At 45.5% G+C, this 144179-nt stretch overlaps 3 protein-coding genes across 7 annotated transcripts; 2 read left to right on the forward strand and 1 right to left on the reverse strand.

The window, feature by feature from the left end:
• The first annotated feature begins 1720 nt into the window (after nucleotides 1-1720).
• Nucleotides 1721-117295, forward strand: LOC147425852 (uncharacterized). Of its 5 annotated transcripts, none has more exons than XM_086498092.1 (13): nucleotides 1721-2222; nucleotides 34599-34771; nucleotides 34852-34957; nucleotides 35488-36594; nucleotides 36670-36775; nucleotides 57425-57629; nucleotides 57715-57847; nucleotides 58159-58263; nucleotides 58347-58477; nucleotides 58689-58741; nucleotides 58867-58948; nucleotides 59034-59124; nucleotides 60313-60760. In XM_086498092.1, exons 1-13 carry the CDS (start codon nucleotides 1797-1799, stop codon nucleotides 60538-60540), a joined length of 2946 nt encoding a protein of 981 aa, XP_086354218.1. In that variant the 5' UTR covers nucleotides 1721-1796; the 3' UTR covers nucleotides 60541-60760. The 5 variants fall into 5 exon arrangements, 1 of the variants encoding a protein (XP_086354218.1); XR_015186134.1 differs by lacking the exon at nucleotides 60313-60760 and adding exons at nucleotides 116228-116336; nucleotides 116617-117295 and having other exon boundaries at nucleotides 1725-2222; nucleotides 58689-58948; XR_015186135.1 differs by lacking the exon at nucleotides 60313-60760 and adding exons at nucleotides 116228-116336; nucleotides 116651-117295 and having other exon boundaries at nucleotides 1725-2222; nucleotides 58689-58948.
• LOC147425853 (uncharacterized) lies at nucleotides 110408-111376 on the reverse strand. The gene has a single exon (XM_086498304.1). The coding sequence runs from the start codon at nucleotides 111374-111376 to the stop codon at nucleotides 110408-110410; it is 969 nt and encodes a 322-aa protein (XP_086354430.1).
• A 3066-nt stretch (nucleotides 117296-120361) lies between the features above and the next one.
• Nucleotides 120362-125304, forward strand: LOC147425854 (spermidine copper dependent amine oxidase 2-like). Its single transcript, XM_086497921.1, has 12 exons — nucleotides 120362-121557; nucleotides 121732-121841; nucleotides 121931-122236; nucleotides 122396-122508; nucleotides 122597-122927; nucleotides 123009-123224; nucleotides 123336-123572; nucleotides 123666-123851; nucleotides 123927-124067; nucleotides 124177-124445; nucleotides 124670-124751; nucleotides 124863-125304. Exons 1-12 carry the CDS (start codon nucleotides 121212-121214, stop codon nucleotides 124971-124973), a joined length of 2448 nt encoding a protein of 815 aa, XP_086354047.1. The 5' UTR covers nucleotides 120362-121211; the 3' UTR covers nucleotides 124974-125304.
• The last annotated feature ends 18875 nt before the right edge of the window (nucleotides 125305-144179 follow it).

Below are 144179 nucleotides of genomic sequence, written 5' to 3' on the forward strand. Positions count from 1 at the left end.
CTTGCATCACAATGCAAGCGATAGAGCCAAACAAGGCAAGTTGCACGCTCATACCACAACATGCCGAGTGGGGGGGCAACATGGAGGGGATGGTGTGTTCCCTTTGGAAAACAGGGGAAGAACGAATTTGAAAAGATACATGAGCTAGAGCCACCTCCCCTTTAAGTGCCATGGGGTCCCAACCATGGGATCAATGGTCCCAATTGATAGAGCCATACGGTATTCAAGATTAATTTTAGTGCAATGGGTACCCGAGATATCTTTTGCGACAAGATCTACGGTGCGCTATTGACCTTAGAGGATTCTAGTTCCCTGATGCCCCATGACTCTAAATGACACAAGGCATGAAAGAGGGCGGGGGGTAATGGGATTAATGACTGGGAGGTCCACGCACGAAGACTGAGGTGGATTAAGTCCGGACAACACAAAAATCAGGGCAAAATTAAACCCGACTAGCGCGAAAAATGAGCCCCCAACTGATTGTGAGCCCAGGACCGCACTGCCTAGGTTTTGTGATGCATAGGCTAGCCATCTCACCCGCGCACGTATGTTGTACCCCTTCCCACTTGTATTGTAAGCCAAAGGCATTGTACGGGTTTAGGAGGTTTAATTCGTGGCCGACAACACAAAAATCGGGGCAAAATTAAACCCGACTAGCACGAAAAATGCCCCCCCCGCAATTGGTTTTGAGCCCAGCACCGCGCGGCCCAAGGTTTTGTGACACATAGGCTAGCCATCTCACCCGCGCACGTATGTTGTACCCCTTCCCACTTTTATTGTAAGCCAAAGGCATTGTACGGGTTAAGGAGGTTTAATTCGTGGCCGGGTTTATTTTTTGACATGTTCGGTTGCGATCTCCCTGACTTTTGTGCGTGGACTTCCTGGTCCTTGATCCCCTTACCCCCCCCCCCCCAATTTTATAAAGAACACGGGATGGAGTGAAGGGATCAACGACAGGCATTCAATCCACCGTTGATCATTGCTGCATGGGGTAAAAGTAAAGGTGCCCACTGTCGCGCACACTGCTCGAGCCCTCGACTTGCTCCACCAGACTCCCACGCCTTATCCATTCAATCCACAGTTGATCATTGCTGCATGGGGTAAAAATAAAGGTGTCCACCTTCGGTAATTGCTTGAGCCCTCAACCTGCTCCACCTCATTCCCACGCCTTATCCAACCCGCCTATCACGCATCCGTGTAGGTATTGCGAATCCACACATATAAAACCTTGTCCCGCCCTGTCCCCCCCCCCCCCCCCCCCCCCCCCCGAAAAGGAGCCTCGCCACCACTGATCCCTTGAACCCCCGCCCCCCCTGCCCTATATCTCACATGGGCATGCGAGGAGATGGAGTCTATGGTGGGATGATTGAGAACCGTAAACCCCGGGCTTCCGTGGACAATGTAAACTCAGAAAAAATGTAAACTTGGGTACAATGTAAACTCGGGTACCTGAGATTACTTCGCCCCTGCCCCCAGGATTGAACCCACAACCTAGGGTTTGAGGGCCATGTGGCCTATCCACCATGCCCGCGCCAGTCACTGTGGAATGTACACGTTTCCATGAAGTTTTGACGTGCAAAAGTATCAGGGCGAGCAAAAGTAAACTTGAGTATTTTTGTAAAAATACCCTAGTTTACTTTTGCGACAAGATCTACGGCGTGCGCTTACTATTGGGGCCCAAAAGTGATGGGAGCCTTTGATCCCATCTCCCATGCCCGTGTTAGATGTAGCTGAGGCCCACCCCCTTCCATGAGGCCCAATGCCCGTGTGAATTATCACCTCGAGAGCAGCGAACAATGGCAGCTCAGAATGGCGGCTGTACCCATGCCCACCAGCAGCCTTGGTGTAGTTGCGACGCTGTGCGCATTGGTGTAGCCCTTCAGAAGATGGTGGTGCGTAGAGGGGATCACCCGTCTGGGCCGTGTTTTTCTTCTGCTTGTGAGTTAGGACCCAACCGTGTCCATGTGGAACGCCACGTCGACTACGACCACGGCCAGTACCTTGCTCGCCCTCCGCCACCACTGGTGCCCAGCATTAAACATCTGCCCAAACGGTTCAAGAAGAAGGTGAAGAGGGGGAGGCGAACCAAGGATCAGAATGACTGGGACATCAGCCAGCTTGTGCAGAAGATTCTTGCACTGGAGCCTGGTGGAGACATTGATGGCCTTCTCAATCATTGGACTGGACGATTCAATAGGAAAAATTTTCCAATTTTAATACAGGTAACTATCCAATTAGTAGTTTTAAGCAGTTGGTTAAATGAAGTCGCAAATTTTTTCTGTGTGGTGCAAAAAATGTGGGAGACAGAAGGTTCCCTCCTTCCCTTTCTGACTAATAGTTTACTGACTTGCTCATACAAAGCGATCGGTTGTTGTAGTAGTGGAGAGGGGGGTCAAATGAAGCAAGATAGAAGAGTTGGAAAGAAGAGTAGAAGCATGAAGTGGTGGAAAGCTTTGTGAGTGCTGTGAGTGATTCGATAAGCTTGGACTCGAGGGCAATGATAGGGTGAGTGTTCACATAGGCAAGGCTTGTGTTGGTAGGGAAGACATCAAAAGAACACTCATACAAGGTGTTGCATGAGCAAAGGTTAAAAGCTAAGTAAGACGGGATGTAAATGCTAGAAAGCCTCTAAAATGTGCAATGCCTATCTTTGTAGGTTTATAGTGTTAGGAATTGGATCGTGCTAGCTAGGGTGGATGAAAGAGAAACATAGTGCAAGTGCGTGAGTGTGTGCGTAAGCAAGATTATCACTCAAGTGAATTAGGTTCCAAGATAAAATTAGCATGGATTGTCAGTGTGACAATGGCTTTTGAAAGAAATGATGTACATGGTATTTAAAGTGATCTCAAATCAAGTACATGTTACATGAATGTTAGAGCTATACAGATTGTTAGTTTGGCAATTGCTCTTACGGAATGTCCAAAAGTGTGTAGTGTGCTGTAGAAGTGAGTATTTCTTGTCAGTTTGTCAAGGATATAGTAATTGCTTCTATTAAAGGGTACATGTGTAATTGATTTCTTAAACTGTCGGTTTGGGTATGCTCGAAATTGTTACTGGATCCAACGTGTACTAAAAGACAGTGGCAAAATGCGTAGCTACCATTTTGTTAATTGGAAAGTTAATGACTCAAAGCAATGGCATAGTGCGAAGCTACCACTATGTCATTGGGACAGGGTTCACACGCAGGCAATACATGTGTCGACAAGGTGTTGAATACACCAGGGTTGACAATGAGCATGTATGTGTCGTACATGTGTCAACAGGTGTTGAATACATCAGTGTTGATTGGGAGCATATACGACATAGATGCAAACGAGGACGTTTGAGATTTCAAGAGGGGTATGTCACTAGCGTGTGACTACTATCTATACTTTTTGTTGATTTCTTTCTTATTATTTATTTACTTTCACTTTTTGGAAACACCCCTTGGGAAATCTAACTGCCCTGCATTGCATAGCTAGTGTGGAACTGTTCAGAGGGAGTCCAGGCCTACGAGCAAGAGAACACTAAGGTTGGACAAGGACTATGGTTAGCCAAAATGGGGTCATTGACTAGCCAAAGTGGAATCCTTTGCTACAAACGCTACATTTCAGTTCTTGGTGTGACTGCAGTGTACAAAGAGGGTCGGATGACCTAGAAAGATACAATGGCAGCATGTCCTAAAATTTAGGGAACTGCTATTTTGGGACCTGAAAATGTGTTCGCGTCATTACCTCCGGTATGACTAGGGGAACATTCTATTACTCTGCCGTGAAGTCAACTGGGCAACATGTCGGGAGATTTTTAGGCGGCAACCCCGAAACGGGAAATACCCTGTAAATGTGCCAACACATTTCTGTGCACTTTCCTCATGCATGAAGAGGGGGCGCTGATTTTAGAGAGGAGAGAGGCTCATTTTCAAGCTGTCACAGGTTGAGAGCTTCAATGGGGTTCTTGCTTACCTCTTATGTACAGTGCGGTGCCAGGAGTGATGCCCTGCTCGCTACGCACTGCCCTCTCTCTCCCCTATGGTAGTATGTTATGCCCCACTAGTGGGCTTTTCATTTGACCAATGTACAGTTGTGTGGGTTCATGCGCGATTGCCGAGGCAAGAGCCTCTTGCACAGGTACTGGATTAGCTAGTGGCTAATCCCCCGTAGGTACAGGTGATTCGGAGAGGTTTCACGTGCGAGATCTCGTCCGATTCAAAGGGCAAGTAGCCCTACAGGTGCGGGAGCTCGAGGACTTGCTACGGATGCGACCGGCACGCAAAACGGATCCCGAAACAGTGAATTACAGCCTGCTGTGTATTTTTGTAGTTTTAGGGTTTTGGCGCTAAACGGACCCTAATACCCCCAGGAGGTTCGGGGATGTGAGGGGACCGATGAACAGGTGATCTGGCGCATTTTCGGGGCAGAAAACAGAGAATTCAGCGTGCTGCAGATTGTCGCCAAGTTTTGTAAAGTGTCCGAATGCGTCGGGAAAGTCATCCAATGCATGGGGATACTGACTGTGAAGGTTCCTAGTACAGCTATGTTGCCGAAATCGGGCCAGAACAGTTGAAATTCAGCCAAGACTGTGCGGGGCAGCTTGTAGGGAACCACAGCTTTTATTCCCTCTGTTAAAGAATAAAGAAATACCGAAAGGGGCGCCTAACTTAGGGGCCAGTCTTGTGTCGGTCTTCTCATACAGGTGCAATCTAGCAGCCTGTATCCCTTTCCCCTTTGTTGTGTCTTGAAAGTACAGGTAAAGTGGGCGACAAATTAAATGAGTGAAAGCATATAAGGTTTAAGTCTAAGGTCTACCGCCCTTTTTGGATTGAACAGGCCGGTTTCGGGGGGGGGGTAAGGGCTTGGCGATGGTAGGGGGAAGATGCAGCTGTAGCGAGATCGTTTCCTTGTTCTTGTGTCCAAACAATTTTACGAGATCCTTCCGTGCCACTTCTTGGTCTTCATGCGTCTGCTACTCGTCATTCTACTGCTTCTTCAAACTCATCGTCTGAATACACCTTTTGGGCAAGAGGCCTAGGTGTAGTTGACTTCTTCATTGCCGACTTCAGAGGTGATCTGATGCCGGAACGCCATTTGGAATGCATCTCGTCAAGCGGATACTTGGCCAAAATTTTTGCATATTGTGGATCTTTGGAGTACCAAAGCATCTACTGGCGACAAGCGTTGCCGCTGCATCTCTATCCTTTCTTACTTAGTAGGAGAGGGCTTGTACTGCTCTGAATCTTCAGAAGATGGACCATGTCCATTAGAGTTTTCATTGTTCTCGTCGAGGCCAGGTTGGTCGGGCGCTACAGTTTCCTCGTGACGGGACTTGTTGACAGAATCCATGAGTGTTGTGAATAAAGGGATTGGATCCTTTGTAGTAGAAGAATTGACTGAGCTCTGATACCACTATAACAAACTTGGACGCTCCAAGTCGAGAATCTACCACAACACATGCAAGAGAACTGAAAGAACTGAACAAAGCCGAGAGAGAGATGACACGACACGACGATGTTCCACTCCATGAGAGATTGCCCCCAAAAACTTGCGCCCCTTTCAGTATTATTAATGCTTCACAAAGTACAATGTTTGAGGGTCCTCGTCCCAATAGTGCTCCCAAGCTAATTGGCCTGAGACTGAGGCCCTGGCAATTTATTTATAGGCCTTGTGCCTTCCAAAAGCAATGTAGATGAAAAGCTTCCAGTCTAAAAGCATCTGGGTCCCAAAAGCTGCCAAGCGCAATTTGCAGAATCCCGTACAGATGCCACGTTAGGAGCGCAGATTGTGAAATTATGTATGGCAGCCATGTCAACAACTCAATAACAGAAGGATTAAGCTTCGCCAATGCGTGGCCTTTGAGCTGTTACTGAAGGCTCATGATCCTATGCTCCCTAGTAACTATCGCACCATCATGATTAGTATATTAGTGCTCTAGCTCTCAAAAAAGCCTTCCCATATGGCCTTGTTGAGCATGTGTGTCAACAAAGGTGCCATTGTATCTCAGGCATGACATAAATGCTTAGTAACTACACCATCGTGATCATGTGATTTGTCTAAGTGTAGTCTACCAACGGCATCACGTGACACGGATCATACTCACAATGAAGAAGTGAAGAAGGTAAAAGGTCTAGGGGTCAAGACATCGATGGCAATGTTAGACACTCTTGGATTGGTTGCATATTGTGTTCATGTGTGAAATCAGCGATTACAAATTGCGGACGTGTTAAGCCACTGAAGACTTGAGCTGAGTTGCAGATCTTGGCCGAGGGGCCTAAACCCTAGCAGCAGTAGAAGAAGCAGGTGTTCTCACCAACTTATTGATCCTCGCCGAGTGGGGGCAAATTATCAAAGAGAGTTCTACCAACTTTTGGGACCCCCGTCTGATGGGGTCCAAGGGACACAAGGCATTAAAATAAAGCTGGACACTCGCACAAGACCTTGCGTAAATAACTGATGACGTGGTAGTTGTATGGACGCCCGGAATTCACTCTGACTAATGACGTGGTAGACTGTATGAACTTGCACAATTTGCGTTGTAGGCTTGCAGCATGCTGGGCATGGCAAGTGTACAAATTTTTGTAATTTGCTTTGGCAACTTTTTAGCGCTAGCTTTTGGACCAGAAGCTTTTCATGTAACCCACTTTTAGAGGCCAAGGGCCTTTAGGTATGACCCATGGGCTCTCACTCTGGCAGTCTACCCGTGGGAGATGTAGAGTAGAGTCATGGGAGTTGTGTACCAAGTTGAAGCAATATAAAGAAATACTGAAAGGGGCGCCAAGGTTTGGGGCTAGTGCTCTCTTGGGGTGGAACTTCGCCACTTCTCGTCTTGTGTGTCGTGCTTCTCTTTCAGTTTAGTGTTATTTGAAGTGCTTAAAGTTGTTCAGTCTGTTCTTTTCCATTGGCACGTGGTGTCCCTCCCGTTACATCATCCTTATCTTAGACTGACTCTCGAATCGTCCAACTAGCCATGGGGCGAGACTCTAGATGTATGTCAACCTGGTTTCAATTGTATGGCTTTACAATGGATAGATTGCCACCCTTTTAGTACTTCTTGGATACACCATCCTTCATGTTCACATGTTCAGACTCTAGAGTTGAACAAGATTATCATCAAGAATCTCACATAGATCAATACAAAGAGAACATGGATGACACCTCCTTGGGAGCTGGGAAAAATATTTTTCACAAAAAGCATTTTCTTTACATTACTCACGATGGATTTATTTTATGGCTTAGATACATGCATTCACACCTCTTGCACGGGCTTTGATGTGTCATATGACAGCTTAGGACCTCCTCCCATTGTCTAAATAGACAGGCTGATACAATTTGCCATCTATGTGACTCAGACCTAGAGACTGAGGAGCATCACATATGTCAGTGTCAAGTATATTCTGAGATACGGAGACAATTTCATTCTCTCTTTGAAGTGGGATTGGGACTTCTTTTTAGAGTGATGGATAGCGCTGATTAAAGATGCCTTGGGCTATTCTTGTTGGAGCTACGCAGACGCAAACATGCTTCATTATGGAGTTCCACTAGCAAAAGACCCATTCAAAGTAGGTGACTAATCTTTGATCGAGAGTCTTTCCTAGCTGCACTTATACAAGGCTTCAATGTTATTATGGGAATGCCTTGGCATTACGGGATTTATCCTCTCCCAAATTATGTAAATAAGAAACTGTCCTTTACTTTAGAGCAGGAGTATGATGTAGATGCAAGTGCTACTGATTGGCCTATTCCTATTGTCAGTCACATCAGTGTTAAAAGAGAAATAAAGAAGTGTATGAGTGCTGAAAATGTAAGGATTGTTTTACCGACACTCTTCTAGATAAATTACCTCTCGAGAGATCGAGAGATCATCGTATTCCTTAATTCCAGGCAGTTCACCCCCAAATCAGCCACCTTACCGCGTTAGTCTCTTACAACAACAAGAAATTCTTAAATAAGTAAATGAACTTCTCGAGAAGGGTCTTGTTCGACCTGGTACTTCTCCTCTGTTCGACCTAGTACTTCTCCTTACTGTTCACCAGTCTTGCTTGTTCAAAAGAAAGACGACACATTTCGAATGTGCATCGATCATCGTTCTCTAAATAAGATAACGATTAAGAATATATTTCCGATTCGCCGAATTGATGATATCTTAAACAAGCTATGAGGGGCACAAATTTTCAGCCGCAGATCTCAAGAGCGGCTACCACTAGATTCACATTGCTCCTAAACGTACATAAGACTGCATTCCGAACAACCTTCGGATTGTACAAGTTTCTAGTAATGGAGTACGCATGGACCAACAAAGGTTCAAGCTATTTCAGACTAACCAGCTTGCTTCGATTCATGATGTCCGAAGTTTCCTTGGCCTCTGTTCCTACTATAGACGTTGTATATGCCATTTCGCTCATGTGCACCTCTCCACGATCTCACAAAGAAAAAGATATCTTTTGTATGGGGGGCTAAAGAGAGGAAGCTTTTGAAAAGCTCAAGTACCTTCTCACCCATGGACCCATCCTCATTGTACTCCATCTTCAGAAACCATTTGAAGTACATTGTGATGTTTCAGGCATAGTGGTCTCGTACGGTCTCTTACGTTTTGTACACGTACGATGATGTGCGGTACTAAACGAACTAAAAAATATTAAGATGTACGATGACGTTACGTACGTTCAAAATAAGAAAACAAAGAATTCTTACGTCTAAGGCTTAGGCCCTTGGGTTTAAACTTTACACTTAAAGAAACTTGATGTTATGAGATCTTCAATGGGAGCTTGAGAGGGAGAGACCCAATGGAGAGAAGATGGCGAGGCAAGACTCTAGTCTCTAGAGCTTGTCACTTGAGAGCTAGAACATGGAAGCATTGAGCAGTGAGAGGCTGAGAGCATTGAGAGCTTGAGAGCAATGAGCATTGAGAGCTTGGAAGTGTTGGAGAACAAGATGGAGAGGCATTGCTTAAATAGGAAGAGGCTAGAGCATGAGAGGGACTCGAGAGAGAGCATGGAGGATGACTCTTGATGAGAGAGGGGGAGCGTGGGGGAGGGGGAGAGCATAAGAGAAGTGGAGCCCTAACACATAGAATCCAATGTTTGAATGTGGCTAGGGCTTGAATTGGCGCTCCAAAACGGCCTTGGCTGCTCAATATAATCCACTCACAATTGTGAGTTTTGCTTTTACAAAAGAAAAAAAAAAAAAAAACGTACAGAACGTACTAAACGAACGGGACGGTACGTGACCCGCAGTACGGAACGAGACGTTCCGTACGTCGTACGAAAACTACCCTGGTTTCAGGTAATTGCATTGGCTCAGTTCTCAATCAAGAAGGCCACGCAATAGCTTATGAAAGTAGACGACTTCCTGATGCGGAGCTTCATGCTTCCATCTATGAGAAGGAACTCATGACTATCATCCATGCTCTCTTAGTTTGGAAACACTACCTTTTGGGAGGGGATTTTACGATCAAGTCAAATCATCAAAGTCTTTGATACTTTCTCTCTCAACGTAAGTTGTCTGAGAAACAGATGTGGTGGGCCAATTTTCTTTCAATGTTTCTCTTCCAAATTTTGCGCACTTCTGGAAGTAAGAATGTGGTTGTAGATGCTCTTTCTCGACGGCCCCAAGTCAATGCCTAACAAGTATACATCACCATTGGAATCTCTACCCGAGATGTACCTTGACGACCCAGATTTCGGTGAAATCTGGCAACAATTACAAAGTGGTACAGAATTTTTTCCCTATTTTATTGAAGATGGTTACGTTTATTTCCATCAGGCTCTTTGTGTGGCGTATCCACTTAGAACAAAGGTAATGGATGAAGCACATGCTTCTCCTTACGCACATAGATAAATGTGTCAGAGAATGTGTACCATGCTTAAAAGCCAAGTATGATCGCCATAAGACTACTGGCTTGCTTTAGTCCCTATCTATTATAGACAGATTTAATAAACAAGCCCATTTCATTCTAGTTTGGAAGATCATTAATGCTGATCACATGGCCAAGATATTTCTGGCCTAGATTTTTAAGCATCATGGCATGCCCAAAATGATTATAAGTGATTCTGACCCACGAATGACCTGTAATTTTTGGCGAGCACTTTTGACGAACCTAGGAACTAAGCTGAATTTTTCTTCAGCTTATTATCCTCAAACAGATGGATAAAGCGAAATTGCTAACTCCACAGTCCTAGACATTTTAAAGTGCTATGTTTTAGATAACCAACGAGAATGGGAGAAATATCAACCTCTCGCAGAATTTGTCTATAATAACATTGTACATTCCTCGACAAGAAAATCTCCTTTTGAGGTTATTTATGGCAAACCACATCTTCCCCCCATCCTTCTCACCAAGGATAAGATATTCGCAGCTGATGAATTTGTTTGAGATCTAGATACCGCTTATGTTGAAGTGAAGCGTGCTATCCCTAGATCTCAAGAAAAGCATAAGAAAGTAGTAGATAAACATCGACATGATCTCAATCTAATTGAAGGACAATTTGTTCTTCTCAAGGTTCATAAAGCATGACTTAACAAACAAGCCAATTAGAAAGGGAAAGTTGTAAAGCTCTCCAACAAATATCATGGCCCGTTTAAGATTACAGAACAGATAATGACGTAGCATTTAGATTGTATCTTCCAGAAAACTGGAAAATCCATAATGCTTTTCACATGAGCCTTCTACGACCTTTTGTTGGCGACCTATAGAACCACTTACAGAAGATCCCCCTAAGGTAGATGAAACTGAAGAAATACGTCTTCCAGAACAAATCATACACCATCAGGAGCGCCAACTAAAGCTAGAAGAACTCATCTTAAGTACTTAGTCAAGTTTAAGAATTACTCCCCTCTAGATGCTCAGTGGATGACGGAATCAGAATTGCATGATTTCTCAGACATCTTGCATAACTATCATGAAGCCTTCATGTTGAGGACAACAGTTTAGAAGCCAGAGCGATGTAATATTATAGGTATGGCTACAAATATATAAAATGGATTTTTGTGCACACAAAACGAATTTATGAATTTATTGGTACCAGTTAGTTATGAACGGGTTAATTTTCTAGTGCAATGTGCCATCTAGAAATCTATCCATGTCCAGATAGTATGATAAGTAGAACAGTGACGCAGGTAGAACAGATCAGAACAAGTGTATGAATAAGATGGTGTCCCTAGTGGGCTCAGAAAAGTCATAATTAAATATTTTCACCATGGCCGCCTACGCAAGTGGGCGGTCGGACACATTGTAAATACGTCCAGCGGGAGCAGATAGGCTGAGTCAAGAGGCACGAAAACGGCCGAGCTAATTATGCTCTTGTTTGTTCAGAAAACCGAGTCTTTATGCTTGCTTTTAAGTTAAAAGTTTAAACTTTCAAAACAAAGTGGCCGGGCCGGTCTGAACGCGGCCAAGTTTAATTAACTTAAACTCCTAGCATGAGAAAACTGGAACATCAAACGTAGAATCTCTCTCTCTCTCTCTCTCTCTCTCTCTCTCTCTCTCTCTCTCTCTCTCTCTCTCGCATGAAGCGCCCGGAGGCCACAAAACTCACACGCTATGCATAAAAGGAGGTAGCGCTTCCAGTTTTGGGGGTCTCTGTAGCAGACTACACACACACACAGCCTCTCATGGCGAAGCTCTCAGTTCAGCCCTCTCTCCAACGATTTACTGCTCCGGGTCCATGAAGCGTGCGTAGAGACCTCGAAGCGTGTAGGAACGGTGTAGGGAAGCCCACACAGCTTGTGTGCGTCCCTGTGGGGAATAGACTCACTCAGACAAGCGCATTTCAGCACTCGGACTGCGTCCAGAAGCAGATTTCAGCCAAGAAGAACTTGTGTGGGTACTCCCTACGCGAACAGATAACAGCAGAAGCATTTCCCGCTTAGGAAATCTCAGTACGAAGCATAATTAGCCAATTCACGGCTACCAATATGAAAATTTCAGCCAATAGGCTTATGAATTTATGCATTCTTATGCATCAGAATAGTATCTGGGATATGAGCAACGTATGTTGATTCGGATTTATTTGCTTGTAATTGTTCGAAAATAATAAGAAATCTTGTTCAAGGGGGAGACCAACCCATCTTCTCGTCCCTAGTGTTGTGTCCGTCTTCTGCGTCTTATCCTCTTTATCTTCATGTGTGGAATCTCATATGAAAAAGGTTGATTAATTTGGAAGTATGAAGTGCACGCTTCCGTTTCTGTGACAAGAACCAAGAAGAATCAAAGAAGTTTCGTGTTCCTACCCTGGGCTAATACATGTTGCATATAGATATTAGCCAGTTCCATCCTTAGTCCATCGCGCATCGGACCATCTTCATCGCTAGTCTTAGGGGGGGCTATTTAGCCATTAAGAACCACATAAATTTATTCATTTATTTTGCTTGTTTGAGATCGCACGTAACCCAAGACCATTTGTTGAGCATGTCAATCTCTCCAATCTTTGCTTTTGAAGAGTGGTAAGTAACTGCCAGCCTCCCCTCGCTCCTTTCTTTTACTGATCGAGAGCGGACATTGCACATTGTGGCATGCCAATCGACATGAGATGGGGAAAAGCAACCTTGGTGTGAGCGCGGGAGGCCAAGGGTTGCACCCGCAGGAAGGAGTTGAGGTTGGTAAGAGAAAAGGCTTCTTAAACGAGATTGCAAGCAGTACCAAGGATCCAAGTACCCGAACCCAAGTACCCGCAGTACGTGAATACTCAGTGCAAAGTCATCAGTAGAAGCTGAATTGATACTTTGCATGAAGGTGATAAGATTGAAGGTAGAGAATGTCACAAGACGGGCACCACGTGCCAGCGGAAAAGAATAGATTGAACAAACTTTTAGCACTTCAATAACAACCGAACTGAAAGAGATGCACGACACATGAGACGGGATGTGGCGGAGTTTCACCCGAGAGAGCATTGGCCCCAAACCTTGGCGCCCCTTTCGGTATTTCTTTAGATTACTTGAACTTGGTACAATGCCGGTACTCACGCTCTGCACCTTCTCCAGGAAGCATGCCAGAGAATGAGCCCTTGGCTCATATTTAAAGACCCTTGGCCTATGAAAAGCAGTCACATGAAGATCTTTCAAACTCAAAAGCAACTAGCCTAAAAGCGGGTGCTCAAAAGCTGCCAGCGCAAAAGCAGGAATCTGTACAACTCTGCCACGTCAGCAGCCAACGTAAAACGCGAAAATCTGTACAATTTGCCACGTCAACGGCCAGCCTAAAATCCGGAAATCCTACAATCTGCCATACGTCAGCAAGCCAATACAAAATGCGGAATTCCGTACAAGATGCCACGTCATCAGTTGCTACGCTTTTTTTGTATTTGTGTGTGGGTTGCTTTACTTTAGGCCTCATCGGACAAGAACCTTAAGTTGGTTGGATCTTCTTCTGTTGCTTCTCTTAGGGTTTAGGCCCCTCGGCCGGAATCTGCAAGTTGGCTCCGTTCTTCAGTGGCTTGACACGTCAGCAATTTGTGATAGAGAAGAAGTCCCCACACTAGGAGAACGATTTCCGGATCCTCCTCCATCCCCATCTACACCACGGATTGCACCAAAGGAGGCTTTGATAAAGTCTGATAGAGATGATGCTACAGTAGGAGGCTCAACGAGCCATAGTTGAAAGGGAAAGGGCGGAGATGATGCTACAGCAGGAGGCTCAGAGAGACATAGTCGAAAGGGAAAGGGAGGCTCAACGGGTCACAGTTGAAAGGGAAGGAATGGTTATCAAGAGAGAACGAGAAGCTCTTCGTATAATTGGTGAAGAAAAGTGGGTAGCTATGGAGCTAGAACATGAGTGAGAACGGGAAGCTCAACGCATAGCGGCTTAAGAAAAGAGGACATCTATGAAGCTAGAGCGTTAGGCTCTAAGAGACCAACGCATGCAAGAGTTGGTCTTTCAAGTTTTCTCTTCGAACGATGATCCACACAAAGAGACAAACAAGTCATCACATAGACCAAGTGTCACAAACTGGTGACTTTGCACCCTAGTAAGTTGTCCCAACTTATGGCCAGAGGACGAGGGCCCCCCGGGGACATTAAATTAAAAGCCAGAGATTTGCTGACATGGCTGTTGTACGGATTTCCGCGATTCACGCTGGCTGTACGGACTTTCGTGTTTTACGCTAACTGTACCGAATTCCGCGATTTCCGCTGGCTGGACTTTTATTGGCAGCTTTTTGGAGATGATTGCTTTTGAGTTTGAAGCTTTTGGGGGCTTTGCTTTTAGCAACCCTTTGTAATATGTATAAGTGGCCTTAGGGGCTCACTTCTCAGAGCATCTGGACACAGAGTTTGAGAGTGAAGCACCCGCAGGCTCAATTGTACTTTGCACACAGATTAATATATAAAGAAATACCGAAAGGGGCGCCAGTCTTTGGGGCCAATACCTCTGGGCACAGAACTACGCCGGGCCGTGTCGTCTTTTGTGAACTGTTTTAAAGTGAATCTTTGTTGTGTCGCGGTAGAATCTTGACGTGGGGTGTCCAAGTTTGTTACAGTGGTATCAGAGCGCGGCCTATTTCTCTTCTAGCGGGAAATCCGATCCTTTTCTCGCGACACTTATGGATTCCAACAAGAATGAGTCGACTTCTTCTGCATCTGCTAATGCGGGAGGAGATCGATCACGAAGAAGTTTTTGATGATTTAACAGAGGAAGAGTACGAGCCACCTCGGCCTACCCAGTACGACTTCAAGAGATAGAATGTCGACAGCAGGTTAATGAGTGCACAAAGCAGATGATTAAATTTGCAAAGGATCCGCAGTTTGCAAATTTTTTGTCTCAGCAATGCATCACAGAAGTGGACACCCAGTGGCAAAAAGCCACAGAACCACCTATCAGTCCGACAATCAAGAAACCTCCTTCTCCGAGGATGTTTACAGAGCAAGAATTACAGGAGGTGGTTTAGATACAGATCAGTCGGTTTTTGGACGTGAACAACCAATCCAAAAAGCACGAGAAAAAGCGCAAGAATTGTACTGACTACCATGGTTATCTGGGCCGTCAATCTTCTTTTGCAGCTGCTAGAAAGCAGAAGAAGCGTGTACGATTTGAAGGACTACCCAATTCTTCTTCTTCTTCTTCTTCCGACAGTTCTTATAGCTCTTCTGACTCGAGTGAAGAGGACAGGAAAGGCAAAAAGCGAAGCAAAAGCAAAGCTTCAGAAAGGGCAAGAAAAAGGCAAAGGAACCTAGATTTTGCCCAGTTTCTAACAATTTTACAGAGGAGTCATCCTCTGACAGTTCGGACTCCAATGACCATATGTTTTTGCAAAGAAGAAGCATTTTTATAGAGCCAACCAATATGATTTCCTTGAAGACAAAAGCAAAAAAGTAAAAGAATTCAAAGAAGGTGGACGGTTGATTAAATTTGAATCCTTTTATGGGTTCCGAGATGCTTCGAGGGCTTTGGCCTTCGTTCAATAGTTTGACATAGCCTTCTCTGGAGGGCATTACTCATAGCACTCCAAGACTAGGAGGGCTACATCTTTCTTCAAAGGAAATGCTTGAACATGGTGGTCCACTCTTCTTCTGGGAAAGGAAGCTCCAGTCAAGTGGTTGAAATTCAAAAGGCTCTTTATTTCTTCTTGGCTGACTCGGGAGTACGAACGAGATATACGAACCGCTTGGAATCATCTTTGGATGACCAAGGGAGATCCCTTGGACGCTTATTGCGAGAGATTTTGGAACTCTTTTTGACCAACCTCTTCATTTAAGAAGGTCTCTTTTAAGGAATAGATTGAGTGGTTTTGCTGCGGACTCTCTACAAAGATCGGAGACTACTACCTAGAACAAAAGTCACATTCTATTCAAGAGTTGACGAGTCAGGCGAAACGGGGTTTTGCGATACATTCGGAAATTTGACCTACCCCACTAATGAGATCTTGACTCAGAACCCAACAGACCTCTAAAAACGAAAGTAGAAAGAGAAAGAGTTCCCAAGAAAAGAAAGATAAGGATACACGACCCCGGATCACTCTTCGAGAGAGGGCCAATTACATCAAAGAAGGGAAGTGTTTTGGTTGCGGGAAACATGGGCACGTCTCCGCAAAGTCACAGCAAGAACAACATGAGGACAGGCCAGAGAGTTTGAGAGCTGCAGAGGAACGTGGCAGAAAAGGCAAAATGAAAGCCGGAGTGGTTCCAGATTGCATGGGTACTATAGTACCTAAGCATGATTGATGAAAGTACATAACTTTGCTGAGCTTGGGGCAAAGTGAGATCAAGAAGCCCCTGATTTTCTTCGATGGAGGAGCCAAGGCCAACTTCATTTCACCCGAAGTGGCGGCGCAGCCCGAGATTACACCCAATAGGATGGGAATACAAGCAGAGTGGGACTACCAGCAGAGGCAGTTCTAGCGGCAATCGTACGGGACATAGCCATTACAATTGTCATTGGTAAACTTCGGTTGCATTGTCAAGGGTATTTGGGTCACGAGGACTTTTACATAATGCCCTTGGAAGGTTGTAATGTTCTCCTAGGAGTCCCTTGGTACCATAAGAACAACGCCGTGGTCGATTATCGAGCAAAGAAAGTGACATTGACAAATGAAAAGGGTGGAAAAATTGTACTTGATGTAAAACTGAAGGGCGAGTCTGTCGTGTCACGTGACATATCCAACCCTATGTGTCCATGGACAAGCTACAGCATGATCAAAATTCAGTCAATCCAGTCAGTCTAGATTAGAAGTGATTTGGTACTTTTTGTGAGTCTATTCGTAGACCGTGCATGCCCAATCACTTAGCATAGACGCATATCCTCTGGTTGCACACAGCATGATCATCAGTATTCCAATCAGAATCCATCAGAATCAGTTAGGGGAATTTTCCAGTGATTTTAGCCTATTTTCCCTATTTTTGACATTTTTCACTTATTAATTTAAGTGACTTCCCAACAAAAGTAGGTAGGGCAGATTGGGTAAGTTAATATATAAGCAAACCCAAGTTAGCACTCAATGGCAGAAGAGGCAACGGGAGCCAAGCTCAGCAGGCAACTTCTCACAAGAACCTTGGTGGACTTTCCCCTCCAAGCAGCAGATTCCCTCAACTAGGGTTTTTGCACAGCATCCCCAACCTGGCGTTTTTGCATCAGATCTGCATCGCCAACAATACCTAGCTCCTAGCGTTTTTGCAAGGACCACAACTGCTAGCGTTTTTAATCATCAGATCCCGTGGCGTTTTTGGTTTTCAGCAGCAGATAAAGACTGGCAATTTTCACCTAAAGTAAAGCAGATTCAGCCCGGTAAAGACCTCAGTTTTCAGCCATGAAGAACCTCAGTTTTCAGTCATAAACCTGCAGATTTTCAGCGTCAAAGACCCATAGAAAAGAGCCCCCGAATCAGCGTTTTTGACTCAGTCGCAGATTTCAGTCCATATCGTTTTTGGACAGTAGTAGAAAGATTGCAGATTTCAGCCCTTAGGTCGACTTCGTCATCCCCGTCGTCATCGTCGACATAGCCTAGACTTGCATCAGTCTCATGCATACCATTTGTACCAGATTGTGCAATCATAAGTAGACCACTCTTGCCGACGAGAGTGGGGCCTTCGGAGGAGGGTTTTACGTCTCTGGTGTCGTATCTCTCTTTTCTCTCTATCTCTCAGTCTCATTCACTTGCACGCATAGTGTCCATTCACTTTGTTTGTGATCATAACATTCTCTCATTAAGAACGGAAGGCTCTCCCTTCCATAAGAACAAAAGGAACCTTGAGCATAGTTCGGAGCACTCATCTTGAGCAAAGCGCAAACATTCATTCCGCTGCACCTAACATGTCCCTATTGTATCGGCTTCGGCCATTGCTAAATTAATGAAATCTAGACTCGGTGTTTACTCGATCTACTTGAAAGAGTTAAATGATGAACACAGAACGAACATGTCTGCACTTGATAAAGAACGCCAAGATTTTCTCCACACTCATGCCGATTGCTTCCCTGAGGGCCTGCCAAGCGAGTTGCCACCATCTCGTTCTGAGGATCACACTATTGATCTGATACTTGGAAGCGCACCACCGAACCGGCCACCTTACCGTGTTAGCCGAGCCCAGAATGAAGAGATTATGAACCACGTGAAAGACCTTCTAGAAAAGGGTCTTATCTAGTGGAGTACTTTACCTTACTGCTCTCCGGCGTTGTTGGTTTTAAAGAAAGACGGATCTTGGAGAATGTGCATTGATTACAAAGCTCTCAATAAATCACCATCAAGAATAAATTTCCGATTCGAAGGATCGATGATATTGTTGATCGATTATAGGGATCCTCTTGTTTCAGCATGATTGATTTGAAAAGCGAACATCATCAGATCCGAATCGCGTCGGGAGATGTCTACAAGACAGCCTTTCGGAGGAGCGTTGGTTTATATGAATTTCTGGTATGTCGGCACTTTCTTTGATGAAATTATAGTCTCCTCCAAGGATGAGGCAGAACATAGACACCATCTGCTTGAGGTCTTTCAGGCATTGTGAGATCACAAGTTAGTTATCAATGCCAAAAAGAGTGAATTTTTCTTGCCGGAGATACACTTTTTGGGACACATCGTCTCAACAGTAGAAGTACAGATGGACCCAGCCAAGACTGAGACTATACGGGATTGGCTTGATTTGAAGAATGTTCATGAAGTTAGAAGCTTTGTGGGCTTATGTTCTTACTACCGGCAGTTCATTCGAAAGTTTGTAGAGTTAGCTTCCCCTTTACACATTCTGACACAGAAAGGAGTCCCTTTCTCGTGGGGACCCACAAAGGTGATTGCCTTTCAGACATTGAAAGAGAAATTGACTACGGGAGCAGTATTGACTTTGTCGGATTTGCAAAAGTCATTCGAAAGTATATTGTGATGCTTGTGGTCGTAGTCTGGGAGCAGTCTTAATGCAAGAAGGCCATGTGATTGCGTATGAAAGCCGATTGTTTTCAAGGCCAGAATTGACAGCACAGATTTATGAGAAAGAGCTACTGGCATTGATCCATGCTCTTACTCAGTGGCGACATTACCTACTCGGAGCCAATTTTACGGTCTTCACTGACCAATAGAGTTACACTACTTGTCACAAAAGCAGCTTTTGGAAAAGCAGATGCGGTGGGCTAACATCTTGTCACAGTTTCACTTCCAGATTGTCCATGTTCAGGGACAGAAGAACTTGGTGACAGATGCTTTGTCCTGGAAGTCGTTAGTCTTCACTATTTCCGCGATTCAACATAGAAGCTTCGAGGACATGGTTGATCAGTACGCCATAGATCCAGATTTTTCGGATGTATTCACTCGAATAGAGAATGGGGAGGTAGTAGCGGGATATTCCTTACGGAATGGCTATTTGATGAAGAAACGATGTTGTTACACAACCGTTGAGGGAAAAGGTTCTGACTAAATGCCATTGTCCACCTTTTACGAGTCACCGCGGCATTGACACCACCTTGAAAGGTGTGGAGCGTTCCTTCTGTTGGCCGAGACTCAAGAAGGATGTGGACGACTTTGTACGCGTTTGCTTGGTATGCCAAAAGGTCAAGTTTGACAGGCATAAAGCACAGGGATTGTTACAGCCTCTACCCATTCCCACCCGCCCTTGGGAAATTATTGCAACGGATTTCATTTTTGATCTCTCGAAGACACATGATGGCATTTGGATTGTCATCGACAGATTTAGCAAGCAAGCTCACTTCATTCTAGTGAAGAAAACAGGCAAGCTGGATCATTTAGCGAGACTGTTCATTGCTCAAATTTTCTGATTACATGGCATGCCTGAGACAATAGTCTCTGATAGAGATCCCCGATTCACGAGTTTGTTTTGGAAGGCTATTTGGGAGAACATTGACACACGGTTGCAGTTCTCGTCATCTTTCCACCCGCAGACAGATGGGCAATCGGGGATTGCAAATTTAGTCGTACTGGATTCATTGAAGTCTTACATTTCTGATCAGAAGACTCAATGGGAATTTTTTTTGCCCTTGGTGGAATTTGCCTACAATAACACGATCCACTCTTTGACGGGGAAGGCTCCATTTGAGATCATTGAGGGTGCTCCAATAATGGTGATCCACTGAGGGTCCCCATATCTGAACTCCATAACATAGCTGAAGCCACCAGAGTGTCAAAAAGCTAGAGCTTTGTTTGAGGTTCTTGAAATTGAGCCTGCGAACACATCATCTCCAATCTCCCTAATGCTGCGTAAGCTTTGGTCAGTCTAAGGAGAATACTAGGGCACTAAAGACCACCCCAAGATAGGTATATGCATCCATATACTCCAGAATCTCTCGACCATACGTAAAGGTGGGAGCTAGCCTCATTACCCACTGTGCCGTGGTGTTAAACACCATTACCTTGGTCGTACCAGGGTTCACCGACATTCCACTATCCTGGGCAAACATATGTAATGCATTCAAATGACGCAACATCCCCTCTGGAGAATCTCAAGTCAGCACAATATCATCAGCATATAACAACAACGGAATCCATGTCCCTGCTAGCTGTCTCCCTCTCGCTCTACATAGTCTGAAAACTCATCCACATACATCCCAAAGAGAGTCGGAGATAGGAGGCATCCCTGCTTGACCCCAATAATGCAGTGGACCATGCCAGACATGCCCTCCGTAGTGCGTACCCTCCCCACCATTGTCCTCTATAAAGCCAAGATCCCCCATATCGGCTCTGTGGGCACACCCATGTCCTGTAGTCTACGTATAAGTCTGGCTCTCGGCACTGTGTCAAAAGCTTTTCGGAAATCCACAAAGCTACAATAGATCCTCTTGCCATGGTGTCTACCCTCCTCAATTATAGCTCTGAGTGTCAGAATGTGGTCAAGAGTAGAGAAACCTCTCCTAAATCCTGCTTGTCTTGATACTCGTATGCCCTCTCTCTATGCCCATGTACTCAACTCCTACTTAAGAATAGATGCATACAACCTAGCCATTGTGTGACCAACCATGATTGTGCGATAATCCCGAGGAATCATGGGATCTCTTGACTTGAAGATAGGCACAATTGTAGACATACTCCAAGTCTCAGGAAAACCCTCGTACATGGCTCGATTAAACATCATAGCAAGAAGCTGTGCAAGGATATCTTTGGCATGGATGAAGTGCTTTGCTACCAGACCATCATGATCATGTGCTCTCCTTGTCTTCATCCTGCCGATGGCTTTCCTTACCCTCTCAACAATGAAGAAAGTACATGTATCTGGGCATGCCTGTGGTGGGTCCAGCAAAGGTGGCTGCCGTGATGCTGTGTAGAGAGATGTGGCATATTCCCCCCATGTCTCTGTGCAGGTGATGGCTGGTGGTGGTGAATGCTCTTGGAATAGCCTCCATGCCTCACTTGAGCCGTGACTCATAAATAGCTGATACAGATCTCGCTCTAACTGAGATATATAGGCCCTCTTTGTTCGTCGCACTAGGTGGAGAAAGATAATCCGTGACTATCTGTGTGGTAATACCGATGAACACCTCCCTCTGTAGTCCGATCCTCGTCTCCCTACACTCCTCATCATACCAGCTGTTCTGGGGCATGCTCCCAGATTGTCTCCATGTAGGCTGACTCTGGGGATATGACTCTGATGCTGCATCATGGAGCGTCTCTGTCAGTATCTGAGTGAGCTCATCTAGTGGTCGTCCTGGCTCCTGAGTGCATAGCTACATGTATATCTCATCAATGTATGCGGAATCCGTCTCTCTCATGAAGGTATACTGAGTGTGTGTGGAGACCTCTCCTAATGGAGCTGTGTTGAACTGAAACATGAGAGTGAAAGACAAAATAGCATGATCAACTGCTACTCCAACTGGCCTAGTGCCCACCATGAAATCCTGAAAAAATGGAATGAGACCTGGATGAGCCATAACATAATCCATTGTACTAGCCCCATGTCGATGTGGAAAACATGTAAAACCTCCCGATGTAGGAAATATTTGTAGGCCATTCAAAATGGCCAATCCATGTGCAATCCCCATGTCTATCGGCCATACTTAGTGTGCTCCTCATCCTGTGATAGTTTGGATAGGCCCATCTCTGTAACATCAAGCTCCCTAAGCATCTCCTTTGAAGTATCAAAGAATAATGTCTGGTGATGGGTAGTTTGAAACCGGCCTGTACAATCCAAAAAGGGCGGTAGACTTTACTTCAAACCTTGATTTAGCTTTCACCCATTATTAGTTGTCTATTTTACCTGCGCTATAGTGACACAAGAGAGGGGAATGGGATACAGATGCTAGAATGCACCTATATGAGTAGACCGACACCAGATTGGCCCCTAACTTAGGCGCCCCTTTCGGTATTTCTTTATTGTTCAAAAGAGGGAATAAATGCTGTGGATCCCTACAAGCTGCCCCGCACAAACTTGGCTGAATTTCAACTGTTCCGGCCTGATTTCGGCAGCATAACTGTACTAGGACCCTTCACAGTCAGTATTCCCACGCATTGACTGACTTTCCCGACGCGTACGGGCACTTTACAAAACCTGGCGAGAATCTGCAGCACGCTGAATTCTCTGTTTTCAGCCCCGAAAATGCGCCAGATCACCTGTATAGCGGTCCCCTTGCGTCCCCGAACCTCCTGGGGGTATTAGGGTCCGTTTAGGGCCAAAACCCTAAACCTGCAAAAATACACAGCAGGCTGTAATTTACTGTTTCGGGCTCCGTTTCGCGTGCCGGTCGCATCCGTAGCAAGTCCTCCAGCTCTCGCACCTGTAGGGCTACTTGCCCTTTGAATCGGACGAGATTTCTGGCGTGAAACCTCTCCGAATTCACCTGTACCTACGGGGGAATTAGCCGCTAGCTAATCCAGTACCTGTGCAAGAGGCTCTGGCCTCGGCAATCGCGCATGAACCCACACAACTGTACATTGGTCAAATGAAGAGCCCACTAGAGGGGCATAAGATACTGCCAAAGGGGAGAGAGAGGGCAGTGCGTAGCGTGCAGGGCATCACTCCTGGCACCGCACTGTGCATAAGAGGGAAAGCAAGCACTCCATAGCTCTTAACCTGTGACAAATCTGAAAATGAGGCTCTCCCCCTCCTAAATTCAGCGGCACTTCTTGTTGCATGAGGCAAGTCCACCAGAAGGTGCCACTTGGCACATTTATAAGCATTTTTCCGTTTCGGGGTTGCCGTCTAAAAATATCCCAACCGGTTGCCCAGTTGACTTCATGGCAGAGAAAGAAAATGTTCCCCTTGTCATTCCGGAGGTAATGACGTCAACACATTTTTAGGTCCCAAAATAGCAGTTCCCTAAATTTTAGGAGATGCTGCCATTGTATCTTTCTAGGTCATCCGACCCTCTTTGTACACTGCGGCCACATCCAGAACTGAAATGTAGCCTCTGTAGCAAAGGATTCCACTTTGGCTAGTCAATGACCCCACTTTGGCTAACCATAGTCTTTGTCCAACCTTAGTGCTCTCTTGCCCTCAGGCCTGGACTCCCTCTGGACAGTTCCACACTAGCTATGCAATGCAGGGCAGTTAGATTTCCCGAGGGGTGTTTCCAAAAAGTGAAAGTAAATAAATAATAAGAAAGAAATCAACAAAAAGGATAGATAGTAGTCACACGCTAGTGACATACCCCCCTCTTGAAATCTCAAATGTCGTCGTTTGCATCTATGTCGTACATGCTTACTGTCAACACTAATGTATTCAACACCTGTCGACACATATACGACACATACATGCTCATTGTCAACCCTGGTGTATTCAACACCTCGTCGACTCATGTATTGTCTGCGTGTGAACCCTGTCCCAATGACATAGTGGTAGCTTCGCACTCTGCCATTGCTTTGAGTCACTAACTTTTCAATGACAAAATGGTAGCTGCACATTTTACCACTGTCTTATAGTACACGTTGGATCCCGTAACACTTTCGAGCATACCCAAACCGACAGTTTAAGAATGCAGTTACACATGTACTCTTCAATAGAAGCAATCGCTGTATCCTTGACAAACTGACAAGAAATACTCACTTCTATAGCACTAACCAAACTTTTGGACATTCCATAAGAGCAATTGCCAAACTGACAATCTGTACAGCTCTAACATTCATGTAACAGGTATTTGATTTGAGCTCACTTTAAATACCATGTACATCATTTGTTTCAGAAGCCATTGTCACACTGACAATCCATTTAGCTTTGAAACTCAAGGGGTCAAGGTAGGTTGCAAATCGAAGGCTTCCAAGTAAAGTGATAACACAGTTGGTGACTCTGCAAGTTCAACTTCTTCCATCCACTTAGCATCCATTGGTGGATAGTTTCTGAACTTTACCAAGTAACGCCTAGCAACCTTGCCTTTCACTTTCCTTTCTTTGTGTGCCAAAATCTGTTCAGGGACCAAGATCTCGTCAAGTTCCTCGACTTCCGGCTGATCTTCAGCTGACATATCTTCTGGCACATCACCCACATAGGGTCTGAGAAGACTCACATGAAACGCATTGTGAATCTTCCAACTGTCATGCAATTTCAGCCTATATGCAACATCACTGATTATGTCGCACACTTGAAAAGGCCAATAGTAACGCATGCTGAGCTTTGGAAACAGTCTTTCCTTGCCCTTCATTTTCTTTAACCTTGCCTTTTCAAAGCGTAAAAGCACCCAATCACCAAGTGAATATACCACTTCACGACAGTGACGATCAACTGCTTTCTTTTGCTTTGCTTGAGTCCTTTCTAAGGCCACTTTGACCTTCTTGTACATTTCATCCATGTCCTGAACATACTAATCCGCTTCAAATATCTTGTCCTTTGTATGCAGTATGGGAGGAACTTTCTTGCCACCTTCAACTATCTCAAAGGGTGCCTTGCCAGTTGATGAATGCACTGTATTATTGTATGCATACTCCACCAATGGCAAATACTGCTCCCACTTTCCTTTATGCTCTGACACATAGCACTTCAACAGATCTAGGACAGTAGAATTTGCCTCTTCTGACTGCCCATCTGTTTGAGGATGAAATGACGAAGAGAATTTGAGCGTGGTGCCCATATTCTCAAACAAGCCTCTCCAGAACAAACTTGTCATGCGTGGATCACGGTCGCTAACAATCGACTGTGGCATGCCATGATACTTGAAAATATTGCTCATAAACAAGCGTGCCATCTGATCTGGCTTTATCTTCTTCCTGACAGGAATAAAATGAGCCTCTTTGCTGAATCTGCAAATAATGGTCCAAATACCATCGTTTCCTGTCTGCGTTCTCGGAAGATCAAAGATAAAATCCATAGCAATACTTTCCCATGGTTTATCTGGAATAGGTAGTGGTTGCAATAACCCTGGTGCCTTTTGCCTGTCAAACTTGACCTTTTGGCATATTAGGCATTCTCGCACAAAGGCATCCACATCCCTTCTCAATGTAGGCCAATAGAAGAATGTCTCAACCGCTTTAACTGTAGCATCGATACCACGATGCCCTGCATACGGTGGGACATGACTCTCTTCCATAACTTTGCGTCGCAATGGCTTTGTGACACACAATCTGCCATGCATCATCATGAACCTGTCTTTAAGAAGATAGTGTTCATGACGTTGTCCATCCATTAGTTGCTCGAAGACCCTTGCAAAATCTTCATCATTTGCATACTGTTCTCTCATATCATCAAGTTCATGATGATAAGGAATCGACACAGCTGAAATTTGTGGCTTCCTTGACAAGGCATCAGCCACAACGTTCTTCTTGCCTTCCACATGCACAATCGGAAAATGGAACATGGACAAGATATTTGCCCATCGCATATGCTTCTCAGATAACTTTGTTTGTGTCAAGAAGTCTCACAAGGTCTGATGATCCGTTTGGACAACGAAATTTGCACCTAGCAGGTAGTGTTTCCAACTTAAGAGCGCATGAATCACAGCCAGTAACTCTTTCTCATAGACCTGCATGGTCATCTCTGGCCCTTGCAAAATTCTGCTCTCATAGGCTACTACCCTGCCATCTTGCATTAGCACTGCACCAATGCTACTACCACAGCCATCACACTGGACCACAAATGACTTCCTAAGATCTGGCAACACAATGACTGGATCTGAAGTCATCTTTTCCTTTCAGAGATTAAAAGCTGAAATCTCTTTTTGTGTCCATCTAAAGGTGACTGCCTTCTTTTGAAGAGCATGTAAAGGTGAAGCAATCTCACCGAAATTTCGGATAAACATTTTGTAATAGGAGCATAGTTCCAAAAAGCTTCGGACATCATGCACCGTCTTCAAATTTGGCCATGACTTGATCGCTTCAACTTTTGCAGGATCCATTCTGACACCATCCTTTAAGACAATGTGTCCCGGAAAGTGAATCTCTTCCAGAAAAAACTCACTTTTCTTTGCATTGATGAGCAACCTATGACTACGTAGCTCTTTGAACACAATGGCCAAGTGATGCCTATGCTCCTCTTCATTCTTTGAGTAGACTATCATGTCATCAAAGAATGTACCAACAAACTACTGGTGTGGACGGAAAATTCTGTCCATCATCCTATTGAACGTAGCAGGAGCATTTGTGAGACCAAAGGGCATCACTAAAAATTCGTAAAGGCCAAACGTCGTTCTAAAAGCATTCTTGTGCACATCCTCTGATCTAATGCGGATCTGATGGTACCCACTCTTTAGATCTATCCTGCTAAACATAGCTGCTCCTTTTAATTTGTCCATAATATCATCAATTCTAGGTATAGGGAACCTATTCTTGATGGTATTCCAGTTCAGTGCACGGTAGTCGATGCACATACGCCATGAGCCATCCTTTTTCTGCACCAACAACAGTGGAGAACAGAATGGAGATGAACTGGGCTAAATCAGCCCCTTTTCTAACAACTCCTGTACTTGGCCCATTATCTCTTTTCGCTGAGCCGCCCTAACTCTGTACGGAGGCTTATTTGGTGGGCTACTGCCGGGCACCAAATCTATCGCATGGTCCTCGGGTCTCTCTGGCGGTAATTGAGACGGTAATGAATCGGAAAAACAGTCACTATACTGTTGTAAAAACATTGACCTTTCTTTATCTAGCATAGATAAATTTGATTCATCACAATCTGACACTTCACGTGCAAAAACGAAGTACGTAGAAAGATGCTTTTTCATTACAGAAGTAATAGCAGAAGCTGATACAGTGGGAATAGACTCCCCTTTAAGCTTTACATCCAGAATATGAGTCTTTCCCCTGCTCTGTACATTGATCTTTTTGTTGTAGGCATCCATGATTCCCTGTACACGAAACAACCAAGGAATACCTAACAACACATCACATCCGTCCAATGGCATGATGTAAAATTCTTCAGCATCTACATAGGACTGGATATGTAGACGCAACTTTCCAATGATGGGTGTCACAGCCTCTGTATGGCCAGGACATGCCAAACCTGCCTCTGCTGTATACCCCATCTCTTCAGGTCTGATTCCCAACTTTGAAGCCAATTCTGGGGAAATGAAGTTGGCTTTGGCACCTGGATCAAAGAAGATAAGCACTGTTTGATCCCTGACCTTTCCCCATGCTCTGCAAAGCTCACTTGCATCTGAATTTGGCTTGTCGCCCACCATATCTGACATTAGATCAGCCATGGGCTTCTTTCCTTTCTTGTCTTCCTTGTCATCAGAATCAGCTGGCCTTTTCTTTGTAGGACAATTGTAAGCAATGTGGCCAGGCTGGTCACATATAAAGCATTTGTTCTCTGTCCTCAGGACCTTCTTTTGCTCTTCTGACTTGCGAGGAAAACGTCTTTTCCATTTCTTTGTTGGTCCTTTTTCTGATTCAGCCCTAGCTTTGTCTTTCCCTGCGTTGGCTGACTCCTGAGTCCCTTTAGGAGCCTCATTGGGAACGTGCTTCTTGGCTGAATTTTTCTTGCCTGATCCTGCCTTGACGCCAGTGTTAAATTCACAATCTTCTCCCTTGAGCAAACCATTGCCAGTGTTTGCTACCTCGATGGGCTGCGTCAAAGTAGTGACTTTGGTCTTCGTGCAGTACTTTCTCAATCCTTTGGGTAGGCCACAACAGTATTTTTCAATCTGTTCTGTCAATGGCACAAACCTATAGGAAGTTTTTGGAAGTAGAGCTTTCCATAACTTCCGATTGTAGTCATCCAGATTCTTACAAGTGGCAGCATTAAGCTGGTGCCATTCTGTCATGACATCTGCTTCAAAGTCATCAGTTAACCATGCTGCTGCAAAAATCTGCTTGAAGTAAATCCATGTGGACGGAGCTTGCCCTTGAAGCAATAAACTTGTCCACCATTGTCTCGCATTCCCTGTCAAGAAAGTGGCTGCCTTGCAGACCTTTGAAGCCTCTGTAAAGTTTTCTCCTGCTTAGGCCTTGTCAAACTGCTGGAGGAATGAGAGAGCCTTCTTCCTGTCATCAAACCCTGTAATGGTCGTGAAAGTCACACCTTTTCCACCTTCTTTGTACGGAGTTGGCCTCTCCAACGGCGTTAAATTGTCATATGGAAGTGACTGAATCATGGGAACACTATTAGGGTTCATCTGTGTTCCTTGGCCGCTATTAACTTGACTTTGAAATGCTATATTTGGCTGCTGATTTGTAATTCCAGCCATACCAAAATTTGCCTGTGGCATCCCAAATTGGCCCTGAGTGCTTTGAAACCCTGGTTGCATACCCATGACACTGTACATGGGGTTAGGCATCATCGTTTGAGCACCCCCAAACACTGTTCCTGGCGTGTAAAACTGATTTCCAGGTGCATGACCAGCCATGCTATGGAATACCGATCCACCTCCAAAATAGCCAGGGTGTACTGAAGGTGGTGGGAAGCCTGTTGCATAGCCTGTAGGTTGCTTCCCTGCCCATTAGAACCAGCTATAGGTTGCTGAAAGGTGGCGGGTTGAACTGGTACAGCTTGAAAAACTGGCATCTCAGCCACCTGTTCTTGCACCTTAGGCATAGGTTGCGGAGACTGCATGTTCTTCGTCAAGTGTACAGGTGTTTCCATTGACTGTGCACTATGAATCACCTGTGCTCGAGCCTTAATAGGCTTTTGAATATGATCGAGTGACCCAACTTGCTGAGACGGAACACGAGGTTGCAGAAAGGCTAAAAACCTCGGGTTCTGCATTACTTGTGTGAACATAGCCACAGCAGTAGCCAACTGGGTCCTGAATATATCGTCATCAATCTGTGGTGGTCTTGAGGACTCACCCAGTTCATGTGTCTGTTGACCCTGTGAAGAGGAAACCTCTTCAGTCACATCATCTGGTCTGTCAGCCATAATTGCAATTCCTTGTGTCTGGTCTATGATCCCCTGTGTCTTCAAGCCCAAAACTGAGCAAGGCTCACTTCTATGGGAAAAAGTGATTTAATCCCGTCGATGGAACCATGTAACCGGCCTGTTCAATCCAAAAAGGGCGGTAGACTTTACTTTAAACCTTGATTTAGCTTTCACCCCCTACGAGTCGTCTATTATACCTGCGCTATAGTGACACAAGAGAGGGGAATGGGATACAGATGCTAGAATGCACCTGTATGAGAAGACCGACACCAGATTGGCCCCTAACTTAGGCGCCCCTTTCGGTATTGCTTTATTGTTCAAAAGAGGGAATAAATGCTGTGGATCCCTACAAGCTACCCCGCACAAACTTGGCTGAATTTCAACTGTTCCGGCCTGATTTCGGCAGCATAACTGTACTAGGACCCTTCACAGTCAGTATTCCCACGCATTGACTGACTTTCCCGACGCGTACGGGCACTTTACAAAACTTGGCAGAGAATCTGCAGGACGCTGAATTCTCTGTTTTCAGCCCCGAAAATGCGCCAGATCACCTGTACAGCGGTCCCCTTGTGTCCCCGAACCTCCTGGGGGTATTAGGGTACGTTTAGGGCCAAAACCCTAAACCTGCAAAAATACACAGCAGGCTGTAATTTACTGTTTCGGGCTTCGTTTCGTGTGCCGGTCGCATCCGTAGCAAGTCCTCGAGCTCCCGCACCTGTAGGGCTACTTGCCCTTTGAATCGGACGAGATTTCTGGCGTGAAACCTCTCCGAATTCACCTGTACCTGCGGGGGAATTAGCCGCTAGCTAATCCAGTACCTGTGCAAGAGGCTCTGGCCTCGGCAATCGCGCATGAACCCACACAACTGTACATTGGTCGCCCACTAGAGGGGCATAACATACTGCCAAAGGGGAGAGAGAGGGCAGTGCGTAGCGTGCAGGGCATCACTCCTAGCACCGCACTGTGCATAAGAGGGAAAGCAAGCACTCCATAGCTCTTAACCTATGACAAATCTGAAAATGATTCTCTCCCCCTCTTAAATTCAGCGCCACTTCTTGTTGCATGAGGCAAGTGCACCAGAAGGTGCCACTTGGCACATTTATAAGCATTTTTCCGTTTCGGGGTTGCCGTCTAAAAATATCCCAACCGGTTGCCCAGTTGACTTCACGGCAGAGTAAGAAAATGTTCCCCTTGTCATTCCGGAGGTAATGACGTCAACACATTTTCAGGTCCCAAAATAGCAGTTCCCTAAATTTTAGGAGATGCTGCCATTGTATCTTTCTAGGTCATCCGACCCTCTTTGTACACTGCGGCCACATCCAGAATTGAAATGTAGCCTCTGTAGCAAAGGATTCCACTTTGGCTAGTCAATGACCCCACTTTGGCTAACCATAGTCTTTGTCCAACCTTAGTGCTCTCTTGCCCTCAGGCCTGGACTCCCTCTGGACAGTTCCACACTAGCTATGCAATGCAGGGCAGTTAGATTTCCCGAGGGGTGTTTCCAAAAAGTGAAAGTAAATAGATAATAAGAAAGAAATCAACAAAAAGGATAGATAGTAGTCACACGCTGGTGACATAGCTTTCGTCGACGATAGCTTTCAGCCCTTAGCCTTGTCATGGTTGCAGTTCCTAGCCTTCGACATCGCTAGCAGTAGTGGCATTTAGCCATAGCGTCGTCGACATCGTCATCGTCATCGACACGATACCCCAACACCTAGTACCTCTTGTGCCTTGGCTCGGCCCTTGCCTAGCTCAACATAAGGATCCACATAACCCATCAGTACCTCGTCGTCATCGTCGACACAGAACCCATCAGACCTTGTTGTCGTCATCATCATCGTCGACACAAAACCCATCAATACCTTGTCGTCATTGTCTCATCGTCCGACATAGAATCGCAGTACGCAGATACCCTTCAGTTTCTTAGTATTACCCAACTTCAGTACCCATTAGCATTAGCATCTCATCTTTTAGTCATTGTATCAGCATTGTGCAAGAACAAAGAAAGTACTTGCTCTGGCAACAGAGCAAGGGGGCCCTTGAGGATTGGGACCTGACATACTCTCTCTCTCTCTCTCTCTCTCTCTCTCTCTCTCTCTCTCTCTCTCTCTCGTGTGTCTCTTTTTTTCAATTCAGTTCAGTTCAGTTCTTTCAAGTGAAGCAAAGTGTCCCTTGTGTTTGTGTGGAGTACTAGATCCAAGCTAAATCCTTAAACACTTCTGTTGCACCTGACATTTGAGCCTCGTCCTCTATGCTCCGATCGAGTCTCCTACCTACAAGTAGTCTCCCATTTGTATCCGCTCACAAGTGGCATGGACTGCCTAGGGGCCTGATGTGTCTCAGAGTAGAAGATGATGTCCCTCCCAGTGAAACTATCTTCAAAGGCACCTACATCAAGGCGTAGAGATCCATTATAATTCTAGGTAGCAACTCTGAGTGTGGTCTGATAGGTCTCGCACCGTCATGCGGAGTGCCTCTCCATAATAACCACTCGTCCATCCCTATAGAAGGCCACTTTCCCTTTTTCTTGAGCTGTCCTTATTTCGGGCATAACTTCTTTCATATGGCCAAGCTACGAGAGTGTGAGTTCATGCCGAAGAAATATCCCTGTTTTCTTTAGTGGACACCTCTGCAAGAAGTCCTTTGCCTCCATGGAGGGGAAACACATGATTAATGCTCTCTCCTTTCAAGTCTCCCCATTTCCTTCTCTCTTCTTCCCCACTCTTTGTGCCTTTGTGTGAGTAGCCTCACCACCCATCATGAAGAGAAGTTCCTTGACTTCCTCTTCCAAATCATCCCAATCTTTTAGACCGGTTACTTGTACATGCCAAGCTCCATTCTTCCTCCTCTTCTCTTCTTCTAACGTCATGTTGATGCTTGTAGGAGTGGGGATAGATGCTGTTTCTTTACCTTTTCCTTTCCCTTTCTTGGCGGCTTCTATCCATTTCTCGGCCTCATCCACCTTCTTCTGTGTCTTCGTGATCACATCCACCCACGAGGATGTCTTTGCTACATTTTGCTTCTCTTCTTGCTTGATAATCCGTATCTGTTCTTTGATAACTTTGAGTTCCTCTATCATCGAGGGCTGGATTTCTCCTGCTTCAAGTCCACCGCTTGCTCTATCAGCAAGCTCTCGCTTGAGGGCTGACACCTCTTAAGTGCTTGAGAGTCGGCCTTGAGTGCTTGGATTTTTGCGTGTAGGTCCTCTTTCTCCTTTTTCCATTGCTTGCCTTCATTGAAAAGTTGGAAAAGGCTAGCCTTCTCCTTCCACCATCCTTCCGTCTCCACTTTCACTCCTTCATGTCCTTTTCCATCTGCGTTATCCGTTTGTTTGTGACCATGAAAGTTGCCTTCGTGACTGGTGGGGAAGACTTGCAAGTTGGTGTGATTTCCATTGCTGACCCAGCTGCGCAGCTGCAAAACTTGCTATGACAACTGCACTAGGAGTAAGTTTACGACCATACACATTAAGCCAAGAAGAGCGCATTCACACCAGCATAATTTTGATGCCAAAGCTGTAAGGGAAACTTGCAGGTAACGATTAATGGTTTCATTCGTAAATAAGGCAAAAAATAAGTGCGCGCGGCTTAAACGTCAGATGAGACCTACAAATTGCTTGCAAACCTTATACTCTGCACGCCCTACTGCAAGCTGCACACTTGCGCGACCTGCTGCCATTGCGTGTGTTACCCAGCTGCACGACTTGCTGCCTATGCGCGAGTTGCCCAAATGCGCGACCTGCTGCGGGCCAGCTTGTGCATGGTCAGTAGTCTGACCGGGTGGCGTGCATGTCGGGCCAAAGTGACCTGAATCCTCTGATGCAGCCTCCGTCGGTGCTGTGTAGTCCTCCGCAGTTGTGGGCGTCTCGATCTCCCTAGCTCGGTCGCTCGATCGATCAGTGCCTCTGGTGTAAGGAGAATGTGAGCTTTGTTGTGGTAGCTGCTCCTCCGGCTGCCCAGTGTCCGCTCTAAAGAAGTCTGTGATCCGTCTTTGAGACTGGCTAGCCTGATGGCGCGCACTTGCTCTTTAATAGCTCTCCTGATTGCACCTCTGCAAGCTTCTTCTTGAGTAATGCAATCTCTGCATCTTGGGCAGACACACGACTTTCAAGTGTGTTTATCTCAGTGTAACAGGGAACGGGCGGAACGCAGCCTTAATGTTCCGAAACGGCGTTCCGGATGAGTCCCGTTCCCGAAACGGAGTCAGGAACGGAACACCGTTCCGGAACAAAGTGTAACCGGAACGGTGTTTCGGAACGAGGGGGAACATGGCGGAACATGAGGTGGAATGGCGGAACGGGCAAAAGTAGGCATTTGCTGGCAAAAAAGAAGACATTTGGGGGCAGATTTGAGGCTGTTTGAGGGACATATTTGGGGTAGTTTGAGGGCAGATTTGGGGGCAATGTTGGGGTTGTTTAGAAGTCGATTTGGGACTAAGCCAAATGGAGGTAATTCAAGCCTTACTTTAGTCGACTGTTCCGGCCCCGTTCCCGTTCAGAGCGCCCCCCCCCCCCCCCCCCCCCCCCCCCCCCCCCCCCCCCCCCCCCTCCCTCGTTTCCATCCCGTTCCGGACCCTTCCGTTCCCTGTTCCCTGTTCCCATTCTCAAGTCATTCCTCTGGAATCACGCACTAGGAATATCTTTTCCTGGATGGTCCTAGGGAGGTCTCCGATGCTCTACTCATCCTTTGATGACACATCCAAAATATTTCTCTTGCTTATGGCTAGAGATATTTTGATGATTCATTTTAGACGTATAGTTCTTAAGCTATAGCTATTTTAGTGACACTTTTGCACCCTTGTGAGCCTTTCTGTAGTACCTATCTGCCCAGGCAAATCCATTAAATTACTTGATACCCCTGCAAAACCCTCTTTGCAAATGTGATTGGACAAGGCGCCAATGTTGTTATGTGTTTGTGGGTATTGGATGGTGTCAGCATGTAGCTTAGGATAAGGAACATTCATCCCTTCAACCTTATATCGATTGAATTAGCAGCCTAGGAAATGTGCAATGATCCCTATGTCATTGCTTCTGGCCATATATAATACGACACCTCACAGATTATGCAAACATGGCTGTTTTTGCTTACCGTGCTGAAGCGAGGTAGTTGCTTACATGAGTCTATTCTCATTCAACAATGCACTCTGCATGTTCATTGTAAAGAGAAACCAACCATTTGCTGTTAGTGCAAGAACAATGCACTCTTCATGTTCATTGTAAAGAGAAACCAACCATTTGCTGTTAGTGCAAGAACAGTCTGAAGTTTACTCATCTAAGTAGTGGGAGCAAAGCTTTTGTCAAGATTTATGTTAAGGCACTATGGGCGGCCCTTGGTGACAAGCAGTGCTGCTGTGTAAAATCGTACTTCTATGCTTGACCTGATGTGTGTCTTGAAGTATTATGATTCTTCAAAGAAAAAAAACAGATTGCTTGCTTGCAGTTCGATTACAGAGATTTTGTGTATTCTAACAGAGTGTTTTTCTGTTGATCAGGAAATGACAATGACTGGTTCCCTCAATCATAGTGATCGGGTTTTCAACTGGATGAAACATCAAGAACTGTACAGAGCACGGGCCGATATGTATAATGACATGATGTGTCTAAATATCCGTCATAACCAACTAGATTCAGCTCGTCGTCTGTTTAAGGAGATGCAGGAATCGAGGTTTGATCTTGTTTTTTTTTTTTGGTATGCTTCACTAAATAACATATCTTGATAAGGTGTTTTCTCTACTTCTAATGCAGATGCAACCCAGATGTGGAGTCATACAATGTCTTAATCAATGCTTATGGGAGGGCACGTCATTTGCAATTGGCAAGCAATGCTTTTGATGCTATGCTTACAGCTGGGGTACAAATATGTTTATGCATGTCAAGGCTGGCCCTCATTTTACGCTTCTCAAACTTTATTGGCTTAAGTCTGTTCCATAAGTTTCCTGCAATTTAAAGTTTTCTTTTCTCTGTTCTGGAAATGATTCAAAGCCGGTAAGGATTTATTACCTTGGACTAAGCTAGGATCCAAGTGCATCACTGAAGCAATCCTCAAGACTAAGTCCTGGACTTCCCAAAAAGTTATCATTAACCAAGTTCTAGGCTATTGGCAACCTTGCATGTCCTATGTCGAGGAGCTTAGGGCACATTAAAGTGGTGTGGATTTCAGATTTGTTCTTCTGTTGTGATTCAGGTGGGGTTCAGATGTATCATCTAAGTAATCCCGTATGACATAATATTTGGACTGCCTAAATAACCAGGCTTTGGGTTGGGCTGTCCATATGACCATGTTCTGGCTACTAGCTACCTTGCATTTCTTTTTGCATGAGTATTAGGCCTATCACTATGAATCTGCAAATCATGCTAATTCTGGTTGCTTTTCGCTTGCAGATTGCCCCAAGCCGACAATCTTACAACAATTTAATTAGTGCTTATGGAAGTAGTGGCAAATGGGAGTATTGTTTGCAGCTGTGTAAGAAGATGATGGACAATGGTGTTGGTCCTGACATTGTGACCCACAATATTCTTCTTTCTGCACTGAGAAATGGGGGGGAATATGATAAAGCAATTTCATATTTCCATGGCATGGAAGCCAGAAACTTTCCATTAGATCTTGTTACATACAACATACTCATGAAATGTTTCTCACAGGTAGGACAGTATGGCAAAGCCATTGATTTATTCTGCAGGTTGAGAAACTCTAGCTATTGTAAGCCCAACCTTGTTACCTTTAATACAGTCATGCATATATATGGGGTGTGTGGAAGACTCTCTGATGCCAAATCCACATTTGAGTTGATGCTTGCTGAGGGCCTTGCTCCAGATGTGGTGTCGTACAATACCTTAATCGGAGTCTACAGCTCTGCTGGATTGTACAAGGAGGCTGAGAGTGTGATGAGCCTTATGAAGGAAGCAGGGCACAGGCCCAATTTAGTAACATATACTTCGCTTGTCAATGCATATGGGAAGTCTGGGCAGCCAGAAAGAGCTGAAGTTATCTTTGGTATGATAGAAAGACATTCCTTGAAGCCAAACACAGTTTCTTATAATGCACTTATCAGTGCATATAGTTGGGTTGGAAATTTTGATGATGCCATGCGTGTATATGATGTCATGAAAAGCAAGAAAGTTCGGCCCAACAGTGTTACCATTTGCACCCTTCTCACAGCCAGTGGTAAAGGGGGTTACATGGAGAAAATTCATGATATTTTGTTAGAGGCAGCATGCCATAACATTCAGTTGAATACCACATTATGTAATGCTGCATTAACTGCGCTAATAGGAGGAGGCGCTTATGACAGTGCAGAAAAACTTTTTGTAACCATGCAAACAGATGGGATACGTGCAGATTCGGTGACGTATTTTCTTTTAATAAAAATGTCTGGGTTGATTGGCGACCATATGCAGGCACATCGATTATTTGATGAACTGTGTGCTGGAGCAGCTGGATTGACAGTAGAAGCATGCTCTGAATTGATCAATATTTATGCAAAGAAGGTAGGAGTAAATATTTATTTGTTTTGTCTATTGAAGCAAAAAGAAAAGTCAGCTCATGTGACTTTCTCTTCTCAGGGTATGCCCTGTGAAGCACAGGCGGTTTATGAGAAAATGAAGATACTTGGTTGTTGTCCAAATGTGGTGACTTTCACTTCCTTGCTTTGTGCGTACGGTGTCAAAGGTAACTCGATTTAAACTTATGAGAGGGTTGCTTAACGATCGTAATGAGCAGCTGCTTTCATTGCTTATGCCTTTGTCAATGTACATCTTCAAACAAAACTTTTGGTCTAATTAGTTGATTAAGTATGTTTGTGCACTCTGAGCGTGCTAAGAAAAGAAGTTTATTTTAAAATGAAACAATCCTCTGTTGTATACAATATTACAAGTCAAGAACTTCTCTGGGGCTACAAGCAATGGTTGCTGAGAGGCGTAACTTTACAACCCTTTTTAGGGTGTGATGAGAATTTTCTGGGGCTGCAGATCGTGGTAAAAACTGTATCCCTTTCGTAAAGGTCCAATTGATGACCTGTATCTGGGATCATCTGTAGAGTGTCGAGTCTATATCCCAATGAAGTAAGCATGAAGATCAGATCTGTCGGCAAGCCTTGGAAAAAGGTGTGTGACCCCGGGAATGGCAAAACCCATGCAATTGCCCCCCACGTCACGAACCCAGTATGATCCAAACTGCCCTCCACACAGGCTGAACATATGGGCAAGCCCAGAAGCAGTGCCTCAAAGACTCAGGCTGTAATGTACATCTTTGACAAGTTGGATCATGACCAGTGACGGCAGCCCAAAGTGCCAGCAGGCAAGCGTGCATGTGCTATTATCCACATAGAATAACATATCCTGTGGCTGATCCTGAGGGTCCAGATGCATGACCAAAAATGTCGCTGGAAAGCAGGGTAGATGCATCGATCCTGCCATACCTTTGACCGACGTGGTTGGTGAAGTGGGTGTTGTCTCTGCAGGATGAGTCTCCTCCCAAGAGAGACTGTGTACTCAAAAAATGAAAGAGGGGTCTGTTGGCCTTCAAAGAAGGCCACGGTCAGGATCCCAGTCTAACTCGCAACTAGGGGCCTTCCCTGCCATATGCACAGTCTCCAAAGTGGTGCCTCCACTGTACTGAAAACAGGGTCAACACAAGAGCGCCGCTCGAAAGAGCCCACCAGTCTAACAGGTTGCCAATGAGCATCTAGCTGCTGATTAGCAGGTACCACACCCTGAAACTCCAATCTGGTGTGATGGCGCCAGTTAATGACATCCCTATTTGAAGTGCAACTTCTGGAAGAATGGGTCAACTTGACAATATTGCCCACGGAAACTATGGAAGACTACAACCAAGTTTCTAGATATACCTTCCGGTGTCTTTCTTCAAGTTGATAACCGTTGAGGACCAGTGTGAGCGCTATACCATTGGATTGCCATGACCTGTGCGGGATCTAAGAGCTTGTGGACCATGTTGCGGTGAGCTACAAACTTATGAAGGGAAGATTGTAATTGACCACTGACAATCATCTGCAAACACCCAAAATCCTCGACAACAATGTACCAATTCTCGATTCTTGCGAGACTTTGACCTAACTTGCGCGACGTCGTTTGACCATCCGCCAATGAGAAACTCTGTAGCAAGAAGGCAGGTGCTTCGAATGCTTCCAAATGGGACATCTCTCCTATGTCTGTCCCCATAATGGTGATAAAACCTCCCTCTCAAGAAAGCGAAAACTGTGGTAGGACTTGTTTTAGATATTTACGGCATCTCCGTGTCAAAGGTGACGATATGGAAGCGTACAATGAGCAAGAGAGAATACACAAGAGAGAGAAAGAGAGAGAGACTCTGTTGAACCCCAACCAATTGGGCAATGAATTAGTAATTATACAATGGAGGCAAGGTGGTGCTTATATACTAGCCTTAGCAAATTGCCCTACCCAGATGTTGACAAATAAGTAAAATAAATACCTAAAGCCAAAATATATCTTGAGATCACATCGGGCCATTCACTTGAGATGCTATAACTTTAACACGCTCTATGCAGCTCATAGTGGACATATGTAGGACGACCAAGTCGATGAAGAAGCTACCATGGATACCCCAGCTGTTGCAAAATGATGAGGTGGCATGCCCAATTGGAAGAGAAATGGCTGCGTGAACGAGGGAGATTGTAGAACTGACCCTTAAGGGACTTATGAGCACCGGCCGTGGGGCCTAAAACCCTAAAAACCCAAAGCTTGAACTCTGAGAAGGTTTTTCGTAAAACACGTTGACGTGGCCCATACGGATGCTGACATGGCAGCTGTTGTACGGATTTTTCGCGTTTTGCGTTGCTGATGCCATGTGGCAGGCTGTACAGATTTTCGCAAATAATGTTGGCAGCTTTTGGTAGTTTAGAGCGTGAGCTTTTGGGAGCAGATGCTTTTGGGGTTTAGTGCTTTTGAGAGAACTGCTTTTGGGGCTCTGCTTTTAGACAATCCTTGTACTGTTTATAAGGAATCCAAGGCCTCACTGTGCAAAGCATCTGGGCACAGAGTTTGAGAGCAGAGGACCCTTGGGAGTTTTACTTTTCCGTGAGAAATAATAAAGAAATACCGAAAGGGGCGCCGGTCTTTGGAGTCAGTGCATCTGGGCACCGAACTCCTGTGTGCTGTCTCGATTCTCTCTCTCTCTCTCTCTCATAAAGTTCAATGATTTTGCAGTTTCTGTTCGTGTGTTGCTATCGATTCCTCACTTGGAGTGTCCAAGCCTGTAACAGTGGTATCAGAGCTCAGAAAGATTCTTCTTCTACGGAGGATCCGATCCCTTCAACAACACATATAGGTTCTCGAGGAGAATCTGACAGAGCAGTCAAGATTTTGTTTGTCAAGGAATCTTCGTGTCCCTACCCCAGACTTTTTAGCCATTCCCACCCTTAGGCCATCACGCATCGGGCGCGCTCCCGTCTTCATCGCTCTGTCTTAAGGGCCCTTAAGCCATGAAAGAACCACATAGTGGGGGCCATCCTAAAATGCCAGCCACGTACAAATTACTGGTGGGGGAATTTGACAGAGCGGAGTACAAACGTCTGTTGCACGTTGACATGTGTATGAAAAGATTAATGAAAGTACTCTTAGAGCCCGAAATATGTGAAGCATCTGAAGACTTACCCGATGGATGAGATTCACGCGAGATGGCGAGAGGCCATTGGTTCTCCTCTCAGGTCGGGAAGAAAGTTGAAAGGATAGACGAGTGCTGAAAAGCGGAAAGTGTACCTGCAAAAAGAGCTGGACAGAGCTCTTGACAAGAAGATGAACGAGATAATGAAAGGCTTGAAGCACTCTTGGAAGAAGAGGAAATCTGCGGATATCCCCGGTTATTTGGGCCGAAAGTCGACTTTCGAGGTGGCAAGCAGACCTAAGAAGCATGCTCGTTTTGAGGACGACTCAGATTTTTCTTCGTCTTCAGAGAGTTCCAATACTTCGACGTTCTCTAGTTCTAGTGAGGATGAGAAAAGGCAGAAGCAGCAAAGAGAAAGCAAGGAAAGCAAATTTCTGAAAAAGTCTAGACGGCATTGGAGGCCATCTAGCATTTCAGAGGAGGGGAGCTCGTCCTCTTTTGACAATGAACATTTGAGCAAGAAGACCAAGAAGTTCAAAGAAGAGGGTTAGGTCGTCAGGTTTGAGACGTTTTCAGGCTACTAGGACACCCATCGAGCCCTTGAGTTTATACAACAGTTTGATGTTGCCTTCTCTGTTCACGGAACACTCCAAGGTGCGAATGGCGGCATCTTACTTGAAAGGAGCTGCACAGACATGGTGGTCTACTTTGTTGCTACGCAGAGAAGCACCTGCGACGTGGGTAAAATTCAAGAAAATTTTCATGTCAACTTGAATATCAGACGAATATGGCAGGATGTAATCACGACTTGGCATCATTTGAGGATGACTAAGAAAGATACATTGGATACTGCCAGAGGGTTTGGGATATTTATTTGCCAGTCTCTTCGTTTCAGAAGAATACTTGGAGACTAGATTGAGCGGTTTTGCTGTTGTTTGCCAAAGAGATTCGAGAGTATTGCCTGGAACAGAAGTCTGATTCTATTCAAAGACTTATGGGACATGCTAAGCAAGGATTTGAAATGCATGCCGGCTCATTGACTTATCCTACGGCAGGATAGTATTCACCTCACTAGCGCAAGAGTCTTCCAATGAAGAGAATGAATCTGGGGAACTGGATGACAACTCATCATAGGATTTCGGAGCAGTAACAGAATCAGATGGTAGTGCATCCGAGGGTTCTAATGGCTGTTTTGTGGCTGTGCCCGGCCAGTGTGAGGTACTTTTCTCATGTGGGGTTGTGTCTAGCCATGTTTAGCCTTGGGTTTTATGCTTGGTCTATGTCCAACTGACTCCTTGAGGTCTGGGATATTTTATCCCAGTCTCCCCCTATTTTCCCCTAGGCATTTGGTGCCCCTCTCCCGTTTCTCTCCCTATTTACTAGGTTGTGGAGCTTGGAGGCTGGGTCAAGTAGCCAGGTGGAGGGAGTATATATGGAGTATGGGGAGTCACCTCCTGTAGCATGCATTCAGCCCCAATGTGGGGGCGCCCTCTCATGGGTACCCCAGGGGGCAGCAGGTGGAGACCATCGGTAGACAATACTAGCGTTTTTCTCAGCAGGCAAGCCTAGCGTTTGCACCAGCAGTCCCAACGTTTTTGCCTGGGAGCCCTCAGCGTTTTTGGTGGGCAGCCATGGTGGGGTTTCTTGACGATGATGGGCTTCTTGTGGAGGCGATCCCTTGCTAGGAGAGATGGGTAACAGATCTTCCCTTCGAGTTCTCGTCTCAGGGCAGCCCATCCCGTGGATATCTCTGTCAGAGGCAAAGCACCATTCTTGTGTGCAGGCCTAGGAGAGCAGAGATCCAGTTCTCTCTGTGTTGTGACCAAACAACAAACTCAACAGAAAACCCAAGAAGATACATTGGAAGCAGCACAGCAAGACCATAATACTTCAAAGGTACAATCTGAGACTTTTGTTAAAGAAGTGCTATGAGTTTTGAAGGAAAATGAGAGGGAAAAAAGCTTGGAGAGATATGTCAGAATTGGTGGTCTACCAGATGATTGGTCGGTGGGCACTTTACCAGATGAACATTTAGAGGGATACATCCTAGATGTAGACATACTTAAGGAAAGATGAAGCAGGCAAAGGTTTGCTACTACAACCTACATGAGAAGATCAAGGTAATGAAGCATACTAAATCATTGCAAGGTACATCAATATGGATCTCAGATGAATTGAGACCCCTTCAACTCAAAAATAGAGCCAAAGTGTTGGCTAAAGTCAGAGAAGCAAGGAAGCAAGGAAAATGGGCAGTGTATAGAGGAGGAAAAGCCATTATTCGAGACTTCAAGAATCCATCCATTCCCACAAAGACATGGACTTAGGTCTTCTATAGATGTAGACACATTATGCACACGGTGATTTCTCATCATTGTAAACCTAGCTCTCATGAGTCATGAGAGCAATGAGGTTATGTTTTACACATGCACTCATTTTTCTTTTATGATACCCGAAGTGGAATGCAACCCAAGATGTATCGGTTTTGTCCTATAGGTCAGCTTTGGCCTCCACAGGACGTTAATAGATTCTCTCTCTCTCTCTCTCTCTCTCTCTCTCTCTCTCTCTCTCTCCCCAGTACTTTCTTGATGCTAGGAGGTGGATCAGTGTTGGGATTGTCGCCCATGTTGTCGTCTTGTCAGTGGTCTCATATGCAGGAGCACTTTGCAGTGTTAGATGCAATCGCAATTGTGTGCACCTCGGGTCTATCCAGTTGGCATGTCAGTTCTATGCCGGACCACCCTTGGTTACTTGTATGAGCAAATTGTAATCAACATGGAGAGCCTTTCCCAGATCTCTCTCTCTCTCTCTCTCTCTCTCTCTCTCTCTCTGATCTCTCGTCTCTTGCTACCTCAATGATCTCTCTTCTCCATAGGTGTGCCTTGTTCATGTGTCCAGCATTGCAAGTGTTCTAGATCAGAATCGAGATGCCCACCAGATCACGAGCCAACTCTAGTCCTCATTGCATCTGCCGCTGCCACCTTTGACATGGTATTAGAGTCCTACGGTGATATGACCACCTTGGATGCTCAGATTTGGCTGATGTGGTACTGTTTTGGACATGAATGAGAGAGAAGAAGCTTGTTGTTTTTTCCTGGTTTTCTCCAAGTTTGGGGCAGATTTGGGTATGCGAAGGCCTTGGATTCTCATCCACGACTTCCCCGTCTTTACCCTTGATTACACCAACCTCTCTTCACCGAACCCGATGGAGGTCATAGGATGTGTAGCAGTGCTGGATTGCTTTGGTTTTCCTAGATAGAGTCATGTTACCGTGCCTTTCCGCATGGGGAGCAAGCATGCAATTGTTGGATCCAGAGGGGGAGCTATTCATTTCTAGCTTCTTCTTTAGAGAGAGAAGTGTTGGACAATAGTAGGATCTTCTTCATCACTTTTGGAGCAGGTTTCTATGGCTGTGTTTTCTTAGAGGAGATGGATTGGTAGATTTGTTGTGCCTTTCGCAAATGCAGTGTGCACATCTTCCTCGCAATTGTCGACAGAGCTATCTATGCGATGGGTAGTAGGTTGATGATTCAATTGCACTTTTGTACCAGATTGTGGATTATGGATGACAGAGGGGGATCCTTCTCTCTTGAAGCAGAGGATGTTCCTTGACTTTCCATTGCCCATCTAAGGATGGAAGTTCTAGTTCTGGCTTTAGGTGACTCTTGCTTATCCAGTATGCAACAGTTCAGTTGCATGTTTCAGTGCATGTGTCGGAGTTGGCTTCGGCAGGCAGAGGGGGATACTTCTATCTCCTGGTCCACTTCTTGTTTGATCATCCGACTTCCTTGGGTGAGGTTTAGAGGTGGAGCATGTGGTGCTTGACCCTTACCCAACAATAACAACAGTTCAAGGCGGTTTTGTTGGAGTGAGGACTTCTCCAAGCTCCATGTTCTCTCGTTTTCTAGTGGTAGTGTGGCCCTACAGCTTTGGTCACTTCTTTGCCCTCTTGTGAGCTTGTCAGTATTAGTTGTGGGACAGTTTACGATCCTTGTGAGCTAGTCTACACCAGTTTTGGGACAGGTTTGCAACCTATTATGGGTAGTTTTTCTTGATGATCGACAACAGATTTGTCGAGATCCTTGCGATGACAGGTTTGCATGTAGTGTCGACAATTAGTGGGGACATCTAGTTCCTACTCCCGTAGTCAGCAACATTTGAATGCTTCTTCCATACATCCCTTTGAAGAGCACCAACCTTAGGGGCAGTCCTTTTCGGGTGGAGATTGGCCACGGCTGGCCTGCCTAGCAGGTTCTCTACCCTTGCAGTGTTTTGCCCTGCTTCCTGGTATGTTACAGATCAGCCCCAACGTTCTTCACGGGCTTGTTGCCCGAGCCGGTTCCTTGAGTATTGGCGCATCGGGCGCGCTCCCGTCTTCATCGCTCTGTCTTATAAGGCATAAGCCATAAAGAACCCAAGACATGGCGTTCATGGATTCAACATAATATTGCAGTTTCTGCTCGACGAGCTTCACAACAGTCTTTCGCGGCATCCTCAATAGAAACTTCGGGTGCTGCAAAGTTTTCAACAATTTTTGAACTACATGTTACTCCCTTTGATGCCCCAGGTGGTACCCCCTCCTCCGACACCAGAATACGAGAGCTTTCAACTTCTCAGTCGTCTGTTCCGATCTGGGGAGTCTTCAGGAATATGGTGTAGCCATTTGACCCTGATCCAGTGCAGCCGCCATTGCCCCCACCTCCACCTCCACCACCACCATCACCGCCACCAGGCTACAATGGTTGGAGCCCATATGGATACCCTTATTATCCATACTCGGGATATGCGCCTAACCTACTTAAGGATTTCAAGGATGGCGGTGAGAGATTGGAAGAAAGCATTGCAATTCCTGTAGCAATTAGAAAACATCTATGCTTTGGGGAACTATACAGAAGAATCCAAGATTTTTCGAGCAGCGAGATTTCTTAAAGATAATGCTCTGCAATGGTGAAGTGCAATTGCAAAGGACTTGGCAAGCTTTCAAGACATTTTTTGCACGCAGCTACATGAATTCTATGTTTGAAGTCCGAATTTTGGCAAAGTGGGGCAACTTGAAAATGCTTGCCATCGAAACCATGGACGACTATAACCAAAGGTTTCTCGACGTGTACCTTCCGATGTCCTCTAAGTTAATTTCCTTGGAGGACCAATGTGAGCGCTACACCATTGGACTACCATCACCATTGCAGGAATATTGTCTCTCCAAGCAAGTCTCTACCATGCAAGAGTTTATAGACCATGTCGCGGTCGGCTACAAACTGATGAAGGGAAAGCTAGAGTTTACCACAGAAGAACCTTCGGCCACTAACCACAACTCTCGCCAACAAAGAACAAATTCTCGAGAGTCTCGTGAATGTCAACCGCAAAGGCCTCATTTGACCTCAACAACGAGACACCCTACTACAAGAAGGCCGATGTTTTGGATGCTTTCAAACAAGACACAACAATTTTGGTTGTCCCCAACGCACTGACAGACTAGAGGAGCCAACCCGCACCAACGGTCGACAGATACCTAGGACCATCTCCAGCCAAACGAGCTAAACCGGCCATTGGATTAGTACCTGACATCTATGGCATACGCCTTGAAAGTACAAATGAATTGTGTTAAGCATATGGCAAAGTCAACAGTTTGAAAGCCCTAATTTTCTTTGACCCCAGGAGCTAGAGAGAACTTCATCCATCCAGAATTCTTGAAGCAGATGGACTTTGATTATGATGCAGAGGGTGGAGAAATTGAAGCTGAGCTAGCCACATGGCAAACTCAGAAAGTGGTACCGCTCGTTGGTGCTCTTCCAGTGACTATCCAAGATTATCATGGAAAAGCCGATTTCCACATTCTGAAGTTGGGCAATTGTGATGTTCTCTTGGGCATGCCTTGACATAACAAGAATGATGCGACTCTCCAAGTTCGGAACCAAACCATCACCGTGATGCAGAAGGGCAAGCCAGTCGTCCTTCAAGTTCGGTTGTCCGAACAAAACCCTGAATGAACTATCTAGTTGTTTATAGTTAGATACTTTTGAACTTTGTTTGAGAAAGTATTGTTTGAAACTTTGTTTGAAATTTGATTGAAATTGGGGTATCTGTTTTAAACCTGTCTTGGTGCCGATTTGAATTGTCTGACTCTGGTTTTATATTGGTTTCAATGATTGGTGATTTTTACTCCCGGCTGGAGTAGTGAGAAGTAATGTTTGAGAATGCCCAGACCCTTGTGGTTATTTGCGGGGGGAGTATTGAATGATTGAAAAGTGTTGTTTTTACTCATGTCCGGAACCTGGATGGTTATTAATGGGGGGAGTATTAAGAAGTCTGAGCAATCGTTACTCTCAGCACCTCCAAACGATGTAGGTTGCGGTCTGTGGGGCGTTTGGTTGTAAAAGGCCTCTGTATCTCATGGTCTAGACCTTTTTAGGTTGTTTGCGGGAGGAGTGATAAGGGAGTCGTTGAACAGCTCATGGCTTGGACTGGGATGGTTATTTGGGGGGGGGGGGGGGGGGGGGGGTGTTCATCGGCGACTTTATGTTTATATGTCTTGTAACATGCATATGTGAGCATTTGTGTTGCATTATGATGTGCCAACAATTGAATATTCCTAATTGTAGATTGCCTCGGTATGTAGTGCATCAAGACACCCGTGGAAGATAAGTACGGTTTGGGTATGATGGTTAATTTTACTACGCCAGAATATCAAGAGTTCCGATCTGGACGAAAGGAGAAGCCAACTCCTTAACAAAAAAAAGAGCAAATTGATTGTCCCTTGGAATGTCCCTCGGAAATTTTTGAGCTAACTTGAGTTGTTTTGCAGATATGTTGTAATCGCGGATGATTACTCTCTTTCAAGAAGGGGAAATGTCACAAATTGCTGACGTGTCAAGTCATTGAAGAACAGAGCCAACCTTTAGATCACGGCCGAGGGGCCTAAACCCTAAGAAGAACAAGCAACAACAAAAGAAGAAGTCCTATCAACTTATGAGACCCCGTCCGATGGCCCAAGTGACATAAAGGAATTAAAATAAAGCTGGACCCTCACACACACACACACAAAGGACAACGTAGAAATTGATGACATGGCTGTTGTACGGACAGCCAGGAAATTGCGTTGACATGTTGACGTGGTAGCCTGTACGGATTTTCGTGATTTGCGCTACTGATGTGGCAGTTATACGGATTTCCATAAATCACAATGGCAGCTTTTGGGCATCGCTTTTGGGACCAGATGCTTTTGAGTTTGAAGGCTTTTCATGTAAACTGCTTTTGGGCCTAGGGCCTTCAAATATGAGGCCATGGGCTCATTCTCGGGCACGCTTCTTGGAGAAGGTGCAGAGTTTGGAGTACTGGCTTGTACTTTGTTAATGCAATATAAAGAAATACCGAAAGGGGCGCCAAGGTTTGGGGCCAATACTCTTTGGGGTGGAATTCTGCTACTCCGTGTCGCGTGTGCTCTCTCTCTTTTAGTTGAGTTGTTATTGAAGTGCTAACAGTTTGTTCAGTCTGCTCTTTTCTACTGGCACGTGGTGCCCCTCTTGTGTGACAGGCTAGCACAATGGATTATGTTATGGCCCAGCCATGTCTCATTCCATCCTTTCAAGATTTCATGGTGGGCACTAGGCCAGTTGGAGTAGCATTTGATCATGCTATCTTGTCTTTCACTCTCACGTTTCAGTTTAGCACAACTCCACTAGGAGAGGTCTCTACACTCACTCGGTATACCTTTATGAGGGAGACAGATTCCGCGTACATGGATGAGATATACAGGTAGCAAGGCACTCAAGAGCTAAGACAGCCACTAGATGAGCTCACTCAGATACTGACAGAGACCCTCCATGATGCAGCATCAGAGGCATATCCCCACAGTCAGCCTACATGGAGACAATCTGGGAGCGTGCCCCAGAACAGAGGGAGGTGCTCATTGGTATTACCACACATAGACATTCACGGATTATCTTTCTCCGCCTAGTGCGACGAACGAAGAGGGCCTATATATCTCAGTTAGAGCGGGATCTGTATCTGCTATTTATGAGTCAAGACTCAAGCGAGGTATGGAGGCTATTCCAAGAGCATTCACCACCACCAGCCATCACTTCCACAGAGACATGGGGGAAATATGCCACATCTCTCTACAGAACATCAGGGAAACCACCTTTGCGGGACCCACCACAGACATGCCCAGATGCATGTATTTTCTTTACTGCTGAGAGGGTAAGGAAAGCCACTGGCAGGATGAAGACAGGGAGAGCACATGATCATGATGGTCTGGTAACAAAGCACTTCATCCATGCAAGAGATATGCTTGCAGAGCTTCTTGCTATGATGTTTAATCAAGCCATGTATGAGGATTTTTATGAGACTTGGAGTATGTCCACGATTGTGCCTATTTTCAAGTCAAGAGATCCCATGGATCTGGAAATTATCGCACCATCATGGTTGGTCACACATTGGCTAGGTTGTATGCATCTATTCTTGAGAAGGAGTTGAGTAAATGGGTAGAGAGAAAGGGCATATGAGCATGGGGGTAGGTAGGATTCAGGAGAGGTTTCTCCACTCTTGACTCGATTCTGACACTCAGAGTCAGAGCTATGATTGAGAGGGTAGACACCATGGTAGGAGGATCTACTATAGCTTTGTGGATTTCCGCAAAGCTTTTGACACAGTGCCAAGAGCCAGACTTATACGCAGACTACAGGACATTGGTGTGTCCACAAAGATGATTTGGGGGTCTTGGCTATATACAGAACAATGGTAGGGCGGGTACACACTACTGAGGGTATGTCTGACATGGTCTACTCCACTATTGGGGTGAAGTAGGGATGCCCCCTATCTCCCACTCTACACTGATGATATTGTGTTCATTTCTGACTCTCCGGAGGGGATGCAACGTCATTTGGATGCTTTGCACCAATGTAGCAGGGAACGGGCGGCCAAACATTCTGAAACGGCGTTCCGGACGAGTCCTACTCTCGAAATGGAATCAGGAACAAAAGGCCGTTCCGGAACGGAGTGTAACCGGAACGGTGTTCCAAAATGGGTGGGGAACGGGGCCGAACGGGAGACGGAATGCGGAACGGAACGGGAAAAAGTAGGTATTTGGAGGCAGATTTGGGTCTGTTTGGGGGACTTATTTGGGGCAATTCGAGGGCAGGTTTGGAGGCAGTTTTTGGGTTGTTTGGGAGTTGATTTGGGACTAAGCTGAATAGAGGTAATTCAAGCTTTACTTTAGTTGACCATTCTGGCCCCGTCCCCGTTTTGGACCCTCCAGTTCCCATCCCGTTCCGGACCCTCCCGTTCTTGTTTTTGCGTTCCCATTCCAGGTAACTTTGCTTTGCACACATTTGCTCATGATAGTAGATTGTTTGTCAACCTTGGGAAAACCAAGGTTATGGTGTTCAACACCACATCAGAGTGGGTCAGGAGGTCAGCACCCACATTTACGTATGACCAGGAGATAGTGGAGTGCACAGATGCATACACCTATCTTGGGGTAGTCTTCAGTGGACTGGTGTTTTCATTGAGGAGAGCAGCAGAGACCAGACTGACGAGAGCCTATGCAGCCTTGGGAGGATTGGAGAGGATGTGTTCGCAGATTCAGTTTCAGAAATCGCAAACAAAGGTCTGGCTTTTTGACACTCTAGTGGCTTCAGCTATGCTTTACGGAGTTCAGATATGGGGACCCTCAGAAGACCACCATGGCAGCCATTATCGAGGAGGGCTGATCACATGGGAGACGGATCTTTTGTAGCTTTGTGGACTTCCGCAAAGCATTTGACACAGTGCCTAGAGCTAGATTGATGCGCAGACTACAAGAATGGGAGTACCCACAAAGCTGATTTGGGGGATTATGGCATTATACAGGTCAGTAGTGGGGCATGTACGCACTCCAGAGGGGTTATCTACATTAGTTCACTCCACAATCGTGGTGAAGCAAGGCTGCCCGCTCTCTTCTACTCTATTTGGTATGTATGTGGATGAGGTTTCTGACTATATTGAGAGAGAGGGTGATAGAGGTGCACAGTTGGCAGGGACATGGATTCCACTGTTGGTATATGCTGATGATGTTGTGTTGATCTCCGACTCTCCAGAGGGGATGCAACGTCACTTGGATTCTTTGCATAGGTTTGCTCACGACAGTGGTCTGTTTGTCAACCTTGGTAAAACCAAGGTTATGGTGTTTAACACCACCCCACAGTGGGCGAGGAGATCAGCACCCACATTCACATACAGCCATGCGACAGTGGAGTATACAGATGCTTACACCTACCTTGGGGTGGTCTTTAGTGGACCAGCATTTTCATTGAGGAGAGCAGCAGACACTAGACTCACTGGAGCACATGGTGCATTGGGTGGATTGGAGAGGATGTGTTCAAAGATTCAGTTTCAGGAGCCTCGGACGAAGCTCTGTCTTTTTGGTATTGCTCTATGGAGTTCAGATATGGGGGCCTTCATTGGACCATCACGGGAGGTCGGGTCGCACTGATGGATGGGGAGACATGGAGAACTCGCGGCTTATTAGAACCAAGCCTTTAGTACCACATGACATTATTCGAGCAGAGGTAGCTGTCCCCACTAGTGGTTGAGGTGCTTACCAGATACGTCTCCTTTTTACACCACTTGTGGGACCTCCCCAGAGATAGATATGCCCGCCTGGCACTTGAGTCCTCTCGACAGTTAGCTTTGCAGGGGGAGAGAACATGCTGGTATCTAGAGATGACATCATGGTTTCAGGTACATGGGTTCAACATGGACAGATTGCCCCCCTTCCAATACTCATTGGATGCACCATCTCTGACTCTTACACAATTCGAGATCACCAGGCTCATCTGCCAAGACCTGACTCAGCTAGATACTAGAAGGACTTGGATACAACCGGCAGAGGAGTTGGGCATGAAGATGGCTTTCTATAGAGAGCATCTTCTCCAGCTTACTAAGGATGGTTTTGTGACGATGCCCAAATACATGGACACCCACTTATCTCATGGTGTACGATGTTCTATTGGCCAGATACACACTTCTTCACACCAGCTTTTTGACACTCTGGTATTGCTCTATGGAGGTCAGATATGGGGGCCTTCATTGGACCATCACGAGAGGTCGGGTCGCACTGATGGATGGGGAGACATGGAGAACTTGCGGCTTATTAGAACCAAGGCTTCAGTACCACATGACATTATTCGAGCAGAGCTAGCTATCCCCACTAGTGGTTGAGGTGCTTATCAGATACGTCTCCTTTTTAGACCGCTTGTGGGACCTCCCCAGAGATAGATATGCCCGCCTAGCACTTGAGTCCTCTCGACAGTTAGCTTTGCAGGGAGAGACAACATGCTGGTATCTAGAGATGACATCATGGTTTCAGGTACATGGGTTCAACATGGACAGATTGCCCCCCTTCCAGTACTCATTGGATGCACCATCTCTGACTCTTACACAATTCGAGATCACCAGGCTCATCTGCCAAGACTTGACTTAGCTAGATACTAGAAGGACTTGGATACAGCCGGCACAGGTGTTGGGCATGAAGATGGCTTTCTATAGAGAGCATCTTCTCCAACTTACTAAGGATGGTTTTGTGACGAGGCCCAGATACATGGACACTCACTTATTTCATGGGATACGATGTGCTATTGGCCAAATACACACATCTTCACACCAGCTTCGGATCGAGACTGGTAGATACAACGGAGTACCAGCAGAGGCCAGGACATGTCCCCTATGTCACATGAAGCCTGAGACAGAGTTGCACTACACATGCCACTGCCCAATTTACTATGAGATACGAGGCCGCTTCACTGCCTGTTCAGAGAGGGCCTTGGACCACTCTCTAGAGTCATGGGGTATGAGGACCAGAGATGTCTGGGTTTGTTTTTGCTCGAGCTGCAGAGACACAAAGAGAGCCTGATGAGAGGCGAGGCTAGCAAGTCTCAGAGACGGATCACAGACTTCTTTAGAGTGGACACTGGGAAGCTAGAGGAGCAGCTACCTGAATAGAGCTCACATTCTCCTCACACCAGAGGCACGTTGATCGATCGAGCGACCGAGCCAGGGAGATTTAAACGCCCACAACTATGGAGGACTACACAGCATCGACGGAGGCTGCATCAGAGGATTGGGATCACTAAGGCTCGACATGCACGGAGCTCGGTGAGACTATTAACCATGGAGGAGATTGATGAGATCTACCAGCAACCGATGATGGATCTCGTATGATTTAGCTCTTTTGAGGATTGTACACCGTGCTCATCTTGTATCAGCCTTTGTATCAACTCTCACCCATTATATTCCCACATGCACACCCACATTGTGTTGTATTAGTCCCCCAGTCACTACTTTCACCCCCCTACTCATATCCTACACAGTTCCAGCTAGCTGCTTAGTTCACATCTAGCAGTTAATATTTTAGTTTTTCACTTTACTTCATTTTATTTTTGACATTCTATTAGATCCACAAGATTGTATCAGTTTGGTCTCATAGGTCATTTTGGCCTTTTGAAGATGTTCAATATAACATTTCATTTCATTTTCATTTCTCCCCCTTTCATGCATAATTTATGGGACCTTCCCAGAGATAGATATGTTCGGCTAGCCCTTGAGTCATCCCGACAGCTAGCGTAGGGGACACACCATGTTGGTATGGGCAGATGACATTATGGTTTCAATCACATGGCTTCAACATGGATAGACTGCCTCCATTCCAGTATTCCTTGGATGCATCCTCCCTTTTTCTCACATGGACAGAGACCACTAGACTTATACGTCAGGATTTGATTCAACTAGATACCAGAAACACATGGATACAGCTGGTACAAGAGTTGAGCACGAAGATGGCTTTCTATAGAGAGCATCTCCTTTAACTAATAGCGGATGGATAGTGATCAGGCTGGCCTATATGGACACTCATTATCCTATGGAATACGATGTGCTATTGGTCAGATGCGCACATCATCGCATCGGCTAGAGATTGAGACTGGCAGATTTAGGAGAGTACCAGCAGAAGCCAGGATATGCCATTTGTGTCATATAGAGCCAGAGACAGAGTTACAACACATTTGTCATTGTCCTGTATACTATGAGATACGAGGCTGCTTTCACCGTCTATTTAGAGAGGGCTTTGGAATGTTGGCTAGAGTCATGAGATATCAGGCAGAGATGCCTCGGGTTGGCGGGGACACATGGAAAGTCTCTTGAGGAGACCAGGTAGTGGGAGACATTCACAGAGCGAGATCAGTGACTTCTTTAGAGCAGGTACTCAGCAGCCGGATGAGCATGCTTCACAGTAGACTCCAGAGCCCACTTCTACCAGTGGTATATTAGTGGACAGAGCCACTAAGCTCGGGAGAGCTAGATGCCCATGTCTACGGGGGCGACCACGACATCGACGGAGGCTCCACCAAAGAATTTGGACTATTCTAGCACATGGGAGACGCCTACTACGACTATTTACAAAGGCGGACATTGACGAAGCTCTTCAGCGAGACCGATGCAATACTTTCTTGGACAACGCTTAATGCCGGTCATCCTCGGGCATGGATGATGATGACGATGATTATCAGTCTAATGCTTTTAATCTTCTAGTTTGAATCTTTCACTCCATTTTATTTTTGTACCCAGACATTGGATTAGATCCACAAGGATTGTATCAGTTTAGTCTCATATGTCATTTTGGCCTCTTGAATACTCTCTCTCTCTCTCTCTCTCTCTCTCTCTGGTCAGGCAAAGGTGGCTGCCCCGATGCTGTATAGAGAGATGTAGCATATTCCCCCCATGTCTTTGTGGAAGTGATGGCTGGCGGTGGAGAGTGCTCATGTAAAAGCCTCCATGCCTCACTAGAGTCCTGACTCATAAACAGCTAATACAGATCACGCTCTAACTGAGATAGGTAGGCCCTCGCACTAGGTGGCGAAAGATAATCCGTGACTGTCTATGTGTAGTAGTACCCATGAGCACCTCTCTCTGTAATTTGATCCTCGTCTCTCTACACTCCTCATCATACCAACTGTTCTGAGGCATGCTCCCAGATCGTCAAGTGTGCTAGAAAGAGCCCGAGACACAGCTACATTACATATGTCACTACCCAGTATACTATGAGATACGAGGCCGCTTTCACTGTCTATTTAGAGAGGGTTTTGGACCGCTTTCTAGAGTCATGAGATACCTGGATCAGAGATGCCTCGGATTATACTTACTGGAGATTCGCAGACACGGAGAGGATCTCTTGAAGAGGGTCACAATGAGAGGGATCCAACGACAATGCTTCTTTCAGTCACAGACAGAGGAGTTCGAGCAGCCTCCACAGCATAGGAGGCATACTGCTTGATGGGGCGATAGAGTTGGGGAGGTCCCGTCGCCCACGATTGAGGGAGCCCTCTCGACATTGACGCAGATTGCGACAGAGGATCCATACCATACTGGCGCGACATAGGAGCCGTCGCGACAAAGTGCTTACCTTGGAGGACATTGAACCTCTAGAGCCTTTTGGATACTGATGTATATAAATATGATGCCTCTATTGTCAGAGAGCTCCATTGTATCAGCTCACCCTTTGTATCCCCTTTGTATCAGCTTTCACCCCACCCGTACCCATTATTTTCTTTTCAGTTCTTTGTACTTTTTGTACCCAAACCTGGTATTAGATTCACCACATGTAACCTTTTGGTCTCATAGGTCATTTTGGCCTTTTGAAGACGTTAATATTACATTTCATTTCATTTCATTTTCTCTCTCTTTGCTCGGTTGTTTTGAAGTGCTAAGAGTCGACGATCAACTGCGGCTACTCCTGATCAAGGGGCACACCTTCGTGTATGCTCTTGATGAGGATGTACGCCTTTTTGGTGCGGGCTGCCGATGGCTACTAGGTGGCAGAGGAATTGGGCAGATATGAAAGAGATGAGATATGACTGCAAAAATAAAGATTTGGCTGCTATGGATGATGTCGCCTATGGCTGTAACTGGGTAAGGTGGCCCAGATTTGGCTATGATTGGTGGCTGCAGAGATTGGAAAATAGCAGCAATAGAGGCGATGGGAATATACCACCCTCATTAAAAGACATTCCAAAGAGAATGTCCGCGTTTTTGAAGAGCCCATTCTCTCGTTTTTGGACGCAGCTATCACCCTCACATATTCAGCCATTGCTTGCTCAATTTTGGTGCATCTCTTGCTGCCCTACATTGCAATCCTCTCTTTATCTCCTCCTTGGGGCTGAAACTATGTCCTTTTCTGTATACGATGACAGCTCCTACGCACTCATCCGTGTGTGGTAAGATAAGATTAGGCTCAGCAACCCATGCACAAGTGTCATGAGCACTGTCTAATGCTTCCCAAAGGAAGAACAAGACAACACATCTCAGATAGAGAGCTTGTGTAGCATCTAGCAAGAAACTGCGCATTAGTAGGTTGTGGAAAGCTTTATAATCAAAGCGCATTTAGCAAGAGAGAGATAAGACACCGATCAATGAACAAGCTTCTTTGATACAGATTGGCTTAAACTACCTCTTAGGAGAGAGGGCATTATCAGCCCAAAAACTGAGGTAATTGTGTAATTGACCTGATGCCAAGCCAAATAATTGGTGTGATCACCCGTCGGTCGGATGATCCACTTGAACAGAAGTATGATAATTGGAAGACTAGAATTAAATAGAAAAGAGTTAGTTTCCCTTCAAAGAGTATTGGCCTTCAAGTTGAGGGCCGAGCACCTCTCGCTGTGTTTCTTTAGTGATTGAAAATTCCCAGGTTACAACTGTTTGTGTGACCACGCACTAATGCTTTGTTTAACATCTGAACCCTGCCACTAATTATAGGCTTTGGACCAAAATCATTCAAAAAATCCTTTCATATTTTTACAACTAAGTTCAAAAAGCACTAAAAGTCAGCTAGAACATTCAACAATAATTGTCACCAGAAAGCTCTTCCAACATAAAAATAGACACGTGGCATGCCTTAACATCCCATGTTTTCCACCAAAAATGCAGTGCATTTTGCGGGTGCCCATGCCCGGATTTGGGTCCTTTGCTGCCTGGCTCCATCTGCTGCTCCTTGAAGGTGCCACATCAGCAACTTGTGAGATACTGCTGTGACAATAGGCCCCATGTATAGATCTACTCAGTGCAAGTCAAAAGCCGATGAATCAGAGTTCCACAATCCAAGGCGAAAAGGATCAAAAGCATCCTTTTGGCAATCCAGCATCATAGGTAAAAACGAAGTAGTAAGTATATAAAGGTGTACCATCTGCATACTGTTAGTCATATAGCTCCTGATATTCAACCAACCATAGCTGTAGCCAGTGAATTTTGTGCATTTAGGCCCCCAATACGCCTCAATATAAATGAAGAATAAGTGAGGGGCAAGAGGGTGGCCTCACTAATATGGACAAATGAAAAGATCCACCCACATGGCCACAAATCATAACAGGACCTGTAGCAAATCTGCCAACACCAAGTCCATCTATGTGAGAAACCCATCATATGCACAATGCCTTCTAGGGTAAAATTATCCACCCATCATCTACCTTCTTAAAATCTCGACTTGTGCCCAATAGACAGCCTTGTAGAAGAAAAAATTGCAAGAATGCATCAATACCAAAATGAAACATGTCTGAGAAGCATTGATGAGATCTGGCGGGGAAAGGATTTAGTCAAACACTTATGATGTAAGCCAAGATCTTAAAACCAATAGAAAGCGAGGTGACCAGATGCCATTGTCTCAAATCTGTGTAGTCATTCCCTTTGGGAATTAGCAAACGATACCAGAAGACATGGACTCTAGCATAAAATTAGTAATGTATTAAATTATATTGCAATTATCTCAGAAGGGGTGCTCACATTCTGGAACCCAAAGAAACTCTGTTTGATAAGACCATCCTCATTACGGCAAGAAGAAGCATAAATAGAAAGGTTACTTCCACAAAAGATCGTAGGGAACTTGTGTATTTGAAACTCCATGTTTTTTCGAAGGCCATTTTTTTGTGTTTAGTTGCCATTTATTCTATTTGAAGTTTCGAGTTTTGAGTAAGTCATGAGTTCCGCAACATGTAATGCACCTAATTCAATGTCTTACTTTGATATGTTGTGCAATGTGCCTAATGGTTGATTGTCTAACCACATTCATAGTAGCTATGGAATTTTGAATAAGGAACTTCCAAAACATGTTTCAAAGATTTCGAGAGGTTTCATCCATATCTGAAAGACCATCTGAGAGGTTTCGTAAAGAGTGTCAAGATTAATGTTGATATAAATGCATGCTTGGGGCGAGTCGGAAGAAAATTGGTATGAATACTTAAACCTTCAGAGTCAGCATAGCTGCCTGGTGTGTTGGAAGGCATGTTGGGTCTCACCTTTGGGGGCAGAGTCTTTTTCCACCCGTGTGATCTGTTTGCATTAATTTCATATGTTGCACAATATATGGGACTTTTCCTGCTCTTCTCGAGTAGAGGAAGAGGGACCGTCAGCGTTTATCTCTCCTTGCCACTTGGGGCCACCTTTCCATCTTTATCATTCAGCTCAACAGCTCTCCACTTTGGACTTACACCCCACTGTACTGTTTTTTTAGCTTCTCATCTTTCCAGCCACCATCAACTCCAGATACATTTTCTACATATTGATCTCTCTCTAGGGAAAAAAAATATTTCAATAACTTTTTCTCTTGTGTTCGGGTGTACGTCGAAATGTAGTTTTCGACATACTCCCCAAAGAGAACAACCCCTGCCAAATCCGGCACCACAGAGCGCTTGTGTAGAAACATGTGTTAAACTTCTGCAGGATTACTGAGAGAGGCAGTGGGTGTGTTTGAGGACATGGTTGCTGAAGGGATTGTACCAGACATTGTGGCATACACAGCTCTAATTTCTACCTTCAATAAGAATGGCTATCCAGAGAAGGCAATAGAACTCGCCAGAAGTATACAGCATGAGGAAGTCTGCCAAAATGAAGTTTTTTGCATGGAGATCTTAGCTGCTTGCAGCAAGTAAGTCATTACCTTAAAGAGTCTTCGAATTATCGAACATTCATAAGGTGCTTGTAGATTGAGGTGCTTTCTTGTTTTGGGCTAGATTAAGGGATTGGAGGACTGCTCTGGACACTTTTCAAAAAATGCAAGATGCAGGGACCGTGGCAACACATCAAACAGTGCACCATTTACTACTTGTGGTTGGAAAAAGTGGACAACCAGAGGAGATGCTTAAGGTTGACTTGATACTTTCTACAGTTTTTCTCTCTCTCTCTCTCTCAAACCTGAGTAGTATTAGTTGTGTGGTGATGAGGTGTGGCTGGTTTACCTTCAACCATAGCCAGTGAAATCCCCTCTATGCAAGAGTGTGGTCTATTGTATCTGTGCAGTTTATTTTAAGAGCCTCAAGCCACACTTTATGCTATTTGTATAACTAGTGCCATAGGTTACAATGTCTTGTGTGCTGTGGTTTTGTTGATTTTTCTTCTGATTAGGAAGATGATTAGAGTGCATAGCCGCTTACATTAAAGCATCAACATGTGTGCAGTTATATCTGAAGATAAAAAAGCTGGGCTTTGAACCAACATCAGGCATCTATGAAACTCTATTGAATTGTTTTGCAAAAGCTGGCAGGTGGAGGTTGTGTATGGAGGTTTGTATCCCTGCATCTAGTAAGAAGAAATTGTAGTTAATGTGGTCCCATTTTAGTATCAAGCTGTGGCACCTTATTTGCAGATTCTTGGTTGGTTCGAACTGGCGAGATTTAAGCCATCATTTCAGACTTATAATATAGCTTTGGCTTGTTTGAACTCAAAAGAGCAATGGAGGAGCTATCTTGATGTCTACAAAGAGATGAAAGATGCTGGGTTAGTATATTAATATTTTTGCATGCTCAGGGTATGAGAGAGTCCTGATGGTCACTATTTTCTCTGAAGTATGAACTGGGTCAGTTGTTTTATATCGAGTGTTTGTATTGCTCTGCTTTTTTCTACTTGTTAGGGGGTGTGCACTTTGCATTTTTAAATCAAAACTAACGTTGTTATTTTGATTCTAACCCCAAATTATGTGCAAAAGCAGGTATTTGCCAACAAAGTCAATGGCCAGTACTGCAGAAAAAGCTTCACATTTGTGTGAGTCAAAGTCTACGGGAATTTTGTAAAAAAAGGAGAGACTCAGCTAAACTGGTGGCTGTGCTATCTATGTAAGAGACTCAGCCAAAATGGTGGCTGGGCTGTCTGAAGCACTTGCAATCAAGGGGAAGGTGTCAAATATTCTTGCATACGTTGTCTTGTGTTGTTTGATGGGTCATCTTTGCAATGGCCACCATTAATGTGCAGGTAGAAATGTTTCATTACATGACTTGTAAAATTTCATGCATATTTAAGAAACGATGTATATGACTGTCTTTATGGAATCATGCAGGAATGTTGACCTAAAAATTGAACCGTACAGATATGTGGACTTGCAAAAACTGGTGTCTGATGAAGGATGCACTTGTTGGTATTTAAAGCAGGTACGTTTATCAAGCTATATAAATTATGTAATATGGATAAAAGAGAGCTGTTCTGTACCTAACGTATGAGATTCTCATTTTCAAAGCTTCAACCTTTAATGGTGAGTGCAGCCAAAGATAGGTTTACTAGAGGCTATGCTGTATTGGGGAATGCTAGAGCGACACTGCCACCAGGCACAGTTTCAAGAGCCCCGACAAAGGGGTGGCTTTTTGACACCTTAGTTACCCCTGCCACAATGTATGGAGCACCAGTTTGGGCACCTAGACTTATGACATCTTGGTGGACATAGATTGAGAGACCACGGGTTACAATGATCTCCCATATCATCTGCAGCAAACCCTCTGTCCTACATGACATTATCACAGCAGAGCGAGCAGAGCAAGCAGAGCTGCCAACACTGCCCATGTTAGTGGAGCCTCCCTTTCAGACAGTATGTTTCTTCCAGATGTTGAGGGAGCTACCACAGGACATGCTATCAAAGAGAGCTATTGAGGCATCTAGATAGGTAGCAGAGGCAGGAGAGACTAGATCATTATATGCACAGACACCACAGTGGTTCACTACACATGGTCTTGATATAGAGCAGCTCGCAGCATTTCAGTACAGCCAGAATCATCATCTATACGCCCCTCACTATGTGAGAGGAACTGGATTCTCAAATGGTATCTCTAGAAGCTATATATCCCAGAGACACGAATCAAGCCCAAACAGCCTCTTCCAGTTAAGATGCTGTACTAACAGAAATCACTTAAAGACTATGCTAGAGAATGGCTCCACCAAAGGCCTGGATACATGCACATATATGCACACAATGCCAGAGTGTTGATTGGACAACTTAGGGTTTCATCTCACAAATTAGAGATTGAGGTCGGGCGAGCAGTCCACATTGACGAAGAGCAGAGGACATGCAGGGTATGTAGAGGTGGGTTGGAAAGTTAGAAGCATTATGTATGCAGATGCCGGACATATGAGAGCATACGGGGCTGTTATACAGCCCTATTCACAGGTCAACCCACACTCAAGAGTACTAAGAGAGTCGAGAGACCAGAGACATCTGGGTTACTTCTTGCTAGTCATTCAGAGAAATAGAGAGATTATCCTTCAGTCACCTGCACACTCCAATGGAGGGCAATAGCCACAGCTCACGGACTTCTTTCAGGGTCACTTGGAGAAGGGTCACACTACAGCAAGCAGAGATTGTTCGAGACAACCGATTTATACCACCAGGAAATTGGGCCCAGAGAGTACATCACAGGGAGAGGAGAGAGTTCCGACTAGGACATGAGCATAACAAACAGAGCGAGATAGGTCGAGCTTGCTTAGAACTGCAGGGGCTCTTCCCTCCCTACCCACCCACGTCATGGTTGTACTCCCTTGCACATATAGTTTTCTCATCCATTGGTGTTAGAGCTTAATCCCCCTCATATGCTATACACGTTTACAAATCCCTGGTGTACACCTCTCGTTAGTCTATTTTATTTTGTATCTTGCTTAGTTCAATACATTTGTCCTTTTTGCTCTCTCTCAGCGGACATGGATAGAGTCGACACATGAGTTGGACACAAAGATGGATTTCTATAGAGAGCATCTTCTTCAACTCACAGGGGCTGGGTTTGTGATTCGTCCCAACTATATGGATCCACATCTATCTCATGGGTTACGGTGTGCCATTGGTCAGATACGGACATCTTCACACCAGCTTGAGATTGAGAGTGGTAGATTCAGAGGGATACCAGCAGCTAGCAGGATGCCACCTATGCCATACAAAGCCAGAGATGGAGACACATTATATATGTCAGTGCACAGTGTATTACGAGATACGGGGTCACTTCCACTGTCTATTTAGAGAAGGCTTCGGACCCTTCTCGAGAGTCATGAGCTATCAGGACCAGAGATGTGTTGGCGTGTATCTACTTGAGTTACAGAGATAGTTTACTGAGGAGATCTTGAGAGAGACAATCCCAGAGACAGATTACTGATTTCTTCACACCCAACACTGGACAGATAGAGGAGCAGCCACCACTGTACTCACACGCACAATACTCATTGATCGAGCATTGGAACTAGGGAAATCGAGACGCCCACGACTGAGGAGAGGAGCTTCACAGCATCGACGGCAACTACAACAGAGGATTCGAGCCATACTATCTCGACATCGAGAGTACAGATGAGGATGGATCCATCACCCATCGTATCTTTCTCTTGTATTGGGCACCTATTGTATCAGTGATCACACATACCCCACACAGTTCGAGCTAGTAGCACTTCTAGATTCATTTTAGTATTTCTTTTTTTGTGTTCAGACACAGTACCATATTAACAACTTAACAAGTTTGTAACGATTGGTCTCATAGGTCATTTTGGCCTTTTGAAGACGTTATATATCATTTCATTTCATTTCTCTCTCAAAGCTACATGATGGAAGGACTCGCAGAAAGCTACATGATATGCTAGCACTGAGGAGGATGAGTCTCTCTCTCTCTCTCTCTCTCTCTCTCTCTCTCTCTCTCTCTCTCTCTCTCTCTCTCTCTCTGATCGACCGAGCGATTGAACTGGGGAAATCGAGGCGCCCACGATTGCGAAGGACTACACAGCACCGACGGAGGCTACGTCAAAAGATTCGGAGCACGCTGGCCAGGCATGCACGACGCCCGGTCAGACTACTAACCATGGAGGAAATTGATGAGATTCGCCAACGACCGATGCTAGATTTTTTGTGATTCAGCTATCCCAACAAGCCGTCCATTTTTGCTTGGTTTTTTGCTTAGCTCACATCGACCAATCTAGGATCCCATAGTATATATCTTTGTTTTGTACTGTTGTTAGGTTATTTCGTTACTCTGACTTTGTATCAGATCCACCACCTTGTAACTTTCTCGCCTTTTGAAGACGTTAATATAACATTTCATTTCATTTTCTCTCTCTCTCTCTCTCTCTCTCGCACCTACCAGCACCTTCTTTACCACTGAGATAGTAAAGAGAGCCATTGACAGGATGAGGACCAACAGGGCATATGATCATGATGGTCTAGTAGCAAAGCACTTTACACATGCTAGAGATATGTTGGTAGAGGTTCTTGTAGTGTTGCTCAATCGTGCTATGTGTGAGGGGTTACCTCAGACTTGGATGTTGTCTACTATTGTGCCTATGTTCAAAGCAAGTGATCCTACAAAGCTTGGGAATTACCGCACTGTTATGGTTGGGCACACATTGGCACGGTTGTATGCATCCATTCTTCAACAGCAATTGAGTAATTGGGTAGAGGGTGAGGGTGTACGAGCAAAGGGCCAGGCTGGTTTCAGGAGGGATTTCTCCACTCTTGATCATATTCTGACACTTAGAGCCATCATTGAGGAGGGCAGGTCACATGGGAGACGGATTTATTGTAGCTTTGTGGATTTCCGCAAAGCATTTGACATGGTACCGAGAGCTCGATTGATGTGCAGATTGCAGGAGATGGGGTGCCCATAGTGTTGATCTGGGGGATTATGGCTCTATACAGATCAGTGATGGGACATGTACACACTCCGGAGGGGATATCTGATATAGTTTACTCCACCATTGGAGTGAAACAGGGTTGCCCATTGTCTCCTACTCTATTTGATATGCATGTTGATGAGGTGTCTGATTACATTGACAGAGAGGGTGATAGAGGTGCCCAACTGGCGGGGACGTGGATCCCATTGTTGTTATATGCTGATGATATTGTTTTGATCTCTAACTCACTAAAGGGTATGCAGCGACAGTTGGCTGCATTACACAAATTTGCAGAGGATAGTGGATTGTCTGTAAACCTTGGTAAAACCAAGGTTATGGTGTTTAACACCACACCACAGTGTATCAGGAGATCAGCACTGACTTTCCCATATGGTCAAGAGATTGTAGAGTATACATATGCATACACTTACCTTGGGGCTGTCTTCACTAGGCCGACGTTTTCTTTGGGGAGAGTAGTAGAGACTAGACTGACTAGAGCTTTTGCGGCCTTGGGAGGCTTGGAGAGGATGTGTTCGTAGGTTCAGTTCGAGGAACCTCGGACAAAGTTATGGCTCTTTGATACCTTAGTAGCCTCAGCTATGTTGTATGGGGTGCAGACATGGGGACCTTCTGTAGGCCAAGATGGTTGGAGACTTATGGAGAGAGGCCCTTGGTATCTATGATCTTCGACTGATCAGAGCCAAGGCCTCCGTACCCCACGCTGTCATTCGAGCAGAGCTAGCTGCCCCTCCTATGGAGATTGAGGCGCTTACTAGATCAGTCTCCTTTGTGCACAACTTGTGGGATAGTACTAGAAACATATATGCTAGATCGGCCCTTGAGTCTTCCAGATAGTTAGCTCTGCAGGGGGACACTTCATGTTGTTAGGCACAACTGACATCATGGTTTCAGACGTATGGTTTCACCATGGAGAGGCTGCCCCCTTTCCAGTACTCTGTTCAGGCACCCTCGATGTCTCTTACACTGGTGGAGATTACTAGACTCATTCGTCAGGACCTGATCAAGCTGGATACCAGGAGGACATGGATAGAGCCGCCAGAAGAGTTGGGCACGAAGATGGCTTTCTACAGAGGGAATCTTCTCCACCTCACAGGAGATGGGTTTGTGATTCGACCCAGCTACATGGACACACATATGTCTCATGGTTAGCTGTGTGCCATTGGTCAGATACGCACATCCTCACATCAGTTGGAGATTGAGACTAGTAGATTTAGAGGGATACCAGCAGACAACAGGATATGCCGCTTATGCCAGTTAGAGCCAGAGACAAAGCTACATTACATATGTCATTGCACAGTGTACTATGAGATACGGGGCTGTTTCCACTGTTTATTCAGAGAGGGTTTCGGTCCTTTCTGTAGGGTCATGAGTTATGAGGATCAGAGATGTCTTGGGCTATATCTACTTGAGTTACAGAGATATAGACACTTTACTCGGGAGAGATAGAGAGAGACAGTTCCCAGATACAGATTACAGATTTCTTTTCTCTAGATATGGGACAGCCAGAGGAGCAGTCATCATTCAGTAGGTAGCAGGGCCTTGCACGACATTAGGACATGTACACGCTCATAGCTCCGTGAGGGTTTACTAGGGAGGAGGGGTGAGGTTATAAGGTTGCAATTTTATCTCTTTTTACTCTCTCTCGTATAATGGCACCATCATTTCTCATCTCAGAGGATTTACGACACAAGATTGGTGACCATGTTGAGGCTCTCTCTCTCTCTTAGAGGCGTTGTCAGCCACCTGTTGGATGCTTCTACGCTCATGTGAACATGTGGGAGTGGCTCAAGTGCAGCCTAGCCGTTTCGGATGAAGAAATTGTGGAGGACGTCATCCTTCTCAGGAGAGGTACTTTCAGGAGACATCACCTAGTTGGATGCTTCTACGCTGATGTGAACATGTGGGAGTGGCTCAAGTGCAGCCTAGCCGTTCTGGATGAAGAAACTGTGGTGAACGTCGTCCTTCTCAGGAGAGGTACTTTCAAGAGACGTCACCTAGTTGGATGCTTCTACGCGCATGTGAACATGTGGGAGTGGCCCAAGCGCAGCCTAGCCATTTTGGATGAAGAAAGTGTGGAGGACGTCATCCTTCTCAAGAGAGGTACTTTCATAGTTGTTTTCTCATCACAGGAGCTTTCCTCCAATGCCGTTAACGGCACTCCTCTCGCTTTCGGAGACAAATTGATTTTTTCCATCCGTAGTATGAGGATTTTAGCTACTTTCAAGGACATATGCTAGGTCCCGAAGTTTTGTATAAATATTGCTTTTCCAGAGCTACCTGCACAGTTTTGGTTGCTAGACATGTTGAGGCAGATAGGTTCTATTTTTGGCATACCATTCATGTGCTCACTATTGGCCTAGACATCTATGCCATCTATAAAGGCGGCTACTGCCCCTTCCATGGAGTTTCTAGATACCATCACTTTTGAGTGGAAAGGGGTGTTACACTCGTAGAGGATCGTGGTTACAAGGAAACTAAACCAATGCCTTAGATGTCATGAGATGGGGCATCTAGTGAGGGATTGCCCCAGTCTGCAAAGCAACAGGGCCTTGCGCAATAGCATAATAGAGATCAGAGGGGTCAGAGTTGGAAGCAATAGAGTGCTCAACAATAGCATAGTGTTGATCAGGCACAGAAAAAGAGACAAGCAGGTAGGCAAGGGTGGGCACAACCTATCCTTGTGAGACAGAGATTGGATGATGCAAAGTAGCCCCCAAACAGACCTCCTGAAGAGAGGATACCAGATCAAGATCAAGAGGAGGTCTTACAACAATTGGACAATAGGCACAGAGACCATGAGGACCAAGAGTTGGAGCTAGCACAAATCTACGTGAGTTGCCTCAGGATAGGCCAATTCAGCAAGGTTTGGAACCCTTAGAGATTCAGTCTCGCAGGTGCCTCTTATAGTAGGCACTATTGAGGGTGAGCAAGAGAGTGAGTATCCTTAGTTTATAGAGGAGTTGACTATTAGTAGGAGATGTTCAATTATCTAAGATCTTGCTTGCACAGGTCTTTGCGGTTGGTCCATGGAGATTTGAAGATGTCTCTTTGAGGATGGGCCACTATGTATCGACATGTTTTTCCTACAGTTGTCAGGAGGCATTTTCCTTGTTCCAAACAGAGCTCCCATGCTTAGATTCAAAGTGCAGGTATTATTTGAGGGTTCCTTTTGGACGAGGGACATTGTTTATGATACCATATAGGAGCAGACAATGGTTGAGGCCAACTACTTTATGGTTATCAGATAGTTTGCAGATTTGTTTGAGTCAGTTTAGTAGAGAGCTGGGCATCTTGATACCTTCCCTAGGCTTTTGTGGTGGACGACGAGTGGGTCCCTCCTAACCTCTCTTACAGTTGGCTATGCCATAGATTTGCATCCTTTTTTGGGGTACATTATTAGGAAATGTCAGAGTTGATGCAGATGATTTTAGAGGCACAGCGTAGGGGTTTCACAGTCCCTAGGCTTTTGTGAGGTGCTAGAGGAGGTTTTATAGCGGATGCTTTATATAAGTTAGATACATAGCACTGGACATTATGGTTTCGCTACATTGTGTGAGGTGGATAGAGCTTTGGGCAGATTTGTGTTGGCTTATTACAAGCCAAATAGCTACATTTCACTACTTGTTAGAGTATCTTAATCCCTTGATGTATCTTGTGGTTTGTTTTGGGATTTTCCCATGTTCTCATTGTATATCTTTGAGGGTTTTTCCCATCTCTCTTGTATGTGGACCTATGGTCGATTTTATCTAATGCTAAGAGTTAAAAGCCCCACTTTGAGAGAGAGAGAGAGAGAGAGAGAGAGAGAGAGAGAGAGAGAGAGATGAAATGAAGTGTTATATTAACGTCTTCAAAAGGCCAAAGTGACCTATGAGACCAGAAAGTTACAATGCGGTGTATCTGATACAAAGTCAGATTGACAAAATAAATTCAACTAGGATAACAAAATATAAATACTGCAGAATCCTAAATGAAGCTGATAGGTGTGAAAGGTGAAAGGCGTAAAATGTGTGAACTAAGCAGTACAATGTGTAAACAATATGGGAGGGAAGTAGAGATTAATCTTCATAGAGATTGATCCTCATCTGCACTCTGGACGACGAAAAAGTATGGCTCGAATCCTTTGCTGTAGCCTCCTTCAAAACTGTGTAGCTCCTCTTCTCCATCGGGGTCGTCTAGATCTCCCTAGCTCCAATGCTCGGTCTATGAGAATGCCAGTAGTGCGGGTAGACCTCTCCACTGTTGGCTGCTCCTCTGTTTGTTCTTCTAGGTGTACAATATCTAGTGTAAAGAAATCTGTGATCGGTCTCTGGGGTTGTCTCTCATCAGCTCTCCTAAGTAAAGTTTCTCTATGCCTGTGTAACTCAAGTAGATATAGCCCCAGACATCTCTGATCTTCATAACTCATGACCCTAGATAGAGGCCCAAAACCTTCTCTGAATAGACAATGAAAACGGCCTCGTATCTCATAGTACACTGTGCAATGACATATGTAATGTTCCTCTGTCTCTGGCTCTAGATGGCAAGGGAGAAGGGAAAGATAGCCTTCTACAGAGATGGACGGGTGGTGATTTGACCTATGAGACCAGAAAGTTACAATGTGGTGGTTCTGATACAAAGTCAGAGTAACAAGATGACAAAATGACAGAAATGACAAAATGACAAAATGAAATGCTATGGAATCCTGAACTCCTAGGTGTGAACTAAGCAGCTAAATAGCTAGCTGGGATAGCTAGATCACAAGAGAGATCCAGCATCGATCGCTGGCGGATCTCATCAATCTCAGAGAGAGAGAGAGAGAGAGAGAGAGAGAGAGAGAGAGAGAGAGAGAGAGAGAGAGAGAGAGAGAGAGAGAGAGAGAGAGAGAGATGAAATGATATAAGAGCGTCTTCAAAAGGCCAAAATGACCTATGAGACCAATCCGTCACAAATTCATGAATCTGATTCCATGTCTGGGTACAAAAAAAGAGGTCCTAAATTGAATCTAGAAGTGCTACTAGCTAGAATTGTGTGGGGTATGTGTGACCACTGATACAATGGTGCCCAATACAACAGGATGATATAATGGGTGATGAATCCATCCTCATCTGTACTCCGGATGTCGAGATAGTAGGCTTGAATCCTCTGCTGTAGTCTCCGTGTTGCAAAGCTTCTTTCCTCAGTTGTGGGCGTCTGGATCTCCCTAGCTCCAATGCTCGGTCAATGAGAGTACCGTGGGTGTGAGTAAAAGTTGAGCTTTGCAGTGGTGGCTGCTTCTTTTCTGTCCAGTGTACTGTGCGAAGAAATTAGTAATCTGTCTCTAGGATTGTCTCTCTCCAGATCTCAGTAAACTATCTCTGTGTCTGCGTAACTCAAGTAGATACAGTCCAAGACATCTCTGGTCCTGTTAGCTCATTACTCTGGAGAAGGGTCCGAAGCCCTTTCTTAGTAGATAGTGGAAGCAACCCCGTATCTCGTAATACATTGTACACACACATGTATAATGCATCTCCGTCCCTTGCTTTGTATGGCATGTGGCGGCATATCTTGCTAGCTGCTGGTATCCCTATGGACCTACTAGTTTCAATCTCAAGTTGGTGTGAAGATGCCGTATCTGACCAATGGCACATTGTAACCCATGAGATAAATGTGTATTTATATAGCTGGGTCAAATCACAAATCCATCCCTTGTGAGTCGGAGAAGATGCTCTCTATCTTCTTTAAGCTCAGAACAAGTCTAGTGTTTCGCAATTTCTTTAAGAACAGATGTAAATGTTTGACATGGCTATTGACATCTTTGGAATATACCAAAATATCGTCAATATACAAAAGTAGGAATTCTCTGCAATCTGCAAAAATGATTTCAATCCTCTCTTGGCAAAGAGAAGGAGCAGGTTTAATAGAAAGCCATCTTCGTGCCCAACTCCTATGTCGGTTCTATCCATGTCTTCTTGGTGTCCAGCTGGGTCAGGTTCTGGCGAATGAGTCTAGTAATCTCCACCTGTGTAAGAGACAACGATGGTGCATCAAGGGAGTACTAGAAGGGGGCAAGCTATCCATGCTGAAGCCATGTTTCTGGAACCATGATGACCTCTGTGCATACCAGCATGATGTGTCCCTCTGTAAAGCTAAATGTTTGGAGGACTCAAGGGCCAATTTGGCATATCTGTCGCTGGTAGTATCCCATAAGCTGTGCATAAAGGAGACTGTCGTGCTGGAGTGCTCTGCCATCACGAAGGTTGCTCAAGATGTGCACTACCTACAGTCTACCTTGCGAGAAAAGGGGCCTTCCATCGTGACACCCTTGTTGGTCTTCTTGGTGATGCTAATGCAGCTCGCAGTAGAAACCTTTGCTTATTGGTTTGTGGAACGGTTCGCCTTTCTTTATGCTTTGTTCTATTGTTTGCGTTTCCTCCTCCCTCTTCTTTTTGGGGGGTGCGTGTGAGTGGAGCTTGGTTTCACTTCTCTTGGTTGATACATGCTCTTAAGACCAGCTTACAGGTGGGGGTGTGTTTTGGGGTGGGGGGGGGGAGTATGGGTGAAGTTTGTCTTAGACATTTTCTTTTCGTTTTATTTTGTTTTTGTTGTTTTGTTGCATGCTTTCCTTTCTTGGTTGGTCTGCTTTGGGTTGTTGACTTGTTGACTTGTTGTTCTGCTCTCTACTTGCTCTACCAGGTTTCTACATTAGGTTTCCAAAAGGTCTTCTGAGCCTCCTTCATTGTCTTCTTGAAGTTCCCTCCCAAGCTCCGGTCCTCAGGAGCCACCCTTAGCAAGTGGACTGATCTCTATGCTGGCTGTAGCTCTCTGTTGGCTTGAGTGGAGTGCTTTGTTGCTCATCTTGTGTCATCCTTCTGCAGTTTTTTGATGACGTCAGTTACCTCTTCTCCCTCATCTTTGTCATCGACTACTCTCTCCCTTTTGTTTATTTATTGCTTTTGTTGTCAGATCATACCAGTTGGCAGGCAATGCCAGATGTTAGATCTCTTTCCATTGCAAATTTTCCTTGTCCTTTTCATTGCTGGTGGGTTTTGGTGGTTCAGGTTTTTGATATACTGTAGGGAAGTATGCTTTTGGTGGAAGTGTGTTTTTTTCAGAGTTTGCTCTCGTCCTCTCTCCACTTAGCTTGCGGGGGCACTTTTTACTCTCTTTAGCAGAGGTTTTTTTACCCTGGTTTCAGTTTTTTATAGTTTGCCAAGTACCTAGTTGTATCCATGTTTTTACAATTTTCAGATTTTCGCCTTCGGGCCTGCTTTGTGATGCACTGGCCCTTAGAATCGGTACCATTCGGGCGTCTTGAGGGGTTTTCAAGTAACAGAAATCAGCCTCTTTCTTTTTTTTTTTTGGGGGGGGGGGGGGGGAGGGAGGAGATGTTGGAATTAGGGTTGCAGAGAAACACACACAGCTTGGAGAAGACGAAGGAAGCTCAAGGCACACAATAGAGAGAGTTTCCTTAGTGTGCAATGGAAAGATAGATAGCCCTAGAGTGATGGGCGTATATATAATGCACGGGGGAAAAAACCTCCTAAAGAGGGAAAAAATGCCCCGGCGGTCCTAGTGTGTTCACACACATCACTACCACATGTATATGGTAACAAATCCCCCCTGGAGTGATGCGGTGAACGAGAGCTGGCACATGAGTAAAGGGAAGTGCCATGCCCTGAGGACAGGATCAGTCCACAAAGGGGAGTAAGCCCAAAGCTTTGCGGAAAGCTTCAAGCTTCTCACGAGACAATGCCTTTGTGAAAAGATCTGCAAGGTTGTCCTGTGTTGGCACATAAGCCAAGCTGATCTCTCCTGCTGAGAGCCTTTCCCTGACATAGTGGTAATGCACCTCAATGTGCTTTGTGCGAGCATGAAAAACTGGGTTCCTCGCAACTGCCAATGCGCTCTGACTGTCAGTGAAGATAGTGTTGGCAGTGTCCTGTCCAACACCCAAGTCAGCCATAAGGCGTCTGAGCCATACACACTCAACCGTAGCTGTGAAGACTGCCCTGTACTCAGCCTCACAACTCGAAGTGGCCACAGTAGGTTGCTTCTTGCTCAACCATGATATACATGAACTGCCAAGCATGAAACAAAAACCACTTGTGGACACTCGCGTGTCAAAACAACCAGCCCAATCTGAGTCCGAAAAAGCATGTAAGTCTGGCGGCAATGATCCCCCCTTGGGATAAAACAAGCCAAGATGTAAAGTGCCACTAAGGTAGCGGAAAATCCTCTTGACAGCCTGCCAATGCTTAGACCCTGGGCTATGCATAAATCTGCTGACTTGCGAGACTGCAAACTGAATATCTGGCCTCGTGTTGCATACATAAATGAGGCAGCCAACAGCAGTTTGGTAAAGAGTGACATCAGCAGGATCGCCAGCATCATGTAGACTCAACTTCAAACCTGTTTCCATGGGAGTGGCAATAGGTTTGCAATCCTCAAGTCCAAACTTACATAGCAATGTCTCTATGTAACTTTTCTGACACAAGGCAATACCACCAATGATGCAACAGCCCCAAATCTTTCATCTTGAAAGTAGCATTCAAATCAGCCTTAAATTCAGCAATATGTCTCTCATTTGGTCCAGTGATCAGCAAATCATCAACATAAAGAACCACAATGAGAAATACATCATCCTCACGCTTTACATACAATGTGCTTTCTGTTGGACTGTTACGAAAGCCTCGTTTAACCAAATGAGTGTCAGCTTTCTCATACCAAGCACGAGGAGATTGCTTCAACCCATACAAAGCCTTCCTACATTTGCACACTTTGTCCTCTTGTCCTTTTATGACAAAACCGCGAGGCTGCGTTACATAAACTTCCTCAAATATGTCACCATTCAAGAAAGCAGTAACAATGTCTGATTGATGTACATCCCAACCAAAATGAGCTGCCAATGCACATAGAAAACGCACAGTAGTCATACGACAAGTGGGAGCAAAAGTCTCTTCATAATCTATGCCTTTTTGTTGTGCATAACCCTTTGCAACAAGTCGAGCCTTATGGCGATCGATCTCACCATCCGGCTTGCGTTTCAACTTGTAAACCCACTTCGTACCAATGGCCTTTTTGCCAGGAGGCAAATCACATAAAGTCCATGTGTCATTCTCTATAAGTGCATCATATTCTGATTTCATGGCAGCAATCCAATTTTCTGAATTTTGTGCTTCATCAAAAGACAGAGGCTCCTCAACATCATGTAAACTAGACACAGCCAAAGCATAACAATCTGATGCATAAGATGCATGGCGAGAGCCTGAACGAGTACGACTAGATAAAGGTGCATCCAATTTACTATCACGCAAAGTGTGCACCAGCCATTTTGGCATACCTCTAGCCTGCGCATTTTCAGCCCTTTCCTCATCAAGTACATCATGTACATCTGCATCAGTAATAGGCTGTTCTAAAACATTTTCAGAAACCCCCATAGGCTGTACATTTGCCTCATTGGAACTTACATTCGTATTTCCACCACTGAAAAGAGGCAACAAAGTGTCATAAATGTCCTGTGAGCTTACATTACTGTCTCTAGTACATGACAGCAAGGGTTGAACAGAATCTTCCACAAACACTACATCCCGTGAAACCAAAATACGTTTTGTTTGCGGATGATACAACCTGTAACCTTTGCTTTCAGCACTATAACCAACAAAAATACATTTGACAGCCTTATCATCCAATTTTCTGCGCTGCACTTGTGGCACCAAAGCATATGCCAAACAGCCAAAAACACGCATGTGCTCAATAGAAGGTTTTCTATCATGCCATGCTTCATATGGAGTAATAGACTGCAAAGCTTTCGTAGGACACCTGTTAAGTACATAAGTGGCACACATGATGGCCTCAAGCCAAAAAGAATGCGGCAAAGCTTGACTTTTGACCATACATCGTGCCATTTCCGTTAGTGACCTGTTTTTCCTCTCAGCAACACCATTTTGCTGAGGTGTATAAGGCACTGTACATTGGTGTTTTATCCCACGACTAGCCAGAAATGCATTAAATTCATGAGACATATACTCCCCCCCTCGATCGGAACGGAGGGTGCCCATAGTACATTTTGAGACATTTTCAGCCATAGCCAAAAATTGTTTGAAGCACATAAAAACTTCGGACTTTGCTTTAAGCGGAAATACCCATGCATGCCTGGAGTAATCATCAATGAAAGTCACGAAGTACAGGTAATTGCCCAAGGACGGAGTTTGCATGGGTCCACAAACGTCACTATGCACAAGCTGCAACCTGCATGTGGCCCTAACTGAACCATCCTTTGGAAACTTAGAACGCTGCATTTTACCCAGAATACAGCCTTCACAAACATGTTTGATAGGTGCTTCAAGAGGCGGCAAAGAAGCAACCATATCAGATTTCTGCAAACGCAGCAAACTGGCAAAATTCAGATGACCAAAACGTGCATGCCAAAGTTTTGCATCTGAAATAGCCCTTGAATCTGCAACAGCATTTGCAAAATTTTGTCCACACTTGTCATACAAAGTGAGCTTATACAGCCCACGGCACAAAAGCCCAGATGCAACAATTTCATCACCAAAACTGAGATCATGAACTGTACATCTGTCATCCACAAATTTGACTACAAGTCCAAGTCTAGCAAGTGCGGATACAGACAAGAGATTCTTCTTGATCCCAGGTACATAAAGTGCATCAACAAGTGTGAAGGAACTGCCATTAGCAGCAGTGAGCACAATCTTTCCAACTCCCTGAACTGGATAAGAGGCGTTGTTGGCACAAGTGACTGAATTCCCATGAGGGACAGACTCGAGAGAGGTAAACAATTCACGATGTGAGGTAATGTGCTTTGTAGCACCACTGTCGAAATACCACACATGTGAATCTGCAGCAACTGACAAGCATGCATCATGGACAGCAGGATTGTAAGTGCACTCTGCGCTAAAAGCCCATTCTGCATCAACATCAGCATCACAATCTCCTTTCACAGAAGACTCAACAATGGCTGCATTTGTAGTGGAACCAGCATTTGCAGTGGAACCACCCTCTTTCTTCTTAGCCTCTTTGGCCTTCAACTTAGGACACGACTTGATCAAGTGATCATTGGCTTTACAATAATGGCAACGCATCTTCTTTTTGCCCTTATCACCAGAATTGCCAGACGAACTGCTGCCAGCAGAAGCATTAGGAACAGAAATTTTGCCACTCGCAGCAGAACCATAAGAAGTGGCTGCATTACTGTTACCACCCTTTCTTTGAGAAGCAATAAAAGCCTGTTCAACTGCACGCTGCCTAGTCCTGTTTTTTCTAGAAAGTGACTCTTGCAACAGCAATGTGCATAATGCATCAAACTTGACAACTTCAGGATTTCCTTGGGTCATCAGTCTCCAAGTACTAGCAAAAGTCTGGTAGGAATCTGGTAAGGCATCAAGAACAGTCTGCACAAGGGAACTGTCAGAAATGACTTCACCTGCAGAAATGAGTTGCTCATTGATATCCTTGACACTAGCAAGGAAAGTGTCCATATCATCTTCCTCATGCATAATCTTCGACTCTAGCTCTTTACGCAGCAAAGCAATTTTAGCCTCATTGCGGCTTGCATAAAGACCTGCTAGAATATCCCAAGCCTGTTTTGCAGATTTTGCTGAACGGATGTGAGGAATAATGGTGCGCTTCACAGACAACGCAATCAATGCATGAGCCTGCGCATCCTTAACATCCCAACGAGCTTGTTCTGCTGTAGGCAAAACAACTCTAACAGCTGCAATCCTTGCAGCAAGACCTGCAACATCCTCAATATCGCCTACATCTTCAGAACCAGGACGTACATCAATGCCCTGCACAATGTTCCAGACACCTTTTGACACAAGAACGTGTTGCATCATATAAGCCCACATAGGGTAGTTGTCCCCATCCAACCTGTCTTCAGCAGCAAACATCTTGAACACATCTGTGTTGTTGTTGTCAGCCATGGTAAATGCTGCACCTGATGTGAAAACTGCCCGAAAATAGGAGAAATGGAGCGGGAACAACTTGTGCTATATAGCACAAACCGTAGAAGACTATAAGGAACCTATTATGCAGAAAACGGCACTGACAGAAAATCTGCACAAAATGACGAAATAACCTGTGCAGTACTGCCCGTAGTGGAAACGGAGGCCGAAATGAGCCCAAATCAAAATTCTGAGCAGACCGAGCTCTTCGAGCTCACCCAAAAATTTGTCGACCTGCGAACGCTTGCCAAAGCTCACTGAAATCGGAGAAAGTGAGCAGGCGTGTGCTGGAGCAGCTGGCGACTAAGCCCGGGAGGACGTGACCTGCTCTGATACCAATTGTTGGAATTAGGGTTGCAGAGAAACACACACAGCTTGGAGAAGACGAAGGAAGCTCAAGGCACACAATAGAGAGAGTTTCCTTAGTGTGCAATGGAAAGATAGATAGCCCTAGAGTGATGGGCGTATATATAATGCACGGGGGAAAAAACCTCCTAAAGAGGGAAAAAATGCCCCGGCGGTCCTAGTGTGTTCACACACATCACTACCACATGTATATGGTAACAGGAGAGAGAAGAAGAAGAAGAAGAGAAGTTTTAACGTTGTGGGAAACTATCCCAAGAGACCTCAAAGATCTATCCACAGAGAAAGAAAGAAAGATTTTATTTACGTCTTCAAAAGGCAAAAGAGAACTGGCCTATGAGACAAATCAATGTACAAAGTATATATCCGCTGGATATCCTGTGTGCGTGCAAAGTAACAAAAATGTGGGGTGTGACTGGGTAATAATCGAACATCCGGTATATACCCAATGGCCACCCTCGTGCCATGCGGTAGATATATGTCCATGTATCTAGGCCGTTGTATGAACCCATCCTTAGTGAGCGTGACTAAGTAGTCTCTGTAGTATGCCATCTTCGTGGCCAGTGGCCGCGAAGGTGTAATCCAGGTCTGCTTTGTGTATCTCTGTATGAGCTCATACCTGATGACTGTGTTGCTCTCAGTGTGTGAGAGGACCTGGCGTGGTGCATCTGGATCATACTGTGAAGGAGGCAATCTGTCCATAGAGTAACCATAAGTCTGAAGCCACCTAGTCACACTGGCATACCATGACCTTTGATCTCCTGAGTCTGCTAGCTCTGGAGACGCCTCTAGAGCAAGGCAAGGTAGTCTGTCTGCTCTCATGTCTCTCAATCTGTGAAGATATCCCACAGTATGGAATAGTGCCTCCACTACCATAGGTGAAGCACCAAACTCTGCTCTCACAATATCATGGGGAACTGATGGCTTACTCCGAATCATCCGGGCAAGCATCAGTATCTGTGGCCTCTCAAGTCTGCTTTGAAAGACCTGGGGTCCATACTGGGGCAGCATATAGTAGGGCTGGAGTGACTAAGGTGTCAAATAACCAGCTCTTCGTGCGAGGCTCCTGAAAATGTGTGATGGTAGTCCCTCTCAAGCATAGCTAGCGCTGCGTATGCTCGGGTGGTGCGGTCTCTAGCAGCTTGTGCCATGGAGAAGCGGCCCGTCCTACCAGTGAACGTGATGCCCAAGTACACATATGACTCTACCACCTCAATCTGGCTATCTGGAAAGGGGAAGACTAATCTCCTCCGAACAATCCTTGAAGTGTGGAATATCAGGGCCTTGGTCTTGCCAAGGTTCACTGTCACCCCTCTGTCTGTACAAAAGGAACCGAGAGCCTGTATGTGGAGCTGTAGATCCTACTGTGACTCTGCAAATAGGACAATGTCATTTGCATATAACATAATATGTACCTGAGTGCCTGAGAGGTCGGCATCTGCTCCTCCACTCTGTCTGATGTAATCTGCTATCTCATCTATATATAAGCCGAAGAGAGTAGGGGAGAGCGGGCAACCCTGCTTCACCCCAATGGTGCTAGTGATGCTATCTGAAAGTCCGCCAGGGCATCTGACTCTGCCTGATACTCTCTCATACAAAGCATATATGGCCCATATCATGTGTGGCGGTATACCTAGAGATATAAGGCGCTGTAAAACAGCCGCTCTCTAGGGACTGTGTCAAAAGCTTTGCGGAAGTCCACAAAGCAACAATAGAGGCGTCTCCCTCGGCTCCGTGACTGCTCTATCAGGCATCTGAGAGTGAAGATATGATCCACAGTAGAAAGGGAAAGCCGGAAGCCTGCCTGCTCAGGTGCTCGTATCCCCTCGGTCTCTGCGTATCTGCTCAACTCAGACTCTAAGACTGCTCCATAGATCTTGGCCATCATATGGCCAATCATGATAGTCCTGTAGTTAGCTGGATCCATACGGTCCCCAGCTTTGTGTAGAGGCACTATGGTGTGTAGAGTCCAACTCTCTGGAAATCCCTCTGCTAGTGCCCTGCTAAACATATGTGCAATAAGTGGAGCCAAAGTGTGTGCAGCATATATGAAGTGCTCACCCTGAAGCTCAGTGTGGTCCGCAGCCCGTCGGTGCTGTAAACTCTGGATACCTCGTCTCACCATGTCTATGGTAAATAGAGTGGGAGCTGTGGGTCGGGGCTCCATTGGGTGTGGGATGGGGGGCTGGTCCGGCATCTGGTATAGTGTCTCAGCATATGCATGCCAAACTGCAGGGTCCTCTATAGGTGTAGGGGGGGGGCCGCTGTCTCATGTCTCTCCAGGAGATTGTTGCCTCTCTGCTCGTGAGTGTATGATACATGTCCCACCACTGTGTCTCCTCAAAGGCTCTCCTCTTACGTCTAGTAAGAGTGCCCATCTGTATGTGCATCTGTCTCTCTGAGATCTGTCCAGTGACATGCTGTGCTCTGAGGCTCTGGTATACGTCTGCACTCGTCGTCATACCATCTGTTTTGGGGCATCGTCCCAGGGCGTGGTGCATCACTAGAGTGTGTGGTAAAGGGGAAACTCTCTAGTGCCGCAGAGTGGAGAATGGTAGTCAGCTCACTGGTGAGTGTCGAGAGTGGGGCGTCTGGGTCTAGCAGTCGAATCCATGCATACACATGGTATCTGTATATCTCTGATAGCTCCTCACTGAAGTGTATAGTGGTATGCTGTGTGGAGGGAGGAGGAGGTAATGTGGGTGAACTAGTCCTAATAGATAGATTGAGGTATGTATGGTCTGCCCCAATGGGTCGTGGTGGGATGGTGAAAGAGCTAATGATATCCATGGCCCCTTTGGAGCCTAAAATGTAATCCACTATGCTCTGCCCTCTCCTGCCACCATGCCCCATCTTGCCCCCTTTCTGGAAGCACATATACCCTCCCGATGTCGGCCAACGGGACATCCCGTTGTAAATCAAGAGGTGGTGTGCTGAGCCCAATGCCAATAAGTGTGACCCATATCTGGTGGAGTCACTCCCTCTATCCTCTGAGGTCCGCCCTAGCCCCACGTCCTCTGATGCTATGGTGTGTAGTAAGGTGGGATTATCGAAGTCATATATCTCACACTGTCGGCTCTGTGTGCGGGCATTGAAATCCCCTACAAGTAGGATCTCTCCCAATGCCGCGTAGTGAAGGATATCCTCTGATAGAACTGAGAAAGGTGATTGTGTCTCTGGCCCCTCCTCCTCCTCAGCTACACTCTCCTCCTCCTCATCCTCCTCTAGAGTGTAGGCTCATGCTGTGTCTCTGCATGCTCTGCAAAATGTGATCCGCGCGGAGGGAAATAGCATAGTGCAACATGGATGGCTCTATGCGGAGCTAACTGTATACGTACCCACATGAAGCGGGCCTCTGTGTCTCTGCTCATCACTGTGACTCTGTCATGTAGCTCTCTCCGTACGAGGAGGGCGATCCCTTCTGATCCCCGTGATGCTGGCTGCCTCTCTGTGTACCTCCTAAATGAGGACTCCCAATGATAGCCGCGAACATGTGGGAGACCTCTCTCCTGGCGCTCATGTGTCTCTGTGAGCATGATGATATCCCTCCCATCCATCACCTCCTCTAGACGTCTTGGCTGAGTCCATAAACAACCATCACAATTCCATACCCCAATGGTGATCTCAGAAGGTGCCGCTTCCTTAATGGTCTCCATATTCTCATAGGCCGCGAATCCCTATGCGATGGGTTTGCCATCCACAAAGATCCGCCCATCCCAATAGAATGCCTTCTTACCCTCCCTCCTTGCTTGCATGATTTTTGGCATGCAAAGCTTTCGATGCTCCACTTGGGTTTTGGTGAGGTCCTCATCAATGTATATTGGCTCTCCCGCCAATCCTCTCAATGCGATCCTCTTTTTTAAGAAGGCAATCTTGTCCATGAGGTCCTTGAATTGTAGCATGAGGACCCTCTTTTGCGGGTCTTTCCCTACTCTCCATGCTTTAGTGAAGGGGGTTGTTGTGTATCCCATCTTGGCACACAACGTGCGCCCATCGCTCTCCGGTGATGCCCCACCCTCCTCCTTGATGCCGCTGACCCGCACATTAAGCATGCGGGCCTCTCGCATTTTCTTCTCTTCGAGGGTGGCGTGCATCCATAGTGTCTCTTCATGCTTCTTCTCCTCCTTCACTTCCTTTTTGATTTTGTTACGGACTACATCCACCCATCCCTCCTTGGTGGCTTCCATCTTGACCTCCATTGCTTTGGTGAGCTCCTTGGTGATTTCTTCTTTGATGACCACCTTGTCAGCTTCTTGCATTTCTCCTTCTTCCTTGAGCTCTCTTGATGCGGCCACTTCTTCCTTCAAGGAGATGATCTCCTCCTTGAGTTTCGCATTCTTTAACTCGAGGCTTTTGATGGTCTTCTCCATTGCTTCCATTTTCTTCAATAGCTTGTTCTCGATGTGAGTGAGTGTGGAGTCCGTCTTAGTCTTGTTCTCCTGCACAAGGGCATGGAGCCCTGCCTCGATTTTCTTGAGTCGGTCCTCCATGGAAGTCATGGCGACCTCCAATAGTGAAGGAAGAAGAGAGGGGGGGAAGGTGAGGGGGAGGGGAAGGTGGGGGGGAGGGTCACTCCAACTCCTCCATGTTGGGTTGACTAATGGCGTGGGGTTGGATGGGCTTGATGGGGAGGCTGGACAATCGGGATGGTGGAGACCTGCTGGACTGCTGATGGGTGAGGGTGCTGCTGCTTGCCGTGATGGAGCAGACTTCAATATGCAGCTGTAGGTGCGATGGTAGTGTGCACAGTTGGCGCAGTTGTGGGTAAAACGGCAGGAGAGAGAGAGAGAGAGAGAGAGAGAGAGAGAGAGAGAGAGAGAGAGAGATGAGATGAGATGAAATGAAATGTTATATTAACGTCTTCAAAAGGCCAAAGTGACCTATGAGACCAGAAAGTTACAATGTGGTGGATCTGATACAAAGTCAGAGTAACAAGATGACAAAATGATAGCAATGACAAAATAAAATACTATGGAATCATGAACTGCTAGGTGTGAACTGAGGAGCTAAACAACTAGCTGGGATAGCTAGATCACAGGAGATCCAACATCGGTCGCTGGCGGATCTCATCAATCTCCTCTATGGTCAGTAGTCTGACTGGGCGTCGTGCATGTCGAGCCAAAGTGATCCGAATCCTCTGATGCAGCCTACGTCGATGTTGTGTAGTCCTCCGCAATCGTCGGCGTCTAGATCTCCCGAGCTTAGTCGCTCGATCGATCAGTGTGCCTCTCCTGTGAGGCGACTAGCTCTGCTGTGGTACTAACTCCTCTGGGTGTCTAGTGGCAGCTCTAGAGAAGTCTGTGATCTGTCTCTGAGACTGGCTAGCCTCTCCTCTCATCAGGCTCTCTGTGTGTCTGCGCAGCTCGAGCAAAAACAAACCCAGGCATCTCTGATCCTCGTACCGCATGACTCTAGAGATTGGTCCAAAGCCCCCTTTGAACACGAAATGGAAGCGGCCTCGTATCTCGTAGTAGACGGGGCAATGGCATGTGTAGTGCAACTCCGTCTCAGGCTCGATGTCACACAGGGGGCATGTCCTGGCCTCTGTTGGTTCTCCGCTGTATCTCCCAGTCTCTATCCGCAGATGGTGTGAGGATGTGCGTATCTGGCCAATAGCACATCGTATCCTGTGAGACAAGTGGGTGTCCATGTATCTGGGCCTCGTCACAAAACCATCCTCCATAAGCTGGAGGAGATGCTCTTTGTAGAAAGCCATCTTCGTGCCTAGCTCCTGTGCTGGCTGTATCCATGTCCTCTGGGTGTCTAGCTGAGTCAAGTTTTGGCGAATGAGCCTGGTGATCTCGGACTGTGTAAGAGTTAGAGAGAGCATCCAGTGAGTACTGGTAGGGAGGCAATCTGTCTATGTTGAACCCATGCGCCTGAAACCATGATGTCATTTCCCCATACCAGCATGTTGTATCTCCCTGCATGGCTAACTGTTGAGAGGACTCAAGTGCAGGGCGTGCATATTTGTCTATGAGAAGTTCGCACCTGCTATGTATGAAGGAGACAGATCTGGAGAACGCCTCAACCACTAGTGGGGGGGCAGCTAGCTCTGCTCGTAGAATAGCACGTGGTACTGAAGCCTTGGCTCTAATGAGCCGTGAGATCATAGAGACCAGAGGCTTCTTGATGTCCCCCCATCCATCACTGCGGCGTGTCCTCCCGTGATGATCCAGTGAAGGTCCCCAAATCTCAGCTCCATAAAGCAATGCAGAAGCCACCAAAGTGTCAAAGAGCCAGAGCTTTGTCCGAGGCTCCTGAAACTGAACCTTTGAACACATCCTTTCCAATCTACCCAATGCTGCATGGGCTCTGGCCAATCTAGTCGCTGCTGCCCTCCTCGATGAGAATGGTGGCCCACTAAAAACCACTCCAAGGTAAGTGTAAGCATCTGTATGCCCCACCGTCTCCTGGCGGTACGTGAATGCTGGCGCTGACCTCGTGATCCATTGTGGGGTGGTATTAAATACCATGACCTTGGTTTTTTACCAAGGTTGACGGACAAATCACTTTCCTGGGCAAACCTATGCAGAACATCCAAGTGAAATTGCATCCCCTCCGGAGAGTCAGAGATCAACACAATATCATCAGCATATAACAATAGTGGAATCCATGTCCCTGACAGGTGTTCACCTCTATCACCATCTCTCTCAATGTAGTCAGAAACCTCATCCACATACATACCAAATAGAGTAGGAGAGAGCGGGCAGCCCTGCTTCACCCCAATAGTGGAGTAAACCGGTGTGGATAGAGTCTCTGGGGTGCGTACATGCCCTACTACTGACCTTTATAATGCCATGACCCCCCAAATGATCTCTATGGGTACTCCCATCTGCTGTAATCTGCGCATCAATCTAGCTCTAGGCACCGTGTCAAATGCTTTGCAGAAATCCACAAAGCTACAATAGATGTGTCTCTCACGCGATCTGCCTTCCTCAATGATGGCTCTGAGTGTCAAGATATGGTCAAGAGTAGAAAAACCCCTCATGAAACCTGCCTGTCCGGTTGTGCGTATCCCCTCCCTCTGTGCCCATCTACTCAGCTGCTGCTCAAGGATAGATGCGTACAATTGTGCCAATGTGTGTCCAATCATGATAGTGCGATAATTCCGACGCTCCATAGGGTCTCGCGACTTGAAGATAGGTACAATAGTAGATAGGCTCCAAGTATCAGGCAAGCCCTCACACATGGCACGGTTAAACGTAACTGCTAGAAGCTCTGAAATGCTCAGCCACTAAGCCATCATGATCATATGCTCTCCCAGTCCTCATCCAGTCAATGGCCTTCCTCACCATCTCAGCGGTGAAAAAAGCACATGTGTGTGGGCATGGATCGGGGGGGTCGGGAAGGGGGGGCTGCTCAGGAACTGTGTAGAGAGATGATGCATACTGGCCCGAGGCCTCTGTAGAAGTGATGGCAGGGGGGGGAGGGCTCATGAAAGAGCCGCCATGCTTCACGCGAGTCCTGACTCAAGAATAGCTGGTATAGATCCTGCTCTAGGCGACCAAAAATGTCCTCTTCTTCCGCCGCACTAGGCATCGGAAGTCAATGTGTGACTGTCTGTGAGTGATGTCCCCCAAAAGCACCTCCCTCTGAAGTCTAGCTCTAGTGTCCCGGCATTCCTCATCATACCAACTGTTCTGGGGCATGTTCCCCGAACAGCGTCTCTGCTCAGGCTGGGTATGTGGGTATGCCTTTGCTGCTGCATCATGTAGTGTCTGTGTCAGTATAGTAGTAAGCTCCTCCAGAGGTCGCCCTAGCTCCTCTGTGCACAGGCGTGTGTAGATCCCATCTATGTATATAGAGTCCGTGTCCCGCGTGAAGGTGTAGCGAGTAGGGGCTGCTGCCCGTAGCCTGTGTGCTACACTAAACTGAAAAGAGATGGTCAACGACACAAAAGCATGGTCCACTGCCACACCAACAGAGGTCTGGGTCCAACCGTGAGATCCTGGATACTAGAGATGAGGCTCGGCTGTGCTATGATATAATCCACTGTGCTGGCTCCATGTCTGTGTGGAAAGCATGCAAAACCCCCCGCAACGGGAAATCTCTGTAGGCCATTCAAGATGGCCAATCCATGTGCAGTCCCCATGGCTATCAAGTGTCGTCCATACCTAGTGTGTTCTCCATCCTGTGATAGGCTGGATAGGCCCGTCTCTGCAACATCCAACTCTCTCAGCATCTCCTCTGAAGTATCATAAAATACTGTCTGATGATGGGCAGTCCTAGCATTGAAATCCCCTAGAATGATGATGTCACCATCTCTAGAGAACTCCCATATGTCATCATCCAAAATAGAGAAGAGGGACTGTCCTTTGGGTGGTGCATAAGACGTACTCTTAGGAAAGTAGCAATGTAAAGATATCTGCCTGTCTCTGCTCTCAATCTCACCCACATGTACCTAGCTTGATCATTCCTGCTGGCTATATGTATCAATGGCTGCAACTCCTCCTTGAATAACACCGCCACTCCTCCATAGCCCCGCCCTCTGTGCTCTTATCGTGTCTCCTGTCTACAGGCCGTCTCCCATCTATATCCACTAATGAGAGGCATAGATTGCCCCGGGGCCTGATGTGTCTCAAAGTAGAAGACGATGTCTCTTCCTGTAAAATTATCCTCAAAAGCACTCACATCAAGGCCCATAGATCCATTACAATTCTAGGTGGCAACTTTGAGTGTGGTCCCATAGGTCTCGCATCGTCATGTGGAGCGCCGCTCTACAATCACCACCCGGCCATCTCTGTAGAAGGCCGTCTTTCCCTTCTCCCTTGCTGCTTGAATGTTTGGCATTACCTCTCTCATATGCGCAAGTTGTGTGAGAGTGAGGTCATCTCCAAGGAATATGCCCGTTTTCTTTAGTGTAGGGCGCTTTTTCAAGAAGTCCTTCTTTGCCTCCATGGATGGGAAACGGATGATTAAAGCTCTTCCTTTTGAAGTCTCCCCATTGGCTTGTGTCTTCTTCCCTACCCTCCATGACTTTTTATGAGTAGCCTCACTACCCATCATGCAAAGAAGTTCTTTGACTTCCCCTTCCACATCATCTCGGTCTTTTAGACCGGTTACTCTTATATGCAAGGCTCTAGTTTTCCTTCGTTGCTCTTCTACTAGAGTCATGTTGATGATTGTAGGAGTGGGGACGGATGTGGTTTCTTTCCCTTTCCCTTTCCCTTTCTTAGCGACTTCTATCCATTTCTCGGCCTCATCCGCCTTCTTCTGCGTCTTCGGATCACATCCATCCATGAAGACGTCTTTACCACCTTCGGCTCGAGTCCCCGCCGACCCGACGTCGGCTCGTGGCCCGTGGTTGTCACCACGTTTTCGGCCCGTTTGCCCCGTTTTCACCGCGTTCTCCGCGTTCTTGGCCCGTTTTGCCCCGTCCCTTGCATTTTCTCCACGTTCCCCACCGTTTTTCGCCGTTTTGCCTCATTTGACCCGCGTTCCTTGCCGTTTTGCCCCGTGTTGACGCGTTTCTCCACGTTTCTCATCGTTTTTCAACGTTTTACCTCGTTTTGCCCCGTCTTACACCGTTTGGGACCGGTTTTCATCGTTTTTGACCCGTTTTTCTTGGTTTTCGTCGTTTTGGACCTCGTTTTGCGCTGTATCATCGTTTTCCGACGTTTTCAAGCCCGTTTTTCGCAGTTTTTCAGATTTCGACATTTTTGAGTTTTCTTTCGGCTTCGGCCACAAAAGTACAGAAATGGCTGGAGATCAAGAATATGACGACGGATACAGGACCGAACCTGATCTGAATAAGAAGGAGAAGAAGAAGAAGAAGAAGGAAACGAAGACGCGACAAGATGCCCAAGACACAAAAGAAATGAGACTGGAGGCACGCATCATGGCCTCCGTGGAACAACAGATCAACTTGATGTCGGCTAGCGTGGGCGACTTGATTCAAACACAGCTAGGCCAGCGATACGAAGACCGCCCAGGCACGAGTAATGTCAACACGCGACGAAATACACAAAGACGACCGCGGCCCGAAAGACTAGGAACAATCGACGAAGACGAAGACGAAGACTATCAGGATGATCAAAGTGAAAGACGCTACTACAGCCCTGACAGACATCTAGAAGATGAAAACAGACTCGGAAAATTCAAACCCATTCCCCCAGAGAAATACAAAGGCCACCGCACCTCACTGGAACTCAACAAGTGGTTCAGCGAGGTAGAAGACTACATGCAGTGGAACAACATAGGCAGACGCAGATGGGTGCAAGTGGCCAAAACCTTCCTGGCCGATGACGCCTATGTATGGTTCCTCACTGAACAGCTATCAAAGCACTGGGAGGACCTACAAAGAGACATGCTCAGCTACTTTGTCCCAGAGAATGAGGGCAACAAAGTCAGAGACTCGGGGCGCGATCTACGCCAAGACGGCCACATATCAGATTACGTTGTCAAGTACCGTCGATTGATGCTTCAACTCCCACTGATGCACACAGCAGACAGGCTACATGGTTTCCTGTACGGCCTTAAGCCCTGGAATCCCCCTTCTTCCAGACCATTGCTTACTCTATCAGCAAGCTCTTGCTTGAGGGCTGTGACCTCTTCTCTAAGTGGTTGTGAATCCGCCTTAAGTGTTTGTACCTCTGCGTGCAAGTCCTGTTTCTCCTTCTTCCATTGCGCGCCTTTGTTGAGGAACATTTGAAGAAGGTTGGCCTTCTCTTTCCACCATCCCTCCGTCTCTGCTTTCCATTCTTTCATCTCCCTTTCCATTTGTGTTATCCGCTTGTTTGTAAGCACGAAGGTTGCCTACGTATGGGGCTTACATACTGGCGAAACGATCATGGCCTCCATTGGCGATGCGGGTATAGCTCGACGCTCTGGCTCGGCTGAGTCCAAGCGGAGAAGTAATAACAACCACAACCCGAATGCGGGTATATGCACTACCACAGCCCACTGCGGGACACTCAATCTGCTTTGCCAAATATCCAAAGGCTCAGCCCCATTTTGGTTTATTCACGATACTTGCACCATGTGAATATATTTGTTGTCCTCAATTATGCATACATAATATAGCTGAAAATCTGTCTGCTAAGAGAGAGGCAATTCTGGAAATTCTATGCGGGCTGAAATCTGTTGCTGATCTGATCCTAACTTGGGGCTGATCTGGGGTGAAAATACTGCTAAAGATCCTGGCTGAAAACCGGCTGCAATCTGGGACTGTTTAGGGGCTGAAATCTACTGCTGAATAGAGGCTGAATGTCTGCTACTACTGGCTGAAGGGGGTGTTGTCCTCGTGGCTGAGATACCTGCTGAAAACGCAGGTGTCCTTGGGCTGAACCTGCAAAAGCAAACCAGCCAGCAGGCTGAAAAAACACAGGCAGATGGAGGGACTGCAGAGGATGGCGATGGGGCTGCTAAGGACAGCAGGAGGCTGGCGCTGATCTTCTGGTGCAGAAAGAAGGTTGGCGATGGCCTCTCTCTGTGAGCATGAAGAGAATCTGACGCGCTGCTTGGTCCTGCGCGAGCCCTCAGCCTCTGCCTATCTGCACCTGCACCTGCACGAGTTTCCCTGCCTGCGCGTGCTTCAGAAGAAGAGAGAGAGAGAGAGAGAGAGAGAGAGAGAGAGAGAGAGAGAGAGAGAGAGAGAGAGAGAGAGAGATTTTTAATTTTGACGTTGTAGGAAACTATCCTAGAGACCTTAAAGATCTATCCGACGAGGAGAGTTGAACTCAAGACTTTTGACGAGAGAGAGAGAGAGAGAGAGAGAGAGAGAGAGAGAGAGAGAGAGAGAGAGAGAGAGAGAGAGAGAACTGCTGATCGGATGAATAAAGACTTCTTTGCTACGCATAAAGAGCGCCCTCCTGGCACCACCCTTCGGACTCTGTGCGATGCTCAGGGGACACTACATATGCATCCTGATGTTATACTTGATATGACTGTAGATTATTTTGAGACATTGTTCACTACTGATGTATGCACTACTGAGGTTTTACATGCATGTGAGCAGATCTGGCATCACACGTGACACCGTTGTACAGACACTATGGCAGAGATCTTGTTGGCACCCTTCACACTTACAGAGCTCCATGCTGCTATAGAGAGTCTTGATCCATCCTCCTGTCCAGGAGAGGATGGTCTCACTAGAGCTTTCTTTTTGACATATTGGGATATATTGCATATACCACTGCTTCGCGGTTGTCAGGACATCTTTGCATCAAGATATATGCATCCGGATCTTTGTTCAGGTCTCATATCTCCTATTCCCAAGGGGGGTGACACCACTCAGCTCCGACAGTGGAGACCTATTACCCTACTCCCTTCGGTCTATAAGATATTAGCATTGATCATCAGCCATCGCTTGCGGCCGTTCTTACCCGATATTATTCATACTTCTCAGACAGGCTTTGTCATGGATCGATGCATCCTGGATAATATCTTCACTTTTTATGAGGCAGTGGAGTGGGCCAGATCATCTTCTGAGCCTCTCGCTTTTTTCCTCCTTGACTTCGAGAAAGCCTACGATCGTGTTGAGTGGGACTTTCTCGAAGGAATGTTAGCCAAGATGGGTTTCCCTTCGAGATGGATCTCAGGCATTTCCACTCTCTTCAGGACCAGTGCTATTACTATTGGTGGTCGAGTCAGTCGCAGTTGTGAGCTTTCTCGATCTGTCCGTCAGGGATGTCCTCTAGCAGCATATCTGTATCTGTTTGTAGGAGAGACTATGTTCGACTTTCTTCGTGCTCAGAGTCATGCATTTTGTGGCTTGACCATGCCAGTACCTACAGCTCCATACCTTATCGATCAGGAGTTTGCTCATGATACTATGCTCATGTTACGCTATTTGCTAGCTGCTCTTGATGCCATGCGGGAGGCCTTAGAGGTTTCTTGCATTGCCAGTGGTGCACGCATTAACTGGCATAAATCCTATGGGTTACTAGTGATGACATACCTACTTGGGGGGTAGCTGATGGTTTCACATGGCTGCGACCGGGTCAGACATGCAGATATCTGGGCTTTCAGGTTGGATTAGATGTTACCTCATAGTAGCAGTTTGCACCCATGCTACAGTCTATTCGTAGGAAGCTAAGACATTGGTCTTCACGTCATCTGTCGTTGGCTGGCCGTGCATTGGTCGCCAACCAGGTCATTCTGGCTACAGTATGGTATACGGCTTCTTGTTGGATGTTACATTCTGGTGTGATGGCTCCGCTCCGCCGCCTAGTGTGGAACTTTTTATGGAGTGGCACAGACGGGACTATTGATACCCGTGCTCGAGTCCGCTGGCCCATGATCATTCGTCCTAGGTCAGAGGGAGGCCTTGGCATTATTGATCCAGAGTTACAGAGCCGCGCCCTTCTTACCAAGCTTATTGTTCGGGGTCTTTTTCCCGGACAAGAACCTTGGAAGATGCTTCTTCAGGCCGCTCTTTGCGCAGTGACTCCACGACTCGGCACTAGAGATGGTCGTACTTGGCAGACAGGGTATCGTTTTCTCTTTACTGATGCCCCCTTGTCCACCACCTCCCTCTCCCCCTTTATCCTATCACTCCTTCAGATTTGGGTTTCCATGCGACGGGCTATCATACACTCACCTCCCTCATGTCGTGAGGAGATTGAGTGCCAGCCTCTCATTTGGAATGCTGTAGTTCTTGATTCTTCGGTTGATCCACCCCGTCAACTTGGAGAGCGGACTCACATTGATTGGGCTGCCTAGGACGCTGGCCCTGTTGCCTCTATGCGGTTGTTTCATGAGACACGGATGCTAGATGCTGATTTTGTGGGAGAGCATTATGACATTGGTCGCGGGGTGGCAGACAGATTGCTTGAGATTGATACCGCCCTTCCTTCACAGTGGGATGCAATCATGAGAGGCACGGTTCAGATGCCTCCCCATTGCGGCTGGGAAGGCCTCTTTGCTCTGAGCATGCTCTTATTAGTTCGTTTAGACACCATGCTGTTCACAGTTGATACTGACCAGTCTGAGGGGATTCATGCTAGATTGACATATGATGCCATCTTTCCACATCCTGTCCTTCCCGGAGCTCGATGGGAGGCAATCAGAGTAGTTGGCTCCCGCGGGAAGCGTCGTTGTGTTGACCCTCGTTTCGCTTTCGCTGATGCTGCACTTTGGAGGCTTTGGGTGTGGGAGGGTCGTGCCCTATCTCAGCTATATTGGGACCGAGGAGAGTGGCATTGGCCTCACTCTGACCCTACATGTACACCGGTATCCTTCTTTGAGTACACTGTCAGGATTGGACGGTTAGCATTGATGAGACAGCAGCCAGAGCAGCCCACTCGTATGCGTTTCTGGTTACACTCCGGTCTCTCTCATGCCTATTTGCAGCAGTTTTGGTCCGCCATCTGGGATTTACATGCGGCTCATCGTATTTCTTTTTTCATGTGGATGATTGCGCATGCGGGACTTCCAGTTGGGACTTGGCTAGCTACTATGGGTCATGATCCGTTATGTACTCGCTGTCCTTTGCGACTCCCTGAGTCACCTGCACACTGTCTTTGGTAATGCTCAGCTTCCCATGTAGAGTGGCTTGCAGTTTTCTTTCTACTTAGCAGAGCAGGTGTTCAGCATGGATTTCTTACTTGGGGATCTGTCTCATGGTTGATGCCGATGCTCGGCCCCCATCTTTTTTACGAGGGCTCAGACACAGATCTAGCCTTTATGCTTACCTCGGTTGGTTATCAGCGAGGGACTTTGGCTATGCTACCACAGATTGCTTGGTAGGGGGATTCTCAGACACGTGATGAGGTTTTTTCAATCATCACTAGTATTACACTATGGAATGTTTGGAGAGCTCGTTGTCTCCACATTCTCAGTGCGGCTCCACAGCTCCTTCAGGATACCCTCACTACCATTTGGCTGGATATCATTCACACCCTGATTTGGCAGTGGGATTCTTCCTCAAGTGCATCTCGAGCAGCCGAGGCTCGCCGTTTTGCGTTCCTTCGGCATTGGGCACGATCCCCACTCTTTTTCACTCTTACAGGTGGACAGATTACGTGGCATTATGCCCCTCCTTGGTGGTTTCTCCTCCACTCGTCACACTGACCACCATGAGATTGTTTAGTCGAGTTGTCACTATAGTGGCTCTCCTCCTTACATTCAGCTTGTACACCCCACGGGATAGGCTATTTTGGCATCCGCTGGGGATTATATTGTACTCAGTAATATACAGCCCTGACTTTTTCCGAGAGAGAGAGAGAGAGAGAGAGAGAGAGAGAGAGAGAGAGAGAGAGAGAGAGAGAGAGAGAGAGAGAGAGAGAGAGAGAGAGAGAGAGAGAGAGAGAGAGAGAGAGAGAGAGAGAGAGAGAGAGAATGAAATGAAATAAAATGTTTTATTAACGTCTTCAAAAGGCCAAAATGACCTATGAGACCAAAAAGTTATAACTGGTGGATTTGATATCATGTCTGAGTACAAAACTAAAAGAACTAAACTAACTAAGAACTAAACACTAGAACACTGACGAAGGAAATAAATCTGAAGCTGATTCGGGATTGAGATGAGATACAGGGGGGGGGGTTGGTGGGTTTAGATGAAATTCCTCATCGGTCACTGTCGAATCTCATCAACCTCCTCCATGGTCAGTACTCTAGTTGGGCGTCTTGCATGTCGAGCTAGAGTGATTTGTATCTTCTGTTGTAGCCTTCGTCGATGGTAAGAGACCCCCTGAGGTCGTGTGCGTCCGGATTTGCCTAGCTCAGTGGCTCGATCAAGCAGCGTACCTCTGGTATGGGTGGGCTCTGAGATCTACTGTACTGACTGCTCCTCTGGCTCTCCCCTGGCCGGTGTAAAGAAATCTGTGATCCGTCTCTAAGACTGTCTTTCCCTTGATGTCCTCAACAAGCTCTCTCTAAGTCTACGCAACTCTAGTAGGAACAATCCGAGACACCTCTGATCCTTGTATCTCATGACTCTAGAAAACGGTCCGAAGCCTTCTTTGAACAAGCAGTGGAAGCGGCCGCGTATCTCATAGTACGTCGGGCAATGACATGTGTAGTGTAGCTCTGTCTGTGGCTCTAAGTTACATAGGTGACATATCCTGGCCCCTGCCGACACCCCTTGAAATCAGCCAGTCTCGATTTGGGGCTGATGGGAGGATGTGCGTATCTGCCCAATAGCGCACCTTATCCCATGAGGTAAGTGCGTATCCATGTATGCAAGCCTAGTCACAAAACCGTCCTCCGTGAGTTGGAGAAGATGCTCTCTGTAGAAGGCCATCTTCGTGCCCCACTCCTGTGTCCGCTGTATCCATGTGCTCCTGGTATCTAGCTGAATCAGATCCTGGAGTATGAGTTTGGTGATCTCTGTTCGTGTGAGAGACAGGGAGGGTGCATCTAGGGAGTAGGTAAACAGAGGCAATCTATCCATGTTGAAACCATGCGACTAAAACCATGCTGTCATCTGTCCATACCAACATGCTGTATCGCCTTGTAGAGCTAGTTGTCGAGATGATTCCAGGATGAGCCGACCGTATCTGTCCCTGGGGAGATCCCATAGACCGTGCATAAAGGATACTGAGCTAGTCAATGTCTCCACCACGGGGGGGGGGGGGGGGGGGGCGCTAGCTCGGCTCGGATAATCTCATGCGGCACTGAGGCCTTAGCCCGGATCATCCGAGCGATCATAGAGACCAGAGGCCTCTCCATACATCTCCATCCATTTGTGTTGCTAGATCTCCCATTGTGGTCTACTGAGGGTCCCCATACCTGAACTCCATAGAGCATAGCTGGAGTCACTAGAGGGTCAAAAAGCCAGAGCTTTGTTCGCGGTTCCTGAAACTGAACCTGCGACGAACACATCCTCTCCAGTCCTCCCAGAGCTGCATATGCTCTCGTCAGTCTAGTCTCTGGTGCTCTTCGTAGTGAAAACACCGGTCTAGCGAAGACTACCCCCAGGTAAGTATACGCATCTGTGTACTCCACAGTCTCCTGGCCATACGTAAAAATGGGCGCTGACCTCCTGACCCACTATGGTGTGGTGTTGGAACACCATAACCTTGGTTTTACCCAGGTTGACAGACAATCCACTATCACAAGCAAATGCATGCAAAGCATCCAAATGACGTTGCATCCCCTTTGGAGAGTCGGAAATCAGCACAATATCATCAGCATATAGTAACAACGGAATCCATTTCCTTGCTAGTTGAGCCCCCCTGTCTCTTTGACGCTCTACATAGTCCGAAAACTCAATCCACATACATCCCAAAAAGAGTCGGGGATAGGGGGCATCCCTGCTTTACTCCAATAGTGGAGAGGACCATGTTAGACATTCCCTCAGTGGTGCGCACCCGCCCCATCACTGTCCTCTAGAGAGCCAGAATCCCCCATATTAGCTCTGTAGGCACACCCATGTCATGTAATTTGCATATAAGTCTGGCTCTCGGCATTGTGTCAAAAGCTTTGCGGAAATCCACAAAGCTACAATAAATCCTCTTGCCATGGTGTCTACCCTCCTCAATAATAGCTCTGAGTGTTAGAATCTGGTCAACAGTGGAGAAACCTCTCCTGAAACATGCTTGCCCTGGTGCTCTTATGCCTTCTCGTTCTGCCCATCTACTCAGTTCCTGCTCAAGAATGGATGCATATAGCCTAGCTGATGTGTGACCAACCATGATGGTGCGATAATTCTCGGGAATCATGGGATCCCTTGACTTGAAAATAGGCACAATCGTGGACATACTCCAAGTTTGAGGGAAGCCTTCATACATGGCTCGATTAAACATCATAGCCAGGAGCTCTGCAAGCATATCTCTGGCATGGATGAAGTGCTCTGCTACCAGCCCATCATGATCATGTGCTCTCCTTTTCTTCATACTGTCAATGGCTTTCCTCACCCTCTCGGCAGTAAAGAAAGAACACGTCTCTGGGCATGTCTCTAGTGGGTCCGACAGAGGTGGTACCGTGGTTGTCCTGAAGCTGTGTAGAGAGATGTGGCATATTCCCCCCATGTCTCAGTGGAGGTGATCGTTGGTGGTGGTGAATGTTCGTAGAATAGCCTCCATGCTTCACCTGAGTCTAGACTTATAAATAACTGATACAGATCCTGCTCTAGCTGGGATAGATAAGCCCTTTTCTTTCGTCGCACTAGGCAGCGAAAGATAATCCGTGACTGTCTCTATGTGGTAATACCCATGAGCACTTCCCTCTGTAATTTGATCCTCATCTCTCTACACTCCTCATCGTACCAACTGTTCTGGAGCATGCTCCCAGATCATCTCCGTGTAGGCTGGCTGTGGGGGTATGCTTCTGATGCTGCATCATGGAGCGTCTCTGTCAGTATCTGAGTGAGTTCATCTAGTGGCCGTCCTGGCTCCTGGGTGCAAAGTTTCCTATGTATCTCAGCCATATACACAAAGTCCGTCTCCCTAATGAAGGTATACTGGATGTGTGTGGGGACCTCTTAATGGAGTTGCTGAATTGAAACGTCAGGGTAAAGGACAAGATAGCATGATCAACTGCTACTCCAACTGGCCTAGTGCCCACCATTAAATCCTGAAAGAATGGAATGAGACCTGGCTGGGCCATGACATAATCCACTGTGTTGGCACCATGTCGGTGTGGAAAGCAAGTAAAACCTCCAGCTGTCGAAAATCTTTGTAGGCCATTCAAAATGGCCAATCTATGTGCGGTTCCCATATCTATCAAGTATCTAACATACTCAGTGTATTCCTCATCTTGTGATAATCTGGATAGACCCATCTCTGTAGCATCCAGCTCCTTAAAAGTATCATAAAATATTGTTTGGTGGTGGGCAGTCCTAGCATTGAAATCCCCTAGTATGATAATGTCACTGTCCTTAGAAAACTCCCATATGTCATTATCCAAAATAGCAAAGGGGGATTGTCCTCTAGGTGATGCATATACTGACGTACTAGGAGGAAAGCAACAGATAGCAATGTAGAGGTATCTGCCCGTCTCTGCCCTGAGTCTCACCCACATGTACCTAGCATGCTCATCCTTGCTATATATATCAGTGGCTGCAACTCCTCCCTGAATAGAACTGCCACTCCCCCTGAGCCTCGTCCTCGATGCTCCGATCTGGTCTCCTCTCTGCAGGCTGTCTCCCATCTATATCCGCTCACCTGTGGCATGGATTGCCTAGGGGCTTGATGCGTCTCAGAGTAGAAGATGATGTCTCTCCCTGTGAAGCTATCCTCAAAGGCCCCTATATCAAGACGAAGTGATCCGTTACAATTCAGGTTGCCATCTTTAGTGTGGTCCCATAGGTCTCGCACCGGCATGCGGGACGTTGCTCCAATATCACCACCTTTCCATCCCTGTAAAAAGCAATCTTCCCCTTTTCCCTTGTTGCTCTAATTTCCGGCATTACTTCTTGCATATGAGCAATCTGCGAGAGGGTGAGGTCATCTCCAAGAAAGATGCCAGTCTTTTTTAGGGTCGGTCTCTTCTTCAGGAAGTCCTTCGCTTCCATGAAGGGGAAGCAGAGAATGAGTGCCCTTTCCTTCGAGGTTTCTCCGTTGTTCTCGCTTTTCTTAGTGCCCACTCTCCAGGCCCTTGTATGCATCTGCTCGTTGACCCCCACCAGAGTCATGAGTTCTTTCACCTCTTCATCCACATTATCTTGGTCTTTTCAGGGCTCAGGTCACATATCCTTACGTGTAAGGCCCGCACACGTCTCCTTTGCTCCTCATCTAGTGTCAAGTTGATGATGATTGGTGTGGGGGTGGGGGTTATTTCCTTGCCTTTCCCTTTCTTGACAATCTCGATCCATTTTCTGCCTTTTTTGCTTTTTGTTGGGTCTTTGTGATGACATCTACCCACGAGGTCGTCATTTCTTTTTGTTGCTCCCCACCTTCTTTGATGGCCTGCACTTGTTCCTTAATCGTGTTAAGCTCGTCAATTACCGAAGGTTGAAGCTCTCCTCTTCAAGGACATTCTGCGATCGCACCTGTGCGAGCTCTTTCTTGAGTAGTGCAATTTCTTCATCTTGGGCCTTCACGCGATTTTCAAGTGTATGTATCGTGTGGTGTCACGCGGGCGTCGAGAATGTTGATAGTACCTAAGAGGTGGCGGTTGATCTGGCTGATGGACTCGCTCACCTCTTCTTTACATTTTTGGATGGCATCTTCCACCGGGTCATCCTTGTCATTCTGTTTCCTCATGGTCGAAGGGCCGCCGCAGGGGGGGGAGAGAGAGAGAGAGAGAGAGAGAGAGAGAGAGAGAGAGAGAGAGAGAGAGAGAGAGAGAGAGAGAGAGAGAGGAGTGAAGAAGGGAGTTTTTTTTCCCTCTTTTTGGGCTCTCTCTCTCTCTTTACACAACTAGGCTTTCTCTCTCTTCGCGCGGTTTTTATTTATTTATAATAATAACCCTCTCTCGCTACGCTCGCAAACTTTCTCTCTCTACGCTTCTGACCTCTGTCTCTCTACGCTTGGAAAGACCAACTTTCGCTCTCTGCCCTCTCTCTATGCAACATTTCTCTCTTTCTCTCTCTACGCTCTTTTTGCTTCTCTCTCTACGCCTCTTCCTTCCTCTCTCTCTCTACGCTTGGACAACAAGGGGAACGGGGCGGGGCAGCAGGGTGAGATTGGTAGCAAGGGTTATCACAGCGTGAGGCGACGGGGGGGGGGGGGGGGGGGGAAGGGGGAGTGCGTGGGAGCAAGGGCGATAGGGTGAGCAGGGCAGGGAGCGCGTGGGAACAAGGGGGTAGTGGAAGCAAGAGAGCAAGAGCGGCAGCGGGTGCAGGGCGGGCAGGGCACGTACGCAATAGGGAGAGCAAGGCGAGCGGGAGCGACAGCGGGTGCAGGGCGGGCAGGGCAGGTACGCAGCAGGGAGAGCAGGGCGAGCGGGAGCAGGGGCGGCAGCGGGTGTAGGGCGGGCAGGGGAGTTACGCAGCAGGGCGAGCGGGAGTAGGGCACACACAGAGAGAGAGAGAGAGAGAGAGAGAGAGAGAGAGAGAGAGAGAGAGAGAGAGAGAGAGAGAGAGAGAGAGAGAGAGAGAGAGAGAGGATGAAATGAAGTGAAATGTTATATTAACGTCTTCAAAAGGCCAAAATGACCTTTGAGACCAATCTGTTACAAAATAGTGAATGTGATACCATGTCTGGGTACAAAAAGACTAGAACAAAAATACTACTACTACTAGAATCCATCCTCATCTGCACTGGATGTCGAGAGAGTATGGCTCGACTCCTCTGCTCTAGTCTCCGTCGATGCTGTTTAGCCGCCATCCTCAATCATGGCCGTCTGGATCTTTGTAGCTCCAGTGCTTGGTCAATGAGAGTGCTGGTAGTGGTCGAATGAGTGTGGGCCGAGCTCTGCAGTGATGGTTGCTCCTCTATCAGTCCCATATCTAGTGAAAAGAAATTTGTAATCTGTCTCTGGGAATGTCTCTCTCTAGCTCTCCCTAGTTAAGTGTCTCTATATGTGTGTAACTCAAGTAGATATAGCCCAAGACATCTCTGATCCTCATAACTCGTGACCCTAGAGAAAGGACCAAAACCCTCTCTAAATAAGCAGTGGAAATGGCCCGGAATCTCATAGGACACTGTGCAATGACATATGTAATGTAGCTCTATCTCTGGCTCTAGCTAGCATAAGCGGCATATCCTGTTGTCTGCTAGTATCCCTCTGAATCTACCAGTCTCAATCTCTAGCTCATGTGAAGATGTGCGTATCTTACCAATGTCACACCGCAAACCATGAGACATATGTGTATCCATGTAGCTAGGTCAAATCACAAACCCATCTCCCGTGAGAGAGAGAGAGAGAGAGAGAGAGAGAGAGAGAGAGAGAGAGAGAGAGAGAGAGAGAGAGAGAGAGAGAGAGAGAGAGAGAGAGAGAGAGAGAGAGAGAGAGAGAGAGAGAGAGAGAGAGAGAGAGAGAGAGAGAGAGAGAGAGATAAATGACATGTTATATGATCCTATATCAACGTCTTCAAAAGGCCAAAGTGACCTATGAGACCAGAAAGTTACAATGTGGTGGATCTGATACAAGGTCAGAGTAACAAAAATGAATACTATGGAATCCTAAAAACTGCTAGGTGTGAGCTAAGCAGCTAGGTGGGATAGCTAATTCACAAAAGATCCAGCATCGGTCGCTGGCAGATCTCATCAATTTCCTCCATGGTCAATAGCCTGACCGGGCATCGTGCATGTCGGGCCAAAGTGATTCGAATCCTCTGATGCAGCCTCCGTCAATGCTGTGTAGTCCTCCGCAATCGTGGGCGTCTGGATCTCCCTAGCTCGGTCGCTCGGTCGATCAGTGTGCCTCTGGTGTGAGGCGACAAGCTCTCCTGAGGTAGTAGCTCCTCCGGTGTACAGTGTCAGCTCTAAAGAAGTCTGTGATCCGTCTCTGAGATTGGCTAGCCTCTCCCCTCATCAGGCTCTCTCAGTGTCTGAGCAGCTCGAGCAAAAACAGACCCAAGCATCTCTGATCCTCGTATCGCATGACTCTGGAGAGTGGTCCGAAGCCCTCTCTGAACAAGCAGTGGAAGCGGCCACGTATCTCGTAGTAGACGGGGCTGTGGCAAGTGTAGTGCAACTTTTTCTCAGGCTCTATGTCACACAGGAGGCATGTCCTGGCCTCTGTCGGTACTCCACTGTATCTCTTAGTGTCGATCCGCAACTGGTGTGAAGATGTGCGTATCTGGCGAATAGCGTATCGTATCCCATGAGACAAGTGGGTGTCCATGTATGTGGGCCTCGTCACGAAACCGTCTTCCGTAAGCTGGACAAGATGCTCTCTGTAGAAAGCCATCTTCGTCCCCACTACTGTGCTGGCTGTATCCATGTCCTCCTGGTGTCTAGCTGAGTCAGGTCTTGGCGGGTGAGCTTGGTGATCTCGGACTATGTAAGAGTCAGAGAGGGTGCATCGAGTGCGTACTGGAAGGAGGGCAATCTGTCTATGCTGAACCCATGCGCCTGAAACCATGATGTCATCTCCCCATACCAACATACTGTATCTCCTTGCATGGCTAACTGTTGAGAGGACTCAAGTGCAAGGCGGGCATATCTGTCTCTGGGAAGTTCACACATGCAGTGTATGAAGGAGAGAGATCTAGTGAGCGCCTCCACCTCTAGCGGGGGGCAGCTAGGTCTGGCCGGATAATGGCACGTGGTACTGAAGCGTTGGCTCTAATGAGCCGTGAGATCATAGAGACTAGTCGCTTCTCCATGTCCCCCCATCCATCAGTGCGACTTGTCCTCCCATGGTGGTCCAATGAAGGTCCCCAAATCTCAGCTACATAGAGCAATGCAGAAGCCACCAAAGTGTCAAAGAGCTAGAGCTTCGTCCGAGGCTGCTGAAACTGAACATGTGAACACATCCTCTCCAATCTACCCAATGCTGCGTAGGCTCTGGTCAGTCTTTTCACCAACGTGTGACTACTATCTATCCTTTTTGTTGATTTCTTTCTTATTATTTATTCACTTTCACTTTTTGGAAACACCCCTCTGGAAATCTAACTGCCCTGCATTGCATAGATAGTGTGGAACTGTTCAGAGGGAGTCCAAGCCCGAAGGCAAGAGAGCAAGAAGGTTGGACAAGGACTATGGTTAGCCAAAGTGGGGTCATTGACTAGCCAAAGTGGAATCCTTTGCTACAAACGCTACATTTCAGTTCTTGGTGTGGCTACAGTGTACAAAGAGGGTCAGATGACCTAGAAAGATACAATGGCAGCATCTCCTAAAATTTAGGGAACTGCTATTTTGGGACCTGAAAATGTGTTTGCATCATTACCTCCGGAACGACAAGGGAAACATTTTTTTACTCTGTCGTAAAGTCAACCGGACAACCGGTCGGGAGATTTTTAGGCGGCAACCTCGAAACGGGAAATAGCCTGTAAATGTGCCAAGTGGCACATTTCTGTGCACTTTCCTCATGCAGGAAGAAGTGGCGTTGATTTTAGGAGCAAGCAGGCTCATTTTCAGTTTTTGTCACAGGTTGAGAGCTATGGAGTGCTTCCTTTCCCTCTTATGTACAGTGCGGTGCCAGGAGTGATGCCCTGCACGCTACGCACTGCCCTCTCTCTCCCCTATGGCAGTATGTTATGCCCCTCTAGCGGGCTTTTTAATTGACCAATGTACAGTTGTGTGGGTTCATGCACGATTGCTGAGGCAAGAGCCTCTTGCCCAGGTACTAGATTAGCTAGCGGCTAATCCCCCGTAGGTACAGGTGATAAAGAGAGGTTTCACGTGCGAAATCTCGTCCGATTCAAAGGGCAAGTAGCCCTACAGGTGCGGGAGCTCGCGGACTTGCTACGGATGCGACCGGCACGCAAAACGGAGCCCGAAAAACAGTGAATTACAGCCTGCTGTGTATTTTTGCAGGTTTAGGGTTTTGGCCCTAAACGGATCCTAATACCCCCAGAGGTTCGCGGATGCGAGGAGACCGCTGTACAGGTGATCTGCCGCATTTTCGGGACAGAAAACAGAGAATTCAGCGTGCTGCAGATTCTCACCAGGTTTTGCAAAGTGTCCGTATGCGTCGGGAAAGTTATCTAATGCATTGGGAATACTGACTGTGAAGGGTCCTAGTACAGTTATGCTGCTGAAATTGGGCCAGAAAAGTTGAAATTCAGCCAAGGTTGTACGGGGCAGCTTGTAGGGAACCACAACGTTTATTCCCTCTATTAAAGAATAAAGAAATACCGAAAGGGGCACCTATTTAGGGGCCAATCTGGTGTCTGTCTTCTCATACAGGTGCAATCTAGCAGCATGTATCCCTTTCCCCTTTGTTGTGTCTTGAAAGTACAGGTAAAGTGGGTGACAATTTAAATGGGTGAAAGCAAATAAGGTTTAGGTCTAAGGTCTACCGCCCTTTTTGGATTAAACAGGCCGGTTTCATGGTTCCGTCGCCGGGATTAAATCACTTTTTCCCATAGAAGTGAGCCTTGGTCAGTTTGGGCTTGAAGACACAAGGGATCATAGACTAGACATAGGAAATTGCAATTATGGCTGACTGACCAGATGATGTGAATGGAGAGGTTTCCTCTTCGCAGGGTCAACAGACACATGAAGTGGGTGAGTCTTCAAGACCACCACAGACGGATGATGATATATTCAGGACCCAGTTGGCTATTGCTGTGGCTATGTTCACACAAGTAATGCAGAACCCGAGGTTTTTAGCCTTTCTGCAACCTCCTCTTCCGTCTCAGCAAGTTGGTCACTGAATCATATTCAAATGCCTGTTAAGGTTCAAGCACAGGTGATTCATACTGCAGAGTCAATGGAAACACCTGTACACTTGACGCAGACCATGCAGTCTCCACAACCTGTGCCGAAGGTGCAAGAACATGTGGTTGAAATGCCAGTCTTTCAAGCTGTACCAGTTCAGCCAGCCACCTTTCAACAGCCAATAGCTGGTTCTAATGGACAGGGAAGCAACCTACAAGCTATACAACAAGTCTTCCCACCACCTTCAATACACCCTGGCTATTTTGGAGGTGGATCGGTATTCCAGAGCATGGCTGGTCATGCACTTTGAAATCAGTTTTACACGCTAGGAACAATGTTCGGGGGCGCTCAAACAATGATGCCTGACCCCATGTTTGGTGTCACCTGCATGCTACTAGGGTTTCATAGCGCTCACGGCCAATTTGGAATGCCACATGCAAATTTTGGTATGTCTGGAATTACAAATCAACAGCCAAATATGCCATTTCCAGGTCAACTAAATAGCGGTCAAGGAACACAGATGAACCCTAACAGTGTTCCCATGTTTCAGTCACTTCCATATGACAACCTAACGCTGCTGGAGAGGCCAACTGCGTACAAAGAAGGTGGCAAAGATGTGACATTCACGACCTTTACAGGGTTTCATGACAGGAAGAAGGCTCTCTCATTCCTCTAGCAATTTGACAAGGCCTATGCAGGGGGAAACTTTACAGAGGCTTCAAAGGTCCGCAAGGCAGCCAGTTTCTTGACAGGGAATGCGGGACAATGGTGGACAACTTTATTGCTTCAAGGGCAAGCTCCGTCCACATAGATTTACTTCAAGGAGATTTTTGCAGCAGCATGGTTATCTGATGACTATGAAGCAGATGTCTTGACAGAATGGCACCAGCTTAACACTGCCACTTGCAAGAATCTGGATGACTACAATCAGAAGTTTTGGAAAGCTCTACTTCCAGTAACTTCCTATAGGTTTGTGCCATTGACAGAACAAATTGAAAAATACTGTTGTGGCCTACCCAAAGGATTGAGAAAAGTACTGCACGAAGACCAAAGTCACTACTTTGACGCAGTTCATCGAGGTAGCAAACACTAGCAATGGTTCGCTCAAAGGAGAAGATTGTGAATTTAAGACTGGCGTCAAGGAAGGATCAGCCAAGAAAAATTCAGCGAAGAAGTACGTTCCCAATGAGGTTCCTAAAGCGACTCAGGAGCCAGCCAACGCAGGGAAAGGCAAAGCTACGACTGAATCAGAAAAGTGACCAGCAAAGAAATGGAAAAGACGTTTTCCGAAGAGCAAAAGAAGGTCCTGAGGTCAAAGAACAAATAGTTTATCTGTGAGTAGCCTGGCCACATTGCTTACAATTGTCCTCAAAAGAAAAGGCCAGCTGATTCTGAAGACAAGGAGGACAAGAAAGGAAAGAGCTGGTCTACTGCCAGATATGGTGGGACACAAGCCAAATTCAGATGCAAGTGATCTTTGCAGAGGGTCAGGGATCAAATCGTGCTTATCTTCTATGATCCAGGTGCCAAAGCCAACTTCATTTCCCCACAATTGGCTTCAATGTTGGGAATCAGACATGAAGAGACGAGGTATACAGCAAAGGCAGGTTTGGCATGTCCTGGCCATACAGAGGCTGTGACACCCATTATCGGAAAGTTGCGCCTACATATCTAGTCCTGTGTAGATGCTGAAGAATTTTACATCATGCCACTGGACGGATGTGATGTGTTGCTAGGTATTCCTTGGTTGTTTCGTGTACAGGGAATCATGGATGCCTACAACAAAAAGATCACAGTACAGAGTAGGGGAAAGACTCACATTCTGGATGTAAAGCTTAAAGGGGACTCTATTCCCACTGTATCAGCTTTTGCTATTACTTCTGTAATGAAAAAGCATCTTTCTGCGTACTTGGTTTTTGCACGTGAAGTGTCAGATTGTGATTAATCAAATTTATCTGTGTTAGATAAAGAAAGGTCAACATTTTTACAACAGTATAGTGACTGTTTTTCCGATTCATTACCGTCTCAATTACCGCCACAGAGACCCGAGGACCATGCGATAGATTTGGTGCCAGGCAGTAGCCCACCAAATAAGCCTCCGTACAGGGTTAGTGCGGCTCAGCAGAAAGAGATAATGGGCCAAGTACAGGAGTTGTTAGAAAAGGGGCTGATTCAGCCCAGTTCATCTCTATTCTGTTCTCCATTGTTGTTGGTGCAGAAAAAGGATGGCTCATGGCATATGTGCATCGACTACCATGCACCGAACAAGAATACCATCAAGAATAGGTTCCCTATACCTAGAATTGATGATATTCTGGACAAATTAGGAGTAGCTATGTTTAGTAGGATAGATCCGCATTAGATCAGAGGATGTGCACAAGACTGCTTTTAGAACAACGTTTGGCCGTTTAGTGATGCCGTTCGGTCTCACAAATGCTCCTGCTATGTTCAATAGGATGATGGACATAATTTTTCTGGATTCATCTAGTTATATATAATTTTCCGTCCACACCAGGAGTTTGTTGGTACATTCTTTGATGACATGATAGTCTACTCAAAGAATGAAGAGGAGCATAGGCATCACTTATTGTGTTCAAAGAGCTACGCAGCCATAGGTTGCTCATCAATGCAAAGAAAAGTGAATTTTTTCTGGAAGAGATTCACTTTCTGGGACACATTGTCTCAAAGGATGGTGTCAGAATGGATCCTGCAAGAGTTGAAGCTCAAATCATGGCCAGATTTGAAAACAGTGCACGATGTTCGAAGCTTCTTGGGACTATGCTCCTATTACAGAAGGTTTATCCGAAATTTCGCTGAGATTGCTTCAGCTTTACATGCTCTTCAAAAGAAGGCAGTCACCTTTAGATGGACACAAAAAGAGATTTCAGCTTTTAATCTCTTAAAGGAAAAGATGACTTCAGATCCGGTCATTGTGTTGCCAGATCTTAGGAAGTCATTTGTGGTCCAGTGCGACGCCTGCGGTAGTAGCATTGGTGTAGTGCTAATGCAAGATGGCAGGGTAGTAGCCTATGAGAGTAGAATCTTGCAAGGGCCAGAAAAGACTATGCAAGTCTATGAAAAAGAACTGCAGGCCGTGATTCATGCGCTCTTAAGTTGGAAACACTACCTGCTAGGTGCAGATTTCATTGTCCAAACAGATCATCAGACCTTGCGATACTTCTTGACACAGGCAAAGTTATCTGAGAAGCATATGCGATGGGCAAATATCTTGTCCATGTTCCAGTTTCAGACTGTGCATGTGGAAGGCAAGAAGAACGTTGTGGCTGATGCCTTGTCAAGGAAGCCACACATTTCAATTGTGCCAATTCCTTATCATCATGAACTTGATGATATGAGGGAACAGTATGCAAATGATGAAGATTTTGCAAGGGTCTTCGAGCAGCTAATGGATAGACAACGTCCTGAACACTATCTTCTCAAAGATGGGTTCATGATGATGCATGGCAAATTGTGTGTCACAAAGCCATTGCGACGCAAAGTTATGGAAGAGAGTCATGTCCCACCGTATGCAGGGCATCGTGGTATCGATGCTACAATTAAAGCGGTTGAGACATTCTTCTATTGGCCTACATTGAGAAGGGATGTGGATGCCTTTGTGCTAGAATGCCTAATATGCCAAAAGGTCGAGTTTGACAGGCAAAAGGCACCAGGGTTATTGCAACCACTACCTATTCCAGATAAACCATGAGAAAGTATTGCTATGAATTTTATCTTTGATCTTCCGAGAACGCCGACAGGAAATGATGGTATTTGGACCATTATTTGCAGATTCAAGAAACAGGCTCATTTTATTCCTGTCAGGAAGAAGATAAAGCCAGATCAGATGGCACGCTTGTTTATGAGCAATATTTTCAAGTATCATGGCATGCCACAGTCGATTGTTAGCGACCGTGATCCACGCATGACAAGTTTGTTCTGGAGAGGCTTGTTTGAGAATATGGGCACCACGCTCAAATTCTCTTCGTCATTTCATCCTCAAACAGATGGGCAGTCAAAAGAGGAAAATTCTACTGTCCTAGATCTGCTGAAGTGCTATGTGTCAGGACATAAAAGAAAGTGGGAGCAGTATTTGCCATTGGTGGAGTATGCATACAATAATACAGTGCATTCATCAACTGGCAAGGCACCTTTTGAGATAGTTGAAGGTTGCAAGAAAGTTCCTCCCATAGTGCATACAAAGGACAAGATATTTGAAGCAGATAAGTATTTTCAGGACATGGATGAAATGTACAAAAAGGTCAAAGTGGCCTTAGAAAAGACTGAGGCAAAGCAAAAGAAAGCAGCTGATCGTCACCGTCGTGAAGTGGTAGTTTCACTTGGTGATTGGGTGCTTCCACGCTTTGAAAACGCAAGGTTAAAGAAGATGAAGAGCATGGAAAGACTGTTTCCAAAGCTTAGCATGTGTTACTATGGGCCTTTTCAAGTATGCGACATAATCAATGATGTTGCATATAGGCTGAAATTACTTGAGAGTTGGAAGATTCACAGTGCGTTTCATGTGAGTCTTCTCAGACCCTATGTGGGTGATGTGCCAGAAGATATGGCAGCTGAAGATAATCCGGAAGTCGAGGAACTTGACGAGATCTTGGTCCCGGAACAGATTTTGGCACATAAAGAAAGAAAAGTGAAAGGCAAGGTTGCTAGGCGTTACTTGGTGAAGTTCAGAAACTATCCACCAATGGATGCTAAGTGGATGGAAGAAGGTGAACTTGCAGAGTCACCAACTGTGTTATCACTTTACCTTGAAGCCTTCGATTTGCAACCTACCTTGACCCCTTGAGTTTCAAAGCTACATGGATTGTCAGTGTGACAATGGCTTTTGAAAGAAATGATATACATGGTATTTGAAGTGAGCTCAAATCAAGTACATCTTACATGAATGTTAGAGCTGTACAGATTGTCAGTTTGGCAATTGCTCTTATGGAATGTCCAAAAGTTTGGTTAGTGTTATAGAAGTGAGTATTTCTTGTCAGTTTGTCAAGGATACAGTAATTGCTTCTATTAAAGAGTACATGTGTAACTGCATTCTTAAACTGTCGGTTTGGGTATGCTCGAAAGTGTTACTGGATCCAACGTGTACTAAAAGACAGTGGCAAAATGCGTAGCTGCTATTTTGTCATTGGAAAGTTGATGACTCAAAGCAATGGCAGAGTGCGAAGCTACCACTATGTCATTGGGACAGGGTTCACACGCAGGCAATACATGTGTTGACGAGGTGTTGAATACACCAGGGTTGACAATGAGCATGTATGTGTCGACAGGTGTTGAATACACGAGTGTTGACTGTGAGCATGTACGACATAGATGCAAACGAGGACGTTTGAGATTTCAAGAGGGGGGTATGTCACCAGCGTGTGACTACTATCTATCCTTTTTGGTAATTTCTTTCTTATTATTTATTCACTTTCACTTTTTGGAAACACCCCTCGGGAAATCTAATTGACCTACATTGCATAGCTAGTGTGGATCTGTTCAGAAGGAGTCCAGGCCCGAGGGCCAGAGAGCATTAAGGTTGGACAAGGACTATGGTTAGCCAAAGTGGGGTCATTGACTAGCCAAAGTGGAATCCTTTGCTACAGAGGCTACATTTCAATTCTTGGTGTGGCTACAGTGTACAAAGAGGGTCAGATGACCTAGAAAGATACAATGGCAGCATCTCCTAAAATTTAGGGAACTGCTATTTTGGGACTTGAAAATGTGTTTGTGTCATTACCTCCGGAATGACAAGGGGAACATTTTATTACTCTGCCGTGAAATCAACTGGACAATTGGTCGGGAGATTTTTAGGCGGCAACCTCGAAACGGGAAATAGCCTGTAAATGTGCCAAGTGGCACATTTATGTGCACTTTCCTCATGCTGGAAGAAGTCGCGTTGATTTTAGGAGCAAGCAGGCTCATTTTCAATTTTAGTCACAGGTTGAGAGCTATGGAGTGCTTCCTTTCCCTCTTATGTACAGTGCGGTGCCAGGAGTGATGCCCTGCACGCTACGCACTGCCCTCTCTCTCCCCTATGGCAGTATGTTATGCCCCTCTAGTGGGCTTTTCAATTGACCAATGTACAGTTGTGTGGGTTCATGCGCGATTGCCGAGGCAAGAGCCTCTTGCACAGCTACTGGATTAGCTAGCGGCTAATCCCCCGCAGGTAGAGGTGATTCGGAGAGGTTTCACGTGCGAAACCTCGTCCGATTCAAAGGGCAAGTAGCCCTACAGGTGCGGGAGCTCGAGGACTTGCTACGAATGTGACCGGCACGCAAAACTGAGCCTGAAAAACAGTGTATTTCTGCAGGTTTAGGTTTTTGGCCCTAAACGGACCCTAATACCCCTAGGAGGTTTGGGGATGCGAGGGGACCGCTGTACAGGTGATCTGGCGCATTTTCGGGGCAGAAAACAAAGATATCATCGTGCTGCAGATTCTCGCCAGGTTTTGCAAAGTGTCCGTATGCGTCGGGAAAGTTATCCAATGCATTGGGAATATTGACTGTGAAGGGTCCTAGTACAGTTATGCTACCGAAATTGGGCCAGAAAAGTTGAAATTCAGCCAAGGTTGTACGGGGCAGCTTGTAGGGAACCACAACGTTTATTCCCTCTTTTAAAGAATAAAGAAATACCGAAAGGGGTGCCTAACTTAGGGGCCAGTCTGGTGTGGGTCTTCTTATACAGTAAATCTAGCAGCCTGTATCCCTTTCCCCTTTGTTGTGTCTTGAAAGTACAGGTAAAGTGGGTGAAAAATTAAATGGGTGAAAGCAAATAAGGTTTTAGTCTAAGGTCTACCACCCTTTTTGGATTAAACAGCCGGGTTTCAAGTCTAGTCTCTGCTGCTCTCCTCAATGAAAAAGCTGGTCCACTGAAAACCACTCCAAGGTAAGTGTAAGCATTTGTATACTCCACCGTCTCTTGGCCGTATGTGAATGGGGGCTCTGACCTCTTGATCCACTGTGGGGTGGTATTAAGTACCATGACCTTGGTTTTACCAAGGTTGATAGACAAACCACTATCATGGGGGATCCTATACAAAGCATCCAAGTGGCGTTGCATCCCCTCCGGAGAGTCGGAGATCAACACAATATCATCAGCATATAACAATAGTGGATCCATGACCGTGCTGGCTGTGCACCTCTATCACCATCTCTCTCAATGTAGGCAGCAATCTCATCCACATACATACCAAATAGAGTAGGAGAGAGCGGGCAACCTTGCTTCACTCCAATAGTGGAGTGAACCGCTGTAGATAGGCCCTCTGAAGTGCATACATGCCCCACTACTGACCTGTATCCAAATAAGCTCTGTAGGCACTCCCAACTCGTGTAATCTGCGCATCAATCTAGCTCTGGGCACTGTGTCAAATGCTTTGCGGAAGTCCACAAAGCTACAATAGATCCGTCCCCCATGTGATCTGGCCTCCTCAATGATGGCTCTGAGTAGATATGGTCAAGAGTAGAAAAACCTCTCTTGAACCCTGCCTGCCCGGCTGCGCGTATCCTCTCTCTCTTTCTCTCTGCCCATCTGCTTAGTTGTTGCTCAAGAATGGATGCGTACAAACGTGCCAATGTGTGTCCAATCATGATAGTGCGATAATTCCCAGGCTCCATAGGGTCTCCTGACTGGAAGATAGGTACAATAGTAGATAGGCTCCTAGTATCAGGCAAGCCCTCACACATGGCACGGTTAAACATAACCACTAGAAGCTCTCCTAGTAGATCTCTGGCATGCATGAGGTGCTCAGCCACTAAGCTAGACACACACACACACACACACACACACACAGAGAGAGAGAGAGAGAGAGAGAGAGAGAGAGAGAGAGAGAGAGAGAGAGAGAGAGAGACATGAAATGTTATATTAACGTCTTCAAAAAGGCCAGAGTGACCTATGATACCAGAAAGTTACAATGTGGTGGATTTGATACAAATTAAGAGTAACAAGATGACAAAATGACAAAATAAAATACTATGGAATCTTGAACTCCTAGGTGTGAACTAACAGGAGTTCCAGCGTCGGTCGCTGGCGGATCTCATCAATCTCCTCCATGGTTAGTAGTCTGACAGGGCGTCGTGCATGTCGAGCCAAAGTGATCTGAATCCTCTGATGCAGCCTCTGTCGATGCTATGTAGTCCTCCGCCATCATGGGCGTCTAGATCTCCCCAGCTCAGTCGCTTGGTCGATCAGTGTGCCTTTGGTGTGAGGCGACGAGCTCTTCTGTAGTAGTAACTCCTCTGGGTGTCCAATGACAGCTCTAAAGAAGTCTGTGATCTGTCTCCGAGACTGGCTAGCCTCTCCTCTCATCAGGCTCTCTCTATGTCTACGCAGCTCGAGCAAAAACAAACCGAGGCATCTCTGATCCTCGTACCGCATGACTCTAGAGAATGGTCCAAAGCCCTTTGTGAACAAGCAATGGAAGCGGCCTCGTATCTCGTAGTAGACGGGGCAGTGGCATGTGTAGTGCAACTCTGTCTCAGGCTCGATGTCACACAGGGGGCATGTCCTGGCCTCTGCTGGTACTCCGCTGTATCTCCCAGTCTCGATCCGCAGCTAGTGTGAGGATGTGCGTATCTGGCCAATAGCACATCGTATCCCATGAGACAAGTGGGTGTCTATGTATCTGGGCCTCGTCACAAAACCATCCTCCGTAAGCTGGAGGAGATGCTCTCTGTAGTAAGCCATCTTCGTGCACAGCTCCTGTGCTGGTTGTATCCATGTCCTCTTGGTGTCTAGCTAAGTCAACTCCTGGCGAATGAGCCTGGTGATCTCGGACTGTGCAAGAGTTAGAGAGGGCGCATCGAGTAAGTACTGGAACGGAGGCAATCTGTCTATGCTGAACCCATGTGTCTGAAACCATGATGTCATCTCCCCATACCAGCATGTTGTATCTCCCCGCATGGCTAACTGTCGAGAGGACTCAAGTGCAAGGCGTGCATATCTGTCTATGAGAAGTTCCCACATGCGGTGTATGAAGGAGACAGATCGGGTGAGCGCCTCAACCACTAGTGGGGGGGCAGCTAGCTCTGCTCGTACAATAGCACGTGGTACTGAAGCCTTGGCTCTAATGAGCCGCGAGATCATAGAGACCAGAGGCTTCTCCATGTCCCACCATCCATCACTACAGCCTGTCCTCCCGTGATGATCCAGTGAAGGTCCCCAAATCTCAGCTCCATAAAGCAATGCAAAAGCCACCAAAGTGTCAAAGAGCCAGAGCTTCGTCCGAGGCTCCTGAAATTGAACCTGTGAACACATCCTTTCCAATCTACCCAATGGTACATGGGCTCTGGTCAATCTAGTCTCTGCTGCCCTCCTCAATGAAAATGCTGGCCCACTAAATACCACTCCAAGGTAAGTGTAAGCATCTGTATACTCCACCTTTTGCTGGCCGTATGTGAATGCTGGCGCTGACCTCGTGATCCATTGTGGGGTGGTATTAAATACCATGACCTTGGTTTTACCAAGGTTGACGGACAAACCACTTTCTTGGGCAAACCTATGCAAAGCATCCAAGTGACGTTGCCCTACTACTGACCTGTATAATGCCATGACCCCCCAAATGAGCTCTGTGGGTACTCCCATTTGCTGTAATCTGCGCATCAATCTAGCTCTGGGCACTGTGTCAAATGCTTTGCGGAAATCCACAAAGCTACAATAGATCCCTCTCCCACGCGATCTGCCCTCCTCAATGATGGCTTTGAGTGTCAAGATATGGTCAAGAGTAGAAAAACCCCTCCTGAAACTTGCCTGCCCGGTTGCGCATATCCCCTCCCTCTGTGCCCATCTACTCAGCTGCTGCTCAAGAATAGATGCATACAACCGTGCCAATGTGTGTCCAATCATGATAGTGCGATAGGGTCGGGGGGTGGGCTGGCCGCCGCGAGCCGGGGGCAAGGGGGGCAACGAGCGATCAAGAGAGAGAGGGGGGAAAAGGCGGGCGAGCAGTGGGCAGGGGGGGGTGCAACGTGCACGAGCAGGGGGCAAGGGAGCGCGCGAGCAAGAGAGGGCGGGGGGGGGGGGTGCAGAGCAGGGCAGAGAGAGAGAGAGAGAGAGAGAGAGAGAGAGAGAGAGAGAGAGAGAGAGAGAGAGAGAGAGAGAGAGAGAGAGAAATGAAATGAAATGTTATATTAGCGTCTTCAAAAGGCCAAAATGACCTATGAGACCAGAAAGTTACAATGCGGTGTATCTGATACAAGGTCAGATTAACAAAATAAATTAAACTAGGATAACAAAATGTAAATATAAATATTGTGGGATCCTAAACTAAGCAGTACAATGTGAAGACAATATGGGAGGGGAGTAGAGATCCATCTTCATCCGCACTCTGGACGACGAAAGAGTATGGCTTGAATCTTTTTCCATAGCCTCCTTCGAAATTGTGTAGCTCCTCTCCTCCCTCGGGGTCATCTAGATCTCCCTAGCTCCAAAGCTCGGTCTATGAGAATGCCAGTAGTGCGGGTAGACCTCTCCACCGTCGCTGGTTGCTCCTCTGTCTGTTCTTCTGGGTGTATAGTATCTAGTTTAAAGAAATCTGTGATCCGTCTCTGGGGATGTCTCTCTTCACCTCTCCTCAGTAAAGTTTCTCTATGCTTGTGTAACTCAAGTAGATAAAGCCCAAGACATCTTTGATCCTCATAACTCATGACCCTAGATAGAGGCCCAAAACCTTCTCTGAATAGACAGTGAAAACGACCTCGTATCTGATAGTACACTGTGCAATGACATATGTAATGTACTTCTGTCTCTGGCTCTAGATGGCATAAGCGGCATATTTTGTTATTTGCTGGTGTCCCTCTGAATCTGCCGGTCTCAATCTCGAGCTGATGTGAGGACGTGCGTATCTGGCCAATGGCACAACGCAAACCATGCGAAAGATGCGTGTCCATATAGCTAGGTCGAATTACCAACCCATCCCCCGTGAGGTGGAGAAGATGCTCTCTATAGAAAGCCATCTTTGTGCCTAACTCTTGTAATGGCTCTATCCATGTCCTCCTCGTGTCCAACTGGATCAAATCTTGACAGATGAGTCTGTTAATCTCTACCCATGTCAGAGACCTCAAGGGTGCTTGAAGAGAGTATTGAAAAGGAGGCAACCTATCCATGGTGAAACCATGTGTCTGAAACCATGATGTCATCTGAGCATACCAGCATGATGTATCCCGGTTAAGAGCTAATTGTCTGGAGGATTCTAGAGCCACCGTGGCATATCTGTCTCTGGTAGTATCCCACAGACTGTGTACAAAGGAGACTGATCTTGTGAGCGCCTCAATCTCCATAGGGGGGGCAGCTAATTCCGCTCGAATGATATCATGCGGTACAAAAACCTTGGCTCTAATCAGCCGAGAGATCATAGATACCAGGGGCTTCTCCATACGCCTCCACCCATCCTAGCCTATAGAAGGTCCCAAACCTGCACCCCATATAACATAGTAGAGGCAACCAAAGTATCAAAGAGCCATAACTTTGTCCTAGGTTCCTAGAACTGAACCTTTGAACACATCCTCTCCATTCCTCCCAGAGCCGCACTAGCTCTAGTTAGTCTAGTCTCTGTTGCTCTTCTCAAGGAAAATCTCGGCCCAGTAAAGACTACCCCCAGGTAAGTGTATGCATGAGTATACTCCACAATCTCCTGACCATATTTGAAAGTGGGTACTGATCTTCCGACCCATTGCAGTGTGGTGTTAAACTCCATAACCTTGGTTTTACCTAGGTTTACACACAATCCACTATCCTCTGCAAAATTGCGTAGTGCATCCAACTGTCGTTGCATACCTTCTGGTGAGTCAGATATCAGCACAATATCATCAGCATATAGCAACAATGGGATCCATGTCCCTGCCAGCTGTGCACCTCTGTCACCCTCTCTATCGATGTAATCAGACACCTCATCAACATACATACCAAATAGAGTAGGAGACAATGGGCAGCCCTGTTTCACTCCAATGGTAGAGTGAACTAAATCAGATACCCCTTCCGGAGTGCGTACCCGTCCCATCACTGATCTATACAAGGCCATAATCCCCCAAATCACCTCTATGGGCACCCCCATCTCCTGCAGTCTGCGCATCAATCGACCTCTTGGTACCATGTCAAATGCTTTACGAAAGTCCACAAAGCTACAATATATTCGTCTCCCATGTGCTCTGCCCTCCTCAATGATGGCCCTGAGTGTCAGAATATGATCAAGAGTGGAGAAACCCCTCCTGAAGCCGGCTTGACCCTTTGCTCGTACCCCCTCGCCCTCTGCCCAATTACTCAAGTGTTGCTCCAGGATGGATGCGTACAACCGTGCCAATGTGTGTCCAACCATGATAGTGCGGTAGTTCCCAGGCTCTGTAGGGTCACCAGCCTTGAAGATGGGCACAATATTAGACAATCTCCAAGTCTCAGGTAATCCCTCACACATGGCACGATTGAACAACACTGCGAGAACCTCCATCAGCATATCCCTGGCATGTATAAAGTGCTCCGATACTAGACCGTCATGATCATATGCCTTCCCGGTCTTCATTCTGTCGATGGCCCTTTGTACCATCTCAGGTGTGAAGAAAGTGCTCGTAGCTGGGCAAGGCTTGATAGGGTCTGGAAGGGGTTCCTGTCCAGGAACCGTATATAATGATGTCGCATATTGGCCCCACACCTGAGGTGAAGTAATCACTGGGGGAGGGGAGGGCTCATGGAAGAGACGCCATGCCTCTCCTGAGTCCCTACTCAAGAACATCTGATACAAGTCTCGCTCCATTTGGGCTAGGTAAGCTCGCTTCTTCCGTCGCACAAGGCGTCGGAAAGCAATCCGAGACTGTCTGTAAGTGATGACTCCTAAAAGAAGATCCCTCTGAAGCTGGTCTCTCATCTCTCTGCACTCTTCATCATACCAACTATTCTGGGGCATGCTCCCAGAATGTCGTCTCTTGCCCGGCTGAGTGTGTGGGTATGCCACTGATGCAGCCCCGTGCAATGTCTCAGTCACTAGCGTGGTGCACTCCTCCACTGAGAGACCTGTACCATTTGTGCCAGCTGTGCCTTCCAATAGACGGTCCCAGATTGCCTCTGAATAAACGAAATCAGTCTCTGGAGTAAATGTATAGCGGGTGTGTGACCTGCCTCCTGATGTTTGGGTTGTACTATACTGAAATTTAAAGGATAGTGTTAAGAGAGCATGGTCTACTGCTATGCCCACTGTCCTGGCTCCCACTGTGAAATCCTGAATGCAGGGGATAAAACTCGGTTGTGTAATAACATAATCCACTGTACTGGCCCCATGTCTATGAGGAAAGCATGTGAAACCGGCTGCTCCAGGAAATCGCTATAAGCCATTAAGTATGGCTAATCCATCTGTAGTCGTCATTTCCATGAGGTATCTCCCATACTCCGTTTGCTCTCTGTCATCTGAGCATCTGTCAAGCCCCAACTCACCCACATTCAGCTCTCTAAGCATCTCATCTGAAGTGTCGTAGAAGACTGTCTGCGAGTTGCCCGTCCGGGCATTGAAGTCCCCTAGGAGAATGATATCACCATCCCTAGAAAACTCCCAAATGTCATCATCTACGATAGAGAAAGGCGCCTACCCTCTGGATGCGGCATACATTGATGTACTGGGAGGAAAGTAACATATGGCAATATATAGTAATCGACCTGTGTCAGGTCTCAGTCTCACCCACATATATCTAGCCTGATCATCTCTTCGTACAATATGCAGTAGTGGTTGTAGTTCCTCTCTGAATAGCACTGCTACTCCTCCTGAATAGCACCTCTACTCCCGTGCTCAGATCTCGCATTTGTCCTGTGAGTTGTTTCCCATCTGTATCCCACCACATGTGGCATTACCTGTCCAGGGGCCTGATGAGTCTTTGAGAAGAACACAATATCCTTGTCTTTGAAACTCTCCTCAAATGCGCCCACGTCCAACCTCATAGACCCATTACAGTTCCAGGTAGCCATCTTCAGTGTGGTCCCATAGGTCTCGCACCGTCATGCAGTACGCCGCTCTAAAATCACCACCCGTCCATCTCTGTAGAAGGCTATCTTTCCCTTCTCCCTTGCCGCTGTAATCTCTGGCATTGCCTCTCATATGTGTGAGCTGTGAGAGAGTCAGGTCATCACCGAGGAAAATACCTGTCTTTTTGAGAGTAGGCCTCTTCCTCAAGAATTCCTTCTTCTCTTCCAACGAGGGGAAGCGTAGTATGAGAGCTCTCCCCTTTGAAGACTCACCCATGCCATCACTTTTCTTACCTACCCTCCATGCCTTTGTGTGCAAAGGCTTTTCCATCCCCATCATGGATGTAAGGCTTGTGACCTCTTTCTCCACATCGTTTATGTCTTTGAGACCGGTCACTCTCACATGCAGTGCTCGCATCCGCCTTCTTTGTTCCTCTTCGAGAGTCATGTTGATAAGCTTCGGTGTACAAGGAGTTTCTCGACCTTTCCCTTTCTTGGCGACCTCTATCCATTTTTCAGCCTCGTCCGCCTTTTTTTGTTTCCTTGTTATCATCTCCGCCCATGAAGATGTCTTTGCCACACTCAGTTTCTCTTCCTCTGTGATCATCCTTACCTGTTCCTTAATTTCCTTGATTTCATCTATTACCGAGGGTTGAAATTCGCCTTCCTTTAGTCCATTGCTTACTCTATCAGCAAGCTCCTGTTTAAGAGCTGAGACTTCTTTTTTGAGTACTCGTATCTCGGCGTTTGGGTTCTCCTGTTTGAGGGTTGAGACTTCTTCTTTGAGTGTCCGTATTTCTGCATTAAGGCTCTCTTTCTCCTTCTTCCACTGTGCGCCCTCATTGAAGACCATCTGAAGTAGGTTGGCCTTCTCCTTCCACCATCCTTCCATCTCTGTTTTCCACTCCTTCATTTCCCTCTCCATCTGTGCCATCCGCTTATTCGTGAGCACGAAGGTTGCCTTTGCTCGCGGCTTGCACACAGGTGAGACATTGGCGGCTTCCGTGTCCTGTGCAGGGTCTTCTTCAAGTGGATCCCTTACGGTGAGGCCCAAAGAATTAGGGTCTCCTTCAAGTGGATCCATTACGGTAAGGCCCAAAGAATCAGAGAGAGAGAGAGAGAGAGAGAGAGAGAGAGAGAGAGAGAGAGAGAGAGAGAGGTGCGATAGATAGGTTGAGGGTGGGGGGGGGGGGGGGGGGGGGTTTGCGGTGATAGACAGATGGGGGGGGAAAGGGGGCGCGCGATAGACTAAAGAGGCAGGAGGAGGGGGCGCCGCGATAGACAGATGGGGGGGGAAGCGGGGCGCGCGATAGACTGAAGAGGGAGGAGGAGGGGGCGCCGCGATAGACAGATGGGGGGGAAAGGGGGGCGATAGACTGAGGAGGAGGAGGAGGAGGGGGGAATAGCTGAAAAACTTAAAAGTTTAAGCTAAGACGGGGGGGAGGGGGCAGCGTGACAGAGAGAGAGCGGGGCGGGCAGCGCGAGAGAGAGAGGGAGCGAGGGAGCAGTAGGGGGGGGGGGGGGGGGGGGGGGGGGGGGGGCGCGGGCACACACAGAGAAAGAGAGAGAGAGAGATGAGGGTCCAACGAGGGGTGAACAAAAAAAAAGAGAAGATAAAATGAACAGAGCCTAAGGAGGGGCAGATGAAGGGGGAGCCGGTTTGGGAGTTCGAAACTCCTGGATAATGGTTTTGCCTCCTCGATGAGAGAGAGAGAGAGAGAGAGAGAGAGAGAGAGAGAGAGAGAGAGAGAGAGAGAGAAATGAAATGTTATATTAACGTCTTGAAAAGGCCAAAGTGACCTATGAGACCAGAAAGTTACAATGTGGTGGATCTAATACAAAGTCAGAGTAACAAAATAACAACATAACAAAACAAAAAAATATACTATGGGATCCTAGACTGCTGGTCGATGTGAACTAAGTAAAATGGGCGGCTTGCTGGGATAGCTAAATCACAGGAGATCTAGCATTGGTCGTTGGCGGATTTCATCAATCTCCTCCATGGTCAGTAGTCTGACCGGGCGTCGTGCATGGCTGGCCAGAGTGCTCCGAATCTTTTGATGTGGCCTCCGTCGATGCTGTGTAGTCCTTCGCAGTCGTGGGCGCCTGGATTTCCCCAGCTCAATCGCTCAGTCGATCAGTGTGCCTCTGGTGTGAGATGAAAGGGAGCTCTGCTGTGGGAGTGGCTCCTGCGGTTGTCCCGTGTCTTCTCTGAAAAAGTTTGTGATCCATCTCTGAGACTGGCTAGCCTCTCCACTCATCAGGCTATCTCTGTGTCTGCGCAGCTCGAGCAAGAACAAACCCAAGCATCTCCCAATAGCTTTTGCTGGAGTCTCACATGGTCGATAAGCAGAGCTTTTGAACCAAGTTAATGAGCTTGTGGAAAAGGGAATGGTAAGACCCCTCTCTTCTCTGTTTTGCTCACTATTTAGTGCTAAAGAAGGATGGTTCATACCCAATGTGTGGATTATAAACAAGTTGACAGAAATGAATTGTGTTTTGCTACTCTAGTATACTAGACCTTAAACATGGCTATCATGAGATGCATCTTACTAGAAGACATTCACAAGAGAACTTTTCTTGCCACATTCGCTTCTATGAATATCTGGTTTTTGCCTTTGGCCCAGCAAATGCTTTTATTACATTCAATAGAATGATGGAAATAATTTTTCAGGAGCACAGGGCTTATACGGAAGTATCCTTTGCAGATATAAAAAGTCTACCTCAGATTCCTAAGAGTATTTCAAGGCATCTCTCGAGCATTGCAAGATGATAAATAAGCTTGAGACAGAACATAATAGCTTTGGGATCAGGCTTCTTGCGAGACGACCTTAAAAATGCTTGGTTTCTTTGCAACACTTGGATGTAGGAGAGAGCCTCCAAATGAGAGCTAATCAATAGCTCGGGTATCCGGTTTGTTTGACGAGTCAGTTGCTACGGATTTTTGATGGTCGACCTGAGCCTCTAGTGGTGCCAGGGGTTGAAGATGATACACACACTTCAAAGGTGAAATGACACGAAACAAGGCAACTCTGACAAAGTTGAGGCCAAGCCTTTGTATGGCTGTGGCGACTAGGGCCTTTCTATATGATGGGCCAGGGTATTTACTGGCATTATTGACCACCACTCGTGTGGCTCTTCCCCCCTCCCGTTTTGTGATCTATCCATTGTACATTGATTTTCATCATAGGAGAGTCTCCTTCTCTTGTTCAGTGTACCTTCTTGCCAACAAAGAATTGGAACATACCAAAGTTTGGTTTTTACTATGGTCACCAACCAGTCAAAGCATTGAAAAGAGAAAAGGGTCATCTTGTAATTGCAAAAATTAGTAATAGTTAGTGATTATGTCCATAGACTATACGAGCGGGCTAAGGCAATGGATGCCATTAAGAAAGGGTGGTTGTATGGAAATTACAAGAGAGAAAGCGTAAGGGGCCTAAGGGGTTACTAGCTGCCTAGCGCGGCTGCCATGGCAATAACATGAGCTAGGGTTTTCTGGATGAAATAATCTTCTAATGTGACTCATCAATAGTCATAAAAGTTATGGTTGTGTTTCACAAGAGGTGGTATTTTATGCAAAATTAGCCTATTTCCCACTTTGTATGATGCCATTGAAATATTTTTATGTAAAGACTATTTGGATGTTCATCTCGCAAGCTCTAGGATTAAACAAGATTTGATTCCAAGAGTTTAGTGGGATAAGAGTCAAGTGACCCAAAATAAGATTAATGGATCTTATTTATAGGTTTCAACACTAGGGATACAATATGGAGCTTCTCTATTGTTCCTCCTCTTGGCATCTACCATTGTTGATAACTTTGGAATGCCTCAACCTATAGTTTCCAAAGAGTACCAATGCGAGTCATCTCTCTAAGGTTTCCAAGAGATTGTTCCTACCATCTACAAACACTTATGTCTCCCATATGCAAGTCATCACTCTAAGGTTTCCAAGAGATTGTTTCCACCATCTACAAACAGTTATGTCTCCCATATGTGTGCACTTCCATTTTATTAAATATTGCTGACATGCTCTATCTTAATGTTGTCTTGCATTAATTTCACTAACGTATGTACCCTTTTGTTTTTTAAACTCTACAATGGGTACTTATTTCTTAATGTCGCTATTATGTTCTACTACTTGATCATGGTAATGTTAAGTTTGATTCCAATTACAATGATTTGGCATGATAGAATGCCTTATGGTATTTATACAAGTTGGAATATGATCTCGTTGGGTTAAGGTTATACAAGTGAAGCATGTATGAAGTCTATGGTTCTTTGCATAGAACAAGATGGAAGACACACACTTGCGGCAGTATAGGTGAAACAAACACCTAATGGCATGCAAAATACTCAAAGAATGGAGACGAGAAACTTGAGTAGCTCAATACAAAGAGGAGTGGAAGAAGGTCAATAAATGATCTACCTCTAACCATTGGAAAGTTTATTGATGCAACGACTTGTTGTGATACCAAGCTGAGTCTTGTATCAATGGACGACTTATTGTCTCATTATGATGACTTGTACTATCGGCAACAGATACTAGGATACCTCCATGTTGGTGTCAACTTGGCTATCGATGGAGATACAAATAAGATACCAACAAATAAACTTGTACCATGGGATATAGTGAGACTAAGAGTGAACGTTGACAAATTATGAGTGGAACAAATTGTTTCATTTTGGATTTGTAGAAAACATGAGGTACAAGGAGATGGATCGAGTGGGAGAGAGAAGCTTCTTGGAGGTGCCACGCATATTTGCTAATCATGCATTCAAGATTCACAATGCCTTCTCCAATAAGGGGTGGTTCCACAGTGCATAGTTTTCAGTGACTTTTGTAGATAACTATGCATCGTTTTTGGTCCTGCAATGTATAGTTGTGCATAGTACAACTAAGCAAGGTTGACGTAGGTTTTGCAACTATGTCAAAATCGACATACTTGCACTAGTAACAACTCTTTTGTTTAATACATGGGACAACCATCGGGAAAGCTCCACGTGGCAGTTCATGCTAGAAGAATTAGTGCGTGTGATTAGGGCGATTACATTTGTGGTCTTTTGTAATCAATGCAAGGCTTGGTTGCCCTACGCTATTTCCCATGAATAACTTATGATGGCGTGACTAGCACCTGAGTGCATTCAAAGAGACATCGTAGATACCTTATGTATATACCTTGACAGTGAATTGTGGTGTCCTGACAACAATATCGTAGGTGACATACATGCATACCGAAGACGACCTAAGCGTGTTTTTGAATGGCTTAAATGCTTCAAAGCTTCCTGTCCTTGCCTATGGCTTCTTGCATGAATAGTCGAGATGCTTGAGAGCTTCGTGGCCTCGCCCTTGTCCGCTTCACAATGTAAGAGCATTTCACTTTGGAACAAAGAGAGAGCTATTTAAATGGATTTATTACTCTCTTTGGGGTTATTCCACCTATTTCTCTTAATTGTACTTGTGGAAAAGTTCCAGCAACGAGATTAAGCCACATGGCATGGGAGTGGGAGAATCGGGAAGGAATATTCCGAGGTGGTTCCGTGAGAAACCTCCAAAAAATGGGAATGGGCCTAAACAAGGCTGTCCGACCCTTTCATGATATGGATAACAAGTCAGGGACTGAAATAAGGAGGAGGTGCAAAGTAAAAGGATGTGAAAACTGGCAGTATGATGGCGAAAGAAGGGAAGAGGGGCCGCCAGGGGCCGGCCCGGGGGGGGGGGGGGGACCAGGGGCGATGAGAGTCTTTGTTGCAGATCCCGGGAGGAGCATATAGCTTTTAGACCCATACTTCCCAACAAGGATTGACAAGGACTCCGCCCCTCTCTCTTGTAGGAAGAGCCAGCCTAGGGCGGTAGGCCTGTACATATATCAATTATCATCGTCGTCAAAACTTTTGAAGGAAGGTGTGTGAAAGCGGGCAGCCAGTCGAAGTGAGACGTAGCAGCAGGATGACGTGGTCGAGCGTGTCGTGTTGCAAGCAGCGCACGCGCGTGAGTTGGGAGCACGTGGTAAATCCCAGTGCTTCGTTAATAATAATCTGCGTTGTAGAGAGAGAGAGAGATCTACAAAAGCTTAAAATTAGATTCGCAAAGGTCAATTACTATTATATTATTATTAATTTTTATTGATTTCATAACATAATTGAGCTCCTAAAATAAAGAGGCAGATTAATATTCCCTTTCGGGACAATGTTCCCCGGGAGCTTGGGAAATCTTGTGCCACCGATTTTAAGAATGCAGTGGGGTTAATAATATATAGTTTATTTTATGATTTTTTCCTTTCCAATTTTGTCCACTTGCTAGCGCCCGCCCTGCAGCAGTCCTTCTCTCCTGTTGTTCCCCCGTTATAGGTAGTCATACTTCTCCCACGGCCAATCTCCATTTCTTTATAGATTCGCCGACATCTTTTGTTATGCGCTTAGGTGTGTTGATGGAGGAGAGCTGCCTGCTGCTGCGCTTGCGCTTCTTGTTGCCTGACCCCATCATCATCATCATCATCATCACTACTACTACTTCAACTTCAACTTCATTCTTTCTGCTGGCAAGGCCAACTCTAACTCTAATGCTACTATACAGCTGCTGAGAGCCCCGTTCTCTTGCTTTTCTGCTGGCCAGCCATGCCCAGCCCGCGCCCTCACCGTCCCCTTCCCATCTTTGCTTGCCTTTCTACAAGCCATTCCTATCACCGTGAGTTGGTCTGCCTTTCTCTGTCTCGGGCCCCTCCCTTAGCGCTGACAACCCCTTGAGCTCCTTTTTGTGCTTGCTCTTCAAGTCCCTCTGTCTCTCACATAGACTCTCTCTCCCTCCCTCCCTCTCTCTCTCTCTCTCTCCCTCTCCCCTTTGCGCATGCATTTCCGCACCTTTAAAATGCAAATGCATGTCGTCATATTGGCACTCGCGACTCCCAGCTCCCATCTCCCCACCCTTTCCACCACGGGCCACCACCTGCCTCTTGTTGCCTTCGCACTGCCTCCTCTCCCAAAATCCCTTCCGCTTCCACCCGCCGAAACCCCAACTTGCCGCTCCGTCGCACTTGCATTTATATCTGAGTGATCCACCGCTCTTAACTCACAGATTGGAGCCACACGCGCCTCCCACACGCGAACATCTCTCTCTCTCCCTCTCTCCCTCTCCCGGTTCCCTTAGCCAATATCGACAGACGTCGCATACTCTTCTTTTTACTCCCTACAAAGAGTACGCATAGGAAGAGGTGGAGGCCGCATGGTGTTTTTAGGCCGCATACACAGAGAGACGCTGAAGAGAAGGGTTGCATGCAGGTTTGCAATTGTGCGTGGAACGGCCAGGAGGAGGACGGACATCGAGTCATTCGAGTGGCAAGCATGGCTTCTTGCTCCAAAAAAGGAGGAGCATATTGCTGTGAGGCTGATAAATTGAGCAGCAGCACTAGTAGTAACAGTGGGGGGAGTAGCGAGCAAGGGAATAGCGCCCACAAGCCCTCTCTGACTAGAGAAGCGGCCAGTGCCTCCGCAGGCCAACAAGTTGATTGGGACATCACGGAGGAGCAGCAGGACCCCTCCATTGCCAAAATTCCCTCCCGCCCTTCTTTCATCTCCCCTGCTCCCCTGCCTACCACCCCTGCCCAGCCCCTCATCAAAGGTATTCATTCCTCCTCTTCTATTGTTCCGTGTGGGCCTGCATCATCTGCACTTCAAGAGCTTCTTGCCGAGTGCCGCTTAAACATGATGCATGCAACAGTCATGCATTTCAATCATGATTTATCTTGAATTGTGATCGAATTAAGGTGCATTCAAGCAACTATTTCTTTTGCAGGCCCTGGAACGCTGCTCAGAGCTCACTCCAGTCACCCCTTGGATCCCCTAAGTCCCGCTGAGATAGCAGTAGCTATTGCCACAGTCCGGGCAGCTGGCACAACTCCAGAAGTGAGCATCTCACCATGTTAGGCATGTCGGTTGTGAGTTAATGTGGCCTGGCATGAGCACAATTTTTATTGCAATTAATACTGATGCAGGTGAGGGATGGCACGCGTTTCATAGAAATTGTCCTTAATGAGCCAGAGAAGCATGTTGTCGCTCTTGCGGATGCCTACTTCTTCCCCCCCTTCCAGCCTTCAGTTTTCCCTCGGACCAAGGGTGGGCCAGTCACTCTGAGGCAGCTCCCACCAAGACAAGCGAGGCTAATTGTATACAACAAGAAAACTAATGAAACCAGTCTGTGGCTGGTGGAGCTGACAGAGGTACATGCAGTAGCTCGAGGTGGACATCATCGTGGTCGGGTCCTTTCCTCTCAGCTCATTCCAGATGTGCAACCGCCGATGGCAAGTACTGCTGTGTATTTTTCAATCGAGTTGAGGAGTTTTCCCAACCAGCTATCCTTATACCTATTGCATGCTTTTCATGCATGGTGGCATATGGCTCCATGTCCTGCTTAACTCAAGGCAACCTTTTGAATGTTGGTCAATTTTTGTGTGCTGCAGGATGCTGTTGAGTATGCAGAATGTGAGGCTACAGTCAAAGCTTATGGCCCTTTCAGAGAAGCGATGAAAAAGCGGGGCATCGATGACATGCAGTTGGTGATGGTTGACCCATGGTAGGTTTCCATTGGTACAGCGTTCGAGGAATTTGGTTGCTAAGCTCACAGATTCAAACATGATTTGGTCTTTCTGCATCATCTACAGGTGTGTGGGCTACTATAGTGAAGCCGAGTCGCCAAAGAGGCGGCTAGCCAAGCCTCTGATATTCTGCAGGACCGAAAGTGAATGTCCTATGGAAAACGGCTATGCTCGACCTGTGGAGGGCATTCATGTGCTAGTTGACATGCAGCATATGAAGGTGATTGAGTTCGAGGACCGAAAACTTATACCTCTTCCTCCTCCTGATCCCCTTCGAAATTACACAGCGGCTGACTCGCGTGGTGGAGTTGATAGAACTGATGTTAAGCCATTGCAAATCATCCAGCCTGAAGGACCTAGCTTCCGAGTGCGAGGCTATGCCGTTGAGTGGCAAAAGGTCTAGTATGGTTTGAATTGGTTTACAATGTGTTATGTTTTCTGCTTCATAAGATTTTAACACACAGCTTTTTGGACACAGTGGAACTTCCGCATTGGGTTCACACCAAGGGAAGGGCTTGTCATTCACTGTGTGGCCTATGATGATGGCAGCAGGGGTCGGAGATCTGTCGCTCACAGATTGAGCTTTGTTGAAATGGTTGTCCCTTATGGGGACCCACAAGAGCCGCACTACAGGAAAAATGCTTTTGACGCAGGAGAAGACGGGCTTGGCAAAAATGCCCATTCTTTGAAAAGGGTTTGTTCACTTTAGCCTGTCTGTTTGAGAATGCTTTGGTCTAATATTGGCGTCTGAGTTGTTTGCATGCAATTGAGTGAACTAATTCTTCTGACGGCTTGGCTTGGCTAGGGATGTGATTGCCTTGGATACATCAAATACTTTGATGCACATTTCACTAACTTCACCGGGGGTGTAGAGACCATCGAGAACTGCGTCTGTTTGCATGAAGAGGACTTTGGAATACTGTGGAAGCACCAGGACTGGCGCAGTGGTCTTGCCGAAGTACGACGCTCAAGACGGCTCACTGCATCCTTTTTCTGCACAGTTGCCAACTATGAGTATGGCTTCTTTTGGCACTTTTACCAGGTTAGAAATTTCACAATTGAATTGCATAAAATGCCACTTTTGAGCAGTGAATGAGTGTGACCAGTTATAAATGCTGATAATGCTTGGTGACAGGATGGAAAGATCGAGGCCGAGGTTAAGATGACTGGGATTCTTAGTCTGGGGGCTTTATCTCCAGGGGAGTCCAGGAAATATGGTACAGTCATTGCTCCAGGCCTATATGCTCCTGTTCACCAACACTTTTTTGTGGCTCGGCTCAACATGGCGGTTGACAGCAAGCCTGGTGAAGCATGTAATCAGGTAAATTGGAGTTAGCTGCTCCTAAAAGGGATTGGCAATTTTGCAGGTCCCTCACATTTTTCTGATGCCTCTCAGGTAGTTGAGGTAGATGTCAAGATTGAGGATCCTGGTCCTGAGAACATCCATAACAATGCATTCTATGCTGAGGCGACAATTCTACAATCAGAACTGAAAGCCATGCGAGATTGCAACCCGCTTTCTGCCAGACACTGGATTGTCAGTAGCTTTGACTAGGCTTTTGGTCATCGTGACATTATTTACCGCAAATCTCCCAACTTTTAATGCGTTTAACAACTGACTTCATTTGGTGGTGTTACTCATGCAGGTACGAAACACCAGAACAGTTAATCGAACAGGTCAATTAACGGGTTACAAGCTTATGCCAGGCCCCAATTGCCTGCCTCTTGCAGGTCAGGAAGCAAAGTTTCTTCGCAGAGCTGCGTTTTTAAAGCACAATCTTTGGGTGACTCAGTATGACAAGGATGAAATTTTCCCTGCTGGAGAGTTTCCCAACCAGAATCCGCGCATTGGAGAGGGCCTTCCCACTTGGGTGCAGCAGGATAGAAAACTGGAGGAGGCAGATATTGTACTCTGGTAAATCTATGCTTTCTCGAAAGTTGCAGTACTTAAAAGTTCCTTTTTTTTTCATGGGTACAATGGCTGGTCTGCTGTGGTTGAAAGGTGTATGAACTTGGATCACTGTAGATTTTTCTGCATTTGCTGAGTGTGTAGCCTCTCGCTGTTGGCATGCATATATCAAAAAGGTGCATTTGTATGCTGGGCAATGTACATGTTTGATGCATGATGTATTTTTCTAGGTATATTTTTGGAGTCACACATGTTCCGAGGTTAGAAGACTGGCCTGTCATGCCGGTGGAACGTACTGGCTTTACATTGACTGTGAGTATTTTGTTGCTCAAGCCATGTTCTTAGCATCTTTGATGAAGGATTCATCCTCTCTTTGTAGTGACCACAGCCAATTGAATGGGAATTTGTGTATATTCCATGCAGCCCCATGGTTTCTTCAACTGTTCCCCTGCAGTGGATGTTCCTCCAAGCTATCCTGCACAGGGAGGAAACAAGAACGGCTCCAATGGAAGTCACATGCTCTCCAAGCTTTAGCCCTGCCCCTCCATCTAATTCTTCTGTGTATACTGTGCTCATCCCTTCTTTTCTAATCGATTACACTGCCCTTTGTAATACTGCTCATGAATCTTTGAGTACAATGTACAGTCTCATACTCGAAGGGCTCCAATTTTATCACACTGTATCTTTCCTACCCACCAAGTTGATAGGTCAAGTTCCATTAGATAGATTCACAGGGCCCTTACAACTCCTATTCAGGTGATGACTTCTCTCAATCTTGTCAGCCGGACAAGATTTATGTAGATTAGCCTGATTGTATTATAGTATTACACTAAATTTCAAGAGTATCGAGCCAATTGTTTTGTCATACTGGTGACGCACTAATCCTCAGATTGCACTGTAAGAAGAGGCCAAAAAGAAAGTTCCATCTTTGGGTGTTGTTACCTATGTGCGTCTTGTAATTGATTGGCCATCTCAGATGACTTAGCACATGGAGACCTTTAGCGGTGCTGGCTGGCCCAGGTGAACTTTTGAACAGAAGAAGCGGGGCTGACGGCCCAGTAACGGCAGAAAGCGTGCCATGTCGAATGGGGGACTGGAGTGAAAGCAAATCATTGGAGCCTGCACCAAGACTGAGCTGATAGGCAGAGGTGAGCAGTGGATTCCAATAGCCGGTTGGCCTAGCATCAGCCCGCTAAAAAGCTGACAGGCAGCTTGGCATGCTTACATGTACCCTCACACTCTTGTAGAGAACAGGTGGGTTGGACAAGCGCTTCGCATGTGCTCATCACAAGAGAACATTCCCAATGGAACTCTGGAATTTCACTCGGTAGACCAGTAGGCTAACTATGAAAATGCTACTGGGGAGTATTCAATCATGCGCCTTAAGGGTTTAAGCCAGCCCCACCTTACTCTTTGGGTGGTTCTGGCTAGGAGGTCCTTGGATACCGAACTGATATTTCAACTCTATGCTGAGATATGTGAGCTACGTACTCAGAACAAGAATTTTTCTTCATGCCTTTTCCAAGAACTGCTTGTCTGCAGATGAAACGCCAAGCTTTCGTTGCCAAAAGTTTACAGATCCAAAGTTCCGGACCAAATTTCTCTTGCGGTATCATCCTTGAGCAGCCTCGCTACAGTGTGCTTGTTTCGAAATAATGCATTTACTATTTTCCCAAATGAGATGTGGTGATGCTGATAAGATACTTCATAAGCATTCAATCGGTTTCTTACTATGTGCTTCATAGGACTTACGCTTATAGAAGAGCAAATTATTGATGCATATTGTCAAGCATATGCTTAGATCCCCCTTCCTCTCTTTCATCCCTGAGTTGCACGGGCTCTTCAACGAGGGTTTGGTGGTGGGGTCTATGAAAGGAATGAAGGGCAAGTACATGTATGGATGGAGAGAGAGAGAGAGAGAGAGAGGGAGAGAGAGAGAGAGAATATAGTGTGGGGTGGAGCTCTTGTAGATCGTAACCTTTGAATCATCATCTTCATTCATGTAAATGATAGTGATAATGGTTAATGGGTAGTTGGGCATGGCCAAGCACGATGGTCATTTAACTCAGCGCACTCTCCCACTTAAAAGTCAATGTGCTTTTAAAGAAGCTATGCACATACATAAATATACAAGGTATGCAGAGTTTGGATCTTTACCCAATGGCCATAAGCGGCTACTAGATCAATAGGGTTATCTATGTGTGAATTTGATAATCTTTATGTGGTTGTCTTCATGCTTTGTCTTTGCATGAAACCATCGGAGTTTGTGTTGTGTGGGTAGCACTCTGATTAGTGCAATGCAGAGTTGGTACCTTTGTATTGATGCCTAAATCTTCCACTAGCCGAGTAAGTCATATAGTCTCTTTTCCAGCACATGAAGCTGTAAGTCATAGTGTGTCTTTTCCAGCACATGAAGCCGAAACATACTATGCTTTTGTGATAGATTAAAATGTAGAAACTTGTAGACAAGAACATGAATTTGTTAGAGTTTAGGCACCTCAAGCGAACTACCCAAAGTGATCCCGGTATTTATTTTGGCGTTTAGGGATTTATTTCACTTTTGTCAGAGTTTGGGTAGGCCAATTTAATGAGTTATCTTTATAAGAAACCCTCAGTCTCCATTGTATTTATATATTATCTCATTGCCAAGACTGATTGGTTCAGGAGCATCTCTCTCTCTCTCTCTCTCTCTCTCTCTCTCTCTCTCTCTCTCTCTCTCTCTCTCTCATGCTTTCTCCCCTTGGTATATATGCTTCTGTATCGTCGACTTTGAAATGGTATCAATGCTTCGTGCTCGATTGACTTTGGTGGAGCAAAGTGTCCTTCAGAGAAGAGCAAATTTACCGTGAACCTATGAAGAAGAGAAATGCAAGTGGAGCCGGTGCCATCAATTTTTCCTGTGTTGTGAGCATTTTAAAACACAGGCCCTAGTGGTCGTTTCCTTCTCCCGTGGTGCACCCTCCTTGGCGAGCATGTTCTCCTACGGTAGTGTTTTCAAACGTTGCCTCCTTGTTGCTTGTGGAAAGGAAGGGACGGGGGGGGGGGGGGGGGGGGGGGGGGGGGGGGCATTGCATGTCGGTGGTTTGCTAGCGTTGGTTTGCTAGCGTTTTAAAACGCTAGCCTTTGCGCTAATATCGATAGTAGCAGCCCTTTCGCAAGCAACAGACCCACCCCCATCCTACTTGTGTTTAAAAACGTTGGTTTATCCAAATTCTCTTGTCGGCGCCATAGAGCCTTCTCCCCGCCAGCATTTTGGAACACCCCACCTTGCCAGTCCTTGGGTGACGACCATAATACTTCCTCCTCTTTTGGTTGTGGTGCCCACAACTACCCCCACCTTGTGACCCAACGTTTTAAAACGTTGAGTCAGTAGGGGTCGGGTGGTGTGTTGTTAGAGAAGGAACAAAAGGAGAGCTGAAATGTCATTGGGAAGTAAGGATCTTTGGAGTGGCTTTGTAAATGCAACTTGCATAGGTATCGAAGTCTTGGGAGAATGGTTTGGAATTGGTGCCAAGACTGTTGTGTACGCGTCTTGGAAAGGCAAGAGATTGGAGCTCAAGCGGAGGGTGTAAGATACATTTTAGCAAAGCGGCTTGGAAAATGTGAAGATCGGAGCTCTTGGCGTCAAACTACTCTTTGAGGAGGAAAAGGGGGTGAAGTAGAGCTTGGAGACCATTTTGTGTGGAGCTCCCTGTGCAGAGAGTGTGGAATAGCTTGGAAATTGTGCGGCCACCTTTGGAGTGCGAGAAGGTTTGGTAGATTTTCAGATCTTGCAACTTCAACATGGCCCTCCCTTGCTCGAACGTCAGCGACATCGACCAAAACCAATGATCGACTATGGATAGCAGATCAACCATTCAATTAGTGGCCTATGCATCGGTACAATTCTCAAGGAAACCGAAAAATTGTTTGGCTCGAGATTGTGAAGCCAAAAGCAAATGCCCAAGTTTGCTAGAAGAAAAAGGTAAAGGTCAATTTAACTAAGGATGGTAGTACCAATAGTCAATTAGCTGCCTCGATGTGCACGAGGTCCAACCACAATTGTTCTAATTGTGACACGATGCTTTGTTTGGCTCAGGAGTTTGAAGCCAAAGGCAAAAGCAGGAACTCACAGATAGACAAAGACAAAGGCAAGTTGGACAGACAATACAGTAATAAAGATATGAAACAGGAAATCGGCTTGGCACATGTGGCGGTGGCCACGATGACGTCGACGTCAGATTTCCAGTCAAAGTACAGTTGTCGCCACTAGCTTCAAGCAAAGAGAGGCTTGTAAGTGGCAGAGGGGCAAACAGTCGGACATATCTAAAACACTATGAATGAGTGCACCAATCCATTGTTGTTGGTCGAATCATGGATAGGATGTGTTCCATTAGTTCATTATCTTGGAGTATTATTTTCGGACGTGATGTGTTCACAGTTCACGAATGGGAATTTTTGTACATAGTGTGGTCTACATTTCAAATTTTGTAAAAGGTAATCGATGCTCAAGATGGCATTTTCTAAGGTACAAAGTTGAGGGTAGCAAAACCCCGGTGTATCTTGTTTATGGTAGCTTCTACATCAACTTGGTCTCACTATTGATGTCTACTATGAGTTGCAAAGAGGGTGTTAGAGTTTAGGCATCTCAAATGAACTGCCCAAAGTGATCCAAGTATTTATTTTGGCTTTTAGGGATTTATATCACTTATTTGTCAAAGTTTGGGTGAGGTCTTTACCCTCAACCCCCATTGTATTTATTTGTTATCTTATTGGCAAAGTTGGTGAGAGAGAGAGAGAGAGAGAGAGAGAGAGAGAGAGAGAGAGAGAGAGATGCTCCCAAACCTCTTGCTTTTCTCCCTTGGTCTGTACGCTTCCGCATCGTCGAATTTGACGAAATCTACATCACAATTGAATGCAAAAATATAACATGTTGTAGACCTTCTGTTGCTCACATTCCTTGCATATTTTGCATTCATGTCATGTGGAACACATACATCTTTGCCTCCAAAATAAAAGCAATACTCTTTTGTACCATTTGAGTATCTCATCATACCATTCATTGCATCTTAATGCCTTCTATTAGGATTCACCATAATGTGCTCACAACTCCCTCGTAGCACTCTTCCACTTAAGGTTTCATCCTATAACATAGCTTCATCATAGTAGGAGGGCTCAATGCAATCCATTAACATAATGTAGTCCAAGCTCAGTAAAAGCTTCTTAGGCGCCTAAAATCCCTCATAGACCTTCTCACTATAGCAGGATCGACATGAGAAACAAGTTGTCCCATTGGCATTTCACTATGACTCGCTGTTTTGCCACTACTCTCTGCATGGTCGGAACTATTAGGACCATACCTATGCACATTTTTCTCACCTTGGCACATTGATAGTTGCCTTTGTTCATGAGCATGCAACATAACATCTTGAAACATAACTCTTCCTCACCTCAACCTCTTTGGGAGGAGTTTTATATTTTCTTCTCAGTAAATATCACATCATTCCTATTGATCATTTTATAAGAATTGGACCCCACAATAATAACCCATCCCACCACTTTCTTCATAGCCAATGGAACTGGATTGTGTAGACTTTGGCTTCAACTTGTTTTTAAGTTCTTTGGATGCATACACGAATGATTCACAATTAAAAATTTTCAAATGGTCATACAATGGTTTACATCCACTTCAAGCTTCTTTTGGAATACCACCATGAAGTAAATACTCAGTGATCTATTGATCAAATGAGCTACAATCTTAAGAATTTCAACCCAAACACCATATGGCAACCAACCACTTCCTTTTGGGTAGGTGTATGAGAAACAGTAAGCTCTCTCTTAATGCCATGTGTATCATAAAAACCGTGGAACTCATTAGAAGCATACTCTCTATCATTATCAATCTTTAAGCATTTAAGCTTCATGTCTAACTAGTTTTGGACAAATGAGATCCATCTCTAAGTAATATGAAAGGCATCATCTTTATGCTTTAACAGATATGTCCAAACCTTGTGAATTACATCATTTATGAAAACGATAAAAATATGTAGCACCCCTTAGTGACTTGGTAGGCATAGGTCCAAATATGAAGATTTTTACAAAGCTTTGAAATTCATGTCCTCAGGGCATGACAATTCCTTATACTCTATGTGTCAACTCTCGTTCACTGTGTTTCACAAGGTTCTTGTTTGCTGGACTAGAGAGAGATGATTTAGCATGTTTACCATACATACAATGCTCACACATTTCAAAATATGACAACTTCAAGACAAAAAAGTAGCCCAAACGAGAAAGAGCTTTTATTCTATTCTAACTCAAATGGCATAGCTGGTTATGTCATAAAGGTATTTGCTTGTTCGACACATAAAGCAAGTTTCAAATGTACATCACCCACACCAACAATATCACGAGAAAACTAATTATCCAAATGTACACTTCCACATTTGTTAACATCACGGGTCAAAAAACACTCTCTACGAGGACTAACATGAAAGGATGTATCAAAATCCAAAATCCAATTTTGACTAGATGAGTCATCTTTCTTAAAAAATAATATGCATTTAAAGTAGATAGAAATAGAACACCACCACCACTACTGACAACATTGATCTCTTTTATATTTGCTTTGTCTTTGTTCTCTTGCTTATCATCCTCATGCTTTTTCTTTCTTTACTTTCTTATCATCCTCATGCTTTCTTTTTTCTTTCCTCATAAAAGATTGGCCCATTAAGAAAAAAATAAACAATCACATGAACCTAGGAGAAAACAATGACGGACCAAACAAAGATGTAGAACTAAGCCTCTACTCCTCAACAACACAATAACATGTAGTCCAAACGGATATTAAGGCCTCGTTTAAAATTCATCCCATTGTTCACAAAATGTTGTGCTTATTACAAGTCACAACAAAAATTGATAGCGATCAAGGTATATCGTGCGCAAGAATTCTATGAAGTTATTATACTTGTGCTAGAAAAATCAACCAAGGTTCATAGATGTAACAAAAATCAAAAGTAATCAAGCAAGTATGGAAAACGATACCTACCTTGGTAATCTCATTGTTCAAGAATCCTCTCTTTGATGATTCAATTTTATTGGTACCTAATGACATGTCTTGAGTGACGTAGGTGCCAAAAAATCACTCTCTATTGGTCCACTTAATACACAAAATGTTGAGAAAATTATCGCATTCCTAAAGCTACAAAGTCTTCTTAAAAGACTATGCTAGACTTGTTGATAGGTCGAAGCTCAAGCTAGAAGAGCATGTTTATGTGATCTCTCTCATGCTAGAATATATTGATATATTATTCAAAGTCTATCAACTTCCAACAGTAGAGGTGTAGATTTTTGTACTTACAATAGTATACAATGAGAGGAGGACAAGATTTTAAAGCCAAGCCATATGCTCTCATAGCGACGGCCTATTCTTAAAGAACTGCTCAAAAAGATTTCTTGCACAGCATTATTTTCCTTATGCATTTCTCATGTGTGTATGTAGCATGTCCCTTTATTTGACATGCATTAGACACTCTTTCTTAATTCCACTCATGAACCTATGGCTGGTAAAACAAGAAACCTAACCTGATTCCTACTCTTGTTAGCCATCTATTGTGTAAAATAAAATACATATTACTAAGCCACAAATTGCATCATATCTATATCTTAATGATTAGTCTTACAACTTTGGTAGTGCTCAAACATGGAGTGTAAACCAACAATATTTTTCTCCCACTAGGTATTTTTCCATTGGTAACTTAGGTATTCTGATCCTAGCATAATTAACTTCTTAGGGGAAGTTTGAGGTTAGTTTTTTCCTTGTAAGAAATCATGGAGAGAGGATATCTCATGGTCTCCTTCAAGGGCATGAGGCCTGATAAACAACTTCATACTTGCAAGGAATAAAACTAAATGAAATCATACCAAGCCACAAGTTGAAAAGAAGGAAGGAGGATTGCATGCATACAGATGGAGTTTGTAGCAGCATTCACAATGATTCATTTTCTTTATGAGGTCTTATATAAAATTTTGGTGTGAATAAGCTTATTTTTATAGTTTGATATTAGTATTGCTATTTGTTTCTTACTTGTCTTTTTTTTTTTTGCTCATGTGGAGGATGCAGTAAAAGTGCGAATGGTTTAATTTCTTTATATCCTCCATTTTTTTCCTCAAGTAACGTTAAGATCTAGTGTAGCATTTTGGTATAGCATGGGCTACTTGTGGCTTGCTTGACCATGTGTTGTTTAATTGGATAGTGATACTTGGTCTCTAGCTTATTGCTCATGCTTTTGGCAAGTGAATTCTTCAACCATATAGATGTGGGAGCCTCACAAAATTGTGGAGAAATTTGACTATACTTGATAAGAACATGCTTGGTGGTGAAAGGTTCCAGGATGCCAGGTAGAAATGTATAAGGCTAGGGTCATCTTGTAACTCGAGATAAAGCTAAAGGTTTTACAAAATATTTAATCCTAAGTTACTTGGGCCAATCACTTTTTATTGCAACCTCCCTTGACCACCAAGCATTGATTTTAAATAAGGAGGGAGTAGTTCACAAGAAGAACTTTTGCGATGTTTACCAAGGCTTTGATTTGTCCTAGATCTTGATTCTTTCAAACCAAACCTTTTATGATGTAATCTTTATAAAGTTGTACTTTTGGATTTTGATTATTCAAATTAGATTTCATCAATAAAATTTTATACATGGAAAAACATCATTTTTTATGTGTGTCCCCTGTCTCTTTTCTCTATGAAGTTTGTTGTATGTGTATCGAGGAGTGCCCCTGGATCCTTGTAATCCATCCTAGTTTGCAATAATATAACAAAATGCTAATGATGCTTTGAAGTGGAACCTGCTTGGCTAAGTAATCAAAATACTATCTTTATCGAGAAGTTTGTAGTGAGCTAAATACAATTCAATGGGTTCCTCTAATGAATTTGCAAATTTGTTCTCTTAAGCTCATTTGGTTCCTATATCGCATGTCAAGCACCTCTCCTCTCCTCTCCTCAATTGCTTCTTGTTTTGTTTCAAGCCATTAAAATTACCCAATGGACAAACCCAAAGGGTATACCCTGTACACAAACATACCCTGTTGGGCCCTTGTATTTTTCATACCAAGTGAATCCTTGGGATTTGCCCCTTTTTTTCATTCAAAGGCCTTAACAGCCCTAATTTGTTCCACCTACACGTATTGAGCATCTACTTGGGGCTTCATTTCTTCCCTGTTTTGCTCTAGATTGCAACAAATAGTGGAATGGCTTACATATGTTCCTCATAACTATCATGTTTTGCAATTAATGCGCTCTCCTCTTGTAAGTTTCCTTATGCGAGGTAGTATAAACCACAAGAATAAACAAAGATGAAGGGTTTTAGGTAATTTTGACAACACCATTGCATCTAGAGTGCCCAAAAACCGAAAGAATGTATTTGGCTTTTGCCTATTTCGGTCACCCAGATAGGGGAAAAAACCCAAAATGGGGCTTTCCTCCCTCGTACAAATAAAGTGCAGGTCGACGGAGAACCCCCTTTTGAATGGATTTCTTTTTTGAATGTCCAAAATAAGCAAGACCGAAGTCATTCTTGAGGTTTTTGGGCACTCTGGAGGCCACAGTGGCATCAAAATCACCTAATTGTGAGAAAAATTGTCACTTTTAACTTGATCAAGGGATGTAAAGGGATATGCTAGGTCTTATGTGAAGCTTTAGGAACTTAAGACAAGACTTTTTAGGCTTGGTAGGGGATGAACCATTCCTTCATATATCAATCTAATTTTCTAGTTGTGATTCTTCCTGCATGGTACTTTCATCATTCATGCAAATTTTAAGATTATCTGAAAGTGTATGAAGGATTTTTCCATGAATTAACTTTATCATTCTCACAAAAAAATTTGAAGCCAACTAAGGAAGATCAAGGTCACATGTGGAATTTGGCAAGCTTTGTCCCTTGGATCTTACAACTATATTGACTCTTGGTTGTAAACAATTGAATAGGTATATTTGTACTGATAATCTAGGTATGGTGAATAGAGAAAAACAAAACGAGGTGGATAAGTATTTTGGTTGATGGGTACAATAGTGCGAAACCACTTTCAAAAGGTAAGCACAATGCCACATCTAAAGAAGGAGGGAAAGAAAGAGGATGCTAATCTACTTCCAAAGAATAACACCAAGTCAAAGAAAGAGATAGGGAAGAGCTTCCAAGCAAAAAGGAAGAGGCAAAGAAAGAGAAAAACGTAGAGGCTACAAAGAGATTCAAACGAACAAGAGTAGACAAGGAGTCTTTTATTTCTAACAAGAACAAGACAATGAAGGTTGCCACCCATATGAAGCACAAAGAATCACACACCCCAAACTTTGAAAAGAGACCTAGCTTGAGACCTAGGCATCACCCATAAACTATAAGATCATTAACTAAACCCTTAACTATGACTTTGCATGTAGTCATGTTTTTGTCATACAATATAAGAGATTTTGTATGTGCACCTTGTACATAACATTCTACTAGCTGGACATTTTTTCAATTTCCATCTCATTCTGAATTTTGAGGCTTAAAGACATACTTGCCTAGAGTTTTGTGTATGGCAAGTTGTGGGCAAGGCTCCATGGGCTTTAAGCTAGACATGGCAGCAAATCTCTTACAAGCTTGATTCTCAAACTTTCTTTCGTTATGGTTGTCAAATATACTATAGATGACCAAAGATTCAGTAGATATACCAAATTTTTTGATCAAGTAGAGGCTTCCATAACTAAGATCTTAAGAATGGAGGCCGCAGAATTGGGAAGAAGAAGAAAGAGGGAAGATAGGAGGGAAGAGGAAGAGGAAAAAGGGAAATCAAATTTAAAAACCTAACTTTTGCAATGGAAAAGGATAGGGGTTAACGTGAAAGTGGCATATCCAAAAATTGGTAGTTAAAAGAGACAACTCTGAGTGTAAAGAGCCTATGTTTGCATCCATGGAAAGTGTACATGTACTAAAGGGCAAGGGATGATGCTCTCAATACAAGAACAAAATAATGTGGATATGAGTTACTAAAGGTCCTTTTAGCAATATCCCCTCTCCCAACCCCCCAAAAAATTGTGGGTGGTATCAAAATGTGGAAAAATATTACTTGCTGGCCATTAGGAGTAGAAACAATTAGAAGGAAAGGCATGTTGGTGGCCAGACATTGAGCAGAAATGTTGCAAAATGGCCACAATGCCCTTATCACTTTGATTCTTAAATCCAAGAAGCCTCCTTTTCCAATGGTGGTCTAAAAAAAATGTATGGAGACCAAAAGTTTCTCCATAGAACAAGGCTCATAACAATAGACCGCCCAATCAAAAATGAGTTCATCCATACTAACTAGAAGATTGAAGTCATAGAGCAAAAGTATCTCCATAGAGCAAGGATCATGGCACCCCTTGGACGATGGACTGCCCAATCAAAAATGAGTTCATAAGAAGCATCTCCATACTAACAAAAAGAAGATTGAATTCATCTTCAAATCTTGATGGATAATCAACTCAAAAAAGTCCACATGTAATATGGTCTTAGCTAACCTTCCACATCCACCTTCAAGCTTAGAGTTATATTAATTTGAGTACTACTATATGGTAAGAGCTCTATTTATTAAGTCAAGTTGCCATGGTATAAAAGAGAATTCATCGGCATGGTCAGAGACAATTTAGGCACTAAATGAGTAAATCATCAGTCCAAAGCTTTCAAGTTTAATAAAGCATGTGCTAAGGGTCATAGTTAATTAACTTATGGTGAAGTCAAAAGAGTTGAGCTACTTCTATGTGTCACTAACGCTATACTAAGTGAGCATTAAGGGATTGAGGATGTTGTTCCACTTGAGTTTATGATCCTGAGATAAAGGATGGCTTCAAAGTATGACTTGGATTTCAATGCCAATCCACCAAGAAAGAGACTGTTGTAATATCCATTCACCTCTTCTTAGACGACACAACAACGTACTTCTTACTTTCTTGAGGTTGTAGAGTATTACTACCCCCATTTTCCTATGAGGATGACTACTAATTTATCAACCACAAAGGAAGATTTTGGGGTTTACATACATTGTTATGAAACTCCTCTTTGTTGTGTTTCAAAACCTTGTTTTATCTAAACTAAGTGCATGTTGTTGATTATGTGCATCCTAGTATGTGACCATGAGATGTTGCGACTAAAAAAACATGGCCTCTATTCTTAAAATGCTAATCTTTGAGGTGAAAAATCATCAATGCTTTCTTTCTACATATATATAGTCCCTTGCATTTTCAAAAGTGATGCATGACACTCTATCAGGTTGTTAAAATATGAGGGCTCATAGTGTCCGATGTAGTAGGAGAGCTTCAAGTTCTTGAGAGTTGGGTTTCAATTCCTTAAACATTGGTCACATCATTGGCCCATCCATCTATGTTTCTCTTTAGATCCATTGCTTACTTGCATCATTACCTGATCACAATAGTACATAAGCAAGTTCGTACTATAAGGCACATATTGTTTATCAGTGTGTTTGAGCACCATTGGCACCTTAAAACTTGATAGCAAGGAAAGCCAACATAGATCATTGAGTTCCTTACCTTCGCAAGTGTTTCATGCATTATGTTGAACTGAAGGGGGTGTGACCCTAAGCATTGCATTCTCATTCTGTGTGTGTGTGTGTGTGTGTGTGTGTGTGTGTGTGTGTGTGTGTGTTGCTATTTTTAGACTTATACACAAAATAACATAACAATTCAAAAGACAGCTAGCTTTACACAAAGAACAATGATTAGCACAAAGACAACTCAGGCTTTGATTCATTTTTGTACATCATAGTGAGGATGAGGTATCATTCTAGTGTTTCGTACATAAGATAGTCAATAACAACTTATTTTGAAGTGAAAGAGGCTAGGTTTGACAGTGATGGACAGCAGTTTGGCCAATAAGATCCCAAGTAAAGATAGATTCCTCACCTACATCCGTATAAACAAGACAACAGATTCATTAACCTTGAATACGTATTACAGGTGTCAACAAACCTTTCAGTTGTTATCCATGTCCTACTTAAAATCTTTTTAATGTATATCTATCATCCATGTAGTGTTAAATATCAGCAAATATACATTCTCAAAATAGTAAGCCACAGATAAAAGTGACATGTGTGTGTGCGCGCGTGCACGCCCGTCCTAACCCAGGCACCATACTCACTGAGTTGACAGTAGGTCCATTAAGTATGGGCCTACTGCCTCATCAAGTTGATGAGAATAGAATAGTCAAGTCTGAAGCCAAAGAGCTATATCATATCAAAAAAATCCATGAGTTTTATCGGAGCTACAAGTGACAATATTAATAGAGAGGAATATACTCCAGTCTGAGTTTTAAGGCTTTGTTAGACAGTAGAGAATAGTATGGACGTCGTTCATAGTCAGTCGTAGAAGTTTTTCATGCTTTAACCAGTTTCCATGGATAGTCCTCAAACGGACCATCCATCCAAGAGTAGTTCGTTTATAGGAAAAATGTTCCTGAAATCATATGAATCGAAAAAATTGCACAAGGGTAATTAATTTTGGATTAACTTGCAACATAAAAGCAGTAGAGTCAAAGACTACAATAGTTGTGAGCAGAAATTCGATCTATAGACAAGGAAAGACCACCTAAAACAAGTCAACCTAACAAGGAATTATAGACCGTGGGTCCATCAAAGCCTATAGGCAAAAATCTCCAAAGCGAGCGTCTTGGTTTTCTAGCTTTCTAGGAGTAGTGTTAAATATAAGCAAATATCCATTCTCATAATAGTAAGCTACATATGAAAGTGACGTGTGTGTGTGTGTGTGTGTGTGTGTGTGTGTGTGTGTGTGTGTAAGAAGAGGAAAGTCGTGAGTGGTAGATTGGTTATCGAAGTTTCCTCTTAAGTAGAACATCTTGAGTAGCATGCAACTTACACATGTCTTGGGATTGTTCCTATGACATTAAAATCTTCTCCTTCTTTTCCCAGCTTCTTCTCTACCTGTGTGTGTGTGTGTGTGTGTGTGTGTGTGTGTGTGTGTGTGTGTGTGTGTGTGTGTGTGTGTGTGTGTGTGTGTCACGTTTTATCTTTAAGTTTCGGCACTATCAAACAACTTGGCCTTGCAATTTACAATATAAATCCATATAATTACAAGTTCATACCACTTGACAATAAACATATCTCTATTGAATAGCATGTTAAAAGCGATTGTTCATAACGGTTTGCAAAAAAGATCATTGTCTACATAATATGCGAGACGTAGCACTAAAATATCTACTCTAAGTCATGGGTTGGTGGATCTAACTCCACAATGTTTGGAAGTGGCCCCACCAAAGATGTTGCCTTCAGTGCCCATTCCACCTCACCTACATGCCTCTTGTCTTGCTCGTGCATCTCTCTAATCCGACACGCTTGCATTTCCAAAACGGTGCGTAGTTTGGTGTCCAATTCTTCAGTTCTCTCAAATATTGTCACCATATGACCCATTTGGCTCCCCAAAAAAGTCAATGCCCTACGCTTTCCTCCGTACTGGACGACAACGTTGTGCTCGTTTGTATATTGTGCAAGAAATTGCCAAACAAACCAATGCCGAGAGAGAGAGAGAGAGAGAAGAGAGAGAGAGAGAGAGAGAGAGAGAGAGAGAGAGAGAGAGAGAGAGAGAATGGGGAGGGATGAACAATTCAAAAAATTACCCAATGTTCGTCCAAATCAAGAACTTTGCAATAAGTTGGAAAACACCCTCTCAAGGCCTTTATATAGGCAGCCTCATGCACACCCTTGTCCTCTCTCCCTTTCTCTCTTTCTCTCTCTTTCTCTTACCACACTTCTCTCACTCTCTCTCTCTCTCTCCCACTCTTCTCTCCCTCTATCCTACCCTTCTCTCTCTCTCTCTCTCTCTCTCTCTCTCTCTCTCTCTCTCTCTCTCTCTCTCTCTCTCTCTAGTGCAACCGTTTTTTGACCTAGTAGATCATAACTTCTTCATCCGAACTCTGATTTGGATGATCTATAGCCTCAATCGAAGAGCACGATGCCCTCTATGCATTGATGTAAAGATAGCATTTTTAGAGTTATAAAACGCATTTTTGAAGTGAACTAGTTCAGGAAAGTTGACTCTCATCTCTTATTTTGTGAGTTTATGCTTGCGGTTTCTCGAATCTATGAGAAAGTGATATGTCAATTGAGCATGGATTGTAAGAGGAATTTCAAAAAAAATTGTAAGCACTATTGGGTTAAACAAGGATGTCTGTTTTCACCAACTCTCTTTGGTCTATGCATCGATCAATTGGAACAAATGGTACTTGAATTTATGCAAGAAGAAGGCATCGAAGAGGTCACTATTTGCAATACAGTAATCATGCTTTTGTTGTATGCGGATGATGTAGTGCTTCTAGCACACACTTTAGAAGATGCACAAAAGCTTATGGTTGTCCTTGAGAACTTTTGCTTGCATAGTGGGCTGATTGTGAATGAATCCAAAATGAAGGTTATGCTTGTGAAAACCAACCATAAGGAGAAGGCATGCGTTGTGTACAACCATGAGACACTTGAAGTTGTTGAGAGCTTTAAGTACCTTGGCCTTGAGATTCCGACAAGTGGCATGAATGTGATATGCGTTGTTTGAAAGCGGGAAATAGAACATATTATGCATTTGAGAACATGTGTAATGCGGGAAACATCAAGTGTTGTATTCTCAAGAAGTACCTATTTGATGCATTGGTGACACCGGTTTTTCTTTATGGAGTTGAAGTGTGGGGTAGGAGCATCTCAAAGTCTACTTGTAAAGAGTTTGAGAATGTCCAAAAGCGTTTTCTTACAAACTTTCTCCAATTAAGACACAAACACCATATATGCTCCTACTTCTTGAGTCGGGATTCCTTCCAATTGAGGTTATGGACATGGAAAGGGTTGTGGAGTACATGATAAAGATGCATCAAAACCCCTCACATTGACTTCCTACAACTGCATGGGAAGCAAGCCAAAAAGTTAAAAAGACGCATAAAAGCAAGATCTTGAGCACGGGATGGATGCAAGACACAAAGAAGTGGTTTGGGAGATAGGATGCATTACACTTCCTACATGATGATTCAATTGACTCCCAAGTGAATGAAGCTTTTCTACAATGCCAATTTATTATGGCTTGGGAGAAATCTGGTGGGTCACGCTTCATACATTACACCACCCATATTGCCCCCAACTACAAAACCATGTTCTTCGCTAAAAAAAGAAACTGTACTCACACTTACATGCTTGAGCCTATCCCCTTGTTGGCGATACGCACTATCGCAGTCATTCGGCTTAGCTCCCATTCCCTTCGATGCGAGACAGGGCATTGGGACAATAGAGAAAAGACAAATCGATTGTGCACATTATGCTCACTGCAAGTTTGAGGGTTTGAGTACCACACAATACTAGAGTGCTCAACTTTTGGTCACATCCGAACTTGCTTCTCTCAAACTTTTAGCCATGACTTATACCTACACACTTTCCTCTCCCAGCCACAGCGTGGGCTCTCCATTGCGACTCTCATCAACACAATTTTGGAGCATCGAGAGTCCTCATCAGTCATACACATACAACATCACATGTAACTTTGGTCCCATAGGTCATATTTGACCTCCAAGGACGATAATAAAATCTCTATGTCTCTCTCTCTCTCTCTCTCTCTCTCTCTCTCTCTCTCTCTCTCTCTCTCTCTCTCTCTTTTCCCTACATCACATGGTGACAAATCAACTCTCTCATAACACCTTAATAAGTGAGAATGCTCTCTTTGTCTCTCCTCCCCTTTTTCCTACATCACATGGTAACAAATCAACTCTCTCAAAACACCTTAATAAGTGAGAAGTGTGCAAGTGTTAGGGGGGGGGGGGGGAGAGAGAGAGAGAGAGAGAGAGAGAGAGAGAGAGAGAGCAAAAGAAAAGAAAAGGAAAGAGTGAGATATTTTTAAATTTTTTGTTGCATGTCTCTCTCTCTCTCTCTCTCTCTCTCTCTCTCTCTCTCTCTCTCTCTCTCTCTCTCTCTCTCTCTCTCTCTCTCTCTCTCATGCACTTAGTAAGTGAGTGCTAGCTTGTGCACTTTACTAAGTGCGCAAGCGCTAGGGGGTTGTGCAATAAGTGAGAAGTGCGAAAGCGTTAGGGGAAGAGACTCTTGTGCACTTAATAAGTGAGTGCTAGCTTGTGCACTTTACTAAGTGCGCAAGCGCTAGGGGGTTGTGCACTTAATAATTGAGAAGTGTGCAAGCGTTAGGGGAGAGAGAGAGAGAGGAGAGAGAGAGAGAGAGAGAGAGAGAGAGAGAGAGAGAGAGAGAAGGGAGGGAGTGAGATATTTTAAATTTTTTGTTACATTTTTTTGTTGAAAATAATTCCTCTCTCTCTCTCTTTCTCCTACCACCCTTCTCCTTCTCTCTCTCTCTCTCTCTCTCTCTCTCTCTCTCTCTCTCTCCTCTCTCTCTCTCTCTCTCATCACGTGAGCGAGTGATGAGAGAGAGAGAGGATGTACCCTAATCAAAAAATGCAACAACAGAAAGTTTGATTATTTATCTCACTCCCTCCCTACTCTCTCTCTCTCTCTCTCTCTCTCTCTCTCTCTCTCTCTCTCTCTCTCTCTCTCTCTCTCTCTCTCACACACACACACACACACACACACATGCACACATGGAAGTGGGTGCGAGAGAGCTCATCACGTGAGAGAGTGAGAGAGAGAGAGAGGATGTACCCTAATCAAAAAATGCAACAACAGAAAGTTTGATTATTTATCTCACTCCCTCCCTACTCTCTCTCTCTCTCTCTCTCTCTCTTGCACATGCACACATGCAAGTGGGTGCGAGAGAGAGAGAGAGAGAGAGAGAGAGGACATACCTTGCGAGCCGGATAAAAAATTTCTTTAATAAAATTCTATTAGATTAGATCTCATATATAGCTACCTATCTCTCTCTCCCTCCCTCTCCCTCTCTCTCTCTCTCTTAATGCGACGCAAGGACAGAGACACAGAGAGAGAGAGAGAGAGAGAGAGAGAGAGAGAGAGAGAGAGAGACAAGGACTTACCTCTTTGAAGCCCTCAAAATTTGACGAAGAGTGATGTTAATTATGGAGCAAGATTATAATACCTCCTAAAAAACAATTGAGTTTTTGCTTTTTATATTCTCGCTCTCTCTCTCTCTCTCTCTCTCTCTCTCTCTCTCTCTCTCTCCCCACAACGCAAGGGGAGAGAGAGAGACACACACACACACACTCACAGACAAAGTTAAAGAGAGATATCGATAATGAGAATATTAAAACAGAGAAAGTATTCTTTTAAAGCTTGAATATAAATAGTTTTTATCTATCTCTCTCTCCCTCCCTCGCTCTATCTCTTTCTCCCCTTCCCTCTCTCTACCTCTTTTTCCCCTTCCTTCTCTCTCTCTCTCTCTTTCTCTCTCTCTCTCACACATAGAGAGATAGAGAGAGATAGAGAGAGAAGAGAGAGAGAGAGGGGGGGGGGGGGGGGGGGGGGGGGGGGGGGGGAGGGGAGAAAGAGATAGAGAGAGGGAGGGAGAGGAGAGGAGAGAGAGAGATAAAAACTTAATTATTCAAGCTTTTAAAAGAAAGAGATAGAGAGAGGGAGGGGGAGAGAGGAGAGAGTGAGAGAGTTAAATAACTTATTATTCAAGCTTTTTAAAGAAACTTTCTCTATTTTAATATTCTCTCTCTCTCTCTCTCTCTCTCTCTCTCTCTCTCTCTCTCTCTCTCTCTCTCTCTCTCTGATCTCTTCCAATTGAGTTTATGGGCATGCAAACGGTTGTGGAGTACGATCAAGATGCGTCAAAACCCCTCACATTGACTTTCTACAATTGCATGGAAAGCTAGCGAAAAAGTTCAAAAGATGCATAAAAGCAAGATCTTGAGCACCAGATGGATGCAAGACATAAAGAACTGGATTGGGAGATGGGATGCATTACACTTGCTACATGATGCCTCATTTGACTCCCAAGTGAATGAAGCTTTTCTACAACGCCAATGTATTATGGCTTGGCAGGAATCCGGTGGGTCATGCTTCATACATTACACCACCCATATTGCCCCCAACTACAAAACCATGTTCTTTGTTGAAAGAGGAAACCGTACTCACCCTTACATGCTTGAGCCTATCCCCTTGTCAGTGATATGCACTATCGCAGCCATTCGGCTTAGCTCCCACTCCCTTTCATGTGAGACAAGGCGTTGGGGAAATGCAGAAGAGTCAAATTGATTGTGCACATTATGCTCACTGCAAGTTCAAGGGTCTGAGTACCACACACTACTAGAGTGCTCAACTTTTGGTCACATCTAGACTTACTTCCCTCACATTTTTAGCCATGACTTAGACCTACACACTTTCCTCTCCCAGCCACAGTGTGGGATCTCCATTGCGACTCTCATCACCACAATTTTGGAGCATCGAGAGTCACTCATCAGCCACACACATACTACATCACATGTAACTTTGCTCCCATACGTCATATTTGACCTCGAGGATGATAATAAAATCTCTCTCTCTCTCTCTCTCTCTCTCTCTCTCTCTCTCTCTCTCTCTCTCTGACACGAAATGGCGCCCACTTCATGGAGAGAGAGGAGAGAGAGGGAGAGAGAGAGGAAGGAGAGAGAGGAGAGGAGAGAGAGAGAGAGAGAGAGAGAGAGAGAGAGGGGGGGGGGGGGGGGGGGAAGGGGAGAAAGAGATAAAGAGAGGGACGGAGGTTTTTGAGAGAGAGAGAGAGAGAGAGAGGAGAGAGAGAGAGAGAGAGAGGAGAGAGAGAGAGGGATTTTATTATCGTCCTCGGAGG

The sequence above is a fragment of the Adiantum capillus-veneris genome, chromosome 24, assembly GCF_014529385.1.
Source record: "Adiantum capillus-veneris isolate H3 chromosome 24, ASM1452938v2, whole genome shotgun sequence".
Taxonomy (NCBI): domain Eukaryota; kingdom Viridiplantae; phylum Streptophyta; class Polypodiopsida; order Polypodiales; family Pteridaceae; genus Adiantum; species Adiantum capillus-veneris.

Bases quoted from the DNA above. Each gene is read 5' to 3' on its own strand.
- LOC147425852 (XM_086498092.1), top strand. From the start codon at position 1,797: ATGGCAGCTCAGAATGGCGGCTGTACCCATGCCCACCAGCAGCCTTGG. The intron at 57,848-58,158 runs GTTGACTTGATA...ACATGTGTGCAG, and splicing joins AACCAGAGGAGATGCTTAAG to TTATATCTGAAGATAAAAAA. The intron at 58,949-59,033 runs GTAGAAATGTTT...GGAATCATGCAG, and splicing joins TGGCCACCATTAATGTGCAG to GAATGTTGACCTAAAAATTG.
- LOC147425853 (XM_086498304.1), bottom strand. From the start codon at position 111,376: ATGGAGAAGCCCCTGGTATCTATGATCTCTCGGCTGATTAGAGCCAAG.
- LOC147425854 (XM_086497921.1), top strand. From the start codon at position 121,212: ATGCAGGTTTGCAATTGTGCGTGGAACGGCCAGGAGGAGGACGGACAT. The intron at 121,558-121,731 runs GTATTCATTCCT...TTTCTTTTGCAG, and splicing joins TGCCCAGCCCCTCATCAAAG to GCCCTGGAACGCTGCTCAGA. The intron at 121,842-121,930 runs GTGAGCATCTCA...ATACTGATGCAG, and splicing joins CAGCTGGCACAACTCCAGAA to GTGAGGGATGGCACGCGTTT.